General features: G+C 35.3%; 5 protein-coding genes across 5 annotated transcripts; 3 read left to right on the top strand and 2 right to left on the bottom strand.

Moving 5' to 3' along the window:
• The first annotated feature begins 6,473 nt into the window (after window positions 1–6,473).
• On the top strand, window positions 6,474–33,025 carry rb (adaptor related protein complex 3 subunit ruby). Its single transcript, XM_068766304.1, has 22 exons — window positions 6,474–6,661; window positions 8,494–8,601; window positions 10,527–10,665; window positions 12,030–12,190; window positions 13,343–13,486; window positions 14,098–14,203; window positions 14,823–15,021; window positions 15,709–15,818; window positions 16,336–16,603; window positions 16,827–16,935; window positions 18,631–18,742; window positions 20,387–20,633; window positions 21,558–21,721; window positions 22,825–22,922; window positions 23,968–24,027; window positions 27,893–28,019; window positions 28,419–28,575; window positions 29,036–29,238; window positions 30,218–30,356; window positions 30,923–31,032; window positions 32,269–32,372; window positions 32,839–33,025. The coding sequence occupies exons 1-22, from the start codon at window positions 6,555–6,557 to the stop codon at window positions 32,984–32,986; spliced, it is 3,120 nt and encodes a 1,039-aa protein (XP_068622405.1). The 5' UTR covers window positions 6,474–6,554; the 3' UTR covers window positions 32,987–33,025.
• Window positions 33,026–36,012: 2,987 nt separating this feature from the next.
• Window positions 36,013–41,871, bottom strand: LOC137923257 (putative nuclease HARBI1). Its single transcript, XM_068766452.1, has 5 exons — window positions 41,508–41,871; window positions 39,789–39,985; window positions 38,066–38,195; window positions 37,035–37,176; window positions 36,013–36,907 (listed from the first exon to the last, which is right to left on the bottom strand). Exons 1-5 carry the CDS (start codon window positions 41,814–41,816, stop codon window positions 36,288–36,290), a joined length of 1,398 nt encoding a protein of 465 aa, XP_068622553.1. The 5' UTR covers window positions 41,817–41,871; the 3' UTR covers window positions 36,013–36,287.
• Window positions 41,872–45,638: 3,767 nt separating this feature from the next.
• LOC137923266 (monocarboxylate transporter 14-like) lies at window positions 45,639–59,260 on the top strand. The gene is made up of 6 exons (XM_068766462.1): window positions 45,639–45,746; window positions 49,830–50,971; window positions 51,872–52,387; window positions 54,114–54,329; window positions 56,932–57,217; window positions 59,062–59,260. Exons 2-6 carry the CDS (start codon window positions 49,895–49,897, stop codon window positions 59,235–59,237), a joined length of 2,271 nt encoding a protein of 756 aa, XP_068622563.1. The 5' UTR covers window positions 45,639–45,746; window positions 49,830–49,894; the 3' UTR covers window positions 59,238–59,260.
• A 16,231-nt stretch (window positions 59,261–75,491) lies between these two features.
• On the bottom strand, window positions 75,492–129,217 carry LOC137923457 (ras-specific guanine nucleotide-releasing factor 1-like). The gene is made up of 31 exons (XM_068766716.1): window positions 129,128–129,217; window positions 127,542–127,724; window positions 125,306–125,412; window positions 111,338–111,485; window positions 109,759–109,878; window positions 107,745–107,842; window positions 107,494–107,551; window positions 106,277–106,448; window positions 104,759–104,952; window positions 104,111–104,236; window positions 102,809–102,911; window positions 101,704–101,892; window positions 100,810–100,911; window positions 99,546–99,797; window positions 98,021–98,203; window positions 96,215–96,282; window positions 95,415–95,487; window positions 95,319–95,336; window positions 94,203–94,459; window positions 92,750–92,913; window positions 90,254–90,359; window positions 88,310–88,380; window positions 87,060–87,209; window positions 85,849–86,047; window positions 84,536–84,633; window positions 83,078–83,211; window positions 80,300–80,448; window positions 79,244–79,323; window positions 77,968–78,085; window positions 76,892–76,960; window positions 75,492–75,730 (listed from the first exon to the last, which is right to left on the bottom strand). Exons 1-31 carry the CDS (start codon window positions 129,215–129,217, stop codon window positions 75,524–75,526), a joined length of 4,086 nt encoding a protein of 1,361 aa, XP_068622817.1. The 3' UTR covers window positions 75,492–75,523.
• A 7,097-nt stretch (window positions 129,218–136,314) lies between these two features.
• Window positions 136,315–143,885, top strand: LOC137923349 (BTB/POZ domain-containing protein 1-like). The gene is made up of 4 exons (XM_068766575.1): window positions 136,315–137,211; window positions 141,906–142,359; window positions 143,067–143,213; window positions 143,431–143,885. Exons 1-4 carry the CDS (start codon window positions 136,451–136,453, stop codon window positions 143,587–143,589), a joined length of 1,521 nt encoding a protein of 506 aa, XP_068622676.1. The 5' UTR covers window positions 136,315–136,450; the 3' UTR covers window positions 143,590–143,885.
• The last annotated feature ends 294 nt before the right edge of the window (window positions 143,886–144,179 follow it).

Here is a 144,179-nt window from a genome sequence, read left to right as displayed (position 1 = left end):
GCCAAAAGCCAATCATGATCGATCCTGTGCTACTGTCATCCAGACACATACAACAGTCTTAACTATGTCGATCCAAGTAAAGGGCGTAGCGACACCTACCTATCGGCACGTGGTTGCCACTCGAACCATTCGGCCCCAACCGCCATCGGTTCCACAACCGATATGCTACGTCCACTGCCACTTAAAACGTGCAATTATTCAAGCTACATCAATGACTTTGGTTCTTATGCATATCTTATTTTTGTTTTTTTTTTATGGCCCCCACTATCGGGGGCCTCTCGTACCCCTATCTTAGGTGGGACAGAGTCTTGATTGGCAATTTAATTTTATTCACATAATTTTTATTTTCATTCTCTACTTTCATTCTTCACATAATCTTTCATTCTATTATTTTATGCCACAATTCTGCTTTCTTTCACTTTTGCTCTGTGTCCTTTCATTCCTCCCTCAATACTTGTTACATTTTATCTTTTTTCTTTCATTTACATTTTTATCACACTTTATATCACATTTGAGTTACATTATATCACATTTTTTCTTATTGTCTATTTAAATTTTTATTTTTTTTGTATAACTTTTTTAATTATTTTCTTGCAGCATGAGAGGAATTCTTCCCTAGTTTCCTTTACGCCTATCAGGGAGGTCTTATTTTTGATTAGATCTCGCAGCTATAATTCGATTTCAAATTAATAATATTTTTGTTATATAGCTTCCAGGTTTCTTCCTCAAGCCTGTATCAGATGCTGCCCATATCCAACGACTCTCTGTGACAATAATTATGTCGTCGTGCTTATTTTAAATAAATAATTAAAACAGACACGCTGCATATGAATAGCAGGTTGTGGCGTCGTTAGTTGCGGTTGCGTTATTTGAAGTACGTCATCTATTGCGGCGAGTTGTATATCAACAAGTCGACTGTTCAAAGGGATTCGACTTCGCTCAAAGTGTATCTTTGGTTGGGTTAACAGTTGTATGATATGTTTACATATATGTACAAGTATAATAGATATCTTATACTAAGAAAGGGACTAATATATAGCAACTTCCGCTATGCAGCAGTAGTCGTGCAATAAAGTGTACCGCCCGCCAGCCCGCTGATAAATGTTACGTCCAACATCTCCTGAGGATGCCCCGTGTGGCGGTAAAACACGTGTAGAATAGATTTACGGTGGTATTTGTGTTTCGCATTGTTTACTGCACACGCATTTATCAGCGGTGCACTTCATTGCACGACTACTGCTGCATAGCGGAAGTAGCTATATATTAGTCCCTTTCTTAGTTAGGATGGACTTCCGCGAGGTAACGCCTGAATCTATTAGGTGTTCGATATTTTATACTCAATATTCATGTGTCCCATAAATAAACGTCAAGCTGTACAATTAAAAAAAAATAATGTTTTTATTTGCTCCGCCTACTGCGGTAAAAAGACTCAATGGCTCACTATGCCAATCATAATAACAATTACTTATTCTCCTTCTTTTCAGCCGATGAACGCCCACTGCTGGGCTTAAACCTCCTCGAAAAAGCGCCACGATGACCAGCCCTGCGCTGCCCACATCTGGCGACTTCCAGTGCCCTTCACCGAACTACGCGAGAATCTTGTAGCTTACAGATCCCGTTTCCTTAAGTGCGTATCAAATAAAGCTGTAAGATACTGAGTTACATATTTTGTTAATAGTCCAACATTGAGGAAGAGATCACACACCGAATCCGTCTCAGATGGGCAGCGTTGCAAAGGTCTGAAACATCTTCTCGTCCAAAATACCAATAATGTCTGAAGATCCAAAATACCAATAATGTCTGAAGATCCACAATACCAATAATGTCTGAAGATCCAAAATACCAATAATGTCTGAAGATCCAAAATACCAATAATGTCTGAAGGTCCAAAGTACCAATAATGTCTGAAGATCCAAAATACCAATAATATCTGACGACTGGTCACGGCCACGGGCCTTATAAGAAGGCTTCAAGATCACACAGCAATGGAGAGTGAGATCCGCAGTAGAACCAAGATGCACGTTGCTCGATGAATTGCTCGTCTCAATTGGCAGGGGGGAGGGGGCATCGCTCATGCAACCAATCGCCGTTGAGACTGAAAGGCTTTGTGTTTGGCACTAATCGGTGTAACATAACTCCTGAAGATGCCCCGTGGAGGGGTGAAAGACGTGTTGAGTGATTTGGCGGTGGCGGTAGTGTGATTCGCATTGTTTGCCGCATACGCATTTATCAGCGGGCTGGCGGGCGGTGCACTTTGTTGCACGACTACCACTGCATGCGCGGAAGTGGCTAAATATTGGTCCTTTTCATACTTAAGGTCGGTCTTGGTGACTATCTTTGAAGGAAACTTATGCCTTGTAGTTCACATCCATCGACCGAAAACAAGAATAAAAAATTATTGTTTTTTTATGCGGCAGATTGAGCCGTTGAGTCATTTCTTTTTTCATAAAATGTCTCCTAAACAAATGAAAAATGTTTCTTTCGAATCCATCATTTTACAATAATTTCGTTTTCAAGTAAAAACAAATAAAGCTTAAAGGTTATATTGTTCAATAAAGCGTTCGTTGGCACTTAAAAGGTGAAACAATTTCATCGTCGTGTATAAAGATTCTAAGAAAGAAAATGGAAATTCTAATGGTATATTTTTAACACTTCATAAATGTTTTACGTTTTATTAAATTCATATTTCAATTTATTTATTATAATTTACACTTACAAAGAGAACAAATCTAAATCATCTACTAATATTAGTATTCTATTATGGCAACCTTCAACTTGAATATATGGATGTTCTATTTTCAAAACAGTTTCTTTTTTTTACTCTCACTGCCAGTGTTTGCAGATTCCACAGATTTAAATTAGTAGGACGCAGAGTGTACCTAATATAAAACCTCCTTTACAGTAACAAAGCTTCTAGGGGGTATTGCAGTGGGTGTCCATCAGCTGAAAAAAGTGTCACTTTATCTGATAGTGACATTTTACTCCCGATGTTTAGTAATGGTCGGAGGCGCCTTTTTTTGAGCGCTTTGCGAAATTAAATCTTTTCAGATCTGTTCAAGTAACTCTATATTTTTTTCAATTCACAAATATCATTAATACAGTTTTAAAAGAAAATTCCCTAACGCCTTCTGTTCTAAACAATAAGGTATCTTTTTTAAAGACTTCGTTCAATAAACTTTTTAAATTTATTATGTTATCGCGCGGGAGATATAGTTTTCATTTTTAATCTGTGCAAATATTTAAAATTGTAATATCTGTTTGTAATAATAAAATAAACTCTTTTAACAGCATGTATATGTAATTTATATTGTACATATTTATTTATTGAATTACTATTTTTGTCTTTAAATAAAAACTAGATATTATTAACGTGATTTTTATATTTATTTCATACAATATAGCTTTTATTAGAATGACCGAAAAGTTTTGTCGCTTTCTTAAGTTAAATTCACACGACTACATTTTTAAAATGTTTTTATTTCTAATCAAAAATATATTCACCTTTGTTATCAACAACCTTTTGCCATCTATTATACAAATTATCAATGCTTGAGCGGTGACAAATGAATCAATTTTTCTGGAAAATATGTCAACAGAAACGACATTACTTTCCGGTCCCCCGATACAATAATTCATAGATTTTACTAGGGTGTGTATAATACTGAGCAGTGGTAGTCGCAGGTTTGATTCCTATACAATCTTTCATTCACGCTTTGTGCATTAATTATATGGGATTGTCACTGCTTACAAACAAGTTTCCAGAAGATGAACAGCAGCGTCCTCTGTGTACCATAATACCACATTACGATCACCAACATGCCTGCCAAGCGTGGCGATTAATGTATATCTTTCCATAGATATCTTTGAAACGAGAACTTAGAATGATATATCTAATGGATTCAGGCGTTATTTTGCGGAAGTCCATCCTAAGTAAGAAAAGGACCAATATTTGGCCACTTACGCACATGCAGTGGCAGTCATGCAACAAAGTGCACCGCCCGCCAGCCCGCTGATGAATGCGTATGCGGCAAACAATGCGAATCACACAACTGCCACCGTTAAATCACTCAACACGTGTTTCACCCCTCCACGGGGCATCTTCAGGAGTTATGTTGCACCGATTAGTGGCAAACACAAACTCTGTGTGCCCTTTTCTTACTTGTGATTTTTTTTAATGTAAAATGAATGAATATTTATACCAGTTTATTTTATTATTAATGTTTTACACGAAAAAAGTAATAATAGTCTTTTACGAAAATAGTTTAAAAAAACTAAAACGGTAAACCACTACTGCGATATAAATATGTAACGAAATTCTCGCTAGAAGCGTAAGTACGATATTATTCACGAGAAAAATGTTCAATAAGTTTCCAGTAATTGGTATTACAGGTTATTTTTGTACATTTTTAATGAATATATTTGCGATAACGTCTCATTACTTTATTCTATTTTAAAGAATCGTTTCACAAACTAAGCATTGACTCGAAAAATATTGTTAAAAACTATTGCGGTAAAGGAATTGACAGAAATGTACAGATAAATAATATCGTATTGCAACTTCACCATTGACGGCTAATATCAAATTTCGCACGAATGACATCGTAAAGGTGATTGATTACTCTCAAAAACGTTTAAATTTAATTCCAGTAAAATCTATTTTACCGTAATAACTCAGATAATTTTCTGAATATATAAATAGAAATAAAATACATGGATACAGAAAAAAATAGCTTTTATTTGGTATATAAGTAACCCTTGTAGGTTAAATATAATGGAAATTATTAAAGAAATTCAGTTTTTTTTTTCTAGTTTAAAATTTTATTTTTGCGATTACGGATTTATTCGGTAGGCGTGACGTTATGTAAATCTCTATTTTCTTATGTAAGGATAAGTTTAAGACTATGTTATATATTTTTAAACAACGTCATATATTTATTCGTTTCATATTATATAATGCATGAACAGATCTATTAGCATATATTATAATTTTAAAAATACGTGACAGATTTTTTTTGGGTTATTTTCTAAGGTTAGTATTTATAGGTCATCCTATATAATTCTTCTTCCTATCAGCCCAAGGACGCCCACTGCAAAGCATAGGTGTCCCTCAAAGATCTCCATAATGACAGATGATGTGCACATAGTGGGGTCTTACCCACGCCGCGTCTCACTTGTGCCAACTCCTGTCCATGTGCTTAGTGAACATTTTCGGAGTGTCAACTTCTCCCTATCTAACACCTTTCTGCAACTGGATTAATTACCAAAAACAACTTTAACGAGCTTTATACAAATATTACACATGTTACGACTTCAGAACTAATTAAAGTTGAGAATAAACATTTTGACATCAAGTATAAAGTGCATAAACGCTTAATTAAGGCCACTCGGTATACATTCGCGTTCAGAAATTACTTCATTTGTCTTTTCCGACGAACATTACTTTATAATTACTAATGTAAACCATTTTAAAGATGATGAAACGTTAAATTATTGCAAAATTAAAGAAGATATATACAAAAACGTAATTTTGAAAGAGAGTACATTACATTATCATCGTTTTAGCCGCAGAACGTCCAGTGCTGGGCATAGATATTTCCACCATGTCGTCCGTGGTCTACCTTCAGCGTCTTAAGGCTTTTTAAGGAGAGCAAGTAAAGGAAAAACAAATCTCAAATTATTAAATTTCTCCGTGATTTGTGGAAAATTATAATACATCATCAGAATAAAATAATATATATTTTCTAATGTTCGATAAATCATTTTATAATTTTAAAAAAAATTTCTGTTGTAGGCGTACACGCCTTTGGCCATAAATATGTTAATATAAAGAGCCCTTTTAACGGCCTCTCGTGCCCAACTACTGCATAAGGCTATTAACTTTCAGCGTCATCTATGGACACAGTCTGAAATAGAGCAACGTAAATTACACGACAAATTAAATTTTATTTGTGATCAGTACGTGATTACGATTATGTTAAATTTATCGTTTAATTCATTGTATTAATAATATTATTTAATTTAGCTAGCCTAGCTTTTTTTTAGCTAGGAAGCTCAAGGGTTCTCTTCTAAAACGCCCAAAGGCAACTGTTTGTATTTTACTATTTTTTATACACGTTTGTACTGACAGCTATTATAGTATACATTTTGAAAGCAATAAAGTAAAATACATGCCGCTGTTAGAAAACAATGCAGAAAGAGAAAGAAAATTTTGGTAAAGCCTCAAAAAATTCGAAGAATTATTATCCGGATATATTAGATTTCTGTGTCGAACAACTCAACGTCACCTTAATTTAGGTGTCTTTTAATTATTTAAATAATATGTAAATATTTTTTTTATCAGATTCAATGTCACTTAGTCTTAATATTTTTAAAATCTACAGTTTATTTTAACAGTTTATAAACTTTTTTCGTCTTGTCATTTTCTATGACATATGTTGTGTCACTGCTATAGTGTAAACGTCAACAATCAGTTGTTGAGATTGAAACTTCAAAATCTGAATTTCTGTTGTTATATTTTAAATAAATATCCTATAGTTTTAGTGTAAGACATCAAAATGTCGAGTGTATCATCGTATAACAACGACAAGGTTGTCACCGGCGAGGTGGAGTATCCGGCTAGCGACCCAGCTTCTGGGGCGTTTTTCCAACCAGATTACAAGAAGTATGTAAACTTTACAATCTAATATTTGAACACAAACTTTTTAACCATACAATTTTTAAATTATACAATTCCAGTTAATTTATTTAGGAATGTTTTAAACATTAATTTAAATTCTCGCCAACTATACTAATATGCTAATTCATAAAACTGTCGTATTTTCGTTTTGGGAAATTATTTTGTACACGAGCGTCCTCATGATGGTCATTTCTCAGCTATGATTGTTAAAACCACACGACATCCTTCTCTTTACAACTGAAAAATAGATGTCTAATGTAATTTTTAATTCCTTTACACTGTCAGGAATTTGATAAAGCAGAAACAATAGTTATTTTGTAAACTTTGATTATAAGTAGAAACATAATAAGTGAATACAGCTATACAACAGTTTCATCAGGGAGTCCAAATGCCATCCGATCTGAATATGTCGCCTTTAAGTGGTCATCTAGGAGTCATAATGAAATGGAATATAAAATTAAAAAAAACTTACAAATATTTCACCATAAAGTTTTAATATATAAATCCATATATGGGATGGTTGGTTGTAAATAAAAGATTTAAAAGGTTACAATCACCTTTATAGCTCATTTGCAGTCAATTAATGTATGGTACATGATCTAATAAAGGCTTAACACATTCTGTGCCAGGGCAATTTTTAAAGATTGTCCACTAAGGCTGTAAAGAGGCATATACAACCGACATTAAAAATTAAAAAAGTTATTTAAGATGTATCCTTTGCACTATAAATACGGCAAAGCTATAAATTAGTAGAAAAAGTTATAATTTTTAATGTGTTTCTTATACACATTCCTGATGTGAAGTTATATATATATTCAACCCTACAATTAATTTTTTAAGAATCCTTTGTATTTTAATGAGATGCAACCTAAATGGAAAGCGTAGCAGAAGTTGTATATGCCGCACATACCAATAAAACAATGGAATGTGTTAAGTACATTATCAAAAAAGCAATGATTTCCCAAATTATAATAATGAAATCAAAATATTCTTTATTCAAATAGACCATTACAAGTACTTTTTATTTATCAGTCAGGCAGTTTTGCTAGAGAAAAGCTGGAGCAAGAAATTCAACAGTTCTTTCTTTTCAAATACAGTTTCACAATGAATCCATGACCATAATTAGCTTCCTTCGGTAACATGTTGAATAAACTTTAAAACATTTTGCTGACAAATGCACTATACATTCTCGCCTTTAAAGTTACTCACCCTGTATAAAAAAGAGTGACTTTACAATATTTTGCAAAAGAGCGCCATCCAAACTTTTTATGGCTTAGAGTCAAGAATCTCATTGAAAAAGTGGTTTAAATGGGTCAATATTTTTGCAGTGACCTTGTAATATATTTATGATAATATTTTGTACTTCTATAATAATCAGAATACATTTTTAAAAATAAGGCACTAAGGATGTCCATAGTGTATTTACAAAGCACTGTGAATACCTAACTGTACCAAAGTTTTGACAGTAATAAGTGTCTTCTTGATTTATAAAACAAAAATTAAAAGTTCTTTTAGATGTAAAATAAAGGAAAGAATCAAATAAATGAATTTTTAAATGAACAAGAGTCTTTTGCAGTGATGATGCTTTATTATTTGATTTAATTTAGTTTATATCTGATAAAGTGTATATGTATAAATTACTTATATAAGTTTCATATTACCTTAAAGAAAGGTTGTATAGTTAGAGATTGCATTTTACAAGGCAACACTTATATACAACACAATAATGTAACTCGGCAAAAAATATTGTTAGATTTTAGTTTATTATATACACATAAAGAGAATGGTTTGTCTGAAATAACAATTTTAAATTACAGAAATGAAGACCTGAAATTAATGTTAGATGGATCAAAGGATTCATTGAAACTTGAGGCCATGAAAAGGATCATTGGAATGATTGCCAAAGGAAGAGACGCCTCTGATTTGTAAGTGATATATATCTGTATTATGGTTCACACACACGTGTGTGATATATGTATGTATGTATATATATATATATATATGTATGTTTGTATATATATATATAATCAAAATAAGAACGAAATTTTTGTTTTAAGATTCCAGACTGATAAAGTGGCAGGGAATAGCTAGTTTATCATATAAGAATTCATCAAAGCTATGTCCATTCTTGAGTGAAATTATTTTTTTAAATACACAATAAAAAACTTTCTACATGTATTAAAATTAATTAAACCTTTATTATGTAATAAATATTAATCTGTTATGTGTTTGATATCTGTCAGTACTGAGAATTGTGAGACTTTTCAGAAAGTCGTAAAACTAAAAATAAAATTACTATACTTGTTAACCCTTTGCACTCCGTTGTCGCCGTATTTGCGACATTAAAAAGCTAACAATAAATCCGCTGTCGCCGTAGCGGCGACATGGTTGTTTTGCTGCCTTGGTGCCCTTAACAGTTAGGTAAGCAAAATAGTCTGTGCTTATCTTATAGTGTTTATGATACGTTTATTATGCTTACATTGTAATAAGAGTAAAAAGTGCTCTATTTAAGTTTATTTCGTTACACTCATAACGTTATAACCCTAGTGAAGATGGAAGGCGAAAATTTTGACGATAGTTGTGAAATAAGTGATGTGGAAGATGAACTCGATTTTGCGTTGCTTGCCGACGATTTAAGTGAAATAGAATTAGAAGATCATTTAGAGACAGATAGTGACGATAGTGACGTAATGGCTTCAATGGGTGGTGTTGATCGCGCTGATCAATACGCATCATCATATTGTTTTCTAAGAAAATCTCTTAAGTGGTGGAGGAAGCTGTTCTTTTGGGGAATGGAGATGTCTGCAATAAATGCATACATTTTATATAAGTATGTAAAAAAAAGTAAGAACGAAAAACCACTGTCCCATTTGAAGTTCGTCAAGAGATTAGTCGATCAACTTGTAGGTGAATTCCGCGAAGATCGATCAAGACCTTCCACTTCAGCAACTGAAACAAGACTGGACAAAAAACTGCACATATTGCGAAAAGGCAAGAAAAGAGATTGTATTGTTTGTTCTAATAGACAGGAAAAAGGACAAAGACGCGAAACTTCGGAATACTGTGATACTTGTCCCGGTAAACCGCGAATGCATATGGGCAATTGTTTCGAAAGATATCACACTTTAAGAAATTTTAAGTCCTAAAATTTATGTTTTTCTTTTATAATATAAGTAAGAATATGTTTTGTTTATAAAATAGCTAAGAAATAAAAATTTTGTTTTATTGAAACGACTCTATTTTTCTTCTACATCATAGGTATGTACTTGGAACTAATATAGTGCTGGAGTTGCTGGTAGCCTCTATGCATTACTAGGCTGGAGTGCAAAGGGTTAATTATAATACTTGCTCGAAGAATTGTGGAGTCGAAGGGTGTGAGTGACGACCATGGGCTGGTAGACGCAGCGTGGGTATGCCACCCAGTAGGTGGAACTACGACATAGTTATGGTCACGGAAGGTCGCTGTATGTGGGCAGCATCTGATACGGGCTTAAGGAACCGAGGCCTGGAAGTTATACAACCAAAATATTATTAATTGGAAATTGAAGCTTTGCTGCAAGATCGAATCAAAAATGAGGAGATTTGCATAAGAACCAAAGTCACTGACTGGGCTGTGGGCGGAGCACATCCTCGTCAGATGACCTTTGGGGCTGAAAGGTTTTTGAGTGGCGACCACGAGCCGGTATACATAGCACAGGTAGACCGACGACGTAGTTAAGGTAGGCTGCAAGCAGCACAGGACCGTTCATCGTGTTTATCTTAGGAGTAGGCTTATCGAGAAGGTCCTATAGAATATTCTAGCAATATATTATGTGAGTAAATAATATATAACATTCTAAATTAATTTCAGATTCCCGGCTGTAGTTAAAAATGTTGTGTCAAAGAACATAGAAGTGAAGAAGCTTGTTTATGTATACCTCGTGCGGTATGCAGAGGAACAACAGGACCTTGCCCTCCTATCCATCAGCACATTTCAAAGAGCTTTGAAGGTATGTTTATTTATGACAATGCGTTGTAAGTACAGTAAAAGCTCTTTATTCGCATGGTATATGTTCCATAAATTATATATAATTTGGGATTATAGGCGATATGTTTTTAGGAGTCAAAATAAAATAAAAACAAATATATTAAAAAATTAATTTAATTGAAGTGAACATTTTGATTAATTACTTTGAATTTTGTAATTTCTCTTGCATGGCAATTTTTAAATCTTCAATTCTGACTGACTCGCAGCGGTCGCATTAGAAATTTGGAAATAGATGGGTCAATGTTCATAAAGAATTCGCAAAGTTCATTAGCCATTCTTAAACCTTCATTAAGATTTGTCAGATTAAATGTCACATTTCCAGGGCTTTTGTTAGACTGACAGCACAGGACCAGTCATGCATGCCATCATGGTGATCTTCGGGGAGGGGTAGGAGGTGGCTATGTCCTATAGTGGGTGTCTATCAGCTGTTATGATGATGAAATAAACGAAGTGTTAGATAAATTTCTTGCTAAAAAGTTTCTTCAATGTTCTTCATGTGAAGAATTGGTTATATTTCAACCTTGTAAGCCACCTGTCCCATCTCAATAACCAAATGGTAGATGTTAAAATTTCAGATTATACAGTATGTACCTGTTTTTTTTTTTTTTCAAGTAAACTTTTTAATTTTTAAGATAGGCATTCTCTACCAGTCAACCCAAAGTGGTGCAGAGACAGAGGAAGGTGATCTAATTTTATAAAATTTACTTGGTCACACAAACATATATATATATAAATATGTATATATATATATATATGTTTGTATATTAATATTTATACTTATTTATGTTAGTAGTTACTTCTAAGAAGTCAAGGTTTATTATGAACTGTTCATTTCTAGCGTAACTTTCACACACTATGTAACACTTATAATACTCTTGACGAATTTTTAAATGATAAATAATTATTTTAGATCGTGTATTATGTATCTTATTAATATATCGTGTATTTTATTAATACATTTAATTAAATCGATTTTGCCATTTTTAATTTTATTATAGCGACAATTTTGAGTAAATTTAAATTTGGTAAAAAAAAAACTGATTTTGAATTTTTTTTCTTATTTTATACATATGGGCAGAACACATTTGGAATATTTATTCTATGTTATCACCATATTTGAAATGTGTTTCATGAAATGAAACTGGTGAAGCGGTGAATGTCAAAAAGCAAACATAGTTGATGAGAAAACGGTAATGATGCATAATTATTGGTCTAAAATGTATCATTTGGAATTCTTGCGTCTGAAATTATGATTATGAGATTATTACTATTGGTACAAAAAGCTTCATCTTAAGTTAAATGATTACATTATTTTTTACAATACAGGACCCAAACCAACTGATTCGAGCGAGTGCTCTAAGAGTACTGTCATCTATTCGTGTCACAATGATTGTGCCAATTGTGATGTTGGCAATACGTGATTCTGCCAGTGATATGAGTCCATACGTGAGGAAGACCGCTGCCCATGCCATACCGAAGCTGTACAGGTAAACCTTCTTTTTTTCTGGTTCCTTTATTAAAAATATCACTATAGCTAGTTAATATATTTTTCTGTACACGCTAGAAAATTAACCACAATATTAAAAAAAAGTCTTATCACACGAAGCAATTTCTCCCAGAGAACTATAGTATGGAAATAGTAGAGATACAAATAACGGTAGTTAAAGTGTACACATATGCACACAAACATTTACATATGTATATATACTAATAATACGGTATAATACATAATTAAAAATACAACAATAAATAAATACATCAAACTGACTTGAATTGAACTTGCCTCATATATCTCACGATACATGTCTTTGGCGTTGACATACATATATATATATATATATATATATATATATATATATTAGTGAGTGTGTGTGTGTGTATATTTAACATTATTTATTTATAAACAGTGGTATCTACTACAAATGTCTTGAAATTATATAGATCCTAGACAATTTCTATAAATATTGTTTTTGCATATGATGCAGTGGCGTAGCTATGGTATATGGGGCCTGGGGCAGATTGGGGCTTGGTGCCCCCTCCCCCCCTAAAGAGCCTAAATAATTTCAAAATTCAAAACAGAATGTAGTTAATATATATATTTTTTTGGTTCAAAATAATAATAAATATATATAAAATAACGTTAGATCTTAATAAAATTTATTGGGAAAATTTAAAAACGAACATTCCTCGCTTTTTGGCCTGCAGTCATTAATCACATTTTCAAAATCAATAGTGTCGACTGCAAGATGATTTAATCTATTTATCATTAAATAATCTTGCAATAATGTAATAATTTATTATTTTGTCATTTAGGGCCCTTTTAAAAAACATGTCTTTATGTGTTTTGCAAATGAAAGGATTAAACACTGTGTATATTATAATTTGTAACCATTTTTTTTTAATGTTCATATTATTTAACAACTTTTTTAGCATAAAAATAGTAAAATTTGATATTCTTTTTATGTTTTTCATTTTTCTTTTAACATTTCATTATTCATCATTCAAAAAAAAAATTTCAAAAAAAATATTTTCAACTTTGGTGCCCCCCCTACTTGTGGTGCCTGGTGCGGCCGCCCCGCTCGCCACCCCCTAGCTACGCCACTGATATGATGATTAAATATAATATATTTCATCATCAGCTTGGATCCGGAACAAAAAGAAGAGCTCGTAGCGATAATAGACAAGCTGTTATCAGATAAGGCGCCGCTGGTGGTTGGTTCAGCTGCTATGGCATTCTCCGAAGTGTGCGGTGATAGAGTCAGTTTAATACACAGAAGTTACAGGTGAGTTTTACTATTTAAACTTTATATTTTAAATTAACACAACTGGTTACTGGCAACTTCGCTAATAGATTACAGTACCCGGCGATAAATATTGCACATCGATCTTTGTGTGACCAACATGTTTTTTATTTTTATTTTACCCCAACCTAAAGCCACCACTTATAGAAAAATTGGTGTATTTTATACAAAGAATAAAAATAATTATCAAAAGAAGCAAATGATACTTGTTGTAACAGCTCCTTATAGATACTGGACAATTTGTATTTCGTGCGACAGAGATAACGCTCTACGAAGCCGAAATTAGCCGATTGTCTGTTTCTAAAGGTCGATGTGCAATATATATCGCCGGTTACTGTACACGGACTTTACAAACCGGCTAGAAACTCAATAGCTTTAAATGAAATTTAACAATTTTTGATCTATTATTCTAACAAGTTAGTTATTTCACACATTTAGATAAACTTTGCGAATGCTATTATAAGATTAATTTAAAAAATGTATTATTATTTAGAGAAACTAAGAAATGGAAGGTATTAAATATCATGTTGAACTTTATTCACGCTGAACAATCACAGTCGAAGAATAACTTGTACTTCTAACTCTGTTTTCAGGAAGTTGTGCTCTTTACTGGCAGATGTAGATGAATGGGGTCAACTGGCGCTTTTGAATGTGCTGACTGTGTACGCAAAGACTTGCTTTCCTGACCCCAATGAAGAGGTAAGCTTGACCCATTCAACAATAATTTTTGATTACATTGTATGATGCACATATGTGGCACTTCTATTCTTGGTCGTGGCGTGAATGTTGTATATATATGGCACTCGTACCCCAGGCCGTGGCGTGAATGTTGCATATATATGGCAATTCTATCTGCAGTCGTGACGTGGGTATTGCATATATGTGGCACTCGTACCACAGGCCGTGGCGTGAATGTTGCATTTATGTGGCACTCGTATCTGAGATCGTGGCACGAATGTTGCATATATGCGGCACTAGTATCCGAAATAATGGCATAGATATTGCACATATGTGGCACTAGTATCCGAGATCATGGCATGGATATTGCACATATGTGGGAATCGTATCCCAGATCGTGGCGTAAATGTTGCATTTATTAGGAAGGGAAAAAAGTTATGTCGCAAATAGTATTTATAAACTGTAATAAAATCTCTTTGGCTGTGCTATTTTTATGTGACTGGTTTTGATGACATTAAAACGGTAACATTTAAAAAAAAATTCTCTGTTTAAAAAGAAAATGTAACGGATGAAATAATCCATGGAAAAATTTGTGATTTTACTTAAAAGTAAATTAAGTAACTTTACTTAAAATTTATAGAACTACTCGAGTGACGATTCAGCGGACAAGCCTTTCTACGATTCAGATAGTTCTGGAAGCGGGAATGGAGCGAAGTCCTCGTCTCCGAGCCTGGACCCTGACCTCCGGCTGCTGCTGCGAGCAGCCAAACCCTTGCTGCAGAGCCGGAACGCAGGCGTGGTGATGGCCGTAGCCCAACTCTTATATCATTGCGGTCCTGGTTAGTTGAAACAAATTCATTGAGAGTAATGATGATTTTAAAGTGTATTTGTATTTCTATAGTATCTTTTTTCGACTCCTTGCTGCATCCGAAATATATATATATATATAATATATGTGTGTGTGTGTGTGTGTATACATATATATGTATATATATATAAATACAGACCAGAAGACACGCTGATCAGAAGGGTGCAGGATCTTTCTAGAGTATTGCAGAAGGCTCATAGAAGACACCATTAAAAGGAACAAGTAGGAAAAAAAGAATTGCATAAGACTGGTCAAAATGAAAATAAAGTAGAAATTAAATTGCCAAGGAATGTAAATGTTAATACAAAGCAAAGAAAGAAATAAAATGAACCAAATGTAAGGCTGTAGTATTCTGGTGGGTAGGCGACGAAAGCGAGGTGATGAATTAAATAATTAGGAAAATGTTAAATAAATTAAAATGAGAGAGAGAGAGAAAGAGAGACAGTGGCACCAAAAGACGGGGGCCATTTAAAAAGATATCATGATAGGCCGGTTAACGATCGCAGTGTGGTATTATAGTAAAAAGAGATACTGCTATCCATCCTATGGAAACTTGTTTACGAGTGGTCGCAATGCAAATATTAACGCGCAATGTGTAAATTATTTAAGATATATAGAGAAGATGGTCGCTTAGTTTAATAATTTTTAAAAATTTCAGCTCAAGAACTCCCACCAGTTGCGAAAGCTATGATCCGTCTTCTTAGAGCACCTATAGAGATTCAGAGTGTTGTGCTCAACTCTATTGCTGCCTTGACTGTTACAAGACGGGTGAGACTTCCCTAATTTTTTTTATATATGCTATATACCCTGATAGAGATTCTTCATCAGTCAGCACAGACAGGTGCAGAGCCATCTCTTCCCAGTGGGTAGGCGTGTCATCTCACGTGCGTTAGGAATAAACTGGTGGCAACTATATAGCAGTATACACTAAAATTTATTTTTGGGTAAGCGCATAAAAAATCGCAAAATTTGAAATACCTAGAAAAAATGGTTTCAAAGAGATTTTTTAATGCGGAATAAAATAATTAAAAATTGATGATGATTGATGAAAATGATGAAATGAAATAGAAAAATTGGTTTATTTTATAAAAAGAATGTAAATAATTATCAAAAGAAACAAATGATACTTGTTGTAACAGCTCCTAATAGATACCGGACTGTTTGTATTTCGTGCGACAGAGATAACGCTCTACGTAGCGGAAATTAGCCAATTGTCTCTTTCTAAAGGTCGATGTGCAATTTAAAAATGGAATTATATTTTTTTTCTTTTTCAAATTTCTTCCAGTCACTCTTCGAACCGTTCCTCAAGTCATTCTTCGTTCGTAACTCGGACCCAACGCACATAAAGTTACTGAAACTGGAGATCCTCACAAATCTGGCTACGGAAGCCAGCGCTCCTGTGGTACTCAGAGAGTACCAGACGTATGTGACCTCAAACGACAAGGCTTTCGCCGGTGCCACCATACAGGCCATCGGACGGCTGGCTGTGGCAATTCACACTGAGACGGAGACCTGTTTGAACGGCTTACTTCACTTGCTGTCCAGTAAAGATGGTAAGTAGCTTATTTGATAGCAAACACCTATTTCAAAACATTCTGTATGTAGTAAGAAAAGGACCAATATTTAGTCACTTCCGCACATGCAGAATAGTCGTGCAACAAAGTGCACCGCCCGCCAGCCCGCTTATAAATGCGTATGTACTTTTATGTATTTTTCAGGCCTGGAAATGGTTGATCGGTATTGCCAAAACATACACCAGTATGAATTTTTTTACAGAGTGGGTGGTATGCGAGGCCGTGGTGGTGGTGAAGAGGGTAGTGGGTGGTGGAGCGAGTTCGGCACGCGCTGCGGTATCTCGCGCTGCAAAACTACTGCGTTCTGACAGGTATATTTCAATATCAAATGTAAATAGATAATATCAGGGGGACCGGAAAGTAATGTCGCTTTCTTAAGTTAAATTACTCGACTACATTTTTAACAAGTTTTTATTTCTAATCAACAATATATTCACCTTCGTTATCAACAGCCTTTTGACATCTAGTATATCTCAGTATGTAATGAGCTACCAAATGAAAATCAAATTTTGGCATGCGCAGAAACGATATTACTCTCCGGTCACCATAATATATATATATATATATATATATATATATATATATATATATCTTAATGGTCGCTTTTTACTATTACTACCCTAAATTAATAAATAAAGCCTTACGATATATTGCTATTAGTGCATTTGAAATAATTTACATGATTTTTTTTTTAAATAAAAGGTTTTTTTACTTAAGCGAATGATACCTTGAGAGATTTTTTAATAGGACTATATATTCTAACATTTGCGTCTATGAATATATTTAATAACATATATTTGTGACAAAATTTAAATTCTTATATATATATGCTAAAATTTAAATTCTTATATATATTAAAATAAACTCAACACTTTGATTTTGTCTTAAAAAATTAATTTCTTTATGGGTCATAGTGTACATATGTAATAAAGTTCCACAAGATGTCTTAGACCTGTTATAATTAAAATTATATTATTAAATATATCTTATTATAGCACTGAAGAGTTTTTAGTTGTTCGAAATATATAATGTGCATATTAAAGTGTTAAATATCATTTAAAAAGTTCAATTGTTATGTTTCTGACTGGCTCTTCTTAAATATTCATTCTCGGGTAGTATACTTATAATGTCAAAATAATCGACGATTCAAATGCATGAGAATGTCTATTTGAATAAAGATATTTTGAATTTGAATATTAAGCTAGCGAAGAATACCAGGGCGAATCCGCTAACTTTTAGATTTTTGCTTAAATGCTCGTAAAAATGAAAATAGGAGGATCAATGGTGTATCGAATTAAAATGCCACTTGTATATAAAAGATGTTTTATTTCACGACGTCGAACTTAACCCTTAATAACCTAGAGTTTTAATTTTGATACCAATCTTTTAAACCGAATGTTCACATTACTATTAGTTTTTTTTATTGGTTGGCTGTACGTATTTTACTGTTGTATAATATTCTTTCCAACGAAATTAAAAAAAAAAAACTATTTTTTCTTTCATCTAGACCCTCAAGCAAACACAGTAATATTAAAAAAAATCACTTTCGTACATCAGGCTACTAAGGGTTAAATATAGAAAGGGAAGAATATTCTCTATTCGCGCACAATTTCGTAGCTCTGCGAACACTGCTTCACTTCAACCGGTAACGTTCTAACAAAACTCCCCCCAGCTTCCTCGACGTCGCTCGTAAAATACTTCTGGCAGGTAATTTCTTGACGGCTCGAATCCAGGTGGGGAAGTTAGGTTAAAAAATCTAAATCTACTAGAGACTAGTATCTATTGTAATCCGTACTTGATTTCGGCTTAATAAATAAAATAGAAAGAGATGTATATATACATTTATGATATCGCACCGTCAGCCCCGACTGTCACGATCGTAAAATTCGCCCTTTGTCACAAAAAACTTTATTACTTAATTTATTATATTAGAATGTGACTGGTCAATAAGTTTTGTCTGCAAAAGCTATGTCGGGGCAGTAAATAATAAGTAAATCTGGTACCAGACTAGCTGCAAACGCGAGGGCAGCTGCAGTGTGGCTGGTTGCAGAGCATGGAGCGAAGCATCCTCGCGCTGCCGCCGTGCTCGCTCACATGGCGTCCAAGTTCGCGGACCAGGTCAGTTCTACCTACCTCCACATACCCCACTCGTTACCTGTTACTTAATGAATGTTCTAGAAAAAAAAAACATTAACGAATTAGTTGATATCAAAACTGAAGGTTTGACATAGGGTATATGTGCCTCCGGCTTTTCACAGATGCGCCGTTGACTTTAATATTTAATGTAGAAAATTAAAAAGAAGGAAAATAACAGGTTGTCAAATATCTCCCTTCCGCTTTTTTGCTCTTTATTCAATGCTTTATAAAAAGTGTTACAGTGATCGGATTTAGTTCAAATATGCGCCGTTTTGTTCGATAATCTGTTTCCATCTAGACGGCAACTTCATAATACCTCCCTCGTAGAAGCCCCCCTCCTTATTTGCGAAGAACTCGGACAGCCACTTTTCACAAACCTCTTTTGAGTTCAATTTTACACCACCAAGGGCGTTCGCCATGGACAGGAACAGGTGGTAATCACTTGGCGCTATGTCCGGGCTATATAGTGGATGTGATAAAACCTCCCATCCGAGCTCCCGTAGCTTCTGACGAGTCATCAACGAAGTGTGTGGTCTGGCGTTGTCCTGGTGGAACACTACACCCTTCCTGTTGGCCAATTCTGGACGCTTCTGGTCGATCGCCTGCTTCAAGCGGTCCAGTTGTTCGCAGTAGATGGTAGAATTAAGCGTCTGGCCATATGGGAGCAGCTCATAGTGGATGATTCCCTTCCAATCCCACCAAACACACAGCAAAACCTTCCTGGCCGTTAATCCCGGCTTGGCCACTGTTTGGGACGATTCACCGGCCTTCGACCACGACCGTTTTCGCTTGATATTGTCGTATGTGATCCATTTTTCGTCGCCAGTCACCATCCGCTTCAAGAATGGGTCGAGTTCGTTCCGTTTCAGCAGCATATCGCAGGCGTTGATTCGGTCCAGAAGGTTTTTTTGCGTCAAATCATGCGGCACCCAAACATCAAGCTTTTTTTGTATCCAGCCTTCTGCAGATGGTTTAAAATGGTTTGGTGACTAACTCCCATCTCCTGGGCGATGTCACGAGATGCCACATGCCGATCTAACTCGATGTAGTCCATGATTTGATCGGTATTTGTCGTCACAGGTCTTCCGCCGGCTGGCTTATCCATGGTGTCGTTTTCGCCGGCTCTGAATCGTCGAAACCATTTCTCCGCGGTTCGAAGTGATAGAGTACCATCCCCCAAAACACCATTAATCTCACGGAACGTTTCTCTAGCGGATTTGCCTTTAACGAAGGAAAACTTTAAAATAGCGCGAATTTCGGCATTAGTGAACTCCGTGTTTACACGTCTATAACTGTTGAACGCAATATCCAAACTAATCATGCATAGCGTCGTTTTGTAGGTTATGTCAAGACCTTTCAAATTATGTATAGTATTGCCAGATACGAGCTCTGTAGCGCTTTGTACATAGCCGCGAAATTCAAAAGACAAAAAGGCGGAAGGGAGATATTTGACAACCTTTTACAATTGATAAAACGATGCTGTGATATAAATCAGTATTTTACTGTAGAATTTTAAGAGCGAAAGAGAAGGAAGGAAGTGTGTAGAAGAAGACAAATAATCCAGGAGAGTGAGATAGACGAAAAATAGATGATGAGTGAAACAAATAATTTTTACCCTGTCTCCAGGACGAGCTAGTGAAGCTACAACTGCTATCCCTTGCGGTGAAACTGTCAATCACCCAGCCCGACACTGTGGGGATGTGTCGCTATGTGCTGTCTCTGGCGCGCTACGACGCGAGCTACGACGTCCGCGATAGAGCCAGGCTGCTACGCCGCTTCGTAGACCCACCGTCCGGGTCGCTGCTGCAGCAATACGCCGCAAGTATATTCTGTCCGGACAAGCCGAAACCGACCGTAGAGAGCAGTTTTAAAGGTGATTTTTGTTTGGCTATATAACATAACTTCTTTAATCGTTTAGTTTCGGGTAAGCAAGTGCCTGCTGGTAGGGCTGCCACCTTGAAGCCTTCGGACATGCTCGGTTATATATCGGGTTGCCATCCTAGTGAGTTATGGACACCATTTCGAGAATCTCCAAGAGAAAGGCAGCCTTCGCACGGATCCGTTCTGTATGGCAATCACGGAAGCTGACTAGGAGAGTTAAGCTCAAAATATTCCGGTCCAATGTGAAAACCGTGTTGCTATATGGATGCGAGACGTGGAAGGTTACCAAGGATATCTCGCGTCGGCTCCAAGCCTTCGTTAACAACTGTCTTCGACGTATTCTCGGTATATACTGGCCTGAGAAAGTCAATGTAGATATCTGGAAACGCTGCGATGAGATGCTGATCGAGAAGCAGATCAAACGCAACAAGTGGAACTGGATAGACCACACGCTCCGAAGGGACCCTGATCACATACCTAGGCAAGCCCTAGAATGGAATCCTCAAGGAAAGCGAAGACGTGACCGCCCAAAGCAAACCTGGCGGCGGACGATCACTGCAGAAGTGAAGGCAGTTGGAATGGCACGGAGCGAAGTAAAGCGCGAGGCTTAAGACCGCTCGGGATGGCGATGTATTGTGGATGCCCTCTTGCCCCATCTTGGGGACTTAGAAATAAATGATGATATAACATAATTTAAATTATTTATGTGTGTGTATTTGTGTGTATTTGTGTGTGTGTATGTATAATATATAGTACGTCAACTAGCTCAACGAAATATTCAACACCCTTCTATACAGGATGATCTATTATTGGTGTAAAAACTTAAAAGCGGTGAAACTATACCATATTTGTTAGCAAACGGCTTCTGGCTTCGCTTTGGTTTATTAAAAAAAATGGTAATTTGTTGTATATACAGACAGACAGCAGTATACCGTGGGGTCGCTGTCGCAGTACATTGGGTGTGCGGCCAACGGATACTGGCCACTGCCAGCGGCGCCCCGGGCTCCGGTAGCCGGAGCCCTACGGGAGCCACCAGCGACTCTGCAACAACCTCCCCAAAGTAACAACGAGGAACCGCAAGTATGATTCTTATATAGCTTTTACCAAAGGACAATGCTAATACAATCTTTTATCTTTTATGTAATTGTAAAATTAGTACACAGGATGATTTATATTTATTTATTTACTTTATTGGAGATAGTAACAAAAGGCAGTAAGAAAGTACAAACTTAGAAGCTTCGAAATATAAAATTAGTTACAGTTGTTACCTTATAACTATCTCACTGAGAACATATAATGATTTATAGTCAAACAATGAAAAAACAAATAAAAATAAAAACATTACTAAACAGGGATCAAAGACTATGGTTTATATATTTATATTATGGTTTAAATTGCATTGTATGTACTCAATAATTTCGAAAGAAATTGCTTTTTAAAAGATACGAGAGAGCACGAGAATATATCAATATCACTAACATATGAATTGTGGAGGTCACACATTCTGTATAAGGGTGCACGTTTACCGATGTTTCTCTTAGCCGTAGATAAAAAAGAGAGATCTAGAACGCGTTCTTGCTGCAGGAATTCGAAAGTTTACCTCTGATAACAGTTCCGAACAGTTAACATTGCCACCACGTCGATCCTTCAATGATAACATTCGGTATCTGTTTATAACAAATGTTGAAGCTTTATAAGCATCTCCATCAATGCATGGTATAGTCCAAGATCAAATGTTTCAGGAATGTAAATAACGATAATATAGTAAAAGTGTTTAAAATTCGCATAACTAAGTAAGAAAAGGAGAGTCAGAGACTCTGTGTTTGGCACTAATCGGTGTAAAATTACTCCTGAAGATGCCCCGTGGAGGGGTGAAACACGTGTTGAGTGATTTGGTGGTGGCGGTTGTGTGATTCGCATTGTTTGCCGCATACGCATTTATCAGCGGGCTGGCGGGCGGTGCATTTCATTGCACGACTACCACTGCATGTGCGGAAGTGGCTAAATATTGGTCCTTTTCTTACTTAGGATGGACTTCCGCGAGGTAACGCCTGATTCCATTAAATATTCGCATAACTAGTTATTAAAATTATTTATTATCTATCTGTCCTTGCAGATTTTATGCCAGATGAAATTGGCATGTCGCATTCGAAATGTTGTGATATAAATGTATACTTTCACAGAAGAACAAGAGCTTCTACTCCGAACCGGAAAGCGAGGGATCAGGGTCAACTTCCTCAGATTCGTCATCATCTAGCAGCTCTGAACAGTCTTCTGAGGAGTAAGTTCATCACATACTTGACACCGGTTGCCTAGATCGTGAGGATATTAGAGATTTCCATCTATATACTGACACATCTTGATGACGGAGATTAAATTTGGTAGAAATACTCCTTAACGGACGGAAGATATCTACTATATATATATATGTGTGTGTGTGTGTGTATATGTATATAAATATATATATATATATATATATATATATATATATATATTTATATATATATGTGTATATGTATATATATAAATATGTATATATATTTATATATATATACGCCTCCCCAAAGATATGTATGGGGGGGATATATCTTAATAGCAACGCTTGGCACGCAGGTTAGCGATTGCAGTGTGGTATTATGGTACGCAGAGGACACTGCTGCCCATCCTCTGGAAGCTGGTTTTTTAGCAGTTATAATTCTATATAATTAATGCAAAGTGTAAATTATATAAGATTGTTTTCCGGAAATCGAACCCGAGATCTATGATCTTAAGTCTCACTCCTCACCGCTAGACAACCACTGCTCTCATAGATAATTAATTTTAATATTTAGTAGTTCAAATTTTGTATTTTGTTTTTATTACGGCATTACTGTAATATTAAATGAACGAAGTTACTTACATGAGTGCAAATGTGATTTGTATAGTATATATATGTGTGTGTGTGTGTGTGTGTGTGAATGTATGTATGTATGTATGTATATACTACCGTCCAAAAATTTGAAAGCCGATCCTGTATTGCCCAAAACGTAACGACACCTGATAACACCCACACTATTTAAGTGATGTTTTGTCAGTCTTCGTATATCGTACGACAGAGATAACGCTCTACAAAGCCGAGATTAGCCGATTGTCTCCAGCTTTTCCAAAGATATCGTAATTTATTGTAGGTTTTTTTTAGAACAGTTTGAATTTTTAACTTAATAAGGTTAACTTTGAAAGATTCCATAATAGGATAGATTGATTTGTTTCCAGTTTCAATTAAATCGGGATAGTTCAGTATTCTTCTATTTGAGATACGAATAATATTTTATAAAATTTATCAACAGTGAGGAAAGCGCTAAAGAAGAGAAGAAAGAAGAGAAAGTCGCGGAAGCCAATAATTATAGGTAAGGGATGTTGTAAATACTGCATTCGTTTCATTTTCAATCTTCGCAAATTTATTCATCTTCCTATCGTTTTCAGCTGAAATGGCCGCCCATCCGATAGCGCCGTTCTTTGCGTGCACTGACTACACTATTCTCTTTAATATCTCAATTCCAGTTCGTAGCATATGGAAAAACATTTCGCTCTTCGAGCAAGTGCCTACTTACATGTCCCCCTTCCCCTCCCCCTCCTAAGTAGTGACTAACCCCCCCTCCCTAGTAGCGACTCTACTTACTCCATCGCAATACAGTCTATTCCTTTCTGCAATGCGCAAGGAGAGGGTCCGCCACGTGCCTAAATACGAGAACCGGCGCTGATAAAGAGGATTCCTATCGCAGTGCCGATTTCGCACCGGCGCGATATGCCTACAGATCAACTGTTGTGAGCCATCCCCCCTCCTGCCCCCCACCCCATAGTAGTGACTTTACTTCTTCGAAATACAGTGTATTCTTTTCTCCATTGCGCAACGAAAGGGTCCGCCACGTGCCTAAATACGAGAACCGGCGCTGATAAAGAGAATTCCTATCGCAGTGCCGATTTCGCACCGGCGCGATATACCTACAGATCAACTGTTGTGAGCCATCCCCCCTCCTGCCCCCCACCCCATAGTAGTGACTTTACTTCTTCGAAATACAGTGTATTCTTTTCTCCATTGCGCAACGAAAGGGTCCGCCACGTGCCTAAATACGAGAACCGGCGCTGATAAAGAGAATTCCTATCGCAGTGCCGATTTCGCACCGGCGCGATATACCTACAGATCAACTGTTGTGAGCCATCCCCCCTCCTGCCCCCCACCCCATAGTAGTGACTTTACTTCTTCGAAATACAGTGTATTCTTTTCTCCATTGCGCAACGAAAGGGTCCGCCACGTGCCTAAATACGAGAACCGGCGCTGATAAAGAGAATTCCTATCGCAGTGCCGATTTCGCACCGGCGCGATATGCCTACAGATCAACTGTTGTGAACCATCCCCCTCCTGCCCCCCACCCCATAGTAGTGACTTTACTTCTTCGCAATACAGTGTATTCTTTTCTGCAATGCGCAAGGAAAGGGTCCGCCACGTGCCTATAAACGAGAACCGGCGCTGATAAAGAGAATTCCTATCGCAGTGCCGATTTCGCACCGGCGCGATATACCTACAGATCAACTGTTGTGAGCCATCCCCCCTCCTGCCCCCCACCCCATAGTAGTGACTTTACTTCTTCGAAATACAGTGTATTCTTTTCTGCAATGCGCAAGGAAAGGGTCCGCCACGTGCCTATAAACGAGAACCGGCGCTGATAAAGAGAATTCCTATCGCAGTGCCGATTTCGCACCGGCGCGATATACCTACAGATCAACTGTTGTGAGCCATCCCCCCTCCTGCCCCCCACCCCATAGTAGTGACTTTACTTCTTCGAAATACAGTGTATTCTTTTCTCCATTGCGCAACGAAAGGGTCCGCCACGTGCCTAAATACGAGAACCGGCGCTGATAAAGAGAATTCCTATCGCAGTGCCGATTTCGCACCGGCGCGATATACCTACAGATCAACTGTTGTGAGCCATCCCCCCTCCTGCCCCCCACCCCATAGTAGTGACTTTACTTCTTCGAAATACAGTGTATTCTTTTCTCCATTGCGCAACGAAAGGGTCCGCCACGTGCCTAAATACGAGAACCGGCGCTGATAAAGAGAATTCCTATCGCAGTGCCGATTTCGCACCGGCGCGATATGCCTACAGATCAACTGTTGTGAACCATCCCCCTCCTGCCCCCCACCCCATAGTAGTGACTTTACTTCTTCGCAATACAGTGTATTCTTTTCTGCAATGCGCAAGGAAAGGGTCCGCCACGTGCCTATAAACGAGAACCGGCGCTGATAAAGAGAATTCCTATCGCAGTGCCGATTTCGCACCGGCGCGATATACCTACAGATCAACTGTTGTGAGCCATCCCCCCTCCTGCCCCCCACCCCATAGTAGTGACTTTACTTCTTCGAAATACAGTGTATTCTTTTCTGCAATGCGCAAGGAAAGGGTCCGCCACGTGCCTATAAACGAGAACCGGCGCTGATAAAGAGAATTCCTATCGCAGTGCCGATTTCGCACCGGCGCGATATACCTACAGATCAACTGTTGTGAGCCATCCCCCCTCCTGCCCCCCACCCCATAGTAGTGACTTTACTCCTTCGCAATACAGTGTATTCTTTTCTGCAATGCGCAAGGAGAGGGTCCGCCACGTGCCTAAAAACGAGAACCGGCGCTGATAAAGAGAATTCCTATCGCAGTGCCGATTTCGCACCGGCGCGATATGCCTACAGATCAACTGTTGTGAGCCATCCCCCCTCCTGCCCCCCACCCCATAGTAGTGACTTTACTCCTTCGCAATACAGTGTATTCTTTTCTGCAATGCGCAAGGAGAGGGTCCGCCACGTGCCTAAAAACGAGAACCGGCGCTGATAAAGAGAATTCCTATCGCAGTGCCGATTTCGCACCGGCGCGATATGCCTACAGATCAACTGTTGTGAGCCAGTACGGTGTCGGCATCGCGCAATGTAACATGTTAACGTGTTTGCACTGCGCTTGTATGTTATAGCTTCATTGGCGAACTATTTGTATTTAGTTATCTTTTATATTTTTCTTTATAGCGCCTTCAGTATGAGTAGTAAGGGTCCGCCACGTGCCAAAAGACGCGAGGGATAGCATTGATAGAGAGAATACCTTTCGCAATGCCGGTCTCGCGCCGTTGCGTGATGTCTTTGATTTTTTTTTATTTTAATTGCCTTATACACCAATACCTTGTTATGCGTCGTTTCGTTCTGCGTTTTTTTTGAAGTTGCGTTGCTGCTTAATTAATACTAATTTTCACTATGCGTCGTTAGATTTTCGAGGTTGCGTTGTTTGGGTTGGAGTCTTTAATTTCTTTTTAAAAAAAAATTTTTTTTTCTAAAAGTTGGCAACACTTTTGTTTCTAATTGCGCCATGCCATCAAAACTCGGGGATTCCGTTTCTAATTAAAAACAAGGCAATTTGAATACTGTTTGATTTTCACTTTGTGTTGCTAATTTAGGAGTTCAGTTTGAATTCCGTAGTGTGTTGTGCTTTTTTTAAAAGAGACTAATAAATTTATAATTTTTTACGAGTTGTTTCTGGTTACAAGAAAGGTAAATATTTTTCAAATTTATTTAATGGCATAGTTATATTATTTTTGTTTTTTTTTTAATGAAAAGTAGTATTTTCGTAACCCTGGAGCCTATCTTCGATCTTTACATGGTTTGCTATAGAAAATCTTAATTCACTTTGCGGCGTTACAATTTGCGTCGTGTTTTTTTTTTTTGGAACGTAACCACGACGCAAAGTTAGATATATTTGTGTATATATGTCGGCGGTTGGGATCCGCCCCGGATCCACAGTCAAATTTATCTATCTTGTACGGATAATCTCTCTAGGCGTGGTTACCTTAGCTTGAAATAAAAATTTAAATAGCACACTGACAATGCAAATTAACGCAGCCATCACCGACAGTTCCGCGCCACGTTGAATCTAACTGCCGCCTCAACGTCGCTGCACGGTGGTTTTGATGTTTCGCTGGAGTAGGAACTTCCGGTCAGTTCCACTCTCGTCCATTTCCGGAAGTAACATTCCATACTCTTGCACTAGATGGCGCCACCGACCCGTCATCATATACAAATGGTATTTAACAACATTTGAAATCTTTATAAACAAATAAACAACAAAAAAGAATGTTGGCTTTTGACTGACTCTCATGTTCAAGACACTGACAGTGAAACTTTTTGTTTATATGTAATTATTTTGTTATATATAGTATATATGACAATATATTCCTCAGATCATCGAACTCTGGTACATCGGACAGTGAGTCCGATAGTGCGTCGTCCAGTTCGGACAGCAGCAGCGAGTCGGAGAGCTCCGACAGTGATGAAGATGCGAGGAAGAATGCCAAGCCGACAGAGAAGGTGAGCTCACGTCGCGTCTACCGGATGAGCCATCGCCACTTGAGAACGTTTCGGTCCCGACCGCCATCGGTTGCGCAAGCGATGCGCCCTAACCACTGCCACTTAGACCAGCATATCTTCGAGATACGTCGGAGATCTTGGCTCCCCTGTGGATGTCTTCGTTTCTGATTCGCAGCGAAATTCCGAGCATTACCCTCTGGGCGACCTTGAGCGAAAAGGTCCTCAGACATTGTGGTATTTTGGGGAAGATGAGAGGTCTAGCTTTTATGAAGAGTCGCAGAAAGTGTAGATTTGTGTAACAATCAGGAGGGGATAGGTTTTAAATCTTACATTGGAATTTCAGGTGACATTTCATGTAAAAAATAAAAAGATTACTTTTTGTTTCACGATTAATTTTAGGAATCAAAACCGGATCCGGTGCAGCAAAACAATGAGAAGTCGAATCTGGAACTGTTGTTGGAGCTGGACGAGGTGGCCAGCTCGCTGCCCACGATGACGCCCACATGTGGGGGCTTCTTATCACCCCCCTCTGTGCCCGTCCAGGGGATAGGAGACGGTAATATATCTATATCATAGTCACATAATGTGCACACCTAGAAGTAGAATAATCTCAAGGCTGCTATATAATGGCTTCAGCGTTATCTCTGTCTCACGAAATATAACGACTTACAAAACATCACATAGGTAGTGTGGGACAGAGATAGTGCTCTACGGATCCGAAATTAGCCGATTGTCTCTTTCCAAAGTTCGATGTGCCATATTTATTCGCCGGGTACTGTACAGTGTGATTAGAAATAAGTGTAAAATCTATAAAAGCTTTTACATTTTTATATCATCCTGTATGTTTATTTAATTGTTATATTCAGTACAAATGAATCATTTGTTTCTGTTTAATATATAAAATGAAATACATACTAGCTAAATTAAACACATATTTGAAATTAGCTTAGTGAGTTTTAATAAAAAATAAATGAATAAATAAATAAAACCTAACCAGTAAGTGATAACTTCAACAGTGGACGTCATAACACCTGTGGGCCCATCATACACTCCCACCAGCTGTGTAGAGCTGATGTCTCGCGTGGTGTGCAGCGGACTGGGAGCCAAGTATCGTTGGACGAGGTCACCCCATCTCTTCTCACACAAGATGTGTGCCCTGGAGCTCTGTTTCACCAACAGCACACCCAACGAGGTCACCAATATACGAGTTAATAAGAAGGTCAGTGATTATAAATACACCAGTTGCCTGAAGACGTCCACGGTTGGACATGAGTAGGAATTGCTTGCATCCAGGATCTTGTCTTTAACAAATTCCTGTCCACCTCGTGGTCACAACTTCAAGGTCCCAACAGCCATTTGTTGTAAAAGATGTGTTTTGCCCACATATTAATAATCAACCTTATTTGTCCAAAAAATAATGTAAGAGATCAAATCAGAAACTACAAATCAACAGATAACTTACTTAATACGAGGTAAAGATGCGTTTACATGGGCATAAAATGTCAGTCTATATCTGTCGTTTGCACGGATCGGACGTGTTCCTTCGCTCTTAGTCTTTTTTCACCCAATTACTGGTAAGTCGCGGGTTCGATTACCCGCATACGATCTTATATTATTCACAATTGCATTAATTTTATCAGGATTACCACTGCTAAAAAACAAGTTTCTAGAGCATGGTTGCACAGACTTGCTAAGACTAGGGGCCACTCGGGCAAATCATGAACTGATGGCGGGCCGCGGTCTGTGCATCCATGATTCTAGAGGATTAGGAGCAGCGTCTTCTGTGTACCATAATACCTCACTGCGATTATCAACCAGCCTGCCAAGTGTGTTATGGAGTATGTTCCCATATATATGTATATACATATATATATTTATATATATATTCAGAGAAGTAAGAAAAGGACCAATATTTAGCCACTTCCGCACATGCAGTGGTAGTCGCAATAAAGTGCACCGCCCGCCAGCCCGCTTTCAAATGCGTATGCGGCAAACAATGTGAATCACACAACCGCCACCGCCAAATCACTCAACACGTGTTTCACCCCTCCACGGGGCATCTTCAGGAGTTATGTTACACCTATTAGTGCCAAACACAGAGCAGAGGTAACGCCTGATTCCATTAAATATATTCAGAGACTCATACCTTGCAGTGGCTAAATTTTATTTACATGTTTGTAATTTTTTTTTGTTAACAGACTTTAACAGGTGCACGAGCTATTCATGAGTTCGCAACGATTCCCATTCTTCACCCAGGTGCTTCTGCATCAGGGACACTTGGAGTTGATTTCGCGGACTCCATTCAGCCAATTGAGTTCACCATCATCAGCTCTCTTGGTAAGTAAAGGAGATTATCATTTCAGCAGTAGCCTAGATGCACAGAATCATGACTTCACATTTCTTTTTATTATCATTCATTCATTTTTATCATACATCACAAAATCTTACATTCTCGTTCATTCTTAATTTCTTGTTACCTACCTATGTTACCTTAATTCATTTTTCATCATTCATCTATTTTTGTGTTCTTGTTTCTAGTTTGTCATTTTCTTATTACATCCTATCCATTGATGTTTTATAAATCTTATTTTAAGCCATAAAACTATTACTACACTTATTTCTCATCACCCTGTATAAATTAATTACTCTGAAATATATTACGTTTTTTTTTCTATTTGAATGCGACATTCCTTATAACCTCTGTCACCACAAAATCTGCAGAGACAGATAATAAACAATAATTAATTTTAATATGTAGTAATAAGAATTATAAAAGCGCTTTTTCTTACTATATCATCATTACGTTAGTCAGTATTTCCGAAACCATTGATTTTTGGATAGGGTATACAAAATTTAAATTTACAGCTTTTATATCACTATCATCCTGTATATTTTGATGGCAGGCGAAGCGTCGGTGTCCATCACTCCGACGGTGGGCGAGCTGATGCGGGCAGTCACCATGTCGGAGACCAGATGGGATGCTGAGCATCGAAGGTTACGTGGCATGACCGAGGTACGTGCCGTTACTGGAAGTTTCTTTTGCTACACCTTCTCTCTCTCTCTTGATTAACTGTCTTTCTTTTTAACTGCTTCTTGCAAGGCCCTTTCTTGCTATTAAAAAGGAATAAAAAACCATCTCTCTTGAAAAACGGTCTCTCTTAATAAACCGTTTCTTTTGGTAGACCACTTCTTGATAAACTGCTTCTCTTACCAGACTGTCTATTTCCCTTGATAAACTGCGTCTCTTACTAGACTATCGCTCTTGAAAAATTGCGTCTCTTACTAGACTATCTCTCTTAATAAACTGCATCTCTCAATAGACTAACTCTCTTTCTAGACCTCATATCTTGATAAATTGCTTCTCTTACTAGACATGTCTCTATTGCGACTCCCTCTTCCTTGTCTCTCTTCCCTTTTCCAGAAAGACAGTTTCTCTTAATGTACTGTATCTCTAACGAGACGAGTCTCTAATGCGACTCCCTCTCCCCTATTTCTCTTCCCTTTTTAAACTGTCTCATGCCAGACCATCTCTGTTAATTTGTCTCTCTTGTCAGTTCGTCTCTTCGTTAATAAATCTTAAATAGTTTTCATACGACTAGTTTTCTTACTGTTTCTCTTGATATACCATATCTCTTGACAAACTGCTTCACTTGTAAGACCATATCTCTTGAAAACTGTCTCTCTTACTAACTTTCTCTTGCTAGACCATCTCTATTAATAAACTGTATTTTAATAGACCGTCTTTCTAGCTAGACCATATCTCTTGATAAACTGCGTCTCTTGCTAGACGTGTCTCTACTGCAACTCTCTCTCCCTTATTTCACTTCCCTTTTTAAACTGTCTCTTGCCAGACCGTCACTGTTAATTTGTCTCTCTTGTCAGTTCGTCTCTTCGTTAACAAATTATAAATAGTTTTCATATGACTAATTGTCTTACTGTTTCTCTTGATATGCCATATCTCTTGACAAACTGCTTCACTTGTAAGATCATATCACTTGAAAACTCTCTCTCTTACTAACTTTCTCTTGCTAAACAATCTCCCTTGATAAACTGCTTCTCTTACTAGACCTATCTCTACTGTGACTCCCTCTCCATTATTTCTCTTCCCTTTTAAACTGTCTCTTGCCAGATCGTCTCTGTTGCTTTATCTCTTGCCAGATCGTCTCTACGCAAACAATTAAATCTTAAATAACTTCCATATATATCATATCATAATTTATTGTGTCAATTTAATTCCAAAAACTTTTAGTGCGATAAAAAAACGCTGCGAATGGACGACGAGCAAGATGTGTGCAGGCGGGTGTTCGAGATGGCAAACGTAGCCGCCGTCGCTTCCTCCGGTAACCTGCTCAGGTAAGAAACTAGGTCACTTTATTATAAGTGACTTTACTTAGCAAGGTGTCATTTTAAAATCTAATTTTACTAACAAACATCTTTGTTAATAAATGTTAGTTTCACAGGTGAAAAAATAACTTACATGTCTTCGTCATTGATGTCTCTGATCCTAAACCAGCGGAGTTAAAATATATTATATCTTCATATAATGACTTAGGTAGAATAAGATATAGTATAATGGAGTCAAATAAACAACACAGATATATGACTATTCAGTTAATATAGGGTAATGTCGACCACAAGCTGGTAGACGTGACGTGGATAGGTCCCCCACTGCACTAGTGAAGGTTATGGGAAGTGGTTGGATGCAGCACAGGTCCGATGATCGTGGCAATCTTTGAGGGAGGAATATGCCTTCCAGTGGGCGTCCGTTAGCTGAAAAGAAAATGAATAGCGACTATTTTCATTTTAAATTTGAACTCAGGTTTGCCGGGCGTATGATGTCATCTCAGGAGTTGGTGCTACTCTCCGTGAAGCTGGACGAGACAAGCGCAACCGTAACCGCCAACTGCCCCAACATGGCCATCGCCTCACTGCTGGCAAACGAGATAGCGAACGCCATCAAGCCCTAGTCCCTAATCCAAAGAAAATGGAGTTAAGGGAAGATTTGTTCACTATTTAATAACATGTTTAAAAATATATTTAAAGGCATATACTACAGAAAAAAAAATTAAAGGAGACAAACACTTCATTTCTCAACTTCATGAACTGTACTGTACTTATCCTGTGTACCTATACTGTATTGTACCTGTACCTTTAATCTGTACTATACTGTACTGTACCATTAACGTATCTTCTGTATTATACTGTATTGTATATGTACTGTACTGTGTTGTACCTAAACTGTACTGTACCCTTACTGTATTGTACTTTTACTACTATAATTTTACTGTACTATGGTAGAATGACAGTAAAGTATATACCCAGTAAAATTTATAAGAAAAACTATAATAATTAAAAATATATGACATACTTTGCTCTAAGCTGTAAATGCAATACTTATCCATATGAATGTTATAGTAAATAAACATTGTTAAGTCTTAATTTCTGTTGTTTAAATATGTTTATTTAGGTCCACCAGCAGTACATACAGGAATAAAACGTTAAAAGTTGCCGTATCAATAATGATTGTCACGTGTTTTGAAAGGTGACACGCCATTTAAAATTTACTGTATACAACATTGTACAAGAAATTAAAATGCTTGATTTTAATATATATATACATACATACATATTTATATATATACATACATATATTCTTAATTTTTTAAATTAAAATCTGTGGTCTTTATGGGAATCGCCTAATCAACCAATAATACGTCAAACATTAATACCTACTGCTGTCTCGCTCGCACAGCACCTACACGCAGACCTGTGCGGGTTCACTCACCCACAAGTTGTACTATGCAAAATGTATAGATATAGCGGCAAATTAAAGAAGCAGAAGGAATCAAGGAAAGTATAGAACAAAGAAGCGTAGGAACAAGCTAGAAGAGAATCAAAAACCAAATCGACTAGCAACATTGAATACAGTGTTTCTCAACGACGAATTATAGAATTAAAATAGAAGCTTCGATTGGATATTCCAAACCATTTAAAAAGAAACCAAAAAACTGTGTATAGAATTAAAAAACATGACTACCTACACTTATGTAAAATGTGAATTACCCTCACAAACTTACTTCGAATAAAATTTATTATTGATTTCCGATAAAACCATAACTGTGAAAAGAATATTTTCAAATAAATTCAATGCAATTTATACATTTATTTTTACAATTTTGATAAAAATAATATATGTTACCATTACAAAATCATCAAGTGTCGGTATAAAAACTTAATTATTACATTATATATCTAACTATAAATACATCTTAAACCTACATATAATACTTCAATAGGCGATAGAAAAAAAATAGTAACTCTATTGTCATAGAATGCCTTATTTATCATTTTTAGATACATTGGACGTACATTAAAACTTGGTTTAAAAAATGACAATAAAATGTGTACCAAATACTACAATTATTTCAATACATATATATATATATATATATATATATGAATACGACGTGTTTGTTATAAACAATAATCATTTTTAAAACGAAACAATGTTTGCACATACAATACCCAACGATAAATATTGCACATCGACCTTTGGAAAGAGACAATCTGCTAATTTCGGCTTCGTAGAGCACTATCTCTGTCCCACACTACCTATGTCATGTTTTGTCAGACGTATTTTGTGCGACAGAACTCTACGAAGCCAAAATTAGCCGATTGTCTCTTTCCAAAGTTCGATGTGCAATATTTATCGCCCGGTACTATAAGACGAAATTTATTTTTATTTCTTGTATTTATCATTTGTCTGTAATAATATTTTTACCTAAGATTTTACAATTCCACCTCATCATATTAAAATACCTTCCTTTAGAAACCAATAACAAGACTTGTATAATGAAACCTCTTTACACATTCCACGCCATGTGGGGCGTATACGACCCCCGTTGCACTTTCCGTTCAAACCATTTGCAGTTGAAAAACAAAAGATTCTTAAACAAATGAATTGTAGGGTCGAATATAGATAACTTCACATCACGCATGCACGTACGTAATGCATATTAAAATTTATTACTTTTTCCCGCTAATTATAGCTTTGCAGTATTAAAAGTGTAAAGCGATCGTCTTAAATGACTCTTTTTTAATTTTTAAAATGCGGGTCATAAGCGCCCCACGCAGCCTGAATGGAAAATCTTCAAAAATTGCCACGGCACGGAACGTGTTCACTTAAAACTTCAAAGATATCAAACTCGTCTTGGAGTATGAAAAATCCTTCACTAAATCCGTCATGTATTATTGTGATCACTTTTAAAAATATCCTTATAGTGCTACCGAAACATCTGTACCGCGCATAGTATGCCTGCGACGAGACAGGTGAGGGGTATTACTCGCTTCATTTCGTCGCGACGCTTGCAGCGCACAGACGAAACGGAGCGGTGAATACTTTCCCCTTTCACGTCCCGGTGCTCGGACACCTAAGGCGCGGTACAGCGGTTTCGGTTACACTATTACTATGTATAGCATTCATTTCTAAAATGTACTCGTCTCATTTCCACTTTATTACGAAATATAAAAAATTGCAATTCATTTGCAGTATGTGTCATAGGTTAAAAATATTTCATATTGTTTGATAAGATAATTTTAAATTCATTGCATAGAATAGTATTAGATCATTTCATATGATTGTATATTGCTCAAGTTATATGTCAGTCTTTTTATGGAAAAATTTTGTTAATAAACTATTGATATATATGACCACAGACCGGCAAGACAGGTTAGGATGTTAACCTACAAGACAGTCAGACAACAATCACCATTTGTGTGCTGAAGAATTTCTTTATATATTCTAAAACTGCAGAATACAACGTGTAGTTATTGATGAACAAAAATATCATCAAAAGTAGTTTCATCTGAGGTTTTTGACTTCTTTATTCATCGCTACCATGATTCGTAATTTCGAATCCATAATGTCACTACTGCTACCACTTATAAAGTGATTACTGCATTCTTCATTACTCACTGCAGTCCAATATTCAAGGTCATCACACTACTGGCCGCGGTTCATGAGGAAGGAGGCCTATATCCAGAGGCTGTCTCATAAAATGATGATGAAACTGAACATAACATTTAAAATGTTCACATAACACATAGTTCAACAATACTTTTGTTACTCGAATTAGAAAATTCATATATACGAGCAGATGGTTGAAACAATAAAAAGGCATTCAGACTTAATATCATTAGTTGTGCGTTAGATATACACTTGAATTCATGCGTTCAATTATATACTTGCGGAACATTATTTTCTTCATTTTAATGTTGAGGGTAATGTCCCCAACCAGGCGCCATTCCTAAACTGTATGTTGGATTATTCATAACAATTCTTGGTCTTTTACTAGGGTCCTCATGGTGCATTTGTGGCTGCATCATATGATGATGCGGCATGGGGGGTGGATGGGTTTCCACAACTTTATCCTTCTTCTGTCGCTTCTTTGGTCCATTTGAACATGACTCTGGGTTAATTCTTCGCTCATTCCACAGCCTGTCTACTAATATTGCTCTTGCTTGTACACCGTTTGGATCTTCGACTTGTTTCCGTGATATCGGAGCGTTTGCAACTTTCTGTTTCATTGCTTCGAGTCGTTCCTCGGTTTGTGTCATAGGTACTACGGGTAAACCTCTTCGGTTACAAATGTTGTGGAGAACGCAACATGCTACAATCAACATTGTCACTGTCTGCGGGTCAAACTGTTTATTGCAAGTCGCTTGTAGGCATTTCCATCTTGATTTAAGTTGTTTTATTGTCTCCGTAACAGCTTGGTGTGTTTGACTGTGGATATTTGTGTAATATTTGTCAGGTGAAACCGGCGACTTCTTTGTGATCTTCGGAACTGGTGTCATTAGGTATGTCTTTTGTGAATAATGCGGACTGGCTGTAAATTTATTTAAAATTTTTAATAAAATAAATGGAAGCTAGTCTAAACTAGTCAAAAATATATAAAAATATATAAGTAACAGCAAATTTGCAAAACTTGATAAAATATAAAAAAATTTATTTACCGATAAGCCAGCACTGCTCGCCTGAATGGTTAAGGCTCTGCAGGTCGATCCTGACGGCGTGCTGATTCAATATGGCGTCGTGGGAGAAAGATCCACCAGGTTTCGCTTCTACACTTATTATGTTTAAATCACTATCACAGATCTGTTGAAAGATATGATTACAAAATCATTTTTTATTTTAGTATGCAATATATATATAATTATGAAAACCACAATATATAGAGATAACTTTTATTTTCTCTTATGTGGAAATCCTAGATTCATGTCTGCATGAACAACCAAAGAGTTTTTCCAGATTCCTATGAGCTAAAACCTAGCTGTCTTAATTTTCAAGTCTTATTCCAGATTTCCGGGGAAATCTAAACAATAAACATATATTGCTGATTATATTTGATAGCAACCTTGGATTTCTAAGATACATAGCTCTGTACATTGCTGAGTACTTCAAACCCTTGTGAGATGACTTACGGGTTGCATGGAGGAATATCTGGTAAGCCTCTGTTTAATATGAACATTTATTGTCACGGGATTAGTTTATTAACCCGTTGGAGCCAAAAGGTTCTCGAGTGACCCCCACTAGGTGGATGTGAAGAACAAAGGAGGAAAAAAATTAAAGAAATTGATAAGAATGAGAGAGACAGTGAAGTGGTGGTCCATAAAATGAAAATGGGGGTCCACAATAGTGGATCTCAACACATACACTGATAGTATCTATTTACTTACATCATACTGTCTTATAATATCAAAACATTTACATTATTTATAAAAGTACCTATGAAGTAAAAAAAAATTATAATTGTTTATAAAATTGTGTAAGTTGTAGGATGTTGGTATTTGCTTTGTGGTCGCAATACACTTTAAACTTGTAAAAACTTACAGAAAAGAGAAATTTACAGGAAATCAATATCAGGTAAGAAGGGGGTCTATGACACAAAAAAAGTTTGGGGAACTCTGGTTTTTACCTTGCAGTCTCCCAGCTGTCATGAAAAGTGGTTTATTAAACTAGAGTATTTTCTAAAACATTTACTTACAATTTGCACTTTCTTGGAGTGGTAAGATTTGTTAAAGTGCCGCTTCTGATCGTCGTCGGGGCGAGCTATTGGCACGTGGGTGCAGTCAATACACCCCACCACGTTAGGCATACCATACTTCATATAGAAACTGAAATTTTAAAAAACGCATTATATTTTTACTCGTATAAAGTTCAAATTCACATACAGATTGATTAGTTATTGATGTAAATATGCTTTAAAGAGATGATATATATAGTACCCGACGATTAATATTGCACATCGGCCATTGGAAAGAGACAATCGGTTAATTTCGGCTTCGTAGAGCGTTATCTCTGTCGCACGAAATACAACGACTGACAAAAAGGTACATAGCTAGTGTGGGACAAAGATAGTGCTCTATGAAACCGAAATTAGCCGGTTGTCTTTGTCTAAAGATCAATGTGTAATATTTATCGACGGCTACTATATCTCAGTTGCTGCAAATTAATATATGCTACACCATATTAAAAATTTTATGAATTCAGAAATAATAAATAATATAATGATTTAATAGGAAATAGTATCAAAATTTTAATTACTGTATATTAAAATTAATTTTTATTTATTATCTGTTCTTTCAGGCAATGTCTTGTTACCATATATAAAATAACTTATTGGAACATATTTTCCCGATTACTTTATATAAGATGATGAAAGTGATGGTAAAAGATGATAAATGAGGAAATTGGTGTAAAAGCTATAGAGCTTTTTGCTGATAAATTATATTCAACTCCTTGAAGTGTTTACACCTATAACTATTCACTTTGTTTAAATATAAAATAATAAAATGAAACTGTGGATTAGTTACAATTTAAATGACTGGTAAACATAGCATGTTCCAAATCTAAATAATAATTGGATATACAACAATAAATCTAGTTCCGAAATCTAGATATAAAATATAAACAAGTTGGTTATTATTATTTATTTATAACAGAATGTTATACAATAATAAATGCCCAGATCAAGCGTCTGCAGGGATTTCTTGGGGAATTTGCTTGGTTCGATTAAGACCAACCACGACGCGAAAAAGCGCATTGCCGCTTAGTTGCAGAAACCATCCTGCTGAGCCAAGACAAGACAAGACAAGGCAAGACAAATGCCTAGACTAGTATTTCCCAACGTGGTACCCATTGCAGGGTTGTGTCAAAAATATCATAAATAGAAACAAGGTGTAAACAGGAAAACAAATAATGTAAATAAAAATGAAAAGAAAAAAAATTGATGTATTAAAACTGTGATAAACTGTAATAAAAAAGACCAAACTGCAATGATGAGGATGGATGAATGGGATAGAATAGATGAGAAAGGTAGATAGAATTATAGAGTGAAAGAACGGAAAGATAGATAATGTGATGCATGGAAGAAGAGTATGGTAATAAAAAATTAAATGTGAAAAATAATAAAAGAAAACTAGGATCTTTGTTCCCACACAACAACCAGAGAAGGAGAAAAAAAACGTGCTACCCACTTCCCTCACACAAGCAAATTCAATTGGACTAAATATGAGTTTTAATCATTTTGCTTTGTTACAAAAATGAGATATGTTAAATAGGGGATCATAAGAATTTTAAGGTGGTATATTTTACAAAATAGGTTGGGAACCACTGGCCTAGATCATTTATTTTCATATACATCTGGTTATAGTACACTGACAGGCAAGGTAAGTATAGGTATTCTCAAAAAAGTTTTAAACAATTACCTGGCTTTAATAATATCTCTCTCATTCCTCAAATGTGGAAAGTGTATGTACTTCTTCACAATGGCGGGATGATTCATAGCTTCGGTGACCTGCATGACAGCGGTGGAGACAAAATACTGTGTGATGCTCGGATCCGTCTTGCCACCCACCGACTTCTGATACTTCCCTGTCGCATAGAATGATAGCGCTGCCATAACCTAGTGTAACATTAAACAGTTTTTTTTTCTTGGCATAACATCACAAATAACTGGTATATATTGATATGCTGACCATCATATCCTCATTGAGTGAGTCACCGACTATTATCCTAGACCTGAGGTTCCTTTTTTTCGTATGTGACTTTCAAATTTTAGCTGAATCTGCTGGAGCCACTGCAGCTATAATTTCTACCATTCTACCATATGTCAAAAACTCGACAAAAAATAATATATTCCCTTTACTTTTTTAAATATACCAATATCTCGTTTTTTCTAAGTTGCTTCACTACTTAATTAGTTCTAATTTTCATTGCTAGAGAGATTTACTACAGAAAATCTTAATTCACTTTAAATCATTTGTCCTTTAAATCCATTTGTGTAGTGTTTTTTTGGAACATATCCACCATACAAATTGAGTAGTATTGGTAGTGGTATAAATAAATATAAGTAAACATTTATCCTCCGCATTTGTTTTGGCGAAAAATCTAACAAATTAATAAACTCAAGCTAACATTTAAGTTCTTCAATATCAGAAGCAGATAAATTTTAATGGACTCTGCATATATGAAGAAAACCAGAAAGTAATGTCATTTCTGTTGAAATATTTTACAGAAAATCAATTGATTTTTACTGCTCTAGCATTGAAAATTTTAATACTAGATGGCAAAAGGTTGTTGATAACGAAGGTGAATATATTGTTTATTAGAAATAAAAACTTATTAGTTATGTAGCCGTGGGAATTTAATTAAAGCAACATTACTTTGCGGTCCTCCTAATAAAATAAAATATGAATCCCTATTGTCATGTCATCACAGAGCTCTGTTAAATCACCTACAGACTCTTGAAGGCTTACCTTTGTGAAAATTGTTAAAAGAGGCCTATGCCAAAAGGTACTCTATGATGCTGTACATACTTTGATTAAAATTAAAACACTTGTAACATCTAAACATGAGATATTAAGTAAGGACATTTGTTAACACAACTCGAAAAATATTTTATCTGTTACTACACAGTATTTGCTGCATGGTGTTGAGTATCAGAAAATACATAAGAATAACAATGCAGAACTTAAATTTTTTTTTAATCAATTAGTAACAATCTAAGGATATATTTAATAAAATAAAATTGAATTAAAATAGATGTAAATATGAATATCTTTACAATAATTGATGCCTGCTATCTGTTCATTATACTTGCTTTAAAAAGTGAATGCTATATGAACTGTACAGTGAAATATATATAGGAAAGTATATTAGTTGTGTTAGACAATAGATGTTGGTATAGATATTGCGATCAATTTTAATCAATTATAATTAAAGAAAAAAACAGCTAAAATATTACAAATAATTAACATTTAATCAGTATATTTATTTTACTAGATCATAAAGCATTATTTTTTTTTTGTTATATACGCAATTAAGTCCGCTATATTCATATATCTTTATAGAAACACGTTCTTTAAAATATACACATCGTATATATTTAAAAAAAAACGATATTTTCCAATATCGTTTTTACATACCTTGCATTCGACGGAGAACTCAATGGATTTCGTGGAGTCCGGCATGACAGGAGTCAACTCCTCGCAGAGGCCGCGAGCCAAGTCTTTGGTCAGCCGGTAAGTCTCTATAAACGCGGGCTCACTCAATTCAAACGGATCAACATCCTCTTTCCCTTTCGGTATCTTTTTCTCTGGAGTTTTTGCTTTTTCCAAACTCCGTGGTTCATGTTGCTTGTGTGTTTGTGACGAATCCCATTTAAGTAGTTCAAATATTTCCGGGTCGTCGTCGACAACTGATATGTATCCTTCTTCAGGCGGCTTCTCAGCCATTTTCAACTTGTTTTTAAACAATTATTTTAGTGCAATAAAATTAATCGGCAATAAAAGAAACGCAGCTTGGGTTGACAAAATTTGACATTCAATGTCTAGTGTTGACAGATCAGAAAATATTCCATTTTACATAATTCCGGTAATTTTTATTTTTTTATTTACACGATTATAAAATAGCAGTTATGAACATAAAGCAGAATCTCATTAATATTACTCTAATGTCAACGAGAGTATAACTCCAATTTAAACATAAAAATAGAGTTATGTGTTAAATTACTCACATTACAAATATATAGTATTGAATGACTTGTGTTTTGTTTTTAGCTGGGTTTTTATAAAAATCATGTCCTTATATATTAAGACTATTACTATTTGAAATTAATTGCCGGTAGCTTTAGAGCTAACGTAACACGAACATGAAAGATTAAGTAAAATAATTATGTTACTTGTTTTAATAAAATAATAACGCTCTTTATTACACCATTATCTCTATTTATCACCCTATTACTTTAATATAATTGAAGCTAAATAATGACGAAAATATTTTCAATTTTTTTACCATAATTTCAGTTCTTTTATGGTAACAATTTAAAATCTGTGTATAGTAACCCGGTTTTAGCGAAAAAAATAAAGAGCGTATTTAACTTTGTTGATAACTGTAGACAGGAGGCTAGTTCGGCCACACAAAAAACATTTGCTTTAAAATTTAGACGATTTAAAACTAATCGTGAAAAATCATGCTTTCGTTAATACCTGTTACCACAACTTCATCACAATAACATAATTATGTTAAGTTACAAAATCGTACCGTATAATAAATGTAGATGGCTTCTATAAGGAAGGAAAACAATATTTTATTATCTATATTTAAAAATAAAGAGTCTTTAATACATACGGTAAAATTGTAGCATATTTACTCTGGTCTTTTAGCGAACAGTAGGTAATAGATGAGAAAGAATATTTATTATTTGACAGTACTCTATTTATTTCTACATTCATGTTGTTTTCCGTTTTAGATAATTCAGTTTTTAATTGAATGTAATTTACCATGAAGTTATTTGTATTATAACTAAACATATATATACGGTCACCTATCTTACTTGTATTTTACAAGTTTTTAAGAATAGTTGTCTAAAAAAATTATAGATTGCGGATAAATGCGTGTTTCGTGAATTATTTATCAAAAGTAATAGGTGCTTGAGATTTTCAATATAAAAACCGAAGGCTTTATTCTCGTCAAGGGCAGGGGAAAGAGAGCCAAGAGGACCTGCGCTCATCCCTGCTAAAAATACAGAAAAACCTTCGAGCACCCCGTTAACTTTAGGGGTTCCTGTAGGTGGTTCCCCCAGCGACAACCACTAGAGGTCCGAGGTTGGCTCTTTGCGCTCTGCCCCCTCCCTTGCCTACCTCCGCGTGGGTCAAACCCCTGTTCCCTACACGGACACAGGGCTCCACTTTCAGTCATCTTGCGGAGGCGCTTCATTAGCTTCATCGAGTAGTTCGTCTCCTTTACCGCTTTCCACTCGCGAAATGATAGCCTTCGCGGCTAAATTCTGGTCGAAGAAGAGGCCCGAGTCAAATCAGCGCTATCGCCAGACGGCTCCGACATCCTCCGTCACTCCCCATCAAAGGTCTAAAAAATAAGTCAACCCCAGAACCTGATGGAATCTCCAACACAGTTAACTGCTTCATCACCAACTGCACCTTCTCCTTCATTTGGAAGGAAGCAGTGGTAATAGGGATACCCAAGCCCAGCGAGCTCAAAAACCTTCCCTTTTCATATCGCCTTATCAGACTCGTCAACACATTGGCGAAGCTGAAAGTATTATAATCAAGCGCCTCAAAGACGTCGTCAACAGTCTAAGATTTTCAAAGAAACCTGCTCAAAGATATTCTTTGAGACAACCTCTAACCTCTAACCTGTAACCTAACCTAACCCACTCACAGCGAGCCCCCCCCCCCCCTATACTTCCTGCACCCCTTTCAAGACTCTTAAGAAACGTCCTAAAGAAGTCCTCACTGATACCATCTTAGGGTTCCCACAATCCAAGCGCCAATCACCACACGCTGCAGGTACCTGTAACACTGCAAGAGCCGTTCCCACTACACCAACAGCCATTATACCAACGTCTTCACACTGCACACATAAACCTATGCTATGCAACAAAGCCAAGTACCACATTTCTTACAAACCGATGTGTATACGGTGGCTGCCGCCCGCCCCCGTCACCACGAACAGCCTTTTTCACATATAATACACTACGCATAAACTAGTATAGGATTACTACCTTCATGTGATTGACATTGTGCAAGCTGGAATAAGATGATCTAGTTTAAATTTTGAATAGTTCGGACCCTTCCGTTCCGTGAACTCAGTTCTGTTGAAGCTGTGAAAGCTCCCAGGGCTAATAGCATTGACATCGTTCGAGACAATAGAATGTATAAATTCGTTTGAAGTGGGTGTTTTTGTCACTTACGAAGCGACATTTATGGCTATAAGTTATAAATATAATCAACAAATTATATATGCAAAGAGTATTTTATATCTAAAAAATATTTTAACAAAATTTTATATCAACTTTAAACTTTTCACAATAACAAAACTTACTAACATAAATCAAATTATAAATTTAATTGTCAAAAGAAATTTAAATATGGAATTTATGAAGATGTCACATATGTGAATAAAAATATATTTAAGTTGGTACTAAAAAGATGAAATAAAAAATATATTGTTTTTACTAAAACGGAGTCCAAATCATTACGAATTGATTACAAAAAGAAATTAAAGGAACTATAACCTTATACTTTATGATTTAAAGTTGATCTTTAACATTTCATAAGATAACACAATCAGTAAATTAAAAAAATAATACATTAACTTCGTTCATAAATATAGTATTATTTCTGAACGTTTACGTACTTTTGTAAAAAAAGAATCAGTTATTTTACTTTAAAGAGACCAAAATTTGTTCTTTTTTCAAATTGTTACTACAAATATATCTTCCCCCGATAGTACGGTGACCGTAATTTTTGGTATCGTGGGACAAATTTATTGACTGATTTCTTTATGACATCCTTTTGAACGGTGTATTAGGGTGATTACGAGTGTGTTTAAGATTAAGGATGAAGTTAATGATAACAACATTAAGAAAGTAAATGATAACATTTTACATAATATAAACGGACAAGGAACCAATGTTGATAAATACCAAAGAAAACGTGTTTTCGCAATCTGGGCATCATTTGAAAGTTCACAGTACCTTAACTGAGAGCTACGTAGATATTTATACGCAGAATTTTAGATCGAGTTAGGAACATAAGAAAGATTCATAGAAGAAACAGAGTACCAGACACAGATCAGCAGCAGGCCAGGATCGGAGTTATGGCGCACATAAATGGCATAAAGATGGCCGCTGGGAACTTGAAGATCTGGAGCGGAGACCGCGGATCAGAAAGCGCTGCGAAGAAGGTTCACTCACATGGTGGCCACACGACCTTATTAAGAACGTCTGAAGACACTGGTTGCACTGAGAGATATCTATGCTGAAATAATGCTGATGACTAATTAAAAAATAAATGTCCATTTAATTTACCAATTAAATAATCTTTATTTTCACAAAAAATATATTAGATACGTTCTACATTTTTATGACATATAATTATTTATGTATACAAGCATATGTTTATAGCAACGAAGCGTATAAGCATTTCAATTAAATTATAATGAGACTGTTTAAAAAAATAATTAGATTCATGGTCACCCTAGCAATGAGTCACGCATGCAAATAAATTAATTTTCAGTTTAACGCGACATTTAGGAGTGGTTGGACGTGTGTAACTGTCAATATGTAGTTGATTTTAAGGTTAAATAAATTGCGATAAATTATTTGGATAATCATTTTACACTTGTTAATTGGATCTACACGGGTGAGTAGTTCTATGTTTCGTTAGAAACATTTCGATTTGAAATTACCCTCTAAGTTTATTCAACTCGCTGCAAGTATATTCAGTATTGCGGCTTCGATTCCTGTACTACACAATACTTTTGTATACAGGTGATTAGTTATATGTGTAAAAGGTTTAAAGATGCCAATTTTTTTTCTTTAGTTTTGCAACAGGTTAAACTTCTGTCAATAATCTTTAGAGAGATATAAACAACATTTAAAGTACCCGACGATAAATATTGCACATCGACTTTTGGAAAGAGACAATCGACTTACACTTACTATCGACTTACACTTACTACTTACTTTTAGAGCGTTATCTCTGTCGCACGAAATACGACTAACAAAACGTCATATAGGTAGTGTGGGACAGAGATAGTGCTCTACAAAGCCGAAATTAGCCGATTGTCTCTTTCCAAAGGTCGATGAGCAATATTTATCGTTGGGTATTGTAATTTTATTATGTAGTAAATCTAATCTTGAAAAATTTAATTATTACACCCTATCCTAAAGGATAGGGTGTAATAATTAAAAACATTTTATTTACACAAACATTGGTAGATGTAGATCTGTGTTACAGAAATCGGTGTTTTGGTAAATGACGTTATAGAAATCGATTTAGAATTGAGAGTTTTTTATAAACTGACTAATACTCAATAATAAGTATGAAATTATGCGATGATTTTTTAAACAAATAAAGTTTAATATATTCTCTCTAAGTATTTGAACTCAATTGAAACGGCTTTTATTATTTCAATTGAGATCATCCGGATATTTCGTTAAAAGTACCGCTATATGACCACACGCGTGTTTTGTTTTGTTAATTTCTTTCAATGATCCATAGTTTAACTGTGTTATATAATATGTCAGGGGTGGCCAAGCATTTTGATAGTTCGATTTTTTTTTTAATTTAAATTTGTGTGCAATAAAGGCATTTAATATAGAAGTTATATTTATCGAAAACATATAAATAAAAGTACATAAGATTTTTTAAATGACTTTTTGTAACACATGCGGGAAGATAAGATATATATATATATATATATATATATATATATATATATATATATATATATATATATTTATAATATATGTGTGTGTGTGTGTTAAAAATATATGAGCTTCTGTGCTCCCATCTGTTTCGGTTCTCCGCGACGTGACTACATACATGTTATTTTATTTAGTTGTATATGTTTACACAACGTTCATGTCATCACTAAGATGATGATTTGTTCACACCAGCACACAGGACTACGCCTCCTTGATCGGTCTACATTGGTTATTAAAGGGTGTTTGAACGCAGCTATAGGTTTTTTTTAAAACATAATTTTAAAAAGTAATTAACAGTGCAGGATGAGGGCTGTCGAGGCATTTTTTAAGAATAATAATTCTTACTTAATAAAATAACGTGGACAATATTGTTCAATATTTTATTCAACGGCTAAGAGATGGACATAGTGTAAATCTAATTAATCCTTGGGTGTAAAGATTTCGCGTAACTACAACCGCTATGAACACCCCAAAGGATCACCCTCAGGGTCCAGTCGATCTTCTAGAACCCTCGAAGACTTTGATCTAGTTGAAAGCGGTTTATGTTAAAATATACGACTTCCAATACGTAAAAGAACAGCCTCACTGGAACTTCGACGATCAATCACGAAATTTCAAAAAAGTTTCGGTTTATTAAAATTAAAATTTTCCGAAAAAAAGTTTATCCATCGACGGTGAAGCGTTTTCGCGATGTAAATACATTTTTTGGAGTGATGAATCTAATTTTCACTTTAACAGCCACGTCAACAAATAAAATTGCAGTTACTAGTGTACAAGACTCCTCGATTGAAACATCAAAAATCATCATGACACGACACGTCACGACACGTCACGTCACGACACGATACAACATAATATAAAGGGATAATTGGTCATTTTATTTCGAAAAAACTTGAGGGTAGGCAACAAATGACGACTGTGAAAATAATTGCATGATTACGGATTTCTATTTACCAAACCTACGCCTGCGGGCTGAACCTTTGTTCTCATCACACATGTGGTTCCACATGGTGGAACTGCACATACAGTCGGAGCTTCGATGAATTTGTTTCGGGAAAGTTTTCCACCAAAACCTGACCAAGGCTTTTGGGAATATCCAATCCAATGGATTTTATATGAAGTTACCTCAAAGAGAGAGTTTACAATAGTAATCCTGGCACTCTTGTGTATTTAAAAGAAAATATTCGTCGAGAAATCAGTTTAATTGAATGAAGTTCGTTGCAGCTTGTTGTGCAGAACATAAGGTTCTGTTTTGAATAACTCTTAACCTCGGCTTAGTTATTTATTGCCTGGCTTATATCACTACTGCCACTTCGGAAAGCGTTCGCGCTGGGAGAAGTTTGCGGAAGAAACTTCAACAACGCTTTTATTTAGTATGATCTATATAATAAAAAACTTTTTGCCTTTATTTATTAAATTGTCATGTTATTTTTTGAACAGTTTGACAAGCGAATGTAAATAATATATTTTTTTTAATTTTTTGAGGTTGAGGTTAATGGAATCAAGCGACGACGCCATCTTGTATATCAAATGTCAAGCGTGAACACTGCGTATCTCATATTATGTATATGCAATGTTTAAATATAGATATATCCATACGCCGCATTTTGTTATTTGTACACGTATTTAAATTTTAATTGTAAAAGAGAATAATTTAAATTTCAAATTTCAATTTTCTTGTCATTTAACTGACAGTGAACGTCACGTGAATTGCGCGGGAAATATAATTCTCATTTTTAATCTGTACAAATATATACAGTTGAAATATCTGTTTGTAATATTAAAATAACCTATTTTTACTACATGTATATGGACATATATATACTGTACATATACCATAATTACATTTTTTAGAAAATTTTAACCTTCTGTTTGTTCCGGCTAATCACTGAAATGGCTGGACCGATTTTGACGAGACTTATACTGGAAGGTAGCTGATGTAATAATAAGTAACAAAGCTATTTTTTTTAGAAACAAAAAACTTCATAAATAAAAAAGAAGGATTTTTTTTGTTAAACTCGGCACGCATAGCTACTAGGCAATATAAGTGAAAAAAAGTATTTGAAAAAAGATTATTATTAATTATTAAATAATTACTTAATTATTATTTCAATCTTTTGTATTTTATTTTAAATAACTGATTTGTATATTTTCAAATGTATGTGGGTCAGACATAACTTCTCAGGATTCAATGGATTCGCCGTTCATAATTGTTGAGGGGTTGGTATGGTGCACGGAAGTAACGGCGAACTATATATATATATATATATATATATATATATATATTTATTTATATATATATATATATATATATATGATATATATATATATATATATATGTATATATATTCAAACTATTATAGCATTTATTAACAGCAGCCTAATAAAGTCGTACGTATGTTTATTGAGTAAATATTGTGGGAGATATTTGCGTTCGTGATAACGACAAGATAGCACAGACACGATTGATAAGTTTCGGCGCCTGTGTTCCTACGTCATGTATGTTAATGGGGTTAGTGCAATCGATTATACCTAGTCTAGCCATAAATTCTGTTACTGGCTGTACACATACATTTAAAAAAAAAACATCAATTTAAATTTCGAATTATCTCTGTCACACACTACCTATACGTTTTGTCAGTATAAAATACACCAATTATAGAAAAAATTATGTATTTTATACAAAGAATAAAAATAATTATTCAAAAGAAGCAAATGATACTTGTTGTAACAGCTCCTAATAGATACCGGACTGTTCGTATTTCGTGCGACAGAGATAACCGCTCTACGAAGCCGAAATTAGCCGATTGTCTCTTTCCAAAAGTCGATATCCAATATATACTAATAGGTACTGTATGTATAGTTAAAAATTGTTAAATTTCAATTTATTATTTTTTACCGCGGCACACTTGTATCCGACCTAAGGCACTAGATTATCGTCTGTCAAGTTTTATTTAATAAGAATCCAATGTTTGGGAGGCTACAATACTTTTTAATCTGTCTCATTTGTTTTCAGTAAATTCATTTAAGAATAACTTAAAAATTACCGGAGATATGTTAGATGTATAAGAAACATAAATAATGGAAAATAACAAAAACATGCAAGAAACAAAAGCAAATTGCGATAATGATTTGCATAAACCGGATGATGATATGAACAAAATAAATTCACTTAAATCGGAAGACGACAATGTTGTTGCAAGATACACAAAAGATGAAGCTACTGTTGTAGATAGAGTTAAATTCGAAGGTCTAGAAGATGTTGATAGTATTTGTTCTGATGTTGAAAAAAAACTGCCATCTATACCTGATGGTGGTTGGGGATGGGTTGTTGTGGTTGCTGCATTTATCATTTCAGCTTGTGCTGATGGTCTAGCTTTCTCTTTCGGACTTTTACACGAGGAATTCACTTCATACTTCGAGACGACTCAATCAAAGACATCTTTAATAGGAAGTTTGTTTATAGCTACACCTTTATTGGCTGGACCAATTATGAGTGCCTTAGTCGATCGATATGGATGCAGAACTATGACAATGCTAGCAGGTTTGATGTCAGCTATTGGATTTCTTTTAGCATCTATCAGTAATTCAGTAGCAATGCTTTGTTTGACATTTGGTTTTCTCAGCGGACTAGCAATGGGTATATTGTATGTTACCGCTGTAGTTTCTGTTGCGTTTTGGTTTGATAAAAAACGTAATTTGGCTGTATCACTTGCTTCGTGTGGAATCGGTTTTGGTACATTAGTATATTCACCACTAACGCATTACCTCTTGGAAGCGTACGATTGGAGGAACACAGTTGTACTTTTAGCCGGTACGTTGCTAAACATGTGTGTGTGCGGTGCTTTAATGAGAGACCCTGAATGGCTCACAATCAAGCAAGAAAGAGAACGACGTCTATCCAGATCAAGGAGATCTTCTAGCATTGGATCAATGTCATCAAGATCTATTGGTGGAGAATCATTGTTTTTAACTCCGGATGAACTGAAGGCTTTATTAAAAAGCGGTCAGAGTCCTGATTATATCCTAGCAACACTCACAATGAGTATAGCGGAAGCTCAACAGTTGGAAGAAACAACGCAACTCAATGCTGACCAGGCATATAAGAGAATACATTCAGATATACATCTACCGACGTTTATTGCACAGAATGAAAAGGTATAACAATTTGAATTACATATTTATTTCTTAAATAAGACCGACATAAGTCCGCCCTTTGTATTAAAAATATACAAAGACTTAATGTTTAGAATCATACTTCAAGTCAACCGTGTGATATTGAATAATGTAAGACAAAATTTGATTTATAAATACTTATAATAACAAATTAGAAAATTCAGATTCTTCATAACAAACATTTTTTTTTATTTCATTGCCCCCGTATATTGGGACTTCTTGTTCCCGATATTTTTTTTGGACAAGGCTTTGATTTCACTAAGTTTTTCAGAAAAGTTTTATTTATTTTTTCCTTTCGTCCGTCACATCTGGCATTCATGTTTTTTTTTCATGTTCTTTCTTATTGCTTTTACTTACATACCTTCTATCTATCATTGTTTGCAATTCACATTTGATTTTCCTTTTATTCACAATTCTAATTTTAGAATATGTCTTCTTTCTAAATCATATCAGACATTACTCTATTAGTGATGTTGTCGTGATGGATCTATCGTCGTTATAGGAAAGGGATCTGGTACTGTGGTGGAGGCTGACGACCCGGGGGGTTAAGGAGACCTCCTTGCTATTGGCGTTCACCTTCACCGAACAGACTTTTTACTTAACCAAATTTTAATTAATCCTGTGATTGCTGATTCAAAAACATATTCCAGAACTTTCGCTCTAGGCAGGTCTACATTCTTTAGCAGATTATAAATAGATTTCATTATTATACCTTTCATTCCTACCTTCATCATATACAAATTCAATGTAAATTAATTTCTAGTTATTTCATTGAATAGGTTGCAGTACTTGTATACCATAGTTAGTATTATTACACGAATCGTTCAGATCATATATTACTAATCTAAATACCTTGATAAATTTATCTTTATATTTTTTTAGGTACCAGTTGAAGTTATAGAGAAACTAATGACCAATAAAAGACTGTACAACATCATATTACAAAACTATCCCGATTTAATTACCAGAAGACGTTCAGAGATAAATATTAACGTAGAAGGTGCAGCAGATGTTAAAAACGAACCTGCACAACTCTCTGTTAAAGTAACAGTTAAAATGCCGAAAGGCAATGAATCTGAAACTGTTCACAAAGCAGATAAACAATCAAAAGACAATCAAGAAGTTATCTCTAAAGATAATAAAGCGACAGTAAACACAGCAACAAATATAATGGATAAGAAATCAAAACCTAAAATACCGGTTCAGCAGACGAATTGGCTGTCCAAACAAATTTTAACAGACCATCACTATCTAAGAGATATGCCATTGTACAGAAACACGATAATGCATCGAGGAGCAATGATGAACATACCTAGATATAAATTAAGAGCATCTTCATTGCCAGATATCTATAGAAACTCCATGTGGTCTTTACTTACGGAATCTGATGATGGATCGGTATGTTATATTTTGTTACTTTTAATTATAATTAAACCTAGTTGCTAGTATATAGTTTACACCAATACCTAACTTTGCGACGTGGTTACGTTCCGAAAAAAACACGACGCAAATTGAACCATGTAAAGATCGAAGATAGGTTCCAGTTTTTACGAAAATACTACTTTATAAAAAGAAAATTGAACAAAGTAAACATTTAAAAGAAAAAAATTATGTGACACTGCCAATAAATAAATTGGAAGAATATTTACCTTTTTTGTAACCAGAAACAACACGTAAAAATTTATTATTCTCTTTTAAAAAAAACACAACACACTACGTAATTGAAACTGAACTCTTAAATTACCAAAACAAAGTGAAAATAACACTGTATTCAAATTGCGTTGTTTTTAGTTAGAAAGGGAATCCCCCAGTTTTGATGGCATGGCGCAATTAGACACAAAGGTGTTGCCATATTTTGAAAAAAAAAAGAAAATTTCCAAAAAAAAATTTAAGACTAGAACCCAATACAACACAACCTCGAAAATCTAACGACGCACAGTGAAAATTAGTACTAATTAAGCAGTGACGCAACTGCGAAAAAAACGCAAAGCGAGGTATTAGTGTATTTCTTTCTTTTAATAAATAAGTAAAAGAGTATTTTTTTTTGGATTGCTAGGATGTTTTGTTTACAATGTTTTTTTCGCGTTTACTGAGTGCAAAAAGTGGGATGATTGTCGCTATTCGATATGCTTCTCAAATTGCCATTTAGCTGGACTATCTCAGTAACTTTTATTTGTCTAAGGATCTCAAGTTAGATTCGATATTGTAGAATACCCCCAAGCGTAGATCTTTCCATGAAACGTTGAGATACCATGAGTTTGCTAATAAGACAGGTAGTCAAATGTAATTTTTTTTTATTTCAATTAATTTTCCGGGAAACCGTCGACAGCTTGATTGAAATATTAAAATTTACACTAATACATTATCATATATGTATGTAGAAGATACACCCAGAAGACATAAAATCAAATTTCTGACTTTTGGCGAAACATTTGACTTTTATCTCGCATTATGTCGATGACGACTTTTAATTAAAAGGTTTTTCTTATATGACAATTCATTCATCTACACATGTAATATTATTGTATATACGAGAACCTATTTAAATGAATACACCTATCCCCCGATTTACACGGTAGATACGTTTCTTAGAAAAACGTGTAAATCGAAACCAAGTCAAAACCGTGTAGATCGAAAAACTTGCAGAAAATGCATAATTTTGCTATTTAACAGTTGTGAATTTTTTTCAATATTTTTAGGTGTACATAGAAATAAAAATAAAATGCATTGACAAATTAAAATATTTGATATATCACGGAAACACTGTCTTTTTATTTAATTACAATACATTAAACAGAAGAACAAAAAATAAAACCAAAGGTGTTTTGTTATCCTTTATCACTGTCAGAAATTACTCTCATTCTTTTTTTCGAAATCGAAGGTTCGAATTCACTTTCATCACTCGAAGTTATTTTTGCCGATTCGATGTTTGAAGCAGAAATATTTACATTATGAGAGATGATAATAAAATCGGTTATTAAAACAAAAAAAAAACTTATTTGGAAAACCGTGTAAAAGCGAAAACGTGTAAAACAAGTGCCGTGTAAATCGGGGGATAGGTGTATGTTAATTCTTTCGTATATTTAAATTTCTTTTTGTCATATTTATAATCTATTGTCCACAGAAATGGTACAATCGTATATGGCATGCCGCGAAATCGACGTTCGACTTCAGAATGTTCACAGAATTTCACTTTCTTATGTTCAACATATCCTCCCTGATTCTCTCGGTGTGGTTCATCGTTCCGTACTTCTTTCTGAAGTCTTACATGACTGCTCGAGGAGTTGAGGGTGGTGCAGAAATGATCAGCATCATTGGTATTGCTAGTAGCATTGGGATCGTAAGTTACATTTTTAGATACTACTAAAATTAGTAGGAAAACTACTCAAATTTTCTAAGGATGTAAATGTAGGGTGGGGGCCTATGTACGGTAGTGGATGTCCAGTGAATGAAATGGTGATGATAAAAAAGACCACACCCATATTGCCAATAGGACTGGTTGTAAGCGATCTACATCCAGCTATGTCTATCTTACTTAGAACCTTAAGGCTTTAGCTATTTCCTGTGCTTTAGGTGGTTTGTTTAATACTTTCGGTTTCCGGATCCAATTCCCAGATATATTAGATATCGTAGATCTCGTAGAAAAATCTAGATCGTAAATCTGAACAGCTAGTAGAAAGACTACGAGTTTGCTAAAAATAAAAAGTGAAACACAATGTTTCTGTGAGCCATCACCGGTAACACACGTGATGATCAGATGATGATTAGTTAATGACGTCTTCCAAAAGAATTTCCACAAATTATGATATTTCACTTAATCTTAATTGTAAAACATTAAAACTGATTGAATTTAATAACATTTGCTTGCGATACGAAAGTTATTCTTATCTCTGTTGTCAAATTTATTTATGTATATCGCTTTGATTATATCCAGACGATGTTACGATAGTATATTTTAATTATCTGATTATTATTATCGACATATTAAAACTGAAATTGGTACAAGATTTACTGCACTATGATAATTTTTAGATATATCATTGTGTTTATCGTTTTCATTGACCTATTTCAAATTAAATATGAAAAGGACCAATATTTAGCCACTTCCGCACATGCAGTAGTAGTCGTGCAACAAAGGACACCGCCCGTCAGCCCTCTGATAAATGCGTATGTGGCAAACAATGCGAATCACACAACTACCACCGCCAAATCACTCAACACGTGTTTCATCCTTCCACGGGGCATCTTCAGGAGTTATGTTACACCGATTAGTGCCAAACACAGAGTGGAAGTGGCTAAATATTGGTCCTTTTCTTACTTAGTATGGACTTCCGCAAGGTAACGCCTGATTCCATTAACTATTTCAGATTCTCTGTGTTTATAAGAAATATCTTTATGGATTTTACTTCTTTATCTTTTTCATGTGAGAAAGGTATGTTATTATTATTTTAGATTTTTTACATCTGGAAACGATTTCCTAAGGAGTATCGATTAGATTTATAATGATATCAATAGAAAGCGCACTACAAGTATCTTTAACAAGTTCGTTCGTTCATCTTGTGTGTGAACATGCTATACTATGTTCTCCATTTTCAATTAAGGTACCAGAGGTCATTTGTTCTGTGATCAGGGCCGGTTGAACCGTTACTAATTGTTATTTAACCATCGATTAAACCACTCTTGGAATTGTGGATCGGAGTGTCACTTACCAAATGGCATGTATAGATTCCGTAGGTTTGAAATGGCAGGTCGCTGATGGCGTCTAGTCTAAGAAATGTTTTAAGATAGCGAAGTTAGAAGGCTGTAGATGGAAACTTGACTTGTGCCGCTACATACTATTTTGAAAGACGGATTGGGAGGCTGTTTATGTGGACGCTCCATGGGTTACTAGGCCCCTTGGACTAGGGCGTCCAAGAGGATTGAACCTCTGCTTGTTCAGTTGCTATTGCCTGGCTAATATCACTGCTATAAGTCGACGCCTTGTCACAAATAGCACAAACATCAGGGAGAGACCTCAATATGGAGTAGGGTCGACATCCTCTTAGACAGGGGCGACTTAACCTATAGTGCAGGGTGTGCAATGCACACGGGTGTCATCGTCTCAGGGAGCGCCATGGCGCGACAGCTAAGAGCACTTTGGACCATCATGGTACAACACATGATTGTAAGTTCTATGGGCAGCGAAACAAAAATTCGATACATTTCGCTTCTATTTCGCTGTCCATAAAATATAAACACAAGACGAAACATGAACTATCGCGATTCGCCTCTTAAAAACAATGAGTGTTATTCTGCCGTCATAAGAAGAAAGGCCGTAACTAATACCATACTGTAAGCTATACCTACTTATAAAATAACTTGTTGGAATATGAAAAAACTTTCTTGTTACGACGGCAAAGTTAATAGTTATAGCCGCGGTGGGGGGGGGGGGGGTCAGGCCTAGGGGGCGCCAGGGTTTTACACACGGGCGTTACACGAGCAAGAGCCGCCCCTGAGTAGGAATGAGGAAGTGGTCGAACAAACCGACATTTTAAAAACAGAACATTGTTAGGGCATCGTTAAAAACAAGCAATACACTAATAATGTAAAAAAAAAATAATAATATTGGTTTTTTTACATCATTAGTGACTACCACTGCATGTGCGGAAGTGGCTAAATATTGGTTATTTTCTTCTTACTTAGGATGGACTTCCGCGAGGTAACGCCTGATTCCATTAAATAATAATAATTATTAGTTGAATTTTAATTTAGTTTTATATAGTTTACGATTTAAGAGACTTAGTAAACATTAACATTCAAAAACGACAAATAAAGACAAGGACGGCTAATGTCTGTGGAATTTAGAACCTAATAACAAAAATAAAACACTACAGTCATTCCGGAAAGCGTTACAAATAAAGCGCCGAAATGATTATTGTTACATCAATGGGTGATGTTTACAGGTAGCTTTAGGCTGGGCAGGTGATCAACCTTGGATAAATGTCACCAAAACTTACGCGGTGTGTCTTATAATCTGTGGCCTATCAGTTGCTGCCTACCCTCTATTCATCACCGACTACTGGGCCCTGGCAGTGGTCTCCGCGATCTTCGGTCTATCCTTCGCCAGTTCATATTCTTACACTCCTGCCATACTCATGGAGCTGATGCCAATTGACCACTTCACTGTAGCCTATGGATTAATTCTTTTGAGCCAAGGTATTGGACATTTGGTCGGGCCCCCCATTGGTGGTGAGTACTTTGTTTATCTGTCTGATTCGACTAAATTATTTTAGAACGTCGACAGATTCAAATAAAAATTCACATTGGATCCATGCTTTACGGAGAGAACGAGAAAGAACGAAATATTAAATCATATAACCTCTCTGAATTAAAAAGAAATTTATTTATATATGTACACCAGTAGTACACATCAATTAAAATCACATTAAAAGTTACCATATAAATAATGTTTCTGTTACAGTACCCGACAATAAATATTGCACATCGACCTTTGGAAAGAGACATTCGACTAATTTCGGTTTCGTAGAGCGTCATCTCTGTCGCACGAATTACAAACAGTCCGGTATCTATTAGGAGCTGTTACAACAAGTATCATTTGCTTCTTTTCTCTATCACACAAAATACAACGACTGAAACGTCACATAGGTAGTGTGTGACAGAGATAGTGTAATGAATAGTAAGCTGAAATTAGTCGATTGTCTCTTTCCAAAAGTCGATGTGGAATATTTATCGCCGGGTACTGTATGTTTCTTTATAGGTTACATGAAATTAAAAATATACTATATATAATATTGCAGAAAGATCAGACTATATTTTATAAAAATGAAATTGATAAAAAATTTAAGAGAAAAATGGTCGGACGTAAAAGGAAACGTCTGTCTTATGACTTTTTGACGACACTGAAAGAGTTTCTTCAAGACTACGTACTTCTTCTCCTTTCGGCTGAAGGAGACTCACTGCAGGACATAGGCCTTCAAAGATCGCCACGATGATGGATCCTACGCGGACAGCATCCAGAAACTTCCCACGACCTAAAATATGTAGATCCACCTATTGAAGGGCCAACATGTCGCGTCTACCGACGAATGCGAGCTTAAAAACACCCAATTAAATGATAATATTCTGTCAATTATTATCATTATTTCAATCTATACATCTTCAACAAGACCTTGTTTGCGGATGCGCTTCCTGGTTCATATTCTCCACTTTAGAATCTTGAAGCTCCAGCTGCCATTTGGTTACGCTATGTGGTCTTTCTACTGCCATTTTGACCTTGCCAATATACATCAATACCTTACTTTGCGTCGTGGTTACGTTCCAAAAAAAAAAAACACGACGCAAATTGAAACGCCGCAAAGTGAATTAAGATTTTCTATAGCAAACCATGTAAAGATCAAAGATAGGTTCCAGGGTCACGAAAATAGTACTACTTAAAAAGAAAATTGAACAAAGTAAACATTTAAAAAACAAAAATAATATAACTCTGCCAATAAATAAATTGGAATAATAATTAACTTTTTTGTAATCCGAAACAACAAGTAAAATTTTATATAAATTTATAGCTCTCTTTTAAAAAAAAAGTACAACACACTACATTACAACACACTACGTAATTGAAACTGAACTCTAAAATTATCAAAACAAAGTGAAAAAAAACTGTTTTAAAATTGCATTGATTTTTAGTTAGAAAGGGAATCCCCGAGTTTTGATGGCATGGCGCAATTAGAAACAAAAGTGTTGCCATCTTTTAGAAAAAAAGAGAATTTCAAAAAATAATAAAAGACTCCCATCCAAAACAACGCAACCTCGAAAATCTAACGACGCACAGTGAAAATTAGTACTAATTAAGCAGCGACGCAAAGCGAAGTATTGGTGTATTGGGCTATATCTTCATCTGATTTATGTCCTATTAATATACATATGTATATTAATAAAAAAGACGAGTCCTAACACTGATGTAATCATATTTTATCTATATTTATGTGCACTTGTATGTGTGTGTAACGATTTATAGATAATTTGTGTTACTATAGATAAAAAAATTATTTTAACATCTGTAATAATTCTTTAAGGGATGCTGTACGATTTGACTGGTTCCTGGGATCTGACTTTCTACGCAGCCGGCGTATGGCTCATCATATCTGGTCTATGTGTGGGTGTGATACCATACACGAGAGACATGCGCATGTGTGGTAGTGCACCGCTTCTGAAAGAGACGGTAGAAGTGAAAGAAGTCATTGATGTATGAATTTAATGTTTATTGCATTTGTAATAAAGTATATATTCGTATATATTGTTTTACTAGCACTTATAATGAATTTATATGAAACTAGCTGATCCCGCAAACGTTCCTTTGCAAAAAAAAATAAAGTTTTTAATTAATAAATAAAAAATAAGGATTGATGGTAGAGGGGTGAAAATTCAGGGTTGTATGTATTTTGTATGATGTATCATTAAAAAATGTGGACCACCCTTATCACTTAGGGGTATGGAAAATAGATAGTAGCCGATTCTCGGACCTACTGAATACGCATATAAAATTTGGTAAAAATCGGTCTAGCCGTTTCGGAGGAGTACGGTAACTAACATTGTGACATGGAAATTTTATATATTAGATATTGTTTAATTTACAGTGTTTTTATTCGGTTGGCTTTTAAGCGTTTTCTTTAAAGATACTTTTAATATCTTTTTGGTTATTCTGCTCTGCTTCGCAAGATGTTAGTTGTGTAGAAGAAGCAGCAAGAAACTCCACATCAGCACATCTTTTAATAAAGTTTAACATAGATTTATACATATACACTTTATCAGATATAGCCTAAATGAAATCAAAACAAAGGCGACATCACTACCAAGGATTCTCGTCATTTAAATATTCGTTTATTGAATTAGCATTCCCGCTGTCAACTCTACCTGAATAATATTTGATATTTCGTGTAATTTTGTATATATTATATAATATTGTATATATTTCAGAAAACGGGTGACGTAAGTATGTTATCAGTGTATGCTATAATTGTAAGTGTCAATATTTATTTTGACGGTGTCAACGTTATATGGTCGCCCACGTTTTTATCACCAAACTAGCTCTCCTGATGAATTCCCTTAAAAGTTCAATAAGTTTTATAACATATATATAAATATATATATGTATATATGGTTGTATTCTAAAACTATAATTTATACAAGTCCTTGTTAAATTTACAAGACGACATTAAATTTTATTTTAATGTTATTGAAAATACTATACACTCACCCCCACACCCACACACATACACACACACATATATATAAATACATATGTATATATATACAGTCCGCTTCGGCAGAGCCCCGGTTACCGAAGTAAGGCCACTTAAGTACGCCTGAGGTGGGACCTGGTACCCTCAGGGGAGCGCTTGCGACGACCATTCCCTATATTTCCCTAGGTTCTCGTGGGAACAGCATGGATAAATTAATCAAAAAAACAAACGAAAATGAAAGTAATATGGAGTTGAAGAAGGCATTACAGCTCCACGAAAATACAATCACTGCCCTGGCGGAGTACATAAAGGGCAAACTAAACGTTCATGGAGAGATCCGCAAACATGTGGCCGCGCTAGGTACATCGTTTGCAAAGATCACCAGGGAAATTGGAAGCGTTGGAAAATCAAACGCCACCACATCTGTAGGAGAAGTGCAAACGTCACCGTCTCTTTACAGAACGTATTCGGACACGACTGTAAAAGAAACCGAAGAAGAATGCAAATCGGCAACACCGAAGAGCCGAAAAGCGCGAAAAGTCAAAAGGACGGAACGCTCTTCACCCTTGGAGATCAGCCAGGCACCGAAACTGCGAAAAGCTAATACAACGGACTTAGCAGTTACGGTAAGGCCAGAGCTGAAGCCAAAGCCGCCACTTCCACACGATCACTCGGAGTGGAAAGAGGTAAAAAAGAAAAACAACCCAAGAAAAAAGTAGCAACGCGTCCGAGTGCTCTTATCATTCGCCCAAGCCAGAAGGATCAATACGCCGAGATCCTTAAGCGGGTCAAAAAAGATGCTTCCGCGGATCATATAGGCAAATGTGTTGATAAAATTAGAAGGACGGCTACGGGCGATATGCTTCTTATCCTACGCAGGAGATAAGAAACACCATTTCCACAGTTCTTGGAAAAGATGCTACAGCAGTATGCAAAGTACCTGAACAGGAATTAGAGATTAAGGACCTAGACGAAACCACGACGGTGCCTGAAATCGTAGAAGCCCTACAGAAAATAACTGGCGGAGGAAGCCATATTTCTGAACACTGCGTCAAGTCCCTTCGCAAAGCATACGGAGGAACACTTACGGCTTCTATTAGAGTAGCAGCAGAACTGGCAAGAACCTTAACAGAGCGGCAAAACATCAAGATAGGTTGGGTCAATTGTAGAATAAGAGCTACTCAAAGGCCTATAAAATGCTTCAGGTGCTGGCACTATGGTCACGTTGCAAACAAATGCAGCAACAAACATGACAGATCGAAGAGCTGCATCAAATGTGGGGAAATAGTCCACAAAGCCAAAGAGTGCGGTAAGGAAGCCCGATGTATCCTCTGTGTTGATAATGGGAATTCCGAAGACTGTGCTTACATTGCAGGATGTGGTCATTGCCCTGTATTTAAAAAAGCACTTCAGATGTTAAGACAGCCTCAAAAATGATCAAGGTACTACAAATTAATCTTAATCATTGTGAGGTTGCCCAAGACCTACTCATGCAGACTGTACGGGAGCTAAAATTAGACATAGTACTAATTTCGGAACCCTTTAAGCACATCAGTGGCCTAAACTGGATCACCGATAAGGAAGGAAAAGCTGTCATCTGGGCATGTGGCACTAAACCTCTCCAGGGTAATCAAAATAATTGTTCTGGATTTGTAAGGGCCAAATTTAATGGAATACATTTCTACAGTTGCTATGCACCACCTAGCCTAACACACGATGAGTTCGTCCGGTTCCTGGCCAAATTAGTGGAGGATGCCCGAATGTACTCCCCGGTAGCTATAGCTGGAGATTTTAACGCTTGGGCAGTGGACTGGGGTAGTAAAGCTACTAACACTAGAGGTTGCCAGCTTCTGGAAGCGATGTCACTGTTGGACGTCGCCTTACTTAATACAGGCGATAAGCCCACGTTCACAAGAGGCGAGGCGAGCTCAATTGTGGATCTGACTTTCGTCAGCAGTACACTAGCGAGAGGAAATAGCAGTTGGGAGACCTCGGATATTTACACCGCTAGCGACCACTGTGCCATATACTGGGAGGTGTCATGTAAGCCGAATACAAATAGAGTACCACACACAGGAACTGGTTTAGTGGGTTGGAGGACTAGCATGTATGATTCCGGCTTGTTCAAGATAGCACTCGAGGATCCACCACTGCTTTCCAAAAGTGCTAGTGAAAAGGCGGTTGAAATCATAAGGAGGCTGACTGAGGCCTGCGATGCAACAATGCCAAGGCGACGCAACAACAACCGAACCCCACCGGTGTACTGGTGGAATGATAACATTGCTGAGCTTAGGAAAATATGTGTTAAGGCGCGTAGAACCTCCCAACGGGCTCGGAAAACACCACAATTCGGGCAGCTCTACGACAAATATAAGGAAGCGCGATTAAAATTAAATAAATCCATTAAAGAGAGCAAGAGAAACGCGTGGAAAATATTGTTGGAAGAGGTTGAAATGAATCCATGGGGCAAGCCGTACCAGGTTGTAGTTAAACAACTGAGACATGAGAATACAACGCCCACTTGTCCTATTCTACTAGGAAGAATTGTAAGAGCTCTGTTCCCCACGCAACAAAAATCCTCCTTTCAACTAGGGATTGTGGATCCGAATGAGATCCCCCCTATTACCGAGAAGGAGCTAATGGTAGCATGCGGTAGGGTTGGAAACAACAAAGCTCCGGGACCGGATGGGATCCCCAACGTAGCTCTTAAGCAAGCTGTTGTAGCAACACCAGGAGTCTTCTTGGAGACCTACAATAGCTGCTTACTGGAAGGCACCTTTCCTACCGCGTGGAAACGACAGAGACTGGTACTTCTCCCTAAAGGTAAGAAGCCACCAGACGAGCCATCGTCATACCGGCCCCTCTGTATGCTGGATACTGCGGGGAAAATACTAGAACGTATTATCCACAGCAGGATCGAAGCAGCAGTTGAACCCCACCTAGCTAACTCACAGTATGGGTTCAGAAAAGGCCGGTCTACGCTAGATGCTATAGAGCAAGTAGTCAATATAGCAAAACTAGCAGTGTCTGGGAAAAGATGGAAGAGAGGCTCGATAAAATACTGCCTGGTTGCCACCTTGGACATTAAAAACGCCTTTAACTCAGCAAAATGGGAGGTTATCATGGGGGCACTTAGCTCACTGAATGTACCTCTATACCTACGTAAAATAGTCGCTAGTTACTTCTCTGATAGAGTCCTCATGTACACTACGGAAACCGGGACGGAGGAGTACAAAGTCACTGGAGGCGTCCCACAGGGGTCAGTACTAGGGCCACTTTTGTGGAACGCTATGTACGATGGACTCCTAAAGAAACATCTACCCAGCGAAACTAAACTCGTCGCATTCGCTGATGATCTAGCAGTCGTTATAGTAGCGAAACACGTGGAGGAAGTGAAGTGGGCATTTGAAAGATCCTTCCAAATAATCACTCTGTGGATGAGGTCAGTCGGACTAGAACTGGCTGAGCAGAAGACGGAAGCAGTGCTCATTACTGGCAGGAGAGTTGCGGAGACCATCACACTCAATGTCGGCAGCTGTGAAATCGCAACTCAACCAGCTATACGGTACCTTGGAGTAATGATCGACCATAGGCTAAACTTTAAAGATCAGGCTGAGAGAGCAGCAGCGAAAGCGTCTCTGGTGACAGCTAAACTCTGCCGACTCATGCCTAATGTCGGAGGTCCCAAGCAAAACAGAAGGAAGTTATTAGCGTCGGTGACTACGTCAGTGCTTATGTACGGAGTACCCATATGGTCCGACGCACTGAGCAAACAGGAGTCCCGACGGAAAATCGCCTCTGTTTATAGAGTCAGCACTCTACGGATAGCTAGCGCCTTTCGTACAGTATCGGAGGATGCGGCATGCGTGATAGCAGGTATGGTTCCTGTTGCGCTTCTTGCAGACGAAAGAACTGATCTGTACCGTAGCAAAAATAGCAAATCAGACCCAACTTCAGCTGAACTTAGAATTCGGGGAAGACTGAAAAGCTTGCAACAGTGGCAATCGTCCTGGGATAAGTCGACGAAAGGAAAATGGACGCGTAAGCTTATACCAAACCTAGAGCCATGGGTGAACCGAGATCATGGAGAGTTGAACTACTACCTGACTCAGATGATATCCGGCCACGGCTGTTATCGAGCGTATCTCCATAGGTTCAAATACGAAGATTCCCCTGACTGTCCTAATTGTGTCGGAATGATTGAAGATGCAGAGCATGTCTTTTTCGTCTGCCCCCGATTTAACGAAGCCAGGAGGTCTTGGGAAGAAGGTGTAGGATGCAAAATCTATCCTGAAACTCTGATAGCTACAATGCTATCCTCGCCTTCGGCCTGGGAACTTACGAGCGCGTACTGTACGACGGTGCTGAAGGAGTTGCGAAAAACAGAGCAGGAGCGGAGGAAGTTGGCCTGAACAGCCACTCTATCAGAGAAAGCTGCGGCTAAATCCCCCCCGCGAAGTTATGCCTAACGGCCATGCCGTGGGGACCAGGGATACCGAAGAGAGAGGATTGTTTTTAGTCGGTATTGATCTAGATCGAGTCCGACATACGGGGCACCAACATCAGGCCCTATGATACGTAAAAGTATTTTTAAACCTCTATAAAAAAAAAATGTATATATATTCGGGATCATGGAGAGTTGAACTACTACTTAACTCAGATGATATCCGGCCACGGCTGTTACCGAGCGTACCTCCATAGGTTCAAATACGAAGATTCCCCTGACTGCCCTAATTGTGTCGGAATGATTGAAGATGCAGAGCATGTCTTTTTTGTCTGCCTCGATTTAACGGAGCCAGGAAGTCTTGGGAAGAAGGTGTAGGATGCAAAATCTATCCTGAAACTGATAGCTACAATGTTATCCTCACCTTCGGCCTGGGAACTTACAAGCGCGTACTCTACGACCGTGCTGAAGGACTTATAAAAAATAGAGCAGGAGTGGAGGAAGCTGGCCTGAACAGCCACTTTATCAGAAAACGCTACGGCTAAATCCCCCCCGCGAAGTAATGCCTGGCGGCCATGCTGTGGGGACCAGGTATAGCGAAGAAAGAGGATTGTTTTTAGTCGGTATTGACGCCTAGATCGAGTCCGACATATGGGGCACCACCGTCAGGCTATTTGATACGTATTTTAAACCTCTTCGAAAAATAACATATATATATATATATATATATATATGTACGTATGTCTCTGAATGCATGTCCTTTTAAACTCGGCGGTAGTCATATATATGTATATATAACCGACATTTCATAGGCGCCTATGAGCTAGGCCGGCTGAAATAGAGAATTTCGAACGTAAATACTAATTTCAAAATTTAAATTTAGAAATCAAATTATTAGTCACGAATAAAACTATTTTTTACGGATAGTTTTGTACGCATAATTAAAATAATTACATATAAAATCAAATATAACATTTCAAGAAATCAGGGTATCTTGACCTCGTTTTGCCTAGTTCGGACAGATGTGAAATTAACAAGTTTCAAGGTATTGCGGAAATATGACATGAACGTCTAAAGCAGTAATTCCCAAAGTGGTCTATATCAGCCCCTAGGGGTCTATGACAACCTGCAAGGGGTCTACGTCAGCGAAAAAAAATTTGGGGGTCCATGAAATGAAAATGGGGGTCCACAATAGTGGATCTCAACACATACACTGATAGTACCTATTTACTTACATCATACCATCTTATAATATCAAAACATTTACATTATTTATAAAAGTACCAATGTAGTAAAAAAATATGTTGTTTTAAATTAATTTTTAATTAAATTTAATTTGAAGGATTTTGGTATTCGCTTTGTGGTCGCAATACATTTTGAACTTATAAAAACCTGAGAGTCGCAGTCTCGTGTTTATTTAATGTTACGTATATTTTACATAACAGATACAAAATTTTATTTTGAGTAGTTTTAATTTAAACTCAATTAATAAATGTATAAATTAACATGTGTTTTCACTTTAAGTTTTTAACACTAAACTTCACTACAGTTAGAAATTTACAGGAAATCAATATCAGGTAAGTATGGGGTCTACCCAACACGGAAAAACATGGTAAGGGGTCTACGACACAAAAAAGTTTGGGGAACTCTGGTCTAAAGCGTGTTATTTAATAACATCATCTTAGAGTTTTAAAAGGATTTAAAAAGAAGTCACCAAGTTGCTAGGTTATATTTCTACTTCATCACCATCTTGTCAGCTGATAGATGCTCGCTGCAAGGCATAAACCTGCCGCAAAGATGAAGCATCGACTTTTGACTTTAACTATGTCGTCAGTCCCACTAGTGAGATCAGACCTACGCTGCGTTTACCAGTCCTTGTGGTGCTCGGTCGACCGGTTGCCCAATCTCTGGGACAGAATTAAGTCCAGCGGTGGACGTCTTACGATCGAAATAAAGATGGCGATGGCCATTTTTATATATATTTTATAAGGTCCGATACATAATATTGTCTGTTTTACATTCTTTTGTTACATATTCATGGTTGTGTAGTTTTTTAAATAAAAGACAAATGTAACGTTATCCAATGACAACTTTATTAATTAGAGAACAACAATAGGTCAGGCCGGAAAGAGAGTGGGTAGTAGACAATGTGTCCAGGCGAATGCGCTTAAAATTAAAAACATATATATTATATTCATGTCCAAATTAATACAATTATATTAATAACACATATATTATTCTAATTATGAACAAATATTTTTAATCGTATTTTGTAGGTTGCCTGTCAAAATAGTGAGAATTTTTGACATATTGGTTTGACGTTTTATTATACTCTGTGCTCGAAAAGTATCAAATACATTTTAAAAGAAACCGAACAGAAACTCGGGTTAATTTCTTATAAAACTAGGATGTATATATGTATGAAGAATAAAGGGTGATGGGTTATATGATTAAAAGCTTTAAAAACGTGAAGGTATATAAAAATTTAAAAAATAAAAGAATGATTTCAGCAATAATAAATAATAAAAATAGTTTTTAAAATTAACGTAATCATATATCAAAATTATTTATTGTTTATCTGTTCTTGCAGACTTTGTACTATCAAAAGCTACTGGCCAAAAATATAGTTTTTCGGATTTTGGAAGAAATTAAAAATATGTTTAAAATCTTTAATTTTTTTTTGTTACAAAAAGAAGTAAATTAGAAGTGAATTTATTCACTCTTTTAAAGCTTTTACGTCTAAACCAATCATCCTGTATATTCATGTACAATACGTATATTAAACTTATACAAAAACTTTTATTTAAAAAATAATATATGTTTTTAAATATATTCTCTTTAATTGCCAAAATCGTATAATAACTGTATAGAATGATATACACATTTATTTAAAATTATTAGTTTTATTTATGTGCTTTAAATATTTTTTTAATATTTTATAAATGTTGCAGGAATTTAGATTGTGGCAACATTATTTCCTATATAAAAAAAATAGACATTTATAAAGCCAATTAATGATTGTGTTGCTACATATATTTCAAATAGAGACTTTTATTTTTCGTAGGGTTAGTAAGAATTATCTTTATTTTTAAACATTTACTCATTTTGTTATATATTCATAGTTTTAGATGTATTTAAATGATATCAATTTTATTAATTTTATAGCTAAAGCGTTTCATAAGAATTTATTTGTATTGTCTCTATTTTGTAAAGATTTTAATCCAATATAAGAAACCAATGTTGAAATGATTTTAAAAGTTAACAAGATAATTAAAATAAGAAATTTACATAACATAGTTCTATTTGTAAGACTTTTGTGTTTTAAAATAATTGTAATATATTTCATGTAATTTATTGCGGCACATCTCTAGCGTCGTTGACAGGAGTCGGCCATCTTAAATTCAAATTTGGCGCCAACGTGAAGTTATGTGACATTTAATAAAATATATAAATTATACAGAACCAAAAAACAGTCTATAAACATATTATTTTTAATAATTAAGTATAATTAATTAATAATTTATGTTGATATGTTGTAATTAAAATAACTATACCGTAATAAGAATTTTTCGTTTATATACTCTATAAAGCGAAGGATAATTAATTACTTATTTTTTATCTATAACAACAATTTATTTATATACGTAAGAAACATTTACAACAGTGTTATACGAAACAACAATAAAATACAACAACAAATTTTACAAACAGGGATTGGACTCGAGTGTTTCACAAATGGGATTGTTTACATCAATAACGGAAATACACATTATATTTACTACATAAATCTATTTATAATAGAAAAAATAAATATAATTTTTAATTCCATATAATTCTGCGAAGCACCTAAAATATTTTATCCTAACATCTGAATAGTTGATATAAGAAGGTAAATACGATTGTATTAAATCACAAAACTTAACAGTATTGAGCACAGTTAAAACATTTAACGTGAAATATAATTTGAGCTTTGTACAAACAACTATATGAAAATAGAGGTAGTTCAGAAGGGAAGCGTCCGCATTCATTACGTATGTGCATAATAACCTTATTTTAATATTCATAAGTTTCTCAAAATCGAAGCGTATTCATTTATATGTATTTTCATTCACAATATTTAATTAAATTTAACATTTAAATGAGTATTTCTTTTTAAAATCAAAGCGCGATTATAAATATAAATATGTATTCATTTTTCGAAGTCATTTTAATGCGTATTCATTTGTTTAACTCGAAGCCAATTCTTCATTTAAATTATTAAAAAAATCAAAAAGTGTTTATTTAGAATTCGTTAATTTCGTATATTATTTTTTTAAAAAGGAAAGAATTAATCATTCGAACGTGTTTACGTTTTTTAAAATTGGAGCGTTATTATAATTTTACTGTGCATTCGTTTTTTGAAAATAAAAAGTATCCGTTATTTTAATGAGTATTCATAAGTGTGGCGATGTGAATGTTTACTCGACTCTTAAATAATCTACAATAATTTCAGACAACCATCACGCATTAAACGAAGGTAAAGGGAAGACGATTTATTCGAATATGAGGTGTTTATATATAGATATATTAAGACTACAAGTTAAAAGATCCATTAACAATAGAGACAGCCTTTAAAAGTGATATCAAAAAATTGTGCACATTTGTAAAGGTTGGAAACATCTTAGATTAGTATTTTTTTTTAGATTTTTCTTAATGAGCTTTATTTGAAACAACCATCGCCTCTTAAATACTATAACATGTATTGTAATATATCTCCATAAGAACGTTTTTTTTTTTACCTTAAAAGCCCAGGACACAACCTTTTTAGACGATAACGCGTAAATTCTCCCATCCATTTGTAATTACATCCGACTGTATATATCATACTTAAATTAATGTTGCCAGATAAACAAAAATGTAGCCATATGAAAAAATCCTCATATGTACAAATCATATAAAGTAACAACAAAATTTTGCTTACATAAGACAAAAATCCATTGATTTAATGAATCTGTCTATGCAGAAAATAAAAAAAATCGGGGATTTCACGCAAAAGTCGATAGTTCTAGACAACCATCGGAATGTCTTAATGATAGAAAAAATAGAGTAAGGTATCAGTGATAGAAGGGGATGTAAAGATATGTATATTACAGATTAATTACATTACAAAGTTCTAATAATTAATGTCATAAAATAAATACATAAATTTATAAAAACAGGTGGCGCAGTAATGTCATAATGTGAACGCGCCTTAATTTTTACAAATGGCGCCAAAAGTCACTGCGCTTTGACGTTTATGATGTTTTTTTTATGAAGCTTTTCAAACTTTTACAAACTACATAATTTTAAAAGAATATATAAACATAATTAGTGACAAGAATTTCATGTATAAATGTATAAGTCATTATCATCTATATACGGGCTCACGACATCTCTGGAACTATAAAACTAGGGAAATTGAAATTTGATAGAGATATTTCCTATATAAAGAAAAAGTCAGGTAAGAACGCATTTTTCAAAATTCTATCTGCAAAGTTTGAGAAATGGTCATGAAAAAAAGCATATTTCCGGACTATAAGAATCAATACTGAAAATATAAAACTTTGCCAGAATTTTCGTTATAGCCTGTTCAAAATCATCAAGAATTTATAATAATACGTAATTAGTCTCTTATCATGTTATTTATAAAATACTACAGTACTGAAATAGTTTATCTTTAATATCGTATTTAGGGCGCCATTTTGATATAGATTTTATTGCTCTTTTGCAATATAAATATTTTTTTAAAATAAATATTGTAACTAATTTTACAGCTTGAAATATTAATATTGAAATACTGTAGAGATCAGACTATGATGATATAATATGATATGATGATGATATATATGATGGGCGACGACAACCTTCGCCCATCATTCCTATCTTTCCCTCGTGGGGTGGCGAGTGATACGGTTGAAAGAAATAAAACTGTATAGAATAAGGTACTTAATAAACTCTGCACAAAATAAATTGTTAACTAATAATAAGAAATAGAAACAGAATTGTGTAATAAAGAATCAAGAAAGTAAAATAAATGTGTAAATAAAGATAAAATAAATGTAAGATAAAATTAAAGAATAAAAATAAATAAAATGTACCTAGCCACCTTAGAGTAAGAAAATGATGGAAGGAAGGCGAGGAAAGAAAGAAGGTATAAAATAGCAAAACGAAAGATATTGTGAAGGACAAAAGTAAAGAATGAAAGATATTGTGACGCGTGAAAGAGAGTGATAAATAAAGAAAAGACTGAAAAAAAAATTATGAAGTCCCTGATCCCAAAAAGTTAGGGGTACCAGAGGCCTCCATTAGCGGGGGGCCAAAAAAAAAACACTATACTAGTAGAATGGCTTATTGTGTATCACAGATAGCAATGTTATAACGAAAAAAAATACCAATAATTCCTTGTAGTATTTTCTCAAATATATATATATGTCGGATGTAACTACAGATTCATACCGGACACGTGTCAGGCGTGAGTAAAATTTAACACTAACATTAAAAGACATAGAAAAGGGTGTAGAAAAGGCTTATAGACAAATATTTTTTTTTTATTTCTCACTTGAAATCACGTTAGGTTACATCGGTTACATTCTTCCGAACAGCTCTCTCACACAGATATATTAAACATTATTATAAAAGCGTCTAATACCGAGGTAAACTAAATTTGAATTTATTACTGAGCCTTAGTAGCTTAGCACTAGCTTACATAAAATTGCAATAGTAAGTCGCGGCTACGATTTCATAGATACAATCTTATATAATCCAAATTGCATTACTAATATAGGATTGCCACACAAACGAATTTCCACAGTATAAACAGCAATATCTTCTTTATAATACCACACTGCAATCGCCTACCCACCTGACATCGTGGCGATTATGTTATATCCCTCATAGATATCTTTCACTGAGGTCTATGCCTTCTAGTGGGTGTCTATGGGTTTAAAAGACAAGATACTGGTATGTTATATTAAAACACGCCTTAGTTTGTTGTGGCCTCTTCATACTATTATAGAGGAGCTCAATCTGATTGTATTTACTATCAATTTGAGCTCATTTTGCATTTTTATTTCTATCTTACAATCAACATTGTATTACGTGTTACTCTTTACTGTAATACGTATCTGATTTAATTCACTTTATTGGTATTCTTACATCGCATGCATTTTAAACTAAGCCAACAATAAAATTTATTTTCTTTCGTTATTTAATATCTATTCATGACATGAATATACGTTAATTTACTAAAAATGGTAATGATATGAATTAGATAAGATAGTACAGTATTCAATAGTGTTTCCCAATGTGGGACCCACGTCTCTCAGGTGGGAAGTTCAGGGTCAATTCTAAAATGAACTCAACATGTTTTTGACCCTTTCACTTTAAGTTAAAAATTATATATGTTATTTAATGGGGCGTAAGAAATTTAGAAATGGTGGGGGCATGATATAGAAAAGGTTGGGTAACACATATACAGAAGATATATATGTATATATATATATATATAGTATGGAAAACCAACATCAGTAATGAATTCTAATTTTGAATACCATGGTAATAATAACTTTTTCTTAATTAATTAAATATTATAATTAAAAATATTTAGTGGCTGTATATAAAAATGATATATAGTTAACTATCTATTTGCTATAGAACAGGGGGACCTTTGAATTATTATTTTAAGCTTCGATTAATTGTCAAAATATTTTTTTAAATCCGAATGTTGATCAGTGTTAACTGACCAGTACTCGAAAGAATTTCTAAGAAATACAGTCATAGATTATATATAAAATATTTAACTCATTGACGGAATTAAAATAAATGCGTTTAATTTTTAAAATTTAAATTCAGAACATATTTATAATTTTTATTTATGTGTTCATTTAATATAATTTCACTACTAGTATTAAATACTTTTTCAAACGCGACTCGCGAAAAAAATTTAACAAATAACCCAAAATTGCATTGAACTTGGCAACCCCTGCTATAGAATAAATAAAGCTTTTATGTATTTACTCAAAGATATTGTAATTATTAATATTGTAATATATATAATTTAAACTTACTAGAATGGGAAACGAAATAAGATTTATTACTAATAAAGCATATTATTGTTTGGTATCTAAAAAAACAAATAATATCGCATTATCAATCATTAGGTGTGCAACATTTTCGCAAGTATTCAACATTTGATTTTCAACAGTATTCAATACATCACACTTCCATAGCCTAATAACATTTAACAACTATTTTGTAACACGTAACAAGGGAAAATCTAATTAGGAATTTTTTTATAGATAAAAATTTTGCGATTGTTTTGTTTTACAATATATTATCTTTTATTTTTATTCGCTAAAGCGCAGAGAAATTTTTAATAGTCTCTATTGCAATCTTTTTCAAATCAAAATATAGATTTTTTCTTTCATTATTGAGTATATACTATATGTTGTAATATGTTCACGTCGGTGATATGTTTACACCGATGATATACAAATATAAATAGGTAATTGACCACAAAGTGAAATATATAAAAATAGGTGTAAAGATAAAAGCTCCGCCTTATCACTATGACATGTAATTAAGAATTTTAACGAAAATTTATTTTATTTTATTTTTTTTTCGTCACGTCAAATATTCTTTAAAATCGCTTACATATAGTATACTAATATTAAATATTAATTGCAATTTTAAATAATTTAAATATATATAATACGTAAAATTAATGATAGACATTTATGAACTGAATTACAAAAAAAAAAATAGCGGCGAATTTTATGTTGAATATGACGATTGATTCGATAGAAGTATTCGATTTATGAATTCGAATAAATGTTTCAATAATTACGTATTTAAAATACAGATTATATAAGTAGAGTTGAAGTTATGGGAAAGCCCAATACGTTCCAACGTCCTACAATACAGCCTCCGCTTTATTTTGCCATCTGTCATCGATATGATTGACTTAGACAATTTTGAAAATATAACATAGCCAATTCAATTCTTAGTCGAATTTCCACAGGACATTAAAATTCTGGAATTTCAGGTCCACGGACCGAGAAGCGCAGAGTAAGACGTACATCCAGAATATGGATAGAAGATCTTGTTAAAGTCTGCGACACACTGAACACAGGCATGCAATGCTTTCTATTGTAAATCAATGTAGAAAGTTTATGTCCAGCTGTGAACATCCTGCGGTTGAGATGATGTTGATGATCACCAAACATAACTCTCATCACCACTCAGTGTTGTTTCAAAGGTTGTACACCAAAGAACGGTGAACGCGTTGATTTCACTTCCAGGCGACAGACAATTTGAGAGCTTACAATATACAGACGAATTTAAAAAAAGGAATATTTATCCGTATTTTTTGCTTTCTATTAGACGTGCAACTAATTTCTTGCCGTTTTTGAAGATTTAATAACATTTAAGCACATTATTATCTATATACACCAATATCTTACTTTGCGTCGTGGTTACATTCCAAAAAACACGACGCAAATTGAAACGCCGCAAAGTGAATTAAGATGTTCTACAGCAGGCCTTGTAAAGATCGAAGATAGGTTCAAGGCTTACGAAAATACAACTTTATTAAAAGAAAATTAAACAAAGTGAACAATTAAAAAACAAAAATAATAATAACTCTGCCAATAAAAAATTGGAATAATATTTACCTTTTTTGTACCCAGAAACAACACGTAAAAACTTATATAAATTTATTATACTCTTTTAAAAAAGCACAACACATTACGTAATTGAAACTGAACTCTTAAAATTAGCAAAACAAAATGAAAATAAAACTTTTCAAATTGCGTTGATTTTTAGTTGGAAAGGGAATCCTCGAGTTTTGATGGCATGGCGCAATTAGAAACAAAAGTGTTGCCATCTTTTAGAAAAAAAGAAAATTAAAAAAAATTATAAACTCGAACGCAACCTCGAAAATCTAACGACGCGCTGTGAAAATTAGTACTAATAAAGCAGCGACGCAACTTCGAAAAAAACGCAAAACGAAACGACGCAAAGCGAGGTATTGGTTTTTATATAAAAATGTATCTTGTTTCCCTTTCACTATTAATTTTATTCATCTTTATTTTATGTTTTGTAAAACTTTTTTGAAGGTTGACAGGTAAACAAATTTACGCGGGAATAATTAAAATTTGACAGTTCAATATGAACTATGCGCATTTGACAGTTTGCTATGAACTTTGCGCAGTTGACAGCTAGCTTACAGGTTCACGTTGATTATTCATAGCTAATATAAGTAATCTGTTGGTTTAGCTAGTAAAAGCGAGACTCAGTTTTAGGACAGCAGCTTTCTTTTCGATGATCATTCAATTTTTTTACTAATAAAAAAATTATCAAACAAAAACGAATAAAAGAAAGCCCTACAATATGTTTCAGTGATATTGCACCTTGAAAATAATTTGTTTTAACTACAATAAGGCTGGAAATGGCCAACGCAAGATCCGTCATGGTGGGTATTGGAGAAGAATAATAACTACTGAAAGAGAAGAAAAAAACCTTGTTCGTGTTTGTAATTTCTCTTCAGATGTGGATACGTTACGAACCCTAGAATTATTTTTAGGAATATATAGACCAGGTAAACTTGATTCAAGTTTCTATTAAAATTCAGTTCTGGAGTCAATTCGATATCATAATTATAAATGGCATAATTATGACTGTTATAGTATTTTACATTGTTATGTTAAACCATATATACCATTTAAAGTTCTTCTGTATTGAAATATCATCATATATATGTCTTGCAGTGAACGTCGATTAGCGGAAATGTTGACATCTTATGTTGAATATAGAATAAATAATCGGATTTGAAGCTTAGCGTTCAGAGCGAAGTGGTGCGAGGGCAGCGAGGGAGGCACGACGACGACGCTGCGCTGCCGGTGATGCAGGAGAAGCTGGTGCAGGGGCTCCGGCTAAACCACCAGCTGATCCACGAGCCGCCCGAGGCTCCAGCTCCAACGATAGAGTGTACTGCCGTTCTTCTGGTATAATCAACGACCGGTCCAACAGGAAGTCGCACACCTGTAACCATACATGTATATTGTACATTACGCGCCAAATTTCTAGTTCATTCTTAATGTTCCAGACAAAAGTACAGTCAGACACTACGGAGATTGCCTTGTAGGCTTTTGGATTTAACTTAGAACATGAGCTTATAGTTTAAACAAAACGCTCTGCTTATGTCCTATACCATATCTTATAGACATGATCAAGTATTGCTCGTGTCAAACTTATACTGAATATGCTTTTCGCAGTGGTACAGTCAGTAACCATGGCGAAAGTTCCCAGAAAGTTCAGATTTAACTACGAATAACTTTTGCAGTTTAAAGAAAAATTTTCCGCTGATTTTTTATTTATTTAGTACTCTTCATTGTACACGCTAGGAAACATTAAAATAGATTCGTAATAATAAAAAAGTACAATGGGCGGCCTTATCACACGAGGCAATGGATTCCAGACAACCATAGTATGGAAATGATAAAAGCATAAATAATGGGTAGTTAACGTGAACAAAACATACATATGTATATAACATATATACTAATAATAAATAAGGTATAATACATATCATATATATACAATATGACCAATAATTATAGTCGATTCAGAATATGCTTCTCGCAATAGTACAGTCAGCAACCATGGCTCAAGTTTCGATTTAGCTTTGACCATCAGTTTGTAGTTTAAAAAAAATACTGTGCTTATATCGTCTATACCATTCACCTTAATAATAATAAATAAGGAAAAGTTATCACAATACCCGGCGCTAAATATTGCACATCGACCTTTGGAAAGAGACAATCGGCTAAAATACAAACAGTCCGATATCTATTAGGAGCTGTTACAACGAGTATTGTTTGCTTCTTTTGGTAATTATTTTTATTCTTTGTATAAAATACACAAATTTTCTATAAGTGGTGACTTTAAGCTGCGGTAAAATATAATAAAAAAAACATGTTCAAATAATGTTTCTTAGGATTGTATATTTGTTAAGAAAATTACAACTGTACATAATAAACACAATTATACATACACCAAAAAATAATGTAATAAAAAAGAATAAAATCGTGTGACAGGGATACCGCTCTACGAAGCCGTAATTAGCCGATTGTCTCTTTCCAAAGGTCGATGTGCAATATTTATTGTCGGGTACTGTAATATAATATTACTATAAAAAATTACCTTAGGTATATGATCTATCTTGTACGGGGTTTGTTGGAAGTTTCTTATCTCACGAATCACGTGCGCTATCTGTGAAAACATGCAAAAAAGGTAAACAATCATATTCTTCGGTCTAGAGTAGATTTTCTTTATTTCGGAAATATTAAATAATAAAGTGTAACTACTCTATATTATATAAATTAACGGGACTCATAAATAGGCTCTAGTTCCACCAGAGAGTAATGTATAGGGCGACATAGCTCGAACAATTGCTAATGGATTCAGGCGTTATTTTGCGGAAGTTCATACTAAGTTAGTAAAGGACCTATATATAGCTTCTTCCGCCAATGCAGTAGTAGTCGTCCAATAACACTACTAATAATAGCACTCTGTGTTTGGCACTAATCGGTGTAACATTATTCCTGAAGATGCCCCGTGGAGGGGTGAAACACGTGTTCAGTGATTTAACGATGGTAGTTGTGTAATTCGCATTGTTTGTCGCATGCGCATTTATCAGCGGGCTGGCGGGCGGCGCACTTTATTGCACGACTACTACTGCGTTGGCAGAAGTAGGTACATATTCCTTTTCTAACGAACAATTGTTAGCTTGAGAGGCACATCGCTCGTGAAGCTGATGACCGTTGGGGGCGAAAGGTTCTTGTGTGGCAACAACAAGCAGGTCGACGCCCCCCCCCCCTCCACTAGGTAAACTGACGACATGATTAAAGTCGCGGGAATTCTCTGGATGAGGACAACACAGGACCGGTCATCGTGGTTATCTTTGGGGTAGGACTATGTATGTCTTGCAGTGGGCATCCATCAGCTGAAAATAAGAAGAAGAAATGACTATGTCAGGCCTACATTTGGTGGACTGGCGACATAGTCAAGGAAGTCGCTGGATACGGAGACCTTTCGGTGAGGCCTATGCCTCCTTTCGCCTATTCTCAGGCTTCATTAATTTATTATCTAAACAGGTAGTAGACTGTGATGTCGAGGAGTGTTTAATCAGAATTAAATAAAGAATTTTCGAATTCCAAATTTGAATTCTATCTGCTCATATAAATGAAGATAGATAAAACGATAATATTTTTTATTACCATTCTCATTTTGGAGAAATTCAGGAGACCGTCGGGGGTGTAGTTGGAGGTCCCCTCCTCGATGAACGAGAGGTCGGAGAGGTACATGCCCAGATACGGTATGCATGGTGGATCACACCTGGGTATAAATAAAAACACAGATTAAAAATATATAGTTAACGTTCCCACCTTCTTCCCTTCACCCCTACCAGTGTTCCACCCCTGTGTTCCCATTACCCCTCCGTTCTGTGAACTCATTTCCGATGAAGCTGTAAAAGCCGCAAGGCTAACAGCACAAACTTCACACGAGACTATAGACTATAGACAGATTAAAAATTAATATTTAAGATTTCGTAACAACGCCATCTATGTTTCTTAAATTCAATTAACAATACTCGAACTCCTTTTTAAAAAAAATCCAATGTTCTATATACTCGTATATATAGTTCAGACATGACCCAGCGGATTGGCAAGTTAAAGTGGCAGTAGGTAAGAAACAGCGCACAAAATAGATGGCAGCTGTGGACCTAGTTTTCTGGAGTGACCAAGACACGGCAAGCGAAAGACATAGAACCATAAGGTGGATATATGATCTCGTTGAGGTTTTCGTAAGACGTTATATGTAGGAAGCATGAACCCAGCTGTAGAAAAAGCTATGGAAGAGCCCTATATCTAGACGTTTTACTGATGTTTAGGAGACTGTTTCCTGGAGTTAAAATCAACTGGACTGCAAAGGACAAACTGAATTTTATGTTTGTTAGTTGATAGAAGTTATGTTGGTCGCCAGCTATTCCCTGTGCGATCTCATCGGTGGAGATTTCCACCTGAAGCTCGCGGGCGACAACGCGGATGTGGCGTTCTCAAGAAGGGCCTAAGTGTGGAACGAGAGTCTCACAGCCCTGAGATAGCAGATGAGCATACGGTAATGCTCTACCGTGGTCATGCTACAGAGAGATAGTTTTCCAGGTTCATTTGTCCTGGAGAATGATTGACGGTGGTTTAGGTGCCGCGAAGGTGCACTCCTGTGAGGGTGTGGACTTATCGACGGAAGGCTATAGGTTCCAGACGTATATACATTTGCTGAGACCAATTCTTGAACTAACCTTATTTACACAACCAATCACAATCCCTGCTTTACAACCAATCACGCGTGTCGTTTGTGTGAGAGCGACGGAAGATGTGTACGACAGAGAAAGGTATATATACGAACGCTTCTAGTTTTGTAGCGCGCAGTATTCTGCGGCTGGTTGTTGTCGCTGCTAGTGAAATGGTGAAGATGATGATTTTAATGGCTCACCTGTGCAGCGCATCCCTCAGGATCCTGAACCTGCATTCCGACGATATGATCGTCTGCATCTTCTCAATTGTCTGTTTGCTCTGAAAAGATATATATTTTTTAAATGTATCATGCTATTAACATTACATCATTTCCGGTGTTTTGTATCAGGACAATTCAAATTCAAATTTCGAATATCTTTATTCAACAGGCATTTTTAATATTTTAACACTATAAGAAGCAGAAAGAAATTACTATCAGCTCTGAATACTTATCTGCTATAAACCGACAACCGACATTGTAACAACTGTCACTGCATAATATGTTATATCATACCGCGTAAATTACACAACCGCCCCGCAAATACGGTTCACTTGTACAGCAAAAATATATTATTAACCCACAAGCGACCAGTGTTGATAATTGCAAAAATTGTAAGAACTTAGAAAAATTCGGTATTTTTTTTTAGTTTCGTTACTGCACGAGGAAGACATTGTGGATAGATTTGAATATTTAATGAAAATTTTTATTCTGTGGTTTGCACGAACTAATCGTGCAAACCACAGAATAAAAATTTTAATTTACATCTGTAGCGTTCGCGCTCTATGTTGCTGGCCAGTACGGCAATAATACTTTTATGTCAAATAATTCTTGCGTGTTAGAATTGAAATTCGAACGCCGATTTGAATTCGAATGTCATCAGTGATACGAACGCTGTCGTTGTGCTAACGTCACTCCTGGCTATCATTTTCCTCGCCATGGAACTAATACGTGCTGAGCTGTCAAAACATTTTACTCTCAAAATTTAAAAAAATGGCGCGTTAGAAAGTGATCAAAATATTGTTATTGAAAACATAATCTCGTAATATTATTAAAATTTTGCTTTAAAATTCTATTATAAAATGATCAGTGTTAAATGCGTTTTATTTATCATATTTATATATTTATTTTTCTCTGAAATAATATTTAACAACGCTCTCTGTAGCGACATCTAGTAATCATTTATTAAACTAAACTCCATCCCATTCTAACAGGGATGGTTGGATAGAGAAAGAAGAAATGACGTCATCAACTTACAGTTTTCGAGACCTTCTCCCATGTCTTCTTCAGTCGGTAGATGGAGGTGTTGGAGAGTGCTGCGCAGATCTGTAGGACTCCGTTGAAGTTGTGCAGACAGCGGGCTATATCCGCTACGGCCGCCCACTTTTCTATTGCAGCTACTCTACCTGTGCGAAGTAATGTTACGTGTCAAGACTCTCCCTTGATCATGACCCTCAGTAAGTGTTTATTTATTGACCCTCCCTTTTTGGGGACCCCACGCCCCTCTCCCACCATATATGGAACAGGGATGCTACAACTTCGGTAAATATTTTTTTTATTTGATACTTTTATTTCTATTCTTTTCTTTCACCCTTCGCAATCTATGCGTTCGCGATGGAATATATTAAATTATCACCTGCTTAATGACTGATTCATCACTAATTTTATAGATATTGGATGAGAAAGAGTATGCTGCGTTGTGAAATATTTCTCTTCTCTTAATGTACCTTTATAATCTGCTCATTTTCATTTTTCTTCTGTGTAGTCATACCTCACAATACTTGCAAGTTGATTTACATACAAAGTGTCTCACAATTCAACGTCAAGCTGAAACTTTGAAATATATATGAATATGAGACGTATTTCAGAATTTTTAAATTTAGTAATAATAAACGATTCACGATTTGTGGAAAAAAAATTTTCTTTTTCGATAAACAAATGCATTAGGATTTACTATATCAAAGGTTCCAAGTTGGCCAATCAAGTTCTTTGACAGTGCGAGACATTTTTCATAATTTGAAATTTTTTGCAAACTGCTATTGAATACGTAATTAAAACACTTAAAAGAATATTTTATTACAAGAATCCTATTTATAGAAATTATTTAAATAAATGTACAAAATACACGCACACGTATACGACAGCCCTCATAATATTTAAAATGCCGGCTTGTTAATTATGATCGGTGTTTGGATTTTCCTATTTTTTTGTATAACAATTATTCACACCAGTAATTTATTTCAGTTTCCCAGGAGCTGACATAGGTTATATAAATTTAAATATTGAAATATTTTGACGATCAATCGGAGCCAAAAATAATCGTTCACAGGGCCATATGCTCGCGAGCCGCAGTTTGACCACCCCTGTACTATGCCTTATTTACAGAAGGTTTACTTACAACTGGAAATAAAAATATGTATACAAATATTTCTAGTCATAGAAATAACACCATTGGGTGTTCATATTTTTAAGGTTAAATTTTTTGTTGTACCTGTATACAGTAATACCCCGCTTTACGCGACCTCGTTATACGCGGTTTCACTATAACGCGAATTGCAGATTTCGCGCTCAAATGCCTCGAATTACGCGAAAGTGTGCGTATAAATATAATGTAGTCATCAACTTCTCTATGGTGTCTTGACCATCTGTCAAACAATTAAAAATAGTCTTGGGTGTTATGAACGCATTTTACAAGAACGTAAACAAAACGTTACCCAAAAGACAATAGATGTATTTTTCCGTAAAATACAAAGAGAATGTATTGCATGAAGTGTTCCTAGAATTAAAGTGATTGATTAAAATGATTTGTATTTTTTTGTAATAATTTTTGACTATTTTTAATCATAAACCTCGTTATACGCGAATCTCAGTTAACGCGATTTTTTTTGGAACCTATCCCTCGCGTAAAGCGGGGTATTACTGTATTGATTTTGAAATAAAACGACGTGCGATCACTTTAAAGGTATATTGGACACTGGTATGTTATATTCTTACGTGGTAGTTATTACGCTGCCGTTATGAAGTACGGACGCGTTTTGCATAACTTGAACACTAAGTAAAAAGTTTATTTAACCTTTTTTAATAACATTAATTTAAAAAAAAATACGTGGCGTCGTTTTAATTGGTACATGACTATTTCCAAACAAATTTAAATGCACCAGGGATGTGCAACCCGCGGCACGTTAAAGATTTTTTATACGGCCCGCCAAGTATTTATAAAATTGAATTTATTTAATTGATTTTCTCTCGACAATATTTTGTTATAAAATTAAAATGGCGGTACATGATAAACCAAAACAATTAATCTATAATAACCACCGATCAAAACAGATTTGTGTAAGATAAGAAAGATGCGTACGCATTATGTACGCCTGTGTCGGTGTAAAATTTCTCATTCAAATTTTCAGGAACGTTCGTTATTCCATTCTTATCCTGTTTATTTTTATTTCGCATTAGCATTTATATATTTTCTTATACTAATGATTATTAAAAATAAAGCAAAAAGTTTTAAAATTTCAATTGGTACGTTGATCAAAAAGGTTGCTAACCTGCTTTATTTAATAAACATGTTTTTACGTTGTGGCAGCTCCGCGCGCATACTCTGTTCGACAGCTACTTTCCGAACGCGTGTTTTATGCGGCACTACCTCTTAAAGTGTGCGAGAGGGACGCCAAATGGAGCGCCTTCATTCGCACATATAAATAGAAGTTATTTTTCGAAATAAAATCTCCACCGAGCACTGATATCCACCGAGCCCTGATGCGAGTTCCGACACTCAAACTTTGTAAAGTTCACGGACCCCTCCGTTCCGTGAACTCAATTCCGATGAAGCTGTAAGAGCCTCAAGGCTAACAGCACCAACATCATACGAGACAATAGACAATAGAAATAAAATCACTCTCTATCGAAACGTCTTTCTTTAGACACGCAAAGCTACTCGTAATTTGGTGACCCAAAACAGCTGCCAGCGCTAAAACGTTAAACAGTATATATCTTTAATAATGAGGTGAATAGTCACATTATGTGGTTTATTACCTGTCAGCGTGTATTTCTTGAGTATCTCGGATATAACCAGGTTGGAGAGATGGTTGAAGTGGCCCGTCATCATAAGAATGTGCGGCGCGCGATCTGCTTTATCCGCTTTTGTCCACGCCTGGCCCAGGAACTCCCTGCAGGAAGCGCATGCTATATTAACTGAAGGCGGTGAATTCATCACCATTGTTTCAGCTGTAGAACGCCTGCCACTGGTCAAAAGGCTCCACCATGGCACGTCTTTTAGATAGGATTGACATATTTACAATTAATACAATGTTTTCATCATATTTTATATTTCAAAACTATATGTATCGCTCCCCACATCGAATATATATAAGTCCGAAAGTGCATTTCAGGAGAGACCAAAAACTAAATATCGGTTATATTTCAAATTTTGGCTACATAAAGTAGAAAAAGTATTTATATGAACATAACTGTATCTTCACTTAGCATGCCGAATAGGAGTGATATCTTTACTTATTTCGAATAATCTTTTCGTTTGTTTATTCAAAAAAAAAGGCGACTTTGCCTATCTCCGCCATTTTTAGTCAGAAAATTATGGAAAAAAATTGACAAGGTGTATTAGAACTCATAGATTGCAAATGTTTAAAAAACCCGATAAAAATGATAATTGCGATTGGCATTTTATTCCGTGGGGAAGGCGATACATATACAAGAATATACACTGCACATAGATATGTATATATATATATATATGTAGGTAAATGCTTAAAAATAAAAATTGTCAATTTAAATTGTCAATTTCTTTTCAAAGTTTATTTTTACACAAATATAACTGCTTTACCGACAGGCGACCGCAATGGATATCATTATAACACCATTATTAACAGCGCCATCTATGAAATGTAAAGGTTAAACAGACACTGTTTTACCGACATTAAATAAGCGCGGCGCATTACCAAATAGAATAATTAAAGAAACTAGTTTCTATACGTAAATATATATGAGAGGGTTCAGTTTTAGCGGGAATATTTAAAAAATTTCTAATGACATCTTAAAAATTTGACAGATGACAGTTGTTGTTTTAATTAGGAGAAGGACCAGTTAAGCAGTTGAACTAATTAAATCTTTAGAAGTAAATTCGAGTGTTTTTCCATTCACCATCATCAAACATCTCTCAGCGACTGAAATTGAACATGATACCGTTGATGTCATAATCTAAAACGAGGTTTTTAATATCGATCCTCATTGGGTTTCAGAGAGCTATGTTCGAAGAGTTCGTTCTATGAGAAGAACAGAAGAATAAAAGTAACGTAGCATGTAGAAGTTCTCGGTGACCTTTAAATTCATTAATATAGTCCACGTGTGTTTTTTTTTTTTTAAAAACAAAGGCTTAATGCGTTTTACGCCCTACCAATTTAATTCCGAGGAATCGGAACTATATACTGGCTATATACACAACAGTGTAAGGTGGTTAAGAAAAAAACACCAACTCACTCGCTGTGAATAGAGCTGAAGATCTGGTAATCCAAATATGTCATTTGCTCAGCGATCTCCAGCGCTGATAGCGTCTCAATGCTCTCCTTTGTTGGAACCTGTACGATAAATCAATCTCGATATAAGGTAAAATAGATATTACTGTCGCTATTGGAACCTGGAAAATCTATCTAAATATACCAGAGTTCCCCAAACTTTATTGTGTCGAAGACCCCTTGCCATGTTTTTCCGTGTTGGGTAGACCCCCTACTTACCTGATATTGATTTCCTGTAAATTTCTAATTGTAGTGAAGTTTAGTGTTAAAAACTTAAAGTAAAAACACATGTTAATTTACACATTTATTAATGGAGTTTAAATTAAAACTACTCAAAATAAAATTTTGTATCTGTTATGTAAAATATACGTAACATTAAATAGACATAAAATAAATTATAGATAAAATAACTTAAGCAATAAGTCAATATTTTTAGTGAGAAGACATAAAACGAATACCAACATCCTACAACTTACACAATTTTATAAACATATATAATAATTTTTTTACTTGATAGGTACTTTTATAAACAATGTAAATGTTTTGATATTATAAGATAGTACGATGTAAGTAAATAGGTACTATCAGTGTATGTGTTGAGATCCACTATCGTCGACCTCCATTTTAATTTCATGGACCCCCAAATGTTTTTTTTTGCTGACGTAGACCTATTGCAGGTTGTCATAGACCTCTAGGGGTTGATATAGACCACTTTGGGAATCACTGAAATATACAGCGTGTTTGGTTATCCGCTTGAATGCTACGCGACGCAAAACCGCGATGCAGCGCTTTTGCGCTGCAAGTTTAAGTGTGTCTATTGCTTTGTCGAAGTGAACCTAGTGTGACCTCACGTACACTTTGTAAGACGAGTCCTTTTAAAATACTTTTTATTATTTTATATGTTATTTTTTAAAAAATAACCACGTCACGTGATTTTTGTTGCCGTTGATACACTGAAGTTTTTTGCTGACAAGTGAGAAATATTTTTTTTAACCCTTGTCTTTGTAGCTTTGCAACAACCATTATATATACAAACTTTAGGAGATGTATATTTAACTCTTAATAACCTAGAGTTTTAATTTTGATACCAATCTTTTAAACCGAATGTTTACATTACTATTAGTTTTTTTTGTAGGTTGGCTGTACGTATTTTACAGTTGCATAATATTCTTTCCAACGAAATTAAAAAAAAATCTATTTTTCCCTTCATCTAGACCCTCAAGCAAACACATTAATATTAAAAAAAAAACACTAAGGGTTAAAAAGTGATTGAAATACCGGCGGCGGGGCGAAGATGGCTTTTAGGTCGATGGCCCTGTCAGGAGCTCGTTCCAGGAGACGGAGCAGCTGTGCAGCTGCTTTGTGTTCCGCGGGCAGCAGTCCTGGGCTGCCCTCTATCTCCTTCAGGAAGTCCATGGTCAGCCCTCGAAGACGCTCGTCGGACCAGAAGTCGGAAGAATGCTTCGATATCCAATGCCTAACGAAAAATGTTCAACAAATACATAAAAGTTTCTAATTTTTTTTATCCATACTACAATGTTACTAAGGGCTAATTTTTTCTATCAGCCTATTTGGCAAATATGAGATGTTACTGATATATTTATAAAAAACGTATACCATAGTTATAAATCCAAAAATATAATTAAATTAAACCACTTAAAATTACAGTGTGTTATTTATATTATTTATTCGATTTAGCAATAAATATTTTAATTTGATCTTTGATATAAAATTCACTAATTTTCTATGAAATATTTTATTAAAATTATTTTTCATTTTGAAAATAATAAATAGTCAATAATAAATATATAACATTAATAATTCAATTATATTTAGTATTTATTATTTTAAATACTTATATTTTAATTTACATCAATAAACATTACATACGAATAGATAACCTCAAATATATTACATTTGACGTAACAAAAACAAAATGGCGCCGCGCTGACTTTGTTTGTCATTTGTTTAATTTGTGTAAATTATGTGAATATGGCTAATTATTCTCCATTTATATATTAATTTTATACTTTTTTTTTATAATTCTTAAATAAATAAAAAAAATACATGACGGATTGCGTGGTTTTTATAAGCCGTGGGTTTGTCGGAACCCTTTGTTCCCGCTGAATTTTGTAAATATATGTATTCCATCTGGAACAGCTATTTGATATACTTGACATAGTGTTTTGCTTCAGTAAAGATAGATACGGTACAATACAATATATAGGGTGGGCCATAAATTTTTGCACTTTTGAAACATGTGTACAAATAAAAGTACAAATGCTATTTTGTTTATGATTTATTTACCGTAATTATCATTTATTAAAATTAATTTTTTAAAAATTACATTGTCGAGATGTGTTCCGTCTCGCCGTTGGCACCCGCGCGCCCCTTACTCTCACGGTTTTGGAGAAATCAAGTGTTGCTATTTGCAAAAATTTTTGGCCCTCCCTATACAATGTTTCGAAACCTTTAGGTTATTTTCTTACCGCAATACATTAAGTACTCTCATGGTAGCGGCCGTTGATATGACAGAGTCGCGACGGTTGTGAGGTGGAGAAGTCGGTGGTGGAGATCGAGGGTTTGATGATGCTGATGTAGCAACAGCAAACGCAACTGCAGCCGTCGATGTACTGCTCCTATACAAAACATACATACATTACGCTTTTGCAGAGGAGATTAAACAAATACACCTTACTGTAGATAATTAAATTTTTATTTAACTGTATTTTTTTTTACCTTAGATATATGAAATTAAGTAATGTGAAAGAGTAATGAAATATAGAATTAAAAAAGATAAAAGATTCAAAGACGAAGATATAGATAAAGGTAAAACATGCAGAGAGGAAACATTTAAATGTGTTAAAGATAACAAAAACTACGTGAGATAAAAGAAGATAAAGTGAAGAATAAGTAGGAAACGTATAGAAGATTTAGGCATGCAAAAAATGTGATAGAGTAATTTTGAAATTTTAGATTTTAAGCCAATTGATTAACGCAAAAATTTTAATAAAGATATCTTTGAAAATTTGGTGCAATCTACTTTGATTTGAAATAGAAGAAAAATTTTTTAAATCACTAATTACTGAAGCGAATGATAGTAAATCTGTGTTTAATAATTTTGAAAGCTGTGCCTCTTTGTGTTTGATGAATATAAATAACAAATTTTACCCTATAAATAAAGGTCAAGATGTATATAAATGAAACCAAACCATCATAAAGTTTCTTTACAATATTATTATGAAACTCGTCATAAATTAACAAAGTGGAGGACCCTGTATTTTGGTTACGATCTTTTCAGGAGGCAATTTTGTATAAAGGGTTAAATACGTTCTATATTAAGCATAACATTGTCCAAATAATCCACTACGGCGGTTCTACAAGGACTTCTACAATTTTTACCTTGACCGCACACTTACCAAATCAGGTCTTTTCCGAAGCTGTTGAACGAATTTTAAACATATTAAATCATACAAAGATATCCTATAGATCTTTTAAGTTAAACTATATATATCTAATCAAAATCCTATGTTTGATAAATTTATATGGAACATCATGCAAAAGCATTTGTCCAAAAGATTGATAAAGAAATTTTATTAGAGTTAATAAAAAAAAACTACATGCCAGAACATAGAAAATTGTTATCACCCGATTTGTGCTAAAGTGATCAATAGATATCATAATTATTTAATCGATTATACAGACAAGTATGTCACAGATATATTTACATCAATTTTACCTTCTATGCGACTGTCTGAATGATGTTATCACTACTCCTGCTTTTGGTTGGTTGGTTTCGCGACGGTAAGTCTGGAATAAATCAACTTAATTAACATTTAAACATAATTAATCTTTTCTATCTTAATTAATTTTAGCTATAGTTATTAATCAGTATATTCTTAAAGAGTAAATTTATAGATACACCGACAAAGAATAGCAGATGTGCAAATTAAAATTACAGTAAGGTAATATAACTTCACAAAACTAATAGCAGTTGTTTGGCTGTGGATTTGAGATCACTGAATAAAAGCATAGTTTTGGATATATATAAATTCTTCGTTCATATTTCTTAAGCTATATTATTATTCTTTTATCTTTCATCACAATATAATTTATTCTCATCATCTTTAGCATTCCTTCCGTTCAGTGTGTTTCTTATTTTATCATCACTAGACTTATTTTATAGATTAATTTCCACCTCTTATAACTGTCACGAAACACGAGTTACAGAACCCTCTATACAATAAACACAGAACTTAGGATCAAGAACACGCGTGACCTTGAAATTATGTATAGATTTTTGTGTACGGTTCTCGGAAATTCTAACCGACTACTATCTCGAACTTACTAGAATCTTACCTGTAGTATAAATAGGTGTACTCCCCATGTCGACAGTTCAGTGTTGTTTTTTAAGTTATAAGATTAAGATCTACGATCAGTGATATAAAGTGACTAGTCAAGTTATTTGAACAGTGATTTCTTAAGCGATTCGGAAGCGTAGTTTGGACTGAGCGAAAGTATACTTTGTGTTAAAATATATTGACCATATGATTTGTGAATAAAGGACTCCTTGTGAACTAGTGGTGTTTCATACCGCGTCAAAACCAACAGTACGTAACATAACTTTACAATGACATTTATGTATTTAATTCTAATTTTATATGCATTCTTTTTTCTTACCCGACCTTTTTCAATTTATGTCCTAATTTATTCATTTTGTACTGAATTATCTTCCTCTAGGAGGCAATGTTATCTCTATTCGCTTCCGTATCTCTATCTCGGAGACAGTGAAAGTCCTCCAAATATGAAACTGTCGATCACCAGGTGCATCACGATCTGGTCCAATGCACTGGTATATATCTCAGCGAATCTCCCGTGCCCCGTGTACATCTGAACCAAAATCGTGTTCAACTTGATTCTGCGCAATGGGAAAAGGCGATCGGAAAAAATATCCACGTTGTGGATGCGTGCCTTTCAAATACCTCCTGGTCTATTTGTAAAGTGACTCTAACCTAAGCTGACGGTTTACAAACGGAACGTGGCATCTCACGTACTCTGGTCGTCTTTTACTCTTGAGGACCGTGTCCTTGGTCTGTTATTGTCTTTGGTGGACGTTGGATATCAGCCATCTCCTACCAGTCCTATTGAAAACCTGTTGGATATATGGGAACTCCTATGTGGACATAAAATATATGGACCTGGAGGTAGTGGTTCGTTTATGATTGCGTAAAATAAATTAAAGTCATGTGCTTTTTAATAATCTAATATATAAAATTCTCGTGTCACGGTGTTCGAACTTGAACTCCTCTGAAACGGCTCGACCGATTTTTGCCAAATTTTATATGCGTATTCAGTAGGTCTTAGAATCGGCTACTATCTATTTTCCATACCCCTATGTGATAAGGGTGGTCCACTCCTAAATTTTTTTAATTTATTTTTTAGACAATTTTTTTGGTTTTCATTTTATTATGATACAGCATACAAAAATACATACAACCCTAAATTCTCACCCCTCTACGATCAACAATTATTTTTTATTTGTTAATTAAAAACTTTTTTTTTTGCAAAACAACGTTTGCGGGATCAGCTAGTATAAATGTAAAATAGAAAGCCGATGTAACTAAAAATGCTATGAAGAAAATAGAATTGATTATTTATAAAAAGTTATGTATCATTGACTTACTTGTGCCATTTGAGACACTTGAGAAGTCACCGAAGATCGGGGTTCCGAACCGCCCCAGTAGCGACGTCGTTCGCTGTTTATTGATGAACTGGTGCATCTTCTTTCACTATGGCATAAATAATATGGTTTTTTATATACTCAAGGTCATGGGAAGTCTCTGGATGCTAGCAGCTGAAGACCGTTGATCACAGCGTTTATCTGACGTGATAAAGACTGTGCTGGTGAACTGATGGTTGATGAAAAATGTTGGAAGTCGAGATATGAGGGTAACAGAGAGCCGTGTGATGGAAAGTATTGACCTCAATTGATTACTATGAACTTACATCGAGCATAAACACAAAGGTGATGAAAGTGAAAATGAAGCTATAGTATATAGGTCTAAGGTATTCTTTGCATGTCGTAAGCGGCGTCTAAAATGACATCTGGTTTGTAGAGGTTGAGGCCGAGAACCCATGAAGGACAGCAACGCGAAGTAATCTCGTGTTGCTGCAGTACACCAAGGATTGGGGGGAGGCATAGCTTCCTCCAGTACTGAGGGGCAGCTGCGTGTTTTGTGCAAGATCCGGCGGCCCCTCTAAAGGTACTGAAGACGACCACCGATGGGGTTTTAGAAGGTAGGAATCCCACATAACCCTGTGCTTCTCCCACAGGGCAGAGTACTATCCATCCATCCTGAGAATTCCTCCCCCCCAGTACCAAACATGAGATCAGTGGCAGTGGACACACCAAATAGGTGGCGGCTGGGATATAAAGTTGCTGGAGTGACCACGAAACATTAAGACCAAATAAGATGTCCATACACAAAATGGACAGACGATCCTGTGAAGATCGTCGAAAGATACTGAATGAGATACAATAAATCGGTTTCGTAAGAGGCCTGTTACGACTCACGTACTTGAGTTTTTACTCACAATATATATTCTTCGACGCTATGTCAATATCAACTATTTTCTTATTATATGTTATAAAATGATTTCTGAATCTGTTTATTTTTCGTTTTTCTATTGAATTAGACCAGTGATTCCCAAAGTGGTCTATATCGACCTCTAGGGGTCTATGACAACCTGCAAGAAATGAAAATGGGGGTCCACGATAGTGGATCTCAACACATTCACTGATAGTACCTATTTACTTATATCATACTATCTTATAATATCAAAATATTTACATCATTTATAAAAGTATCTATGAAGTAAAAAAATTAATGCTTATGTTATTTTATTTATAGTTTATTTTATGTTTATTTAATGTTACGTATATTTTACATAACAGATACAAAATTTTATTTTGAGTAGTTTTAATTTAAATTCAATTAATAAATGTATAAATTAACATGTGTTTTTACTTTAAGTTTTTAACACTAAGCTTCACTACAGTTAGAAATTTACAGGAAATCAATATCAGGTAAGTAGGAGGTCTACCCAACTCGGAATAACATGGCAAGGTCTACGACACAAAAAAGTTTGGGGAACTCTGAATTAGACTATATATAGTCTTGTGGGCTGCTATAGCTTAGTTGAAATGAGATCGCGGCAAAAAAGTGAACCGCGAGCTATAAGATAAGAAACCTGTTCTTTGCATAGTTCACCAAAAACATCTCCAAGAAGATCACCTATACCCGTGTAGGTAGATAGTGTTGTTGGATTCTTCCTAAGGCCGGAAGGTCTTGAGATAGTAACAATATGAAGTCCGAAGTAGAAGTTTTCATTCATTCGATCTTTGTCCATATTTATACATACGTAAATGAACAATTATATTTCTGTGGAATTCCCCTTTTCGATGCACCGATGACGATGACATAATGTTGCCTATACAGTGTAATGGATGTACGTGTGGAAAGGAAGCCAGGAGTACTCGGCGGGATTAGTGAACCTCTCTTCTGACTCGAAGAGTTTATTTTTAATATAAATTACCACTATTCTTTTATATATTTAATGGAATCAGGCGTTATCTTGAGGAAGTCCATTCTTAGTAAAAAAAGGACCAATATTTAGCCACTTCCGCACATGCAGTGGTAGTCGTGCAACAATGTGCACCGCCCGCCAGTCCTGCTGATAAACGCGTATGCAGCAAACAATGCGAATTACTCAACTGCCACCGTCAAATCACTCAACACGTGTTTCACCCCACGGTGCATCTTCAGGAGTTATGTTACACCGATTAGTGCACACAAATTCCTTCTAATAAGTTGTAAGTGTATATCCTTCTACCAAGGACTTCTGCAAGGTAACGCCTGATTCAATAAAATAATTAATTTTAATATTAAACTATATTATCATTATGTTAATCATTATTTGTAAAACCATTGATTTCAGAGTCAAGCATATATATAGTTTGTAGTTTTTATATCTACACTCACACAAACACTCTGTGTTGCACGACTACCACTGCATGTGCGGAAGTGGCTAAATATTGGTCTTTTTCTTACTATTCTTTCAACTCAAAGGTTCTATGATTTAGTTTGGGTATTAGATCTTGTTGTGGAACTGTTTATACCTGACGGAGCGACGAGGCGCTCGAGCTGCTCCTGAGTCGGATGCCCGTCGGGGCTCCGCTGCCGATGGCGGCGCCTCCCTGGCGCCATCCGAACGCCGCCGGGCCTCTACTGCCGCTCCGGACACCTGAAGCCGGCGAGGGCTCTCCGACATGGTGCGCGCGCGCTATGTATAACACTCATTATAGAAACTGGTGATGTAAAAGCCATAAAGGGATAAATTTTAACATTGTATACAGGGGCATTCGTTATAGGTGTAATTAACGCCGGAGCTTATCAGCAACAACTCTCATATAAAACCAACAAGAGTATCATTTTGTTTATTTCATGATATTACTTCTTCTATGCTTTTACAATGCTTTGTTAGGGTTATTATAATCTCCCTCGGAGTATTTCTCCGGCATCATAAGCACGTCACACTTTTTTAGACTTTCTATCCTACGTATAGATTTTTAATTCAAATTAAATTTTATTCTTTATTCAAAATACGTTAGATTTCATATCTTATTGCTATAAATTTAAATCTATCATTTGATCGAATGACATTTGATTCAGACTTTAGAAGAACAGGCTAAATAAACTCGGCGGAATTGTATTTTGTTTTTAAATATTATAGAACTATATGTTTAATTAACATTGTAATACTCTTAAATCTTCTTTAAAGTAATTTACCGTGTAAAATCTTACAATATTTTTAAAAATAAAATCAATTTAGTTTTTCTCTTTACTCCTTTCTCCCACTTCACCTACCTATTTAACATTTTAATTCCAGTTCATAGCCACTACACACTAAAAAACACTTCGCTCCTCTAGCAATTGTCTACAAAGATGTTATCTCTGTCACACGAAATACAACGACTGACTAAACGTCACATAGGTGGTGTGGGACAGAGATAGTGCTCTACGAAGCCGAAATTAGCCGATTGTCTCTTTCCAAAGGTCGATACGCAGTATTTATCGCCGGGTATTGTTGTTTATTTTGTACTGTTGTAATTTTCCTAAATAATTAAATACGTAAACACAATACGAAATTGTTTTTTTTGTTTTATTTTACCCCGATTTAAAGTCACCACTTATAGAAAAATGGGTGTATTTTATACAAATAACAAAAACAATTGTCAAAAGAAGCAAATGATACTTGTTTCAACAGCTCCTGATAGATACTGGACTGTTTGTATACCGTGCGAAAGAGATAACGCTCTACGAAGCCGAAATTAGCCGATTGTCTCTTTCCAAAGGTCGATGTGCAATATTTATCGCCGGGTTACTGCAATTGTAGTAAGTAGTTGTCATTAATATATTTATTAGTTTATTAATTTCCTTTTCAATTTGATTTTTTTTTCACCTACTCTCTTAGTTTATGTCTAAATATCTTCGGCAATAAGTTCGCTGTCATACATAATTTGTAAAAGAAGTGTTTTAAATAAATAAATAAATAGTTTATAGTGTGTGTACCTCTGAAAACCTCTGCGATATTTTAAACTTCTCATCTGGTTTAGGTTTGTTCTTCTCCTGTTCCTCTTCCTTGTACTTTATATCTTCATCGCTCTGGTCGACAAGTTCGATGCTTTCGTCCTTCGTGATGGCGGCTGCGTTGTCGTTATCTTTTGTTGGTGAAACCTTTTCAGTTTTAGTGGAGGCTTCATCTGGACTTGCTTTTTTTGGGCTGCCGACTAGGGTCACTGAACTTAACGCACCAGGGGACGATGGTGATGTACCTTTTTAAACAGTCGAGAAATCAAAATGGAAAGATGTAATTATTTTGAGCATTCTTGTGTATTTATAATTTAAAAATGGATCATTAATATTAAATTACTACATACTCTGTAATAATCTGTGAATGAGTGGTTTACTTCAGGGGTAAGCAACCTTTTTAATTAACGGTGCAATTTTAATTTTAAATTTTTTTTTTTGGACGGTTTCATATAACGTTACACTTGTTAATAATTTACAAAACTATTTATTAATAAACAGTATAAGAGAGTTTACAAATTTTAATTGCAAAATAATAATAAACGAGATAAGAACGCAAAAAAGAAATTTTCAATATTCAAATGATATTCCAACTTTTGATAAACAGACGCTTGGCAAATATCATACAGTCCTACCAACCTAAGGAAACAAAATTACAGTACCCGGCGATAAGTATTGCTCATCGACCTTTGGAAAGAGACAATCGGGTAATTTCGGCTTCGTAGAGCGTTATCTCTGTCGCACGACATACAGACAGTCCTATATCTAAATAAAAAAATTATAATTCTAATTCTCAGCTACTTCCATTTCACCATATTAATTTTATTTTTATTGCAATGTCTCATTTTATCAATAGGTATAATTGTGTTTATTATGTTCAGTTATAATTATCCTAAATAATTAAATACGTAAACATAATATGAACATGTTTTTCTATTTTATTTTACCCCAACCTAAAGCCATCATTTATAAAAAAAATATGTCTTATACAAAGAATAAAAATAATTACCAAAAGAAGCAAATAATACTTGTTGTAACAGCTCCTAATAGATACCGGACTGTTTGTATTTCGTGCGACAGAGATAACGCTCTACGAAGCCGAAATTACCCGATTGTCTCTTTCCAAAGATCGATGTACAATATTTATCGCCGGGTATAACGAATACATTCGAAATACGAAAGGTATTTAGTTACCTTTAAGCGTTTCATTACTGGACGATGTGGCCATTATCTTCGGTATTGTCAAATGACTGTTGTCCTCTTCCACCTATATGAGATAGCACGGGACAGAAGATAATACAACTTAGAAAAAATTTACAAGATTACACCAATACCTCACTTTGCGTCGTGATTACGTTCCAAAAAAACACGACGCAAATCGAAACGCCGCAAAGTGAATTAAGATTTTCTATAGCAAACCATGTAAAGATCGAAGATAGGTTCCAGGATCGCGAAAATACTACTTTTTAAAAAGAAAATTGAACATAGTAAACATTTAAAAAACAAAAATAATATAACTCTGCCAATAAATAAATTGGAATAATAATTACCTTTTTTGTAACCAGAAACTACACGTAAATTTTATATAAATTTCATATTTTCTTTAAAAAAAAACACAACACACTACGTAATTGAAACTGAACTCCAAAATTACCAAAACAAAGTGAAAATAAAACTGTATTCAAATTGCGTCGATTTTTTGGTTAGAAAGGGAATCTCCGAGTTTTGATGACTTGGCGCAATTAGACACAAAAGTGATGCCATCTTTTAGAAAAAATAGAAAATTAAAAAAAATTAAAGACTCGAACCGAAAACAACGCAACCTCGAAAATCTAACGACGCACAGTGAAAATTAGTACTAATTAGGCAGCGACGCAACTTTGAAAAAACGCAAAACGAAACGACGCAAAGCGAGGTATTGGTGTATATTTTTTAATTATTTTTTTTAAAAGAATGTAAATGGAATTATATATATTGGAATATCTTTACCCTACCTTGCTAACAGTAGAGGTACGTCTAGACGGTGCCATTAGGTATGGAGACAGTTTATCATCATCTTCACCTGCGAAAGAAGTACAATTTGTTTCGACAATGAATGACCCAAGTAATTTCGGTTTAGAACAATTGAAACGACCTTACTTTTCCTCGAAGCCCTCCAAAATCTCGACTGCCAATCCCGATCGCTGTATTCTGAGCCATAACCTGGAAACCAAATTGTTTTTCTATCCCGTAAAAATAATGAAAAATAACATTAATCTGTTTTGCTCTATCTTACACCCTGTTCTTCGCTTAACCTTATATCCTACTGTCTCGCTTTAACTTACCGTATTAGTTTAATTTTCAATTATCGAATATTTTATCTCCTTCTTCTTCTACTTATTTTCAGCCACTCACACAACTCTCTGGGTATTAAAGATAGAGAGACAAGACTATGAGGCGTTATAGTCGCATTAGAAAGTACATCGAGTATATTTTACGTAGACAAAGTATCTTCTTCTTTTCAGCTAATAGATGCCCACTGCAAGAAGTAGGTTTCCACCATAGATCGCCACCAGGATAGGTCCTGCGCTGCTCGCATCCAGCGACTTTCTGCGACCTTAATTATGTCGTGGGTCCAACTAGTGGGGGGGGGGGGCATGCCCACGCGTTTATAGGCTTGTGGTCGCCAAGTGAAGACCTTTTGGTCCCTACCGCCTTCAGTTGCATGAGTGTCACGCCCACAAACATTTCAGAAGAGCAATTCTTCAAGCTACTGTCTGAGGATCTCCTCATTTCTCATTCGATCTCGCAGAGAAACTCCGAGAAAAGCCTTCTCTATATATTTCTTAACATATACTAGTTAAGTACATTACTTTGCCTATACGGGAACAGGTATACAATGAGCAGTGTGAAATACATGGATTTTAACAATATCGCAAACTTTTATCATGTTATGGTGTAACCAAGTTAAATGATTTATGAATAAAATAAAAATAATTATGATCATTTCCGGAAGTATATTAAAGTCATGTCAATGTCCGGAGGTATATTTATGCCATGACCATGGGGGTGATATTTTTGACTTGTCCATGTTCGGAGGCATATTAAAGTTATGTCCATTTTCGGGCGTATATTACAATCACGTCCATGTCCGGAGGCATATAAAAGTCATGTCAATGTTTGGAGTCATATTAAAATGACCATGAGGAGGCATATTTTTGACACGTCCATGTTCGGAGGCATATTAAAGTTATGTCCATTTCCAGAAGTATATTAAAGTCATGTCAATGTCCGGAGGTATATTTATGCCATGACCATGGGGGTGATATTTTTGACATGTCCATGTCCGGGGGAAAATTAAGGAAATCTCCATGTCCGGAGGTATATCAAACTTATGTCCATGCCCTTAGATATTTTTGTCATATCAATGTCTAGAGGCATATTAACCTCATGTTTATGTCCGGAGGCATATTTGATGTTATGACATGTCCATATGACATTTTTATGGTCATAGGTTCATGCCATTATTTGGACTTAATTAATAAAGAATTAATATTGTCGTATTTCGAGGTCCGGTTCTAAAAATAATAAAATCAGGTAAAGAGTACACAAAGCAAAATGTCCACCATTACACAATGTGTAACAAATGTAGGTAAATCAATGAATATTAAATAATTCAAAATTTATTACTATCGGAGATAAAACTCTCGACTTCAAAATTCAACCGTATGCTCTTAAACAAAAGTTCGAATTTAGAGTATCCTCAAACTGAAACATTATACAAAAGAAGGATGAAAAAGGATATATAAATCCTGTATTACCTGACACAGAACTTGCGCCACTAGTCTTGCGTGTGGCGTCTGGAGGTGGTGCAAGTTCCATCTCCTGCTGCGACTGCTCGTAGAACACCTGCTTCAGGGCTTCCAGCACCGTCACGCCGTCCGTGAACACTCGGTATGTCAGCAAGAATGTGTTCAGGTAGTCCACCGACAGGAATCTTAAGTCTGAAGGTTTGGGATTATTTTATTAACCCTTTCCACTCCAATGTCGAGTTTCACTCGACACTGATTTTGTTCTACAAGCTCCACTGTCGAGTGATACTCGACATGGTGTAATACTTCTTTATGCGGAAAATTTTAAAACAGGAAAGATTTTTATTACTAAAATTTGAATCACGAATGAACGAAACATATTCTAAAATCGCAAGATACTATAATTCAATTAAATTTTATCGATGCTACATAACAGCCTTGGAGTGGAAAGGGTTAATACTTGTTTCTGTTTAAGGCGAAGGTTGTCTTTTCGAAGGTTTCGAGGGAAGACGACCAAGTGATATTAAACCCTTCGTAATATGGTTTTAAACAGTAATCTTACTAGTTTACATCGAAGGTTGTATTTAAGATAAAACAAGGAAGAATTGAAACACTAAGTGTTGTGTGTTTTCACACCTGCCACCTTGCCACACTGAAGGTTTTGGGAGAAACCTACAGAAATGTAGATTTCTGGACTTCAACAATCAGGCTTTTTATGGCCCCATGGGCTTGTCGTTCCCCCTATTTTAAAGCTATAACAGGAACTCTTTGTGCAATAATTTTTCCATTTTAATTTTTATTAGGATTCTCTCGTCACGTTCACGTCGTCCATCACGATTTCTTCCTTTCTATTCACTTTCTTCTTCTACCTTATCTTTTCTTTCATTCACAGTTCTTATACACTTCGTCTCTCTTTCTTCGCCACATTTTTAGTTCTACAATTTTTTGCCTTTAATGTTACATTTTTTTTCTTATCTCTGTTTCTATTCGTATCACTATTTTAGTTCAACTTTATGGCTTTATATTTACTTTAATTTATGTTCGAGTCTTTTTTAGTTTCAATTTTTATTTATGATTTCATTAATCAACCAAAATCAATGAGATTTGGGTCTAAGGGGAGATGAATAAAGCACTAAGTGGTCTCCTAGTGTCACGGGATACTGAAGACCCACATACAAGGAAATGAGTTCTGGACTAAAAATTGAGGGTTCTTGTCGTTTCTGAAGTAAAGACCATGGAGTATCAAGTATTGTATTCCTGGATAGAGAGACAATAAATTAAGATCATCGGAGCATACTGGATACATCCAATCATTTTGGTCCTATTGAAAATTATTGTTATTCCTTGTATACGATTTTATTATTCCACATCTTCAATATTAAAGTCGGGAAGATTTCCGTATATATATGAATGGTGAGACTTCTCAATAACACTATTAGGGCCTTGCTTGTGACAGTCTCGTCGTGACCTAGGGTGGATTACGTCCAACAGTAGATGTCCTGTAGGACATGATTATGTGTATATATGTGATTACCAGTGAGCCGCTGCAACAAGCGCTGGGGGGTGGCAGATCTGATTTGCGGAACTTTGCAGGAGTTGAGGGTCCTGCTGAAACGGATGTCCACGTCGTCGGTGAAGAGCGCGCGGTCCGAGCGACATGCTGGAAGGCTTGCAGATGCAGCACCACAGGAACCGCACGCTCGAAGCAACTCCGTCAGGGCTGCGCTCTCCATACACTGCGCAAGCTCGCTGGTCCACGCCGCCTTCTCTTCCAGGGTTGCCGCCACTAACGTAACAAAACAAATATAATAATTTGTAAAATATGTATATATATATATATATACATACATATATATACATATATCACTACTTTGTAGTTCCGTCTGGCGTCGACAGATGGCGCTAGTTGTTCGTAAACGTATAAAAGGGGCACCGCGGGATAAAATTGATATTGATAAAGAAGACTCGACAACGAGACGACATGTATGTATAACTATATAATTAATCAACCCTGTTTTGTATAGCACCGATTGCATTAGTAATTATAAATTCTCTTCAGTCAACTGCAACTGTTGAAAAACAAATGTGAACGACATTGTGGAGCGGATTGGAAACAAAACAGAGTAAATTATTTAATATTTTTTAACATATATCCTCTTATCTAATTGTTAAATTTGGGTTTAAATGTCAAAACCAACACGCTAGGATTATATATTAATCACATATCCCAACTATATAATTTTTATAAATCATATTTTTAACTACACGGATATATAATTCAATTTTTAGTTTATTACAATGTTGTAATAAAACGCACGTGTTGCTTGCACTTCGAAGTTTGGAAAGAGACAATTGACGAATTGCGGTTTCGTAGAGCACTATCTCTGTTCCACACTACCTATGTGACGTTTTATTAGTCGTATTTCGTGTGACAGAGATAACGCTCAACGGAGCCGAAATTAGCCGATTGTCTCTTTCCAAAGGTCGATGTGCAACATTTATCACCGGATACAGTACATTGGTTGAAGACTTGTTATTTTATTAGATTAGATCGTAGCTATTACAGTTGTTTTTTATAAATTACAATAATAATATGCAGATTGTAAATTAATTTAGAAAAAGTTTGTTCTACCAATTACAAGACACAAAATACAAACATACAAAAATTTGTTTTATACTGCACTCGAAGCTTGAAGCGACCTCTTCTATCTTTCCACACCTATTACAAATTATTAAATATAAGAAATCCTTACAGTCATAATCCATATGCGATATAATACATAAAAACCTAGTCTTACCTAAATGAGCGCATATCTGTTCTCCCTTTACTTCTACCAGTATCTTGAAGTCTTTACCCTGGTACGGGTCACCACCAGGAGATGAACATACCGAAGTTGAATCTGTGATCACATATAACATATAACTTCTTTATCTATAAAACTAAGGATAAATAAATTTTAATACTACCCTACAAATTTTGTAGACATTTGTTATGGTTTCGTGTTCAAATCACGTCGGGGTTACCAGTTGTGGAGTTTAACATGTTAGGTAGGCAATGTTAGAGACAACACCTAGAAAGCTGGAGCACAAAAATTAAAACGCTTGGATGAAAGATAGACACAGTTTATTTTAAAAGTCATCCGCCTACAACTTCAGATACACCAACGCCGTAATAAATTATTTGTCATGCGAATGAAATAATTTTAACATATAACTTTCATCACTCATTTGTAAGTATTAAACATTGATTAAAAATTAATATTAACTCTTCAATTCCATATTTCATCAAGCACTAAAGATTTAATACAAATTCACTAACAAAAACACATATGTCAGTTGACGCCGTCCGCCGGTATAGAGGACGAAAAGTTTTGGAGTTTGGACCACAAGTAGAGAGAGATATGCTCGGGGTTTCGAAGCGAGATTGATTCAGAAATGAGAAAATCCGCAGAAGAACCAAGATCATCGATGTATTTCGAAGAGTTGCTCGTCGGAAGTAGCAATGAGCGGAGCACATCGCTCTTCTAATCGATGGTCACCGATGGTCATTCAATATGCCCCACACTAGGTGGACAGGCCACATAGTCAAAGTCACGGGAAGTCATTGGATACGGGCAGGGTAAAACCAGTCCTTTTGACGATCTTCGTGAGAGCCCTAAATCACCATGAACAAGGAAGAACAAGATTTTTACCATCATCATCATGATTAGAAGGATCCTCAACCAACAACGCGTCGTGGAGTGGTAATCTTCCGTTCGGCGGTAAATGCAGGCGTCCTCCAGTTGCTCGCGTCGTCAATAGCAGGTGGTTGCTGAATAGGAAAGCCTGTCTTGCTTGCAGCGATGCACGACGACCTTTGCCAACTACTTGAGATAATGTGCCTGTTTAAATACACACCAAAAATATAGTTAGTAAATATTTCTTCCATGTACTGTAATTCTATGAAGGTATCTATGAGGCTGTGGACAGCTGTGGAAGATCTACAGGTATAACGTTGATGATATATCATTATTTCAGAGTCACGCTTCTAGAAAAAATATTTTGGCTTTTCGGGCATAAAGTAAGGAAGGAGTCTTTGACTCTATGTTTGACACTAATCGGTGTAACATAACTCCTGAAGATGCCCCGTGGAGGAGTGAAACACGTGTTGAATAATTTGGCGGTGGCGGTTGTGTGATTCGCATTGTTTGCCGAATACGCATTTATCAGCGGGCTGGCGGGCGGTGCATTTCATTGCACGACTACCACTGCATTTGCGGAAGTAGCTAAATATTGGTCCTTTTCTTACTTAGGATGGACTTCCGCAAGGTAACGCCTGATTCCGTTAAATATTCGGGCATAAAAATTTAGGGGTAATAACTTGAGTTTTTCACTCTTCCTTTTAAGATTCTATACGTACGTAAATATCTACACTAATGCATAGGACATCTACAAGGTGGATAGGTCCTATTGGAAACCTATGGGGGAGGCCTATGGCCAGCAGTACGGATAAAATAATGATCTGATATCTATCTTCGCACACATGGATTTCGAAACAACCTTCAGCCAGTAGACGCGGCTAGGGTATGATATATAAAACGACGCAAAAAATGTCTGGATGCAGGCGGAACAAGACTGTTCATCATGACCATCTTTGAAGAGGCCTGTGACTCGCAATGAGTGTCCATCGACTGATATGATGATGGTGATGAAAGCCTGTAGATAAATTATTTCTATCACAAAATACTTGTGTATAATTATCCAAAAAAGTACACATTAATGGTATTAAGGTTAGTTGTAACTATCGTAAATTCATACCTTGTCTGATAAAAACTTGATTCACATCAAGAAGAATATCGCATCCTTCTATGATCATCCGCTCAACTGCTAGATTCTTCCGTAGGTTCTCTGTCTCGCTGACCTGTTGAGTTATTTATTTATTCATAAACTTTTTGATCGACATCGTTCAACTTAATATAAAGTTACAATGATTTGAAACGTGAACTGAGAAAAGTCAACAATAAACAGCTTGTCCTTTTTGTGGTCACAAGTCAAGGTCAAGTTCGCGACCCTGAAGAGCAAGAGAAGACCGGAATACGAGTGATGCCCCATTTCCTTCCTCAAGCGACAGCCCAGGCTGGTCATGCTTGGCAAATGGAACAGGTGGAACTGGAAGGAACGACGGTATCACAAAGACGAAGTTCTTCCTGGACGCCGTATAAGCCTACCGCGTACTCTGGAAAGTTAAGCTGAACACGTGTCTGGTCCAGATGTTCATAGTCCACAGGTTTAACCTCAAAGATAGTGCTTCCTGCATCTGTGACCCGGTAATAGACCAAACCGTGGTGCACATTATTGCCGGCTGTCTTGTGTTTGGAGGACTCCTTGATCTCGAGTTTGAGATGGGGAAGAAAGTAGAAGAGGAAAGTGTTGCCAAATGTCGTCCTGTTGTCGTGCATCAGACCATTGCTAGGAAATAAAAGTAAACATTAAAATAAACAAAAAAATTCAAATAATTTATTTTATTACAATTTTTTGTTTATCTGATCTAGTAAGAATGAACGCTGCAAAATTAGAACTAATTTAATTAGGAATGTAGACGAGAAAAGAAAGACGACGTGTAAAAGAAGATCAGAAAGTGAAGAATAAAAGATAGAAGAGATAGAATTTGTGAATAAAGAAAAGAGAAAGAGCAATAAATATAAAAAATGAAAAAAATTATTTACATCCGCATTGTAACATCCTTGTCTCAAACAAAGCAGGGGAACGAGTATAAAAAACAGAGTAAATGAAGCAATTCATTCTCAACCTATATATTTTAATAACGTTAGGGAGCAAGGATTACCATCGAATCCTCCATCAAACTATTGGAGAAGGAGATGGTATAACGTTTAAATCCTGTAAAGATTTTTCTAACTTCTGAAGTTACTTATCGACTCTCCTGAATTCTAAAAGATGTAACCTCTAAGTCCTGTCAAGATTTTTCTAACTTCTGGTGTTTGAATCTATGCTCCTCAATTCTAGAAGATGTAACCTCTAAGCCCTGTCAAGATTTTTCTAACTTCTTGAGTTTTAATCTATGCTCCTGAATTATAGAAGATGTAACTGTAACAGTGGTACCTCGTCGTGCATCTGGCGAGACAGTTCTTCGAGTTGAGCGCGTGCGTGCTGCAAGCTTCGACGCTCCACGTGATCGTGAGGTGTGTGTGCTAGCAGCTCATGCAATGTGATGATATACCGTGGTATCTAAAACAAGTTTTTACATTAATTATCCACAGACCATTTACATTTTTAATATCCTTTGCTATTATATTATCGGGCAGTATGTAACTACTTTTTTTTCTTCTAAAAACCTGCCCGTTTGCAGTCACTGCTTCAGCGAAGGTTCAAGGCGTCTAGGCTAAATTTCTTAACATTAACTTATGGCTGTCTTAGAAAACTCGGCTAGCGATGTTACATTATTTGTGTATCTGGATCCGACCGATCCGAGACAGCTATAATCTTGGAACGTTTAGACAGATTATTCATGAAGTGACTCTCAAAGGCGTTCCTGAGGATATCACAGTTTTGGCGGTCAATCCAGACACGTATACCATGCCTTCAACTTTTTTCTATTAAGCATACGATAAGGAAGGAACAAACTCATCAAAAGACGCTGGATGTAGACGGCTTCCAACCGGTCTTATCATATGAGTAAGACCTATGCCCAGCAGTGGACATCCCATGGCTGAAATAAAATGTGAGTGTATGTTAGAGTAACATTCAAACCTGATGCATAGGGTATGTGAGGAAGGTCTCCAATGAACGGCTCTGGCACGCCGGTTTGCTCTCCAGCCGCGCCAGGAGTTGTGCGAAAGGCTGGCTTTGCTTGCACTCCGTCAGCACTTGCAAAGAGTAGTGATGATTCCTCACGTACTCCTGGTAGATTGTCAGCATCGGCAACAACATGTCGAATAGGTCTCCTGTAACCAAGTGTCTACTAAGCATATGTCCTGAATCAAGTGAAGAAATGAAAGAGTTATTTAACGAAACATTCTTTCTCTCTCTAATGGTATTACACGCTTGCTATTCGATATTGGAGTTAAGATCATTTTGGATTAGAGAACTTTAGGAGTAGAGAGAGTTTCTCTATTCTTAATATTCTTCTTCTGCTTTTGATGACCGGTCCCGCGCTGCTCGCATTCAGCGACTACCCGCAATTCGGTAGGGGGCGTACCCACGCGGCGACAAACAGGGCGTGGCCGCTATTCGAGAACCTTTCGGCCCAACGGAAAAAATAACAAGGAGAAGTTTGTTCATTCCGAGTACTGGCGCGCAACTGTCATAAATTGGTCATAGATAATAAATCACGTGTGACAGAACAATTTTTTTTATAATTCATTCATGTTATAGTATATTAGCTGATCCCGTAAACGTTATTTTGCAAAATAAAATAAAAGCTTTTAATTAACAAATAAAAATAAGGGTTGATCGTAGAGGGTGAAAATTTAGGGTAGTATGTATTTTTGTATTCTGTATCATAAAAAAATAAAAACAAAAAAATTGTCTAAAAAATATTAAGGGTTGGACCACTCTTAACATTTAGGGTGATGAAAAATAGATAGTGTCAGATTCTCCACCCTGGCCGATATGCATGCTAATATTCACGAAAATCGGTCGAGCTGTTTCGGAGGAGTTCAATCACGCACACCGTGACACGAGAATTTTATATATATTAGATATAGAATACCGTTTTTTTTTTACTTTTATCGGGCAGATTTTGAAATATTCGTACAAAATATGTATAAAGTGCGAAAATAATTATGTTAACTTTGTAAGAAAAGGACCAATATTTAGCCACTTCCGTTACACCGATTAGTGCCAAACATAGAGGTTTATGTTACACTAATCGGTGTAACATAACTCCTGAAGATGCCCCGTGGAGGGGTGAAACACGTGTTGAGTGATTTGACAGTGGCAGTTGTGTAATTCGCATTGTTTGCCGCATACGCATTTATCAGCGGGCTGGCGGGCGGTGCACTTTGTTGCACAACTACCACTGCATGTGCGGAAGTGGCTAAATATTAGTCCTTTTCTTACTTAAGATGGACTTCCACAAGGAAACGCCCGATTCCGTTAAATATTTAAGTTAACTTTAAAAAAAAATTAAAGACAAAGAACACGCAAGATGCAGGCAACTTACAACCGATTCTTTTGGGAAATCTATGAGAGAGATCTATATAGGTGAATTGGTAATGATGATAAGAATAAAAAAGCAGAAAATTTTAAGTTAGATATGAAACTCACCTAACACTAACGTCGGCCACGATTCCATTCGTGAAGTGAGTCCCTTGAAGAAGATCTGATGCAGGAACAGCACTGTCTCGCTATTCAGGAATATTGAATTCACGTCTTCATGTGTACAAGGTGGCTTCTTGGAGCTGGCCGCCATTTTGAATGGCCGAAGGAAGCATGTGACCTTTGGAAAATGATTAAAATAGGTAATAAATATAAATAAGAGGTTTATTTTTACATTAGCAAATATATTAACAGCCTTTGTAAGAACAGGTTGAAAGATCTTTTGGCTTTTTCAACTGGGTCGGATATATAAGGAAAATATCAGGATTAGAAAGCCGCAAAGATCTCTCGTGTACCGCTTACGCGATACAACTTTAGCAATGACTGCACACAATTCGAATCTCGCAAAGTTTTTAAGTTCATGTCAAACCATGGACCATTATGATGTATAAAACATTTTCTTGTCCGCAGTTTGACTACCAACCTGACGAAGATGAAGCAAGCAGACTCATTATATACTTAAACAATATTATTATCCAATAAAATGTTCTTTAACAATTATTATAAAAGAACATCTTAATATAATTTATATTGAAGAATGTATTGCATTTTATCTTCATTTTTAAAACACGAATAGATTCTTTGAAACTAAAATTCTTATAGAACGGTTTAAAAACACGTCGTGACATCTTCAAGTCGCAGTATAAAATGACAAGTATACACATATACAGAAACATAGCTCACTAACGCCATCTGTTGAAAACACGCAAAACTTTTTTCCTTTTGTGCTTGGGATTTATTTAAAGTAATGCTGCTAGCCGATCTAGGCTTTGTGCAGCTTCATCGAAATTGAGTCCGTGGAAACAGAGGTTCACGGACTAAAAAAAGTTACCGCTGGCGATCGTACCCCAGTTACGACGAATACACACGCGGAGAACTATACCCGTGTAGGTGTATAGTGTAGTGAGTGGGGTGTAGTGTGTGTAGCACGAAGCGAGGACTACTCGGCGGTCGGGAGAGACACGGGCCTCTCTGGACCGCCCTCGCTTGAACGCGGGTTAGGCGGGCGCGGCCGCCGTGTCATGTGTAGGTGTGTAGTGCATGACATCGGCTCCGGGGCTCGATGTGAGGCGTATATCCTGACGTTGGGAAACTTGTTTCTGAATCATTTTAATATATTTTTATTTAATGATGTATGAATCAAATATATAAATATTTAAGCTCACCAAGATTTCCATCTGCTCAAGGTATTCCTCTTCAGCTTCTACCATTTTGAACACCAAGCTGAAATGCAAGCCTTTTATTAGTAAATTTCTTTATGTTGCCCACATAAACAATATTATTATCGTAGTAAATTAAATATATCATATTATGATTATTTACATCCTTGTATGTTTTATTTAAAAACTAAACTAAATAAAAGAGTTCAAAGTTTTAAAATTACGCTATTTTAAAATATATTTATTTCAAAGCAAACCTGTTCCTTTTTCTCATGCTTTCTGCGTGCGGACTCTTTATGTACTGATCAACAATCTGCTTCCATCGACGACGGCACAACCAACCCCTGAAGAAGCTCTAAGAAACAAATATAAATGATTTGAGATGTGAATAACACTTGCACGCACACTATACCGTCTGAAGAATATGACAAATTGGTACAAATTACAAGACGCACACGAGATCTTTGAGAATAGACGACTAGTTTGTCTACCTCCCCCGTCCTGCAGATTATATACCTCAGAAGGCAACTAGCGTTAACGTGTGCTCATTAATGCTAATTGCTACAGTCACCGCATGAAGTATTTAAGAGACAATTGACATAACGCACACGAGATCTTTGGGAATAGACGACTAGTTTGTCTACCTCCCCCGTCCTGCAGATTACATACCTCAGAAGGCAACTAGCGTTAACGTGTGCTCGTTAATGCTAATTGCTACAGTCACCGCATGAAGTATTTAAGAGACAATTGACATAACGCACACGAGATCTTTGGGAATAGACGACTAGTTTGTCTACCTCCCCCGTCCTGCAGATTACATACCTCAAAAGGCAACTAGCGTTAACGTGTGCTCGTTAATGATAATTGCTACAGTATTCGCATGAAGTATGTGAGAGACAATTGACATAACGCACACGAGATCTTTGAGAATAGACGACTAGTTTGTCTACCTCCCCCGTCCTGCAGATTACATACCTAAGAAAGCTACCAGCATTAACGTGTGCTCATTAATGATAATTGCTGCAGTCACCGCATGAAGTATGTGAGAGACAATTGTCATAACGCACACGAGATACTTAAAAATGGACATCTTAACGAATATCAACCTTCCGTGTCTTATCGGTCACAAAATTTTGAATTTAACTGGCATTTATGAACGCAATATAGTCACCGTTTAAGACATGTGAGCGAGAAGTCAGTAAGGACACAATTGACAAGACGCATATGTGGTCTTTGAGAACAGACGGCTAGAAGTTTGTCTACCGCCTCCATCTTGCAGGTTACATACCTCAAAAGGCAACTGACACTTACGAGCATATTATAATCACCGCCTGAAGAATGTGACAGATTGGCACAAATGACAAGACGCACGTGAGATACTTAAGAACGGACATCTTAACGAATATCAACCTTCTACGTCTTGTCGTTCACATATTTTACAGTTTACTAGTACTTACGCGCACGTAATAGTCATAGTCTGAGACTTATGATTGAGAAGTCGATAAAACCACGATTGATAAAACGCACATGAGATGTTTTAGAATAGACGGTTAGACATTTGCCTACCTCCCCTGTCCTGTAGATCATATACCTCAGACGGCAACTAACAATTACGGGTAAACTATAGTCACCGCCTGACAGATTGGCACAATTGACAAGACGCACGTGAGATACTTAAGAACGGACGACTTGACGAATTTCAACTTTCCACGTACTGTCGGTCACATATCACAGAAGGTATTTACGCGTATATTATAGTAGCCGTCTGAGATATATGACCGAGGAGTCAGTGAGCATATAATTGACAAGACGCACGCAAGATGCTTAAGAACAGACAGCTTGATGAAAGTCAACCTTCCAAGTCCTGCAGATGACATACCTCAGAAGACAACTGTCATTTACGAGCATATTATATTTACAGCCTGAAATATGTGAGCAATGAGACGTAAATGGCTAGATAGACATAACGCACACGAGATACTTGATGACAGAAGAAGAACGACTTGACGTTTGTCTACTTTTCCTGCCCTGTCATTTACACTGCATGTGCGGAAGTGGCTAAATATTGGTCCTTTTCTTACTTAGGATGGACTTCCGCAAGGTAACGCCTGATTCCATTAAATATTACAATTCGATAACTTAGGACAAGACAATAAATTAAGTGAACTAAGTTGGATAATTAAGTACACGATATAATTATATTTTTATATCCTATGTATCAGTGTAAAAGTTACGTTCAATCGTTTAAATAAATGTCATTGGCGAACTCACTTGAACTTTTTTGATTTTTCGCAGTTCTACGGGATCTATCTCTTCTGAGTCGCTTGGTGACAGGCTGGTGGTGGACGTGGTGCGTGTAGCTGGCTCATGTTCCTTCTTATATGCGCACAGCTTGAAGAGGAAAGAAAATTATATATTTGTATATATACACCAATACCTCACTTTGCGTCGTGGTTTCTTTCCAAAAAATACACGACGCAAATTGAAACGCCGTAAAGTGAATTAAGATTTTCTATAGCAAACCATGTAAAGATCGAAGATAGGTTCCAGAGTCACAAAAATACTACTTTTAAAAAGAAAATTGAACAAAGTAAACGTTTAAAAAACAAAAATAATATAACTCTGCCAATAAATAAGTAGGAATAATATTTACCTTTTTTGTAACCAGAAACAACACGTAAAAATTAAAAAAAAACTCTTTTAAAAAAAGCACAATATATTGCATTGCAATACACTACGTAGTTGAAACTGAACTCTAAAATTAGCAAAACAAAGTGAAAATAAAACTGTAAAATTGCATTGATTTTTAGTTAGAAAGGAAATCACCAAGTTTTGATGGCATGGCGCAATTAGAAACTAAAGTGTTGCCATCTTTTAGAGAAAAAAGAAAATATCCAAAAAAATTAAAGACTCGAACCCTAAACAACGCGACCTCGAAAATCTAACGACGCACAGTGAAAATTAGTACTAATTAAGCAGCGACGCAACTTCGAAAAAAACGAAACAACGTTAAGCGAAGTATTGGTGTATATATATCGGCGGACTTCATCCAATGTGATTCGTCATGTCTTTTCAGTCTATAGATGCCCAATACAAGGTATAAGCCTCCCCTAAAGTAGAGGGGAGATGAGGGAATAAACCATAATCGCCACACTTGTCAGGGGGGTTGGCGATCGCAATAAGATATTAGAGTTCGAAGAGAACGTTGCTGCCCATCTTCTAGAAACTTGTATGTAGGCAGTAGCAGTTATATATAATGAATGCACAAAGTGTGAATTATGTAAGACTATCTCCCGAGAATCAAAGCCACGACCTTCGATCGCAAAGTTCTCCACCACTTGGCTACGACTGCTCGTTCTTAATGTATATATGTACACATATACAATTTAATATACAACCTATTTTAACTCTGCGTTTGGCACTAATCGGTGTAACATAACTCCTGAAGATGCCCCGTGGAGGGATGAAACACGTGTTGAGTGATTTGACGGTGGCAGTAGTGTAATTCGCATTGTTTGCCGCATGCGCATTTATCAGCGGGCTGGCGGGCGGTGCACTTTGTTGCACGACCACCACTGCATGTGCGGAAGTAGCTAAATATTGGTCCTTTTCTTATTTAACCTATTTTAATTCACACTTTATACACATTTTACATTTTCAACATTCTCTTAATAATTATATTCTTTCTTTATATTCATACAAATAATTTTCCCTCATGCATGTCGCCATTTCAACCGGATCTATTAAAACTCTATGGGGGGAGTCTATGTCAAGCATTGGACGTCAATGAAATAACGATGATGATATTTTTGTCTATTGGGCTACTGGTCATAAAATCGAAAACAATTACCTCTGTGCGAAGTTTCTTTACTTCATTGCTGAGCTCATCACACTGCTGGGCATACTGCCAGCGCGAGGTCCTCTCGCTCTCCACCACCTGGAGCAGGTGAAGCTGCTTCTGCTCCAACTCCTCCTTCTGGAGTAGTAGCTTGTTGAAACTGCAAACATATATCATAGAATTAATTTTTTACCACTATAATAAGTTTTATAGGTTTTACATATTTAATTTAGAGCCTTAGTTGAGAAAGTGGTCCAGGTGGACCTCTAGGAGTCCACTGTTGACTCCATAAGGGTTTATATGTCATAAAAATCTGCTTCGCGATTCATAAGCGAGGTTTACAAAAATTTATCTGGTTTCGAAAGTGAAGAACTAAAATAGAAGAAAATATTTTAAGAAGTGTAACAATTATTAATTTTAATTATTTCTATATTCCATATTCAGTTTAATGTCCAATCTTAAATATATTTTTTGTTCCAGTCCGTCAGTACCAGCTGAATTTTGAAAAAAAAGTGTCTAATATACTATGATTTCAAGTGTCCATAAATTTTAAGACATTGAGATGAGAATGCATCCAACTCTTTGTGGACATTCCTTGAATACAAACGAAGCCCGCTTTATTAATGCGTTCAGAGTAAGAATGCGTGGCGTTCACGTGAAATTGCTCTTTATTACTGGCCACTATCGACACAAGACACAAGACAGGACAAGACAAGTGATCATATTGTAAAGATTTCAGTATAAACTCAGTTCGTTCTGCTTAAAAACAAATATTAACAAAAATTAAAAAAAAACTCTGGTCTTCTACTTCTTCTTTTGAGCTCATGGACGTCCACTGCAAGGCATATGCCTAACCCAAAGAACGCCAAGATGACAGGTGCTCTGCCAGACGCAGCGACATCCCGTGACCCTTACTATGTCGTTCACCTAGTGGTTCACTACCACCACTTTTATTCCCAACGGTCATCGGTGGCATGAATCTACCACTGCCACCCCAGATGAGTTATTTTTCGAACTATGTCGGTAATCTTGATTCATCTGCATATCTTCTCATGTCAGATTCAATCTCGCAGCGAATCTCCGGGCATGTTTCTCTCTATTGCCCTCTGGGTGACCTTGAGTTTTCGTAAACTAACGTACAATGATATCTTAAATATATATTATAATAATACATGTAGTAAAAAGTATTTTTCCTCTACTATATATATATATATATATATATATATACATACATAAGGTTAGGTTAAGTATGTATGTAAGAAAAGGACCAATATTTAGCCACTTCCGCACATGCAGTGGTAGTCGTGCAATAAAATGCACCGCCCGCCAGCCCGCTGATAAATGCATATATTGGTCGTTTTCTCACATAGGATGGACTTCCGCGAGGTAACGCCTGATTCCATTAAATATTTAAATATGTATGTATTAATACTTAGTAATTAGTACCATTTTAGTACACGTGTACTTCTTATATTTAATGTTTAACAGATTCTCGATACGGACGTCTTCTTCCCTCGTTCGAGAATGTCAAGCGAAACAATGTTTCCGTTGATATTCTGCATACAGGAATACGTCGGATATTGTGAACCGGATTTCTCGCTTTAAAGGTCACATATATTACATTCAAGTGAACAAAAATATTCCGTTGTAATATTTTGAAATGTACTTTAAAATTATCAAAGTTAAACGTATATTGCCAGAGACATAGCTGTCTATTTATATGACTATTTACTTTGTATAGTTGTTGTAATTGACAAAGTGTTTCTCAGATAGAAGCTTCGTTGAAGAAAATATTAAGGTGTATATATATATACATATATGTATATATAACAGGTGGTGTAAAAGTAATGTCATATTGTGAATGAACCCTAATTTATTTAGAAGAGTAATAGAAGAGTTAGAGATAATAGAGTAATAGATATATATATATATATATATATATATATATATATATATATATATATATATATATATATATATATATATAAATTTATTATATATATATTTAGATATATATAATTTATATTTATATTTGTGATATTAAAGAGAAATTTAGAACAGAAATCTAAAAGATATATAATGTAATAAGGTTATTTATTTAGATCATATTGGATTCGGAGATGTACAGTTAAATTTAACTAAAAAATTAATGCTAAAAATGTCTATATTCGCGGATTTAATAAGTACATATATTATAAAAGGATAGGTATCCAATATCCTTTGCAAATGCCGTCAAATGGACTAATAAAAAAAGATATGTTAATATGTTAAATTCCCAGTCCACTGAAGAAGTAAGACGGGTTTGTTAAACTTTTATAAAATTAGTAATTGTTTTGATGGCACTAAATTTTTCATATATTGATTAAAGTTCATCAACAATGTTATCAAACAAAATTCAACAATGAGCAGTGGTAGTCTAGAGGTATGAACTGGGATTTGCAATCATAATGTATCTTATATACCTCACACATTGTTAATTTATTTTTTGAACAAATTTTGTTAACGCTTGCCCTGGAAGCTAAATATCTACTCTCTCTCTCTCTCTCTCTTTCTCTCTCTCTTTAACTATTTTATACTCTGTATAATACTATATTTATAAAGAGCAACTGTTGAGTTACTCGTAGACCCATCGATTTTGATTTCTTAAATTCCTATATGGAACACCTCTGTTCACAACCAAGTTTCCCAAAGTTGGGCAGCAGTGTCACCGCGTACTATAATACCACAATGCGATCGCCAACCCGCCTGCCAAACGTGGCGATTATGGTATATCCCTTCAAAGATATCTGTTCAGGAGGCGATAATTAAATAAAAATTCGTTGAAAAATATTTTACAATACAAAAAAAATATTGACATGATTGATATCATCTAGTTTAGTAATGAATTTGTTCTATCAACTGGATTAGGTTTATTGTTCTAATAAAATCCCTACTGAGAATGTTCTGAGCTCTTTTTTGATAAAGACATATTTGACGTTTGAGGAGAACTACAATTGGGCTCTAACAACAAGTTTGTCATCACTAACATCTTAAAAATCATCATGTATGAAGCCACCTTTAAGATTAAACGAATACGGGGAGTACCCCGTTTAGTCAAGCGACATCTAAGGTTGGACATGCTTGGCGAATGGAGTAGAAGGTATGTGGAAGACGAGACGGCTTCAACAGAAAGGAAGTTGTTTCTGATGCCGATACAGCCCACCGTGCATTTCTTACAGTGAACCTTGACACGGTTCTGACCCAAATGTTCAGGGAGCACTGTGAATTTTCTGAGTAGCTGTATATATTTAAGCTCAGAGAGAATTACCGGTGCATCTGCGACCCAGCGGTGGACCAAACCGTGGTGCACGCCACAAAAAGCTGTTCCGTATTCACTAGGAAAAGATTTAAGTGCAAAATGGAACAGGAGACGGGGTGAGAAATAACACCATCGCCTCCTTGATGTAAGACAGAGAACGCCATCATACCTCTTAAATATTGTGACAGAATTGTAAATGAGGTGATTAATAGAAATAAAAGTTAATAATAATTTCAGTAAAGCGAAGAAGACAAGAATCAAAGAATGTGGTGCAGAAAGAGAGGCGACATGTGTAAGTACTGTAATTGAAAGAAAGAGTATATAAGATATTGTAAGGTTTGAAAGAAGATTCAGTGAAGAGAATGTAAATCAAAAGAATGATGAAAACACTTATTTGTAAAATACTTTCTTGTTCAAAAAACGAGAGATCTCCAAAAAGACTATCACTGTCATCACCCATTTCTTCATCAACATCAAATATAATATTTACATCAATACAACTATCATCGTTATATATATTTCTATTAAATTTCTTATGGTTGCTTACTTGCTATGTCTGAATGAAAGCTGGTTCAATCAAGACGAAATAAAATATAAACGTCATTCTATATTCAAAAATGTTTAACAATATTTTTTTCCTTAATATTTGGGTGATGACATTCTTCGGCCATTCACGGCGTATGCATAGATATATTGAATAGATCCTCGGAAAGAGGCATGTAATGATGGTATTGTTAGCGTATTGAATGCCTATTGAACACAGCCACACACATACAAACAGTCATTTTTCAAATTAAATATGACATATCCTGTGCTCGTTGAAGCCTTTTTTATTAGTCCATTATTAAATCCGTGAATTTAGACTTTTTATTGCATTTATTTTTTAGTTAAAATAAACTATACTTCTGCGACTCCAATATAACCTAAAAACGTAACCTTATTACGTCATATATCTTTTATATTTCTGTTCTAAATTTCTCTTTAATATCACAGATAATATATTTCTTTTAAGTACTCATGAACTTGTCTTTTCGCCACAAAAACAATAAATTTTTCTCTTAACGCAATCTCTATTAATGCTTGCAAAGTAATCTTATTGCATACAATTACGTAATATGAAATTTATTGTGTGAATTATATAAGAGTGTAATCTAGGAATCTAAGCCGCGACATTCGACCGCAATTCAGTTCAATATATGTATTTTTTATTTGTTTGGTTCACACTCAGTCATAATAAATGAGAGAAACGTTTCTTTGCATTCTAAATGAAAATTGGAGACAACATTTATTTATATATAACTATAGTATAAGATAATTTCTCTCTACTATGTAAGTATATGTTCAAAATAAACAATAAAGTTTTCTTCTAAAAACAAAAAAACGTCATTTAGTTATTATTTAAATTGTTCAAAGCCTATTTTGTACAAATACCAACTGCTTTACCGACCGGCGACCGTAATTGACGCCATCTTAACATCATTGTTAACAGCGCCATCTATGAAGTGTCAAGGTTAAACAACAACTGCTTTACCGACATTAAACAAGCGCGGCACAATAGAAAATACAATTATTAATGAAACTATTTTCTTTACAAAAGTACCATTTAAGTTATTTATTTTTTGCCACCTCGGTAGGCATAAGCTGAAGAAATTTTAAGATCTATGATTAAAAGAATGGATAATTTTCGACAGTTTTTGATATCCGAACCGTATCGGATATATGCAACATAACATTATTATTATTTAATTTAAAAAGTAAAAAAAGCTAAGCGAAAGGCTTTTTAAATCAAAATCTAAATTATTGAAAACGACTACAAAATAATTTTACGTGATTTGCGAATTCCGTCAAAAAGCAAGTCATCCAAATCGTGTGTGTTTCAGCGATTCGGCGGAATCAAGGCATTCAGTAAATAAAACTGTTCTTTAAAGAAGACATTGAGTTGAGATTCTAGAGCCATCAGGAAAAATTTAGAATTATCTGAGAAAAAAACCTAATGTTAAGGATCAGAATAGAAGGTAAATTATGGATTTAATTAAAACTCTTTATAAAAATTTAAGAGTCATTTCCCATCCATTACCTCAAACAAAATGTTATATCACATATTAATGTGTATAACATTCTGATATAATAAACAAATAGTTAATTACAGAATATATAATTACCTGCTTTTTGTTGAGCTGTGATTGCCCAACAGTAGAAAACGTAAACTTGTAATCGTAGGTCGCCAGTTTGATTATAAGATACATACATTATTCACAATTTGTATTAATCATATAAGATTGATACTAGTTACAAGTTTCCAGAGAATAAGCTGCAGCATTCCTTGCGCACCTTAATAGTAAAAGTAAATGTAAAAACAAAGGCACGGACGCTAAAGTCTGTCGAATATAGATCCTAATAATAATAAAAAAATTACGGAAATATTAAACGCAAATGTGAAAACAAAGGCAACACTAATGTCTGTGGAATATAGATCCTAATAATAATAATAAAAAATTACGGAAATATTAAACATTAATGTAAAAACAAAAGCACGGACGCTAATGTCTGTAGAATATAGATCCTAATAATAATAAAAAAATTAGGGAAATATTAAACAAAAATGTAAAAACAAAGTCACGGACACTAATGTCTGTGGAATATAGGACCTAAAAATAATTATTAAAAAATCGAGAATATTAAACGTAAATGTAAAAACAAAGGCACGGACGCTAATATCTGTGGAATATAGATCCTAATAATAATTATAAAAAAAATCGGAAATATTAAACGTAAATGTAAAAACAAAGGCACGGACGCTAATGTCAGTGGAATATGGATCCTAATAACAATTATAAAAAATCGTGAATATTAAATGTAAATATAAAATAAAGGCTCGGATCCTAATGTCTGTGGAATATAGATCCAAATAATAATTATAAAAAATTGTAAATATTAAACGTAAATATAAAATAAAGGCACGGACGCTAATGTCTGTAGAATATAGATCCTAATAGTAATAAAAAAATTACGGAAATAAACGTAAATGTAAAAACAAAGGCACGGACGCTAATGTCTTTAGAATATCGATCCTAATAATAATAAAAAAATTACGGAAATATTAAACGTAAATATAAAACAAAGGCACGGACGCTAATGTCTGTGGAATATAGATCCTAATAATATTTATAAATAAATCGTGAATATTAAACGTAAATGTGAAAACAAAGGCACGGATCCTAATGTCTGCAATATAGATCCTAATAATAATTATAAACAATTCGTAAATATTAAACGTAAATGTAAAAACAAAGGCACAGACGTTAATGTCTGTGGAATATAGATCCTAATTATAATAAAAAAATTATGGAAATATTAAAGGTAAATGTAAAAACAAAGGCACGGACGCTAATGTCTGTGGAATATGGATCCTAATAACAATTATAAAAAAAACTAGTGATGTACTTGAATAAATATGAACACGCGTCCTTAGTATCTCCCGGGCATGAAGTACACAGTTTCCCATGACACTTTAGCCATGAGAATATTATATGTAACACGCCCGCCCGGCGGATGCCGTCCAGGTGCCGGGGTAAGGCCCTGACCCAATTTCGATTTCTTCCCGGGACCATTTCCGCGTGACTCATTTAGCTTCTACACCGCGGTGTTTTCCGAGCCTTTGTGTAAAATTTATTTATTTAAAGTGAGTAATCATTTACGTCGTGAAAAAGCCAGAAGAGCAGATTAAAAATTAAAATATTACAAAAAAAAACATACATATTAAATATAACACAAACTAATTTTAAAACTAGATGATATTAATAATAATAATATAAATCAAATATGTCTATGGGAGGTTATAACATAATCGCCACGCTTGGTAGGTTGGCAATCGAAGTGTGGTATAATGGTATGCAGAGAACGCTGCCGCCATCTTCTGGATTTCTTTGAGAACAGTGGCATTCTAATAATTTTGCGAATAAGCTGTTGTTGAATCAATCAACATAAAAAGTCGACATTGTTGTCTACAGGAAGCTACCAGCTCGGAAGGCAGTTCTGTTTAGAAGAGCCGAGAAACTCAACAGTTGCTCTTTACAAATATAGTTTTATAAAAAACGCGCGACAATAATTAGTTTCCTAAGTGAGCATCAACATTTAATTCCACGCATTAACATCAGTATAGTATTCTTGGATAGAAGATCTTTGTACAACAATATTATTTTTAAATCCCTTCAGTGGCAGATCTGAAATTTATTGTGGAATTTTATTGTTCATACATATACCTTGTGCCATAAATGTTTTTTTTTGTTATATTTGAAAATGACAACTAGAAGTATGCACAATGGTTTTTTTTCCTTGAATTAACACCGTATATATATACATATATATATGATAAATAAAGTTAACAGTTGTTAACTTGATCCGATTTAGCCTTTGAGGTTAAAACCCGTGCCGTACAAAGATTTCTCGGTGGCATTTCGTGCAATATTGAAATTTATATAAACTTTAGTTTTCATTGAAAATTATATTTCGAAAAGCGCATTGTTCTGCTAGGAAATACTTTAAACTATTTTACGTATTCTCTCCTGTGTAAACGCATAAAGCCTCCAACTTCAAAGTGATGACGTAAGGTTGTACGTCAAAGCGGAATACCAGACACTGGTATCAATAAAAACATGCAAGTTATGAAAGAGATATTTTAAAATAAAATAATATATCATAAATTTACTAGATTATTATTTTACCCTCCGTGATAGAATGAGGAGACATGGCGTAGAATATCCACGTTGGACAGACAACCTTGATAAAGTCAACGGATTATTGGAATTCTGTGGGTAGTCCTATATTCATCAGTAAACGTCCCATATCCGAGCTATGAAAAATGAAAATAGATACGAAAAGCATCGCCTTAATGATGGAAGACGACAACCTTCGCCCATCATTTCTGTCGTTTGCTCGCAGGGTGGTAAGCAATGCAATAAAAAATAACAAAACCAAATAGGAAAACTTGAACCAAAATGAATAATATGCACATGTAAAAGAACTCATTAAATAATAATAGAATGTAAGACAAGACTCTGATGTAATAAAAAGTCTAATCTAAACAAACCTGTGATATCAAAAGATAAAGATAGAAAATGTAGGAATAAAATAAAGATTGGAAATAAAATTGTACCTAGCCACCTAAGAGTAAAAAAAAGATGACGAAAGGAAGGCGCTGAAAGCAAGAAGGAATGAAAGAACAAAAAAAATTACAAGATATTGTGAAGGATAAAAGGAAAGAATAAAAGAAATTGAGAAGAATGAAAGTGAGTGTAGAATAAAGATAAAACCCTGGAAAAAATTATTTGTAAATAAAGTCCCTGTCCCAAACAAAATAGGGGTACGAGAGGCTCCCAATAGCGGGGCACATTTAAAAAAAAATATCCGAGCTATGGTAGCCTAGCGGAGCCCAGAGGATTGAGATAACGCTCTACGAAACCGAAATTATCAGATTGTCTCTTTCCAAAGGTCGATGTGCAATATTTATCACCAGGTATTTTATTCAGTTTGACTTTGAACGCGCGGTTTGCTTTGAGATCGACTTAATTAAAAACGCCAAGATCACGTTTCATTATTAATTAATAATATACCGACGCGACGGTCTGAAATACGAGAATATTTTCTTATAATAACAGTTGATGTTCGCTTAACTCTAGCGTGGTAGTGACGCAATAGTTTATTTTTATAGCAGTTTTTTTATATGATTAATTAACACCAAATAAATAGGAAATATTTAAATTAATATAAGATAAAGAAATAAATGTTATAGTAAGTAACAAAGTTAAGTAAGTAATAAAAGGACCAATAACATATTTAGCCACTTCCGCACATGCAGTGGTAGTCGTGCAATAAAGTGCACCGCCCGCCAGCCCGCTGATAAATGCGTGTGCGGCAAACAATGCGAATCACACAACCGCCAAACTACTCAACACGTGTTTCAGCCCTCCACGGGGCATCTTCAGGAGTTATGTTACACCGATTAGTGCCGAACACAGAGTTAAATAATATTAGTAGTAAGCAATAAAAACTTAAGTAATATTTATTTTACGACAACCCCCGCTTTTAGGGACCTCTTATACAACCTCCGTCTTGGGTTCAAAGTGACAGTTTTTTACTAATTTATTCAATTTCTTTTCTTATCATTCCCTCTCTTCTTTTGTACGTCTTAATATTTCTCATTCCTTTCATTTATCACCTTGTTCGAGAATGCTTTTTTACAATTTTCAATTTTGCTATTTTGTCTATCTATATTTTTAAATATTTAATGGAATCAGGCGTTATTTTGCGGAAGTCCATCCTAAGTAAGAAAGGGACCAATATTAAGCCACTTCCGCACATGCAGTGGTTGTCGTGCAACAAAGTGCACCGCCCGCCAGCCCGCTGATAAATGCGCATGCGGCAAACAATGCGAATTACACAATTGCCGACGTTAAATCACTCAAAACGTGGTTCATCCCTCCACGGGGCACCTTCAGGAGTTATGTTACACCGATTAGTGCCAAACATAGAGTCGGTTTACTTTGTGGTTAAATATTGGTCTTTTTCTTACTTAATAATACTTAATCACGTAGTAACGTCTGTTCTACACGCTAACTGGCCTTCTATTGCTACTTCAGCAAAACAATCAGCTGGACCATATCGGTAACTTACATTTCTCTAATAATTGATTCATTCTCGATTTATAGTAACATTTGTTAATCAAATACAAATTCAAATTTCGTAGCATCTTTATTCCATTAGACTTTAACATGCATTTTTGATTATACTACTAGTTCGAAATGTTGAGAAAAGCCGGTCGAATCGCACGTGCTGTATTTAAATGAAATTCAACCGTCTAATATATTCAGGCGTTACTTTGTGGAAGTCTATCCTAAGTAAAAAAAGGACTAATATATAGCTACTTCCGCTATGTAGCAGTAGTCGTGCAATGAAGTTCACCACCCGCCAGCCCGCTGATAAATGCGCGAGCGGTAAACATTGCGAATTACACAACTGCCACCGTTAATTCACTTCTTAATTCTAAATTCAATCATGTTTGTAGATGTATATGTATGCGTATATATTATTTTTGTAAATCGTATTAAAATTAATAATTGATACTGATCTATCCATGCAGATTTTAGCCTGCCAGAAGTTAGGCATGTTGCATTCAAATAAAAAAAGATTATTTCAGGATCGGAAATAGGTGAAAATGCTTTTTATAAGCTTTTGAGTCACCGGCGTTGACGATTTTAGTGGACAGCATCATTGTGTGTATATACATATATATATATATATCGACAACATTTAATTCCACGCATTATCATCAGTATAGTATTCTTGGATAGAATAATATACTTTGTACAACAATATTATCTTTAAATCCCTTTAGTGGCAGATCTGAAATTTATTGTGGAATTTTATCGTTCATATATGTATCTTGTGCCATAAATGTTTTTTGTAAACATTTGAAAACGAGAACTAGAAGTATGCAACTGTTTTTTTTTCTTTGAATTAACACCATATCTATTACAGTTTACATACACACACACATATACATATATAAATTTATATATATATATGATTTAAACACAAATAAATGTGAACATATTTAATTTTATACGTATACATAAGTCTCTTGAGAAGTTTCATAGTTCAGTGGAAAGTTCTAGGTATCCGCCATATTGGAATATTCACTCAAATTATGAAGGTAATGTTATACTTTGAAAGTTGAATGTTTATAGGCTTATATTAAATTGGAGTTAGTTACGAAAGTTTCTAAAGCGAGGCTTTCGCGATCATGTTTCGTTATCAAATGTTTTCGAGTTAATTTGAAAATAAATTGAAGGTAATTTAAAACGTCTGGATTTAAACGAGTATCTGATATAAAATATTAATAACTCGACAAAAGGCTGGTTCAGAAATCGATAGTGATTATGAAATGTGTTGGTGTAACTCATAGGTCCAATACGTGCCAGGCTTTTATGGAACAGAAAAAGGCACCACCAAAAAAATCCAGTACCGGTTCCAAAAATTGTTAATTAAATTTATTTATCTATTTAACATTTCTCATACAATTTATGTATAACAGCGAACTTAATTCCGAAGGCTTTCTCTATAAATATATGGGATAAATATATATGATAAATTAATAAAGGTAGGTGATACGAGATAATATCATAATAGACAAAAAATAAAAAGTAAAATCAAATTGAGAAGGAAAATAATCACTGAGATAAAAAGAAAATCTTCTTTAAATATACTAATGGCTACTGCTTATATAAATATAATAAATAATAAGATAAAACTGTCGTGATGATTCCTCCAGTTCAAGCAAAAGCTTTCGCACCTTCACTTTGAATGCACAACGATCCTTGATCATCCTAACATCGAGGGGGAGCGCGTTTCAGAGAAGAATTTTATTGCGAAGAAGTGAGTAAAGTCGGTACTATGATGGACATTAAATAGACAATGTTTAAAAAATATTAAATTACCATACTCTGCCATAAATATTGCACATCGACCTTTGGAAAGAGACATTCGGCTAATTTCGGCTTCGTAGAAGGTTATATCAGTCGCACGAAATACAACGACTGAAAAACATTACATTGGTAGTGTGGGACAAAGATAGTACTCCTAGACCAAACTTGAGTTTGCAAACCTACTAGTTTTATTTTATAATGACAGATGTCATTATAGAGAAGTTCATTTTGATTGTAGTTACTATCAAATTGGTATTATATTGGCATACAAAAGTGATATTATAAAATATTGATTGTTAAAAATTAATTTTCAAAATATATTACAAAGCGATACATAGGCCTCCATCATAGATTGCCACGACTGATCTTGAGTTTGCAACCCTACTAGTTTTTTTTTTTTAATTTTTTGTAATGGAATAGGCGTTTGTCTTCCATCTCACCTGATGGAAAGTGTATGTGAAGACGAAGGTGGTACACGCCCATCCAAAAGTAACCTGTTCACTCTCCTCTTAAAGGCTCCAGAGTTCAACTCATCAGGAAAAATAGACCCAGGCAGGTCGTTCCAAATCTTATTTTAGTTTTATTTTATATCGAAAAATGTCATTATATAATTTCATTTTGATTGTAGTTACTATCAAATTGGTATTATATCGGTGTACAAAAGTGATACTATAAATGATTGATTGTTAATTTTCAAATTTTCGTCAATAAAAACATTCAATTACTTATAAAATCATACAAAGAGGAAAGTTACGTTCTCGTATAACATAATAAATGAAGTTAGTTGAAAGTACATAATACGAATTCTCTTTGATCTCTGGAAGCCGATGTGAGAGCGTGGAATAAATTATGATGTATATTCATCGACGTTTTGTAAATTTTGATGTATTAGTTCCAATAGATATGATGCAATGTATTACGATATATATGATATTATCGTGTTATGGTAAATAATTGATTTATAATTACAACTTTTAACAGAACTATTAATAAACTTCAACCTGTTATTTATTTATTTTTCTAACCTATTTTATTTTGACTCAACTCTGCTATGCTTTTTAACAAGTTTCGTTAATATCAACCTGCCTACCAAGCATCACAATTATGATATTTCTATCCATTGAAATCTTTGAGTGATGCCTCAAGATGAAATTCCTATGCCTTGAGATATTAATAAATATAATATCCAATTAAATATAATGATTTATTTACTTCCATGAAAAAAAATCATTAAAATATACCCGTCTCTAAGAAACTTAAGCGAAATGAGTTTTGAAGAGACGAAATGAAAATGAACATAGCTTTCATTTAGTTATGTTTTTAATTATCTTTCATATTAGATATACCGTCTGTTTGTACACGTGCAATAGTTTAGTTTTCAGTCTAACACTTCGTACTTGTTAGTTACGAGTATTAATATGAAATTATTCAATCGATAGCAAGAATTTTAGATAGATTACAATCCTTATTTTTTTATAATTATTTGTAATTAGTATCGCTAGAATTTTTTCACAATATATTTTTTGGCTCTTACTAAGTGCAGACATTCGAGTTTCGTGAAGAGCGCAATCCGCGCTGAACACAACCCCATTTGGCAAGCTAGATACGAGAGCTCGGCTCAGGGTCGACATACCATAGGACTCCTTTCGAAACTCACCGACATAAACAAACTGCGAAAACTCATCAAAACTTTTTTTTTCATCTCCATCTCACACAACTACCAAACGGGCACGGGTACTGCAAGCAGTACCTGCACCGTTTTATAATAATCGATAATGAGACTTGCCTATGTGACGACTCCACAGTACAGACTTTTCATCACTTACTCAGACACTGCTCCCGATTCGAATCCAAAAGACGTAACCACGTGACCTTATGTGAAAACCTTAATATACCTCCGTTCAACTTACCGGACCTTCTCAAGAAAAAATCTATAGCAGAATCTTTTGACGAGTTGGTCCGGCACATTGTCCTAAATCTTAAGGCATTTAACGGTCTGTAGCGCTTGGGCAGCAACTTGATATAAAATAATGTAAAAATGTTTATAAATAATCTTATTCCGAGAGGCGCTCTAAAGTTCATATAACTGCAGTGTACTATCAAAACAAACATTTAAACATTTTTCTAAATCGAAAACAAAGTTTTAGATGAAGTCTTAAATTTGAAAGGATTAAATAAACCAATTATTATGGAACTCACCTCGCCTCTCGTATCGCGTCGACCCAATGCACGCAGTCCACCTCGGAGGCAGCTCGCAGCTCATACTGGCGCTGACTCTCTCTCCGATATGAGATCGTGAAGCAGAACTGGTAACAAAGAAGAAGAAGAATCTAACCATCACATGTGGCTCTGTCCTTATAGTAGCCGTTCATCACCTTTTCCGATGAATTAATCATGTGAAACCCAACTAACCAAATCTAATTCGCAGATATATCTAAGCTGAAATAAATAATATTTATATATGAAGTTGGTGACTAACGTACGACAAACTCTGCATTCTATCTTATACTGAATTAATACAAGTTTGACACATAATTTAACGCCATGAGAAACAAACTTAAATGATCATCACCAACACTATCACCAATGATGAACATATGTTTCCCTTTTAGATTTCCAATAGAACTGAGTAGAAATGCGCACTTGAATAAAGATATTTTGAATTCAAAAATTAATTAAATTTGACTGGATTTTGCACATAAACTAATTGTTGCTGCGTTCTTTATACTTTAAACTAAGTGTGGGAATCCCACCAACTTGACGAACTCAGACCATAATAATTTAGCATTAAGTGTATTACTCCGGTTATTCTAAAGTTAAAAACTCTTTATCTATTATTTATATTTTTTCTAGACTATTACATATTCAAATATTCGGTTATTATTTTATTGAAAAAAAAAATTATTTATCTGTGACTCTAATTTCATGCGAAAGTTTAAAGATGATAAAATGAACGCTTCTTAATCTATGTCATACGTCGGTAGTGGTTGACACCTGTCAAATGCATAGTCTGTGGTAAACCGCCAGCGTTCATAACAATCGAAGACAAATCGTGTTGCGGTCAATTCGAAGTTATTATCTGTGCATGAATGAGATCAATAGATTCTTTATCTTTGACATTTTTAAGCATAGATATGAATATTAATATAGAATAATAATAAACTAAATATGGAATATAGAACCAAGACCGGAAAGTAATATCGTTTCTGTCGACATATTTTAAAGAAAAAAAAAAATTTAATTTATTCATTGAAAATTTTTATACATAACAAAAACGTGGTTATTAACAAAGTTGAATATGTTGTTGATTAGAAATAAAAACTAGTCGTTAAAAATGTAGTCGTGCGAATTTAAGAATGCGACACTACTGCTACATAGCGGAAGTAGCTATATATTAGTCATTTTCTTACTTAGGATGGACTTCCGCAAAGTAACGCCTGAATCTATTAGATCTCCTACTGTGTCATCATCATCATAAAATTCTGGAGATGAGACCAAGGAATGGCAAGCATTGGATATCCTCACAAGGTGATGGGTCAACTTTTTTAACGACATCGGAAGATACTAGATACAGGTCAGGTTCTAATCTATGGTGTACACTTATATCTAGCGTTGGACATATCTATTAAGTAGCATGGTAGAATTAACAATCGTCAACATTTAATCAGCTGATCAGCGGCAACTAAAGCTTTCTTCAAAGATAGCAATGATGACCGGTCTGCCGCTGCTTGCATCCAATAACTTGTGATCTTAACTATGATGTCAATACACCAAGTGGCAGGCCCACTCACGCATTTCCACTTCGCGGCTGACAGTTGCACGAGCGATGTACAAATAAAGATTTACAATTAAAAAAAAATTAACATATTTTTCATGACATGTTTACGTATATATAATAAAGTTTCACGAGATATCTTAGACCTTCCTTTTCTTAGTTTTAAAGTTAAGATTAAAAGTGTATTATTTAATAAATCTTATTATATCATTCAAGAGAATTTAATTGATCGAAATGTGTGGAATTTGGTTTGTTGACTCATGTACACATAAAATATTGTTAAATTTCATTTAACACGTTCACTGCGGCTTGAGGTCGATTCAGCCTCATGGTAGACTTTGCACTGGTGCGGCGCGTAAAACTCGTGTTTTCTCTCTAGTGCGGCGGCTGTTTACACTCAACCGAAACATGAGGCAGAAAAGGCCTCAACCGCACTACTAGGAAGTTCAGCTTGAGGCTGATTCGACCTCAGCCGCACCAGCTGAAAGTTCTTCAAAATTGGGCCCGCAGTAAACGTGTTAAAAGTGCAACTGTTCAGTTTCTGGTAGGATCTTCTCAACAGATAAGCGTTCCGAGACGGTGGTAGCTTGCTACTTATAATGTTGAAATAATAGATGATTCAGAAGTGCATGTAATGTATACTAGAATTAAGATACATACCGAGGCATTTCTTTCCATAGGCGACTTGCTGAGTCGTTCGCAATAAGAACCTTCTAGAAGAAGCACACCGGTGGGTCGTGTGTTGTTCTCCGACTCGTAGTAGAACAGCAGGTTCTGATAGAGTGTGAACCAGCGTAGCTGCCATTTCGTATTGTCCGAACTGCGCTTGTGAAGGTAACCGGCCTAGAGAAAGTTTATCACGTTCAGAGATGTATAACGAATTTGTTAAAAAAATAAGGTTTATATATCTAGAACTTACTGGACATAAGATTAATCTATACCAGTGATTCCCAAAGTGGTCTATATCGACCCCTAGGGGTCTATGACAACCTGCAAGGGATCTACGTCAGCGAAAAAAAATTTGGGGTTCCATGAAATTAAAATGGGGGTCCACGATAGTGGATCTCAACACATACACTGATAGTACCTATTTACTTACATCATACTATCTTATAATATCAAAACATTTACATTATAAATTATAAAAGTACCTATGAAGTTAAAAAAATATTATATATGTTTATAAAATTGTGTAAGTTGTAGGATGTTGGTATTCGCTTTGTGGTCGCAATACATTTTGAACTTGTAAAAACCTGAGAATCGCAGTCTCAGAGCTTAGATAAGTAGGGGGTCTACCCAACACGGAAAAACATGCCAAGGGGTCTACGACCCAAAAAAGTTTCGGGAACTCTGATCTATACATATCTAATAGGAACCTGCGTTCATCTAACGTCTTTTTTATGGTAATTCTTCTGTTCACAACGTTTAAGACCACTATTTGGCCTGCCAATTGTGACTTCATTTTGCCAATTCACCGGACCATATCCCTTACTTTAATTCGAGTCTGAATCTCCTTATTTGTGATTAGATCTCGAAGAGTAATTAATTATGACAATGCATAATAATAATACAATACATTTGAGACGTATTTTTTTTTTTCTAAAACCGTTCGTCGTCTACCCACATGGTGTACAAAGGATCTTGTTTAAATCGTTACAAGACGCTGAATGTTGACAGCTTCTAACCATTCCTATTGGAATTTTTTCGCGCTCATTTAACATTTATGGTTAGCCAGAATAATGATGATATTTTTTTACACATATCACTATATGGCAGGGCTTCTTAAAATTTTGTCATTCACGACCCCATATATGATTGCTAGTTTCTTGACGACCTAATACAAATATAAAAAAAATTAATATTTTTCCATGATTTATTTATTAGGTAACAATATACATATACATATGAAAATATATAGTTAAAGAATTAGTTTTGAACATACAAAATTCTAAAATTAAAAATTGCACAAAAAATTATAAAATTGTATTTATATTAGTTAAAAACCTTTAACAAATTCGCGTGTCTAGACGCTGCATGTCCACTGTATTCCACCAACTCTAGTGATGTTATAAAATGGTATATATAAACATTATAATCTCTCGACCCCAGAATTTTGCTACGCGACCCCATTTGGGGTCGCGACCCATAGTTTAAGAAGCCCTACTATATGGTATACCTATTCTTTTTATTCAGAAGTAATTTATTCCGACAGTAACAAGCTGTCGTTAGTAGTGATAGTAGGTTACCTGCGAATGGTCGTACTGCGCTCTGTCGGACAACGCGATCAGCTGACCATCGTTCACACGAATCGAGCGCTGGATCTTCGGGCTCAGCATCATGAGTTACTTCTTCTATCCTGATGACGAATATATAAATTATTATCAATGTTTTTATATACGTATATAATTGACTTTGGATAGAATTAAGTTCTTCTTTTATTTTTAATGGAATCAGACGTTATTTTGCGGAAGACTATCCTAAGTAAGAAAGGGACCAATATTTAGCCATTTCCGTACATGCATATAATTGACTTTGGATAGAATTAATTTAAGTTCTTCTTTTATATTTAATGGAATTAGGCGTTATTTGCGGAAGTCCATTCTAAGTAAGAAAGGGACCAATATTTAGCCATTTCCGCACATGCATATAATTGACTTTGGATAGAATTAATTTAAGTTCTTCTTTTATATTTAATGGAATCAGGCGTTATTTTGCAGAAGTCCATCCTAAGTAAGAAAGGGACAAAATTTTTAGCCACTTCCGCACATGCAGTGGTAGTCGTGCAACAAAGTGCATCGCCCGCCAGCCCGCTGATAAATGCGCATGCGCATCCTTTGTACAGTAATGGACGTTATATCGCATGATGATGACAAAATTTGATTATTTCATGAAATGAAAACTAGTAAAAATCCTGCTAAAGTATATACAAAATACCGTATCGTTATAAAGCACGATTTACAGAACCCCCTAAAAAAACACTGAATCCTAGGATCAAGAACACGCGTGTCCTTCATGTAATTTATATTTTTTTTGTTGGAAATTCTAACCGAGTACTATCTCGAACTTACTAGAACCTTCTCCGTAGTATAAATAAGTGTACTCCCCATGTCGACAGTTCAGTGTTGTTTATTAAGTTATAAGATTAAGATCTACGATCAGTGATACAAAGTGACTATTTGGTAAGTTATTTGGACAATGATTTCTTGAGCGACTTGGAAGCGAAGTTTGGACTAAGCGAAAGCATACTTTGTGTTAAAGTAGGGTGACCATCTGATTTGTGAATAAAGAACTCCTTGTGAACCAGTGGTGTTTCATTTCAAGTCAACCTACAGTACGTAACAATATTAATGAAGTGATTAAAATACTGCATTAAGCATAAACGTTGCCAGGTAGTAATTATAATATATTTCGTATATATAATCTGTGTGTCATACTGAAAAATTGATGATAGAGTTTCGCAAAAATATTAATTCTGTCGAAACCAAACCGCTCGTGGCACGCGTCTGTTCTGTTATCGCTGTTGAAATTTTTTGACAGGTAACGCAAAAATGATATTCCATTTTTGAAAAAAAAAATATTGTTGTACTTTACGAAATAAATACTCGTTATTTAAAAATATTTATGTAGAGGATTTTTGAAGTAATTATTTCTTTTAATTTAGTATTCTTTTCATTTATAATTTTATTACGAAATCGAAACAGAAATGATGATATCCGAAGATGAATGTAACAACTCTAGAAAGATCTACGGCCATATTTGATTGATGCTTGACGCTGCCTTTTTTACTTTCACAGCTTCTACGGATTCAGGGCTGACGAAACAAGAATCCGCAAGCTATGAATTAAAAAAAAATCTACGTCAGATGCTAATTATTCTCGGTTGAAGTTAATGATTTTAGCCAAGGGCAGAAGAATCCGTGAAATTAAACGCCAGATGCAACGCCTGTCGTATTGTATTGACTAATTTATATCTACTTGGTTTTCGGAGAAAAGGTGTGAAACCTTTCTCCGTGGACAATTCGTTTGAATCGATATTGGAGTTGTGAAACGCGTCCAACACGTCATAACCTCGCCTCTCTTGGCGCACGAATGACAACCAAATCTGTTTTAAAAAGTAACAGGTGTAACGGTGTGCACAGAGCGTATAGAATATATATAAGGGAGCCATAAAGTTCTTGCTCATCGACCTCCCGTTCTCCCAAAATCGCTGCCCGACCAACCTCCTCAACTCCCGCGGAGAATATTTCGAAGCCTGCTTCGAAACCTCTTCCACTCCCAGCCACTTCAGCCTGGGCAAAGCCACTCTACCCGAAAGGCAAGCCCGTCACCCTCCCTACCGCCACCATCGGTTACCATTGGTTGCTCACGAGCAACTGAAACCCTCCAAACCGGGTCCCCTTCGTCTGCCGAGGAACTCAAAGCCCTCGCACAATACCAATGTAGACCTCGACGAGGTCTACATTCTCGCCGCAAAACTCTGCAAAGCCTCCGGTCCCTTGGAGCGCTTTCTCTGTATTGCTGAGCACTCGGCCCTTATCGCCGCCCTTAAAGCAGAATTTAAATAATATCTGCTCCCCCGTATCAACGCCAGGACACACGCTTTACATCGAGCCCCGGCTAAGGTACGATCCCCAACGTAAAATTTTTAGTCCGTGAACCTCTGTTTCCACGGACTCAATTTCTATGAAGCTGTACAAAGCCTAGACCGGCTAGCAGCACAACATCTAATACATCAAATGTCAAATGTGTCTTGAGTGGGTACCAGGGACCAGCTGGCGAAGCGTTGGACGTGCACAAGATAGACAGACATCATTGTTAAGGTCCTTGGATAACGATTAAATATAGATATAGCAACTGCTATACAGCAACTGCCATATAACAACTGCTATATAGCAACTGCCATATAGCAACTGTCATATAGCAACTGCTATATAGCAACGGCTATAAAGCAATTGCTATATAGCAACTGATATATATGTTATAGTCTGTATTAAAATAGAATATTCATTCGACAAAGCGATAATCGATACATCGAAATAAATACAAAGGTGTCTTTTCAGGTAATAAGAACTACAAAACGCCATTAAGTCGAAAATATATAAATCTATATAAAATATCAACGAGGTTTTATCGAAACACGAAGCTTACACTGGAATAAAATAAGCGAAGGTCTTTGCCCTTTTATGCGGCGATGTAATAAAATATGAAACGCTTCTGAGAAATTCAGTAGAACAACATCTACATCGGATTGTTCGAGAAAGAGAGACTATAAAAGAATGACATTGTAAAAGAAGAATAAAAACGGTAATCAAAGTATATTTTTATAGTTTAGTAACAGTCAAAAATGTGTGAAAAATAAATGAAATTGCACGCGATTAGCTGCAGGAAGATGATTTACCATCCAAGCACGCCACCCAGGATGATGATAAGCCAAGATTGAACGAAGAATGTGTTATTTATATTTGTAGAAAGAGTATTTACAATTCACACGATCCTAACACAACAGCAGCAACCACATCACTGATGGCGTCCGAATTCAAATCTGTGTTCGATTTGAAATTCGAATACCGATTTGAATTCGGACGCGCAAATATGAATTTTCTTAAAAGTATTGTGGACGTAGTGGCCAGCTATATGGAATGTGAACGCTACATATCCTTTTGATAATCTATGAAGGAGGCTTGTACCCAACAGTGGAGGTCTTACGACTGAAATAATTATGATCATGACGACGAAATTGGGTTTCAACACGAAAAATACCGATACAAATCTGGTCAATTCCATGGTTTTCCAATATTCATCAACAGGTCAGAATTGTGGACCTGGTAGTAGGCTGATCGAGAGAACAGCACCCACCCCGGGACAGGCTATCCACCCAGACCCTAGGTGATTCCTCACATAGCTCAGAGAACGACCCCAGGGGGTATTCTAGTGGGTACAAATCAAACATAACCCTGTCCTCACCCCAGAGGCAATATATCATGAACGTCCGGAAAATTCCCCACACAAAAAGGCATGTGGAGTGCAGACGCTTTCATGATGATGAAAATCTTTATGCTGTTTGCTGTATAGGGTTACGGCTTCCCAGGTTATTATATCAGAGCGTTGAAGACGCTTAGACTTCTCATGATTCCGTCTCCCAAACTCTCATGGAATACCCAGCGAGGCAGTCAAAGCTGATCCTGGTGTATGAAATCGCATAGGAGTTTTCCTTGCCCGGAGTGATCTCGTCATGCTGTGAAACTCTCATGGTCAAGAAGGAGAAGCCAAATGGTATAAGCAGAGGACAAATCCACCTTGGCGATGCTACCATTACCGCAGAGGTGTACCACGTGATAGCTCAGAAGAGACTTTCGGAGTCATGAGTGTTTAAAGTGAAAAAAGTAGTGATAAAAAAAAATACCTCTCAGACTACACGTTATTGCATTTTGATTTGTTGAAACCCGAAGGGGTTATTCGCTGCTAGACTAGTTTTTATTTATTTACTCCTTACACTGTATTAAGAAAAACTTTTTCCAGACAATTCTTAAAAAATTAAAAATTTTGCTTTGCAAAACCCAAGTGCTGTTATCAGCCAGTTATATTAATAATTACCTGTTGAACATGTTAAGGCAGTCTGTTCAGTGTATTAATAAAAATAATAAAACAAAAACATGTATAATTTTATTTATTAATAATAACAATAATAAAAAATTATCATACAATTAGTTTTATTAAAATAAATGAAGCTAAAACGAAATTAGAATAGGTTAAGTCACTAAATAGAAAAGTAAAATTAATTATTTGTTTAAAATAAAAAGATTCGTTAAAGAAACGTCTTAAAAAATTATTGCAATAAAATGTTATATATTTTATCATTTAAATTAAAGATTAATTATTACATATTTATTTTTTTTATTGTAAAATATTAATATTAAATAATTCCGTACAGAATGTATTTAAATATTTATTCTGTGGCAAAACAATATATTATGTACATAATCTTTACTCTGTATTTTATATATTGACATGATGCTTTTAATCCTTTATTATTAACGCAAATCAGTAATATTATTTTAGAGATGTGAGATAAATAATTATTATGTAATGTAGATTTATATTTTACATAGATTATGTTAATACATTGATAAAGATGATTAAAAATGAAAATTATCAGTGTTAGTTAAATATTAACTTTTAATATAAAAATAGTAAATGAAAACAGTTTGAAATATTATTATGTACGTACCGTTCACCGTTGATATTTGTTCTACTTGCTCCAGCAAAACATTTTCTCAATAACACCTAATTTAACTTTGTGATAATATAGAATAAGTATAAACTTTTCAACATGTTTTAGAAGCATCAATTTATAGTAGAAGTATAATTAAGAAACAGACAACACTAGTATTATTAACAATAGTATAGAAAAAGACAACATTAAAAATTCAATCTCAATATTTGTTTTAAATAGCGTTAGCGCCTGTTGATTTTGTAATAGCAACAATCGACGCAACAGCTGAATTGCGGTTATAAAAATTTGACTGTCAACTTTATTAAAGTATAAATATTTTCAGTTTATTTAATTGATATTTTAACATCAGTCTGTCATAATGGTTATCGCTTTAATGATCTCTAAAGTTTGCTGTGACGACGTTCTCGTCAAAGACAGCAGTTCGACTGCCGGGCGAGCACCTGTTAGCTGAATCGACCGTTGCGCGCTTGCGTGCCCTGATGACGTACAAGACAAACCATAGGTCTAAGAAAAAATCAGATAGACATAAAAAAATATTTATTACGTGAATAATTAGTATAAATATAGTCATAAATAAAAAGCAACGTATAGTCGGTAGATGAAGAAGGCTTCCCACTAGATGAACCGACTAAAAAATTAATATCGTGGGAACTCAGTGGGTGATGATAGTGATGATGATATACACAAGGTTAGTTCTAGAAATGAAAACGATCTTGTTATAAACATTCTCTAAGCTACATATAGTTAAAAATTCATTTATAGGCTTCGTACATTCTTTTTTAAAATTTCTTTATTTGATATAGGATGCATTACATTTTTGATTGACGTCAAGTTGAATCTACCAGCCGCTTAAAATGCCTCAGACCTGATGATATTATTTTTGAAAGAATATATTATACGTATTTAGTAAACATTGAATAAGTTTGAGGCAGATCTTTCAGTGTACTATCTTTTATGAAGTCATTTAAAGTTTAGTAACCCTTATTACTTATCGTTATATGACATTTCCTGTTATAAATGTGTATACATTGCTTTCAGAAAGATTTTCTAACTAGGTGAAATCGAGTATTAAGCATACGAAATTTAGGTGATGTGTAAATTATATGAATAAATTGTAGAGCGATGTCTATTCTTTTATAACTCTTTAAATGTTCAACAGACAACGTTGGCGTGGAATTAAAACTCTTGCGGCCTATCTCTGTCCTACACGCGCTCCTGTGCTTGCCATGGCCGCTCAAATTGTTAAAAGATCAAACAATTCGTCGCTAGACAAACTCTGCAGTCCGACACCGGTTCCCAAAGTAACAAAATTCTAATAGGGCTGTTAAGATGAAACTAAATTAAATTTGCACTCATTTGTTCACAATTTATAAAATTTGCAATATATACAACTCGACAATTAAAGTCTGATGTATTTATTTATAAACGCTTCACTTAAAACAAGTTAGCAATATCATTTTATTAAAAAAAAAAAACTGTTATATTGTGTATAATAATCTTGTTAAACTATTATACATATTCTAAGATACTATTGACCAGTTTTTACTGATTATCGTTGTAGATATCCATTACAGATAATATATATAATAATAAAAATAAATGACTTGTTTTTGAAAATTAATTAAAATTACATATTATGAAAATATTTCCTAATTTGCAACTTGTTGATCTTAAAATTGTTATACTTTAAAAAAAAATAGATTAAACACTCCTTTGTTTATATAACAGTAAAATACTATATAACGTAGTATACTTTTTGTTAATATCGTCCTGACCAAAATTATTGTCTAAAATACATAATTTTTATTGTTTAATTTGACGAAAATTTGTAACAGATGGCGTTAAAAAGTATTTAATCCAAAAATATATGTTTAAATATACAAATAACATTTATTGCTCTAGTGATATATAATATATATTTTTAGGTGGTTAGCCTTCAACAATACTTATAATTTTTTAAACAATTCATTTCAGATAACACTTTTATAACAATAATTTATAATCTTATGTATAATGTTTTTAATTGTACTAGATATATTCAGTATCTTCAACGCTATTAATTTTAATTAAAATATGTCCGGTTTATTTTAGGTCAAAATAAATATTTTCAAAATGGTACAAATTCTGTTTGGAATTCTGAACCGATAGTCTGTTTAAAAACAATATCTGTCACATGCATTGACATGTAAACGACAAAAAAATTGTTTTTCTTTCAAGAAATTAAATATCATCTAATTTATTATATTAAGTTATAATCATTTTGAGGGTAGCGTTAAAAAGTGAACATTACGAAATTCAAAATATAGGGTATCTTTGTAATGAGGTGTAAGTAAAGTATGGCTTCGGGTTCTAAAAATGATATTGTGAACAGATTATTAAGTCTTAGAGTTGACTCCGGTGGCGATGACCTGCCTCCGCAGAACATGCTGCCTTCCAACCAACACTCGCGGCAAGAGGAGAACATACCTGACGAAGACGGCGGCCGGATATCCGAGCCTACCCCCTCGTCGTCATCAGCTATAGAAAATTTGCAACCGTCCAATAACCCCGGCGGGCGCTTACACAACTGGCAAGCAACGAAGATGACAGTGAAAGAGAGACTCTCCTTCCTTTTTAATAACGAAATATTATCCGATGTACACTTCATTGTTGGCAAGGAGGCGAATCAGCAAGTAATACCGGCTCACAAATTCGTCCTCTCCGTCGGCAGTGCAGTGTTCGACGCCATGTTTAACGGAGTGTTAGCTACTAAATCCGAGGAAGTGGAACTCCCTGATGTTGAACCAGCCGCTTTCCTGCACCTGTTGAAGTTTTTATATTCCGATGAAGTTCGCATTGGACCTGAAAGTGTGATGACGACTTTGTATACTGCCAAGAAGTATGCAGTGGCGGCATTGGAAGAACACTGCGTTGATTTCCTTAAAAGCAACTTGGGCACGGATAATGCATTTCTGCTGTTAACTCAGGCAAGGTTGTTTGATGAGCCACAGTTAGCCGCTTTGTGCTTGGAGATGATAGACAAGAATACGGTGGATGCATTAAATGCTGAGGGATTCACCGACATTGACCAGGATACATTGAATGCTGTCTTGGAAAGGTTTGTTATATTTTCATTTAATTTTGTTCATAACATATATTAATTATTAATTTTTGTCATGTTAAAAATGCTTTAATATAGATTTTAAGGTGTTGTAATAAATCTTATTTATTGACAGTCTGGTCTATGTGCATATATTTACTAATATAAATTCAAGAAAACAAGGTTCGTTGATAACTGAAGGGTTTATAAAATTAATAACTGTTTTGTAATGAAGTATGGCCTTGTAAGAAGGATCAAGGTCACCTTGAGAACAATGGAGAGAGCTGTGCTTGGACTTTTGCTGCATGATCGAATCAGAAATGAGGAGATCTGCGGAAGAACCACGATCACTGACATACCTCGAAGAATTGCCTATCTGCATCTGGGACAATAGGTAGGGGCTGCAAGCTTCTCAAGTGGCAATCAAGCGCAAGCAGATGCAGTGCAGGTTGGCTCTCCACTAAGTGGACTGATGACATAGTTAAGTTTGAACGAAGTTGCTGGATGCCGGCAGCGCAGAACCAGTCATTATGGCAATCTTTGGGGGAGTCATATGCCTTGCAATGGGCGTCAATCGGCTGAGAACTCTTTTATGGACAACTGTGTATTTATAAAGTTCATTACAAACAAAACCATAAAAAGAAATATTGCAGTGAAGGATTATTTATGTAATATTATAGCTTTAAGATTGAATTGTTGTACCTGTATGTTAAGAATATTGTGAATGTGATCACAAAAGAAAGACATCAAAGTTTTGAACTCTAAGATCAGAGTGCATTTGGTAAGCTTTATATAGTGTGATTGGAAATAAGTTTGTAAGATTTAGGGCATGGTTTCCTAACCATTTTTATGCCATTCCCCTGCTATTCTTCCTAAAATTCTTATACCCGCTATGTAACATATCATTTCAATATTAAAGTGATGGGGTTAACAAGTGTCAAGTCCATTTTTAAATTGTCCCCTGTTAACAAACAAATCGTTGGCCCTGTTAAAAAACAAATTGGTAAACTCTGATTAAAAGCTTTTTGATGGCAAATGAGCTATACATCTTCAAAGTTTTTTATATAAATATGGATGGTCACTGATAGATGAAAGTCTGTAGCTACTCCATAATCAGGAACTGACAAGTATCCATTCTAGGTTCTTGGTGATGAGAGTAAGAATATTGAAGTCAATATAAAAGCGAAACACTGATTCCACAGAGGATGCCACAGTTGACATCTTTAACCTAATTTTAGGTCAAATATCCCACATGTATAAGTCTAGCTGTTAACAACCACTTTATTAGTGGATTGAAAAATGTATATTAGTGTTAAACAAATGAAAGGTATTAAAAAAGTTTTGTTATTTTATATAAAACCTATATATATGTATGGAATACCTAGTCTAGTGTATGACTTCTGCCCACACTGTGGACAACCTTTTTAAGGTTGTAGAAAGATAATGGATGCATGCAGCTTCCAACTGGTCCTATCAAAGGAGGCTATAAAAATGTACAATGTAAAATAAAATTAACCTGGTAATTGTCAAATAAAAAAAAATGTCGTGAAGGATAAGAGGCAATGGATGGAAGGAAAGAGAGTGAAAGAGATTGATGTAGATAAGAGAAAGTAGAATGCGAACAAAAAACTGATAAAAGTAGAAACATAAGTCTCCGTCATAGTTTAACAGATAGGTGAACAAGAGGCTCCATATACTGGGGCTAAAAAAAAAATCTTGGTTTAAGTCTATTTGGGAGGTCTATGTCCAGCAGTAGAGATAGATACCTGTGGCTGAAATGATGATGATAAATTAATCATTCAATGATTTTGTTTTAAAGTAGACGCAGGCTATGGGTAGTTGCAAATTTCCTTACATTTATTACATATTTTTAACATTAACCCTTAAATGCATGGAATTTTTTATTGTGATAAGAAAAATATATGTTATATATATAGGGGTAACAAATACGGGAAAAATAGTAAAATAAATATTTATGTAATACTATCATGAATTTTTATCAAAAAACGTATGGTATCATTTTTGATACAACATGCATTTAATACCTAATCAAGTATTCACGGCCCTTAGAGATTTTGGTTTTTTGATAAGGTGTTTTCTATTTTCAGGAATAATGAAAAATTTTGCAAAGTAATGAATTATTTATTAGGTATAAGTAATTAAATGGGGAACTTGTTAAAACAGTCAGAATTTTTTTTTAACACAGAAAATCTGCATTTTTCACATTTGATGCTGCTTAGCAGCTTACACCCTGGCATCATACACCGCATGCGATTATCCGTGCGTATTTGTTTGTGGTCAGTACCATCGTGAATAATATCTGTTGATGGCACTACCTGAAGGGTATTCCTCCGCTTAGGAGTTGGTTCCTCTATAGTACCGTTAAGAATACTATTACTACTTGGTCGACCTCTTGCAGGTTGGGTGTGGATTTTATATTTACATAGAACATCTGCAAGTTCTGTTCTAAACTCTGCTAAATTCAATATATCTTTCGCAGCTATCTTCTTTTTATAGCAAACCTGCTTATAAAAGACCCACGAATTTATAACCGTCAAATCAAGAAGATTATGGAATAGTCTAATGTACCACTTCCTACTTTTTATGCGGATTCTGTATCTGCCCAAGTACGAGTCCATTAAATCTACACCGCCCATGTGTGCGTTGTATTCTTTCACAACCTTTGGACACTGTATAAATTTCTTCCGCTTCTCAACCTTATCGTAGCGCTCAATCGTGGATACAGGCTCAGCGCCCACATAAGTAGACAGCAAAGTCACTTGTCTATTATCCTTCCAACTCACTGAAGACATTTCAATTCCATCGTAGCTGGTCACGTATTCTTCATAATATCCCCTCTCCACAGACTGCCATCACTTGTTGCTTTGTAGGCAATTTGCAAGATTTTCCAAGACGGTTTCTCTGCACAGTTCCTAAACACCAAATGCCTTGTTTTGCCATATAGTACATGAGTGGCAAAGAAGTGTAGAAATTTTCAAAGTAGACAATGTGATTCATTCTTCTTGGAATGGCTCGTGATAGTTTTATGACGACATTACCAACGGTTCCTACATCTGTTTCTTCTTGGGATATAAGTGACTGCTTTTTCCATATAAGCCTTTGCACATCAATAGCTTCATGAATTGGTTGGCTACCACTACTAGTATTATTGTGTATACCTGGCACAGGTTCTTCAATTAAAGGAGGATCTTTTATCAAAGGAGGGTCTTGCACATCGGCTTGAGGTTCAAATTGCACACCATCTTCAATTACCGCTCGCAGCTCTGCAGTAGTTAGAAATTCTTCAAAATCGTTTTCATCTACTTCGTTACCGTCGTCGGATAAGTAACCATCTTCTAACTGGCTTAAATAATCTTCAATATCCTTATCGGCAATTCTTTTACGTTCCATTCTAAAACAAAATACATAAAAAGCTCAAGCCCGCAACCAAGCGAAAATGTAAACAAGTCAAAGTCCCAAATGCATGATGTCTCATTTTTGATACAAGCAAAAAAAATGCTTTTATTATTTATAATATAAAATTCGAATGTAAAATATTATGATACCATGCAATCAAAGTACTTACCTACGATAAAATATTTTTTATCTGGATTAGCTTCAAGATTCATTCAATAACACCTGATGAAAACTTTCAAATTCACTTGTTGTTGAAACTTGTAACCGACAGCGAACAATGACATATTAACGCATCATAAAATGGCGGACCAATCACAATGCCTTACTTTTTCCTTCAGAAACTACTATTCGTTTATATTATAAGTCAAAATTATGCGTAGTAAAAATTTTAAGGGCTCTGAATCGTGTAAAACTTTCCGTTTCGTTTTTGATACATTATGCATTTAAGGGTTAACTTTGCTTGAACTGGCCTATACACAATTACAGTTTCACTCTAGCACATAAAGCGGACCTATTTATGATAAAAACAATATTTTTTTTACTCTCATTTGATCTGTAAACAGTCTGAGCAAAAGTGTTGGATGATTACAAAAGGAAAAAGTACATTCTTCATTGGGGAATATCGAGTATTATTGCCACAAAATTTGCTCAGGCAATTCAAACCTTTTAAGAAACCTTGAAGCATTGAGCACTTGCTTCCGGATGAAGTTTTAAGTTCTCTGAAGTTTTACCATGTTGGAGCGTCAGGCTGAGCCCCATAGATCAGCTCCATAAGCCATTTCTATGCATCCTCCCCCCCCACTATCACTCAAAGTAGCGTGACCTATCATGTGATATTACAATTTTTTATGGTCTCCGTTATTGGGGATCTCTCGTACATCCCTGCACTGTCCACATCCACTGTCCCGTACATCTGGTTGTGGACAGTGCATTACATTTTTAATTTGCTGTTTATTTTTTTTATTATATAATCGTGTTTATATTTTATCAGTTTAATTTTTTTTCTATATATATTTTATTATTATCATAATATTTTATTCACAATTATTGTTTTACTTTTATTTTCATTTCCTCCTGTTTTTACTTACCCGACCTGTTTTACTTTTCGGTACTGTTCCTTTTGTGGCCTTGAAATGTTTGATAAGCGCAGGCCTATCTTTATTGTCATTTATTAGTGTGTGCTGTCCTCCTTTTTTTTTGTAGCAGGAGCTCGGAATCGCATTGTACTGTAAATACATTAAGTAAATGAAAATGTTCATGACGATGTGAATAATGTAAACTTTAAACTGTTACAGAGACACTCTCCGGATTAGGGAGGCGAAAATTTTCTCAGCGGTGCTCCGCTGGTCGGAGGCGGAGTGCATTCGTCGCCAGGTTCCGGTGACTCCAGGACACCAGCGAATGGTTCTCGGTCGAGCGTTCAACGCCATCAGATTTCCGCTGATGTCTGTTGAAGAATTCGCTATGGGTCCAGCCCAGAGCGGCCTACTCGACGACAGAGAGATTGTGCAACTATTTCTCTATTTCACTGTAAATCCAAAGCCTAACGTGGGGTTTCTTGATACGCCTAGATGCTGTATGACCGGCAAGGAGTTAACTGTAAACAGGTTTTCTCAGACTGAGTCCCGTTGGGGATACAGTGGTACTTCTGACAGGATCAGATTTACCGTGAACCAAAGGATATTCGTTGTTGGCTTTGGACTATATGGATCTTATTTCGGACCTACTGAATACGAGGTGCATTTGCAAGTGAGTTTTGTTGACACGTAAATATATTTTTTTTATACACTAAATTATTTAAGTAATCTTAGAGTAATCTCAACGTGAAATTGTTCATGTATGTATATCGCATTGTCTTGTTGCTTAAACTTCAAACTAGATGGCGTTCGGCGCGTTTTGACTTTGATAGACGCCAATAGATGGCGCTGCAAGTCAATTGCCTCACGTTTGGCGGTGACAATTTAACATTGGCTCATTTGGTGATTGTTAAAAAGAACAGAATAATGATATCTATTTAATACATATGTTATTACTGTATCCGGCGATAAATATTGCACATCGACCTTTAGACCTTTGTCTCGCACAACGTCTGTGACGTTTTATCAGTCGTATTTCGTGCGACAGAGATAACGCTCTACGCAGCCGAAATTAGCCGATAGTCTCTTTCCAAAGGTCGATGTGCAATATTTACTGCCGGATACTGTAAAAGACTTTTTTGGTAATTCCGATACTACATTAGATTTTGAATAAAATAAATTATACTAGAATCAATAAAATCGAATAGGAATACACATAATACGCTAGAATCCCGTGATTTCTCTTTCGAGTATTTTTCGCCCTTACACTAAGCAATGGCCTAAGGAAGGCTCTATCGGAAGCCAAGCCTTCACTATTTTGCCGACTCAAACCTGGTAAGGCTATAAATGTCTCAAAATTAACTCATCACCATTGAACAGGTGATCCATTTAGCGACTAAGAAGGTATGCGGTTCGAATACGACGACGTTTTGCTGCGACGGCACCGACGATACCTTCCGCGCTATGTTCAAGGAGCCCGTAGAGATTCTGCCGAACACCTCGTATATAGCAAGCGCCAAGCTCAAGGTAACTTTAGCATTCATTTATTTTATGTACACTATACGTGGAATTTCAAAGGCCTTAACCCTTTCACTCGATGCCCCGTGTGTACCAGCGATTGAGAAATTTTTCGATCGTAGGGTTCCGTGCTTATTGTTTAGAGGGTTCTGTAAATCGTGCTTTATAACAGTATTATACTAAATATTAATATACATTTGAATGTTTCTAATTTTTTTTTTTTCAGGGAACTGATTCCTATTATGGCACAAAAGGCCTTCGCCGTGTTATGGTGGATTGTAATAATGGCGAAAAGGTCACATTCCTATTCTCATACGCCGCCGGAAACAACAACGGGACTTCGGTCGAAGACGGTCAGATACCAGCCATCATATTCTATATTTAAAATTTGCTTATCGCCTCCTCCGTGTAGGTTATGGGAGGCAGTGGATAGTACGTGAATGAACCTGAAAAAGATTTTTTATCTGTGTGTTGTGAATTACGTCAAAAAATGGCGGGAATGTCAACTAAATTCTATCTGTCAATAGTATTTTTCTTTGTTTATTCATATAAACATTTAGGGGGACATTTAATTAGCCAGTTTGTGTTAAAATTGACGAATAAATATGAATGTTGTTAACAAAATAAAAAGTCACTAGAAATAAATATCTCTCAAAAATTAATATGTTAATGTATAGGTTATTTGTAAATGTAAAAAATAATGAACAGTATAATTGAATAGTATTAAATAAAACTTTTGTGCAGTTTGAAATAATAATGCTAATAATGTTGAATATTTTAACCCAGAGGTTCTCAAACTTTTTTTTCTTCACTTTAACGTCTTTCAAAATTTAGCTGATTTAGATGAACATTCGTACTATATTCCAAAAAGTTTGGCAAAAGCTTGAACATAGTATATATAGAAAATTTATAAAATTTACTTTTCTAAATATCTGTGTATATATATATATAGTGTGGGGCGACCATTTTACTTCA

The sequence above is a fragment of the Battus philenor genome, unplaced genomic scaffold (assembly GCF_028537555.1).
Source record: "Battus philenor isolate CCGP_79_NKW_IND1 unplaced genomic scaffold, ilBatPhil1.0.hap1 SCAF_21, whole genome shotgun sequence".
NCBI classification, from domain to species: domain Eukaryota; kingdom Metazoa; phylum Arthropoda; class Insecta; order Lepidoptera; family Papilionidae; genus Battus; species Battus philenor.
The sequence above is the reverse complement of the archived record's forward strand: the minus strand, read 5'-3'. Positions and strand labels throughout refer to the sequence as shown.

What these genes read in the sequence shown, in the direction of transcription:
- LOC137923257 (XM_068766452.1), bottom strand. Translation starts at nt 41,816, where the DNA reads ATGGCTGAGAAGCCGCCTGAAGAAGGATACATATCAGTTGTCGACGAC. An exon ending in AGAGATATTATTAAAGCCAG is followed by an intron (nt 38,196 to 39,788) that starts GTAATTGTTTAA and finishes TTAAAATTTCAG; the next exon opens with TTTCTATATGAAGTATGGTA. An exon ending in ACTCCAAGAAAGTGCAAATT is followed by an intron (nt 37,177 to 38,065) that starts GTAAGTAAATGT and finishes ATCTTTCAACAG; the next exon opens with ATCTGTGATAGTGATTTAAA.
- rb (XM_068766304.1), top strand. Translation starts at nt 6,555, where the DNA reads ATGTCGAGTGTATCATCGTATAACAACGACAAGGTTGTCACCGGCGAG. An exon ending in CTTGCTGTCCAGTAAAGATG is followed by an intron (nt 16,604 to 16,826) that starts GTAAGTAGCTTA and finishes ATTTTTTTACAG; the next exon opens with AGTGGGTGGTATGCGAGGCC. An exon ending in CGTCCAGGGGATAGGAGACG is followed by an intron (nt 28,576 to 29,035) that starts GTAATATATCTA and finishes TAACTTCAACAG; the next exon opens with TGGACGTCATAACACCTGTG.
- LOC137923457 (XM_068766716.1), bottom strand. Translation starts at nt 129,217, where the DNA reads ATGCTGAGCCCGAAGATCCAGCGCTCGATTCGTGTGAACGATGGTCAG. An exon ending in GAAAAATCAAAAAAGTTCAA is followed by an intron (nt 107,843 to 109,758) that starts GTGAGTTCGCCA and finishes TTTGTTTCTTAG; the next exon opens with AGCTTCTTCAGGGGTTGGTT. An exon ending in TTCAGCTCTATTCACAGCGA is followed by an intron (nt 83,212 to 84,535) that starts GTGAGTTGGTGT and finishes CGCTTCCTGCAG; the next exon opens with GGAGTTCCTGGGCCAGGCGT.
- LOC137923266 (XM_068766462.1), top strand. Translation starts at nt 49,895, where the DNA reads ATGGAAAATAACAAAAACATGCAAGAAACAAAAGCAAATTGCGATAAT. An exon ending in TTATTGCACAGAATGAAAAG is followed by an intron (nt 50,972 to 51,871) that starts GTATAACAATTT and finishes ATATTTTTTTAG; the next exon opens with GTACCAGTTGAAGTTATAGA. An exon ending in GGTCGGGCCCCCCATTGGTG is followed by an intron (nt 57,218 to 59,061) that starts GTGAGTACTTTG and finishes TAATTCTTTAAG; the next exon opens with GGATGCTGTACGATTTGACT.
- LOC137923349 (XM_068766575.1), top strand. Translation starts at nt 136,451, where the DNA reads ATGGCTTCGGGTTCTAAAAATGATATTGTGAACAGATTATTAAGTCTT. An exon ending in AATACGAGGTGCATTTGCAA is followed by an intron (nt 142,360 to 143,066) that starts GTGAGTTTTGTT and finishes ACCATTGAACAG; the next exon opens with GTGATCCATTTAGCGACTAA. An exon ending in TAGCAAGCGCCAAGCTCAAG is followed by an intron (nt 143,214 to 143,430) that starts GTAACTTTAGCA and finishes TTTTTTTTTCAG; the next exon opens with GGAACTGATTCCTATTATGG.